The 144,179-nt window shown below is 36.2% G+C and overlaps 1 protein-coding gene across 1 annotated transcript; it reads left to right on the top strand.

Annotated features, from left to right (window-relative positions):
- Window positions 1-44,921: 44,921 nt before the first annotated feature.
- SYT10 (synaptotagmin 10) lies at window positions 44,922-108,853 on the top strand (the record flags this gene model as incomplete). Its single annotated transcript, XM_080812471.1, has 7 exons — window positions 44,922-45,072; window positions 63,968-64,325; window positions 78,175-78,742; window positions 99,596-99,716; window positions 103,195-103,366; window positions 105,885-106,014; window positions 108,782-108,853. The coding sequence occupies 7 exons, from the start codon at window positions 44,922-44,924 to the stop codon at window positions 108,851-108,853; spliced, it is 1,572 nt and encodes a 523-aa protein (XP_080668597.1).
- Window positions 108,854-144,179: the final 35,326 nt, after the last annotated feature.

The raw sequence follows: 144,179 nt of genomic DNA, 5'->3' as shown, positions 1-144,179 counted from the left end.
AATTTTTTTATTTTTTAAATTTCTTTTCAGTGTACCAGAATTCATTGTTTATGTATCACACCCAGTGTTCCATGCAATACATGCCCTCCATAATACCCACCACCTGGATCACCATTCTACCAATATTCAGCTAAAAAACATCATATAGGAACATAGTAGAAAATAACAATGCACAGAATTTCAACCCAATTTTTTACATTTCTTTGCAAGATACCCGGCAAGATATATTAATGAAAGAAATATTTTCTGTCTTATTTCTATATATAGAAAGGTGCTTAGTATAGTATTAGTTATTAGTATACGTTATAAAAAAGATAATGTTGATTTTTTCAGATTGTTCTTATTAATATTATATGTAGTATTTTTTTAGAAAATAGGTTATATTTTTACACACAAAACAATAATTTAATACATATTATGTAAATAGAATAAGTACTTTAAAATGGTGAGAGATAATTCAAACTTATTAGTGATGAGCTAGCTTGTATAGATCAATCTTGTTATAAAAACAACAAAATACTTCATAAAACATTATCAAGACTCCTTCAAACATTAATGAGCTAACAGAATAATAAAGAACCACCAGACCAACATATAAGAAAATTTAGGACCCTAGAGCAGAAATTGAAATTGCAGAGCACCAAAGCCAAGATTGACCAAGATCTTTTTTTTTTCTTTCAGTGCTATAGATTGGAATAACTAACATGATGTGGGAACTCAGAGGTAACTGTGAATCACCGCTATGTGTAGAGGGCAGAAAACTGCAAAATATTAAAACAGGTGACTTTTATGTGGGCCTTCAGGAATGGGAAAATCTTGAAAACTATTGCATCTTATTTATTCATATTCATAGAAAAATTACAAAATTACAAAATGTTGATCAGTGAAGAGCCTTACTTAGTCCCATTAAAAAAATAATCCTACTACTTAGGGAAAAAAAACCCACTTTTTCTAGTTTTATTGAGAAATAATGATGTATAACAGTTTATTAACTTAAAGTATACAACATAATGATTTGATAGATGTATATATGGCAAAATGATTACCAAAATAAGTTTAGTTAACATCCACCACACATAGCTACAAATTTTATTTTTTGTGATAAGAACTTCTAAGATTTATTCTCTTAGCAATTTTCATATATATAATATATTATTGCTAAGTTTAGTCATCATGTTGCATATACCATCCCAAGACTTACCTATCTTCTAACTGAAAGTTCATACCCTTTGACCATCTTCACCAATTTCTTCCACTGACCTTCCTCCATATCTGGCAAAAACCAATCTGTTCTCTGTGTTTATGAATTCAGTTTTTTTTTTTCATTCCACATATAAGTTAGATCATACAGTATTTATCTTTCCCCATCTGACTTTTTTTACTTAGCATAATGCTGTCAGGGCTCATCCTTTTGTGACAAGTCACAGGATTTCCTTGTTTTTCATGGCTATATATAAAATATTTTCTTTGTCCATTCTTCCATCAATGATACTTAGGTTACTTTCATGTCTTGGCTAATGTAAATAATGCTGCAATGAACATGTGGACATCATTTAAAGCTAGTAATATTGTTCCTGCAAATATATACCTAAAAGTGAAATTGTTGGCTCATATGGTAGTTCTACTTTTAATTTTTGAGGACTCTCCACACTACTTTCCACACCAATTTAAATTACAACCAACAGTGTGCAAGGATTCCCTATTGGCTACATCCTCATCAACATTTGTTATCTATTATCTTTTTGATGATAGCTATTGTAACAAGTGTGAGGTAATATCTTGTTGTGATTTTGATTTGCATTTCTCTGATAACTAAGTGAAGTTGAGCACCTGTTCATGTATCTGTTGCTTATTTGTATGTCTTCTTTGGAAAAATGTCTATTCAAATCCTCTACCCATATTTTATTCAGAGTGTTTTTTGCTGTTGTGTTGTATGAGTTCTTTACATATTTTAGATACTAGGCACTTATCACATATATGATATGCAAACATTTTCTCTCACACATAGGTTACCTTTTCACTTTGTAGATGGCTTCCTTTGCTATGCAGAAGCTTTTTAATTTAATGGTAGACCCACCATTCACTTTTGCTTTTGTTGCCTTTGCTTTGGTCATCAAAACCAAAAAGGTCATTACCAAAACAGACGTCAAGGAGGTTACTGTTGATGTTTTCTTCTGGTGTTCCAATGGTTTCAGGTGCTATGTGAAAGTCTTTAATCCATTTCAAGTAGATTTTTGTTTATGGTGTAAGATAAAGATCCAGTTTCATTCTTTTGCATGCAGCTGATCAGCTTTCCCAAGACCATTTATCGAAAACTATCCTTTCCTCATGGTGTATTCTTGGCTTCTTTAACATAAATTAGTTGACCTATATGCATGGGTTTATCTAGACCCTCTATTCTTTTTTGTTGTTGTTGTTTAAATTCAATTAGCTAACAATAATACGTCATTAGTTTCAGATGTTGTGTTCAATAATTCATCAGTTGCATATAACACCCAGTGCTCATCACTTCAAGTGCCCTCCTTTTTTTTTTTTTTTTTAATAAGATTTTATTTGACAAAGAGAAAGGGAGCTTGCACTAGCAGGGGGAGCAGCAGGCAGAGGGAGAGGGGGAAGCAGGCTCCCCACTGAGCAGGGACCCCGATGCAGGACTCAATCCCAGGACCCTAGAATCATGATCTGAGCTGAAGGCAGCTGCTTTACTGACTGAGCCATTCAGGCACCCCTCAAGTGCCCTCTTTTAATGCCCATCACCCAGCTGCCTCATCTCCCCACCTCCCCTTCAGCAACCCTCAATTTGTTTCCTAGATTCAAGAGTCTCTTATGGTTTGTCACCCTCTCTGATTTCTTCCCATTCAGTTTTCCCTCCTTATCCCTATAATCCTCTGCATTATTTCACTCATATTACACATATGAGTGAAACCATATGATAATTGTCTTTCTCTGATTGGCTTACTTAACTTAGCATAATACACTCCAGTTCCAGCCACATCGACCTAAATGGTAGTATTCATCCTTTCTGATAACTGAGTAATACTCCATTGTATATAAGATCCACATCTTCTTTATCCATTCATCTGTTGAATGACATCTTGGCTCCTCCCACAGCTTGGTGATTGTGGACATTGATGCTATAAACATTGGGGTGTAGATGCTCCTTCATTTCACTACCTCTGTATCTTTGGTGTAAATACACAGTAGTGCCATTGCTGGGTTGTAGGGTTGTTCTATTTTTAACCATTTGAGGTATTTCCATACTGTTTTCCAGAGTAGCTATACCAGTTTGCATTCCCACCAACAGTGTAAGAGGGTTCCCCTTTCTCCGCATCCTCACCATTTGTTGTTTACTGTCTTATTAATTTTAGCCATTCTAACTGGTGAAAGGTGCATCTCATTGTGGTATTGATTTGTATTTTCCTGATGACAAATGATGTTGAGCATTTTTTCATGTGTCAGTTGGCCATTTGTATATTTTCTTTGAAGAAATGTCTGTTCATGTCTTTTCTGCCCATTTCTTGACTGGATTATTCGTTTTTTGGGGTGTTGAGTTTGATTAGTTCTTTATAGATCTTGGATACCAGCCCTTTAACTAATATGTCATTTGCAAATATCTTCTCCCATTCCATAGGTTGCCTTTTAGTTTTGTTGACTATTTCCTTTACTGTGCAAAAGTTACTTATCTTAATGAAGTCCCAATAGTTCACTTTTGCTTTTGTTTCCCTTGCCCTTAGAGATGTGACTTGCAAGAAGCTGTTGTGACCAAGGTGAAAGAGGTCACTGCCTCAGTTCTCCTCTAGGATTTTGATGGACTTCTGTCTCACACTTAGGTCTTTCATCCATTTTGAGTTTATCTTTGTGTATGGTTTAAGAGAATGGTCCAGTTTCATTCTTCTGCATGTGGCTGTCCAGTTTTCCCAGCACCATTTATTGAAGAGACTGTCTTTTTTCTACTGAATATTCATTCCTGCGTTGTAAAAGATTAGTTGACAATAGAGTTGAGGGTCTACTTCTGTGTTCTCTATTCTGTTCCATTGATCTATGGGTCTGTTTTTGTGCCAGTACTATGTTACCTTGATGATTAAAGCTTTGTAATATAGCTTGAAGTCAGGCATTGTGATGCCTCCAGTTTTGGTTTTCTTTTTCAACATTCTTCTAGCTATTTGGGGTCTTTTCTGGTTCTATACAAGTTTAAGGATTGTTTGTACCAGATCTGTGAAAAATGTTGATGGTATTTTCATAGGGATTTCATTGGATGTGTAGATTGCTCTGGGTAGCATAGACAGTCTAACAATATTTATTCTTCCAATCCATGAGCATTTAATATTTTTCCATCTCTTTGAGTCTTCCTCAATTTCTTTCATAAGTGCTCTGTAGTTTTTAGAGTATAGATCCTTTACCTCTTTGGTTAGGTTTATCCCTAGGTATCATGGGTTTTGGTGCAATTGTAAATGGGATCGATTCCTTAATTTCTCTTTCTTCAGTCACATTGTCAGGGTATAGAAGTGCAAATGATTTTTGTGCTTTGATTTTGTATCCTTCACATTGCTGAATTCCTGAATGAGTCCTAGCAATTTGGGGGTAGAGTTTGGGTTTTCCACATAAAGTGTCATGTCATCTGTGGAGTGAGAGTTTGATTTCTTCTTTGCCAATTTGAATGCCTTTTATCCTTTTGTGTTGTCTGATTGCTAAGGCCAGGACTTCCAGTACTATGCTGAACAACAGTGGTGAGAGTGGGCACCCCTGTCATGTTCCTGATCTTAGGGGGAAAGCTCTCGGTTTTTCCCCATTGAGACTGATATTCACTGTGGGCTTTTTGTAGATGGCTTTTATGATATTGAGGTATGTTCCCTCTATCCCTACATTCTGGGGAATTTTAATCAAGAAAGGATGCTTTATTTTGTCAAATGCTTGCTTTTTCTGCATCAATTGAAAGGATCATACGGTTCTTGTCCTTTCTTTTATTAATGTGATCTATCACGTTGACTGATTTGCAAACCATCCTTGCACCCAAGGGATAAATTCCACGTGGTCGTGGTGAAAAATTCTTTCAATGTACTGTTGGATCCTATTGGCTAATATCTTGGTGAGAATTTTGACATCCATGTTCATCAGGGATATTGGTCTATAATTTTTCTTTTTGATGGGTCTTTGCCTGGTTTTTGGATCAAGTTAACGCTGGACCTCATAGAACAAACTTCGAAGTTTTCCTTCCATGTCTATTTTTTGAAACAGCTTCAGTAAAATAGGTATATTTTTTCTTTAAATGTTTGATAGAATTTCCCTGGGAAGCCATATGATCCTGGACTCTTATTTTTTGGGAGGTTTTTGATTTCTGCTTCAATTTCCTTGCTGGTTATTAGCCTTTTCACATTTTCTGTTTCTTCCTATTTTAGTTTTAGTAGTTTAAAAGTTCCTAAGAATGCATCCTTTTCTTCCAGATTGCCTAATTTGTTGACATATAGTTGCTCATTATATGTTCTTAAAATTGTTGTATTTCCTTGGTGTTGGTCATGATCTCTCCCCTTTCACTCAAGATTTTCTGAAGTTGGGTCCTTTCTCTTTTCTTTTTGATAAGTTTGGCTAGAGTTATTGATCATATTAATTCTTTCAAAGAACTGGTTTCTAGTTACATTTATCTGTTCCACTATTCTTCTGTCTTCTATTTCATTTACTTCTGCTCTAATCTTTATCATTTCTCTTCTCCTGCTTGGTTTAGGTTTTTCGTTTTTTTTTTTTTTAAGATTTTATTTATTTACTTGACAGACAGAGATCACAAGTAGGCACAGAGGCAGGCAGAGAGAGGAAGGGAAGCAGGCTCCCCGCCAAGCAGAGAGCCCAATGTGGGGCTCGATCCCAGAACCCTGGGATCATGACCCGAGCCAAAGGCAGAGGCTTTAACCCACTGAGCCACCCAGGTGCCCCTTGGTTTGGGTATTATTTACTGTTCTTTCTCCAGCTTCTTTGGGTGTAAGATTAGCTTGTGTACTTGAGATTTCTCTAATTTTTTGAGAAAGGCTTGCATTAAAATGTACTTCCCTCTTAGGATCGCTGTTGCAGTATCCCAAAGGTTTTGAACAGATGTGTCTTCATTCTCATTAGTTTCCATGAATTTTTAAAATTCTTCCCTAATTTCTTGGTTGACCCATTCATTCCTTAGTAGGATGCTCTTTAACCTCCAAGTGTTTGAGTTCCTTCCAAATTTCCTTTTGTGATTGAGTTCAAGTTTCAAAGCATTGTGCTCTGAAAATATACAGGAAATAATCCCTGTCTTTTGGTATCAATTGAGATCTGATTTGTGACACAATATGTGATCTATTCTGGAAAAACTTCCATGTGCACTCAAGAAGAACGAGTATTCTGTTGTTATAGAATGGAATATTCTGTATTTATCTGTGAAGTCCATCTGGTCCTGTGTGTCATTGAAAGTCCACATTTCTTTGTTGATCTGCTTAGATGACCTGCCCACTGCTGTGAGTGGGGTGCTGAAGTCCCATACTATTAATGTATTGTTATCAGTGTGTTTCTTTACTTTGGTTACTAATTAGTTTATATAATTGGTGGCTCCCATGTTGGGGACATAAATATTTACATATTTAAATATTTACATGTTTAAATATTACATTGTTATATCTTCTTGCTGGATATACTTTTTAAGTATGATATAATGTCCCTCCTCATCTCTTAATACAGTCTTTGGTTTAAAATCTAATTTATCTAATATGAGGATTGCTATCCCAGCTTTCTTTTGAGGCCCATTAGAATGGTAAATTGTTCTCCACCCTCTCACTTTCAGTCTGGAGGTAACTTTGGTCTAAAATAAGTCTCTGTAGATAGCATATGGATGGGTCTTGCCTTTTTATCCACTCTGATAACCTGTGTCCTTTGATTGGAGCATTTAGCTCATTTATATTCATAGTAACTATTGAAAGATACAACTTCAGTGCCATTGCATTGCTTGTAAAGTCCCTGTTTTTATGTTTTAATGTATCTGTTTCTTTCTGGTCAATGTTACTCTTGAGGTCTCCATTCGCTTATGGGATTCCCTTAATATTTCTTGCAGGACTGGCTTGGTGGCCACATATTCTTTCAGTTTCTGTCTGTTGTGGAAGATCTCTATCCCTGCTTCCATTCTGAATAACAGCCTTGCTGGACAAAGTATTCTTTGCTGCATGTTCTTCTTATTTAGTACTCTGAATATATCATTCCAGCCTTTTCTGGCCTGCCAGGTTTCTTGGATGGGTCTGATGTTTGTCTGATGTTTCTCCCTCTGTAGGTAAGGAGCCTTTTGTCTTGAGCTGCTTTCAGGACTTTTTCTCTTTCTCTAAAATTTGCAAACTTCACTATTATATGTGTTGATCTATTTTATTGATTTGGGGAGGAGTCCTCTCTACCTCTTGGATATGAATGCTTGTTTCCTTCCCCAGATTAGGAAAGTTCTCAGCTATGATTTCCTCAAATAAACCTTCTGGCCCACTCTGTCCTTGTCCTCTTCAGACAATAACTATGATATTGGTATGTTTCGTGACATCACTGATTTCTCCAAGGCTCTTCTGACAGGCTTTTGGTTGTTTTTCTCTCTTTTCCTCAGCTTCCTTCCTTTCCATCAACCTGTCTTCTAGATTGCTTACTCTTTCTTCTGACTCATTTACCTTAGCTGTTAGAGAATCCAATTTAGACTGCATCTCAGAACATTTTTAATTTCAGCCTGATTAGATCTCATTTCTCCACTAATAGATTTTCTAGTGTCTTTTATGCTTTTTTCAAGCCCAGCTATTAACCTTCTAATTATTATCCTGAATTCCATCTCTGACATCTGACTTAAATCCATATCAGTTAGATCTGTGTCAGAGAATATTACCTCTGGTTCTTTCTTTTGTTGTGAATTCCTCCTTCTAGTCATTTTGCCCAGAGAAGAATGGATGAGTGAGTGAGCAGAATCAAAATTATCAACCATGACCTAAGCAAATACACACCAGAGAAATCCAAAGAGGCTGGAAACCAGAACAGAAAAACAAACAAAACAAAAGAAAACAAAACAAAAGGAGGGGGAAAGAATAGAATCTCACAGGGTGGACAAAACAGGATGATCCACTTGTTCCTGAGTGAATTTTGGTCTGTGTGTTAATCACAAAATTGCAAAACATATATATACAAAAATAAAACTGAATAGAGTGAAAAAAAGGTTAAAAATGAAGCATATATTTATCAAGTGTAGATGTAAAAAATAAAAGTTAAAAAGCTACTTAAAAACAAATCATTGATAAAGTAAGAAACTAGTTCAAAAGGTAAAAAGAAAAAAATGGAAAATTTTAGACTGAAAGATAAAAGAATTATGAAAAAAACCTCAAGTTCTATATACTATTTTCCCCTAGTGCTGGAGTTTTAGTCTTGTGGGATTCTTGTGCACCTGATCTTTGAGTTGGTATTCTGGGAGAGGGGCCTGCTCTGCTGCCTCTTCGGTGTCTTTGCTTGGACAGAGTTGCACCACCCCTTCCCAGGAGGCTGGGCTCTGTGTAAGCTGGTCCTCTGTGTGGGTTTTGTTTCCTGAAAGCTATCCCTATCTCTTTAGAGGATCAAAATAAAAATGGCCATGCCTGATCTCTAGCTCCAGAGCCCAAAGACCTGTCCCTCCTCTTCAATATACCCTCTGGGACAAAGTGTCCTCACTTTTGTGTGCCAAAGTCCACAGACTCCTGTGGTGCGTGCAACAGTGATCCTCCCAGGGGAAGTCCAAAGGTCCCTGGTACTGCCATTTGTAGGACCCTGGTGCAGCAACCAGTCACAGGATCATGCCCTTACTCGCCCCTCCACTCCAAGGGGATGGCAGATGGTCCCTATGGTCCAGTCCATTTCAGGGTGCCCAGGCAGAAAGCTATCACCCAATCCAGCCAGCTCCGGGTTTATGGTGATCCAAGCTGAGTGCCCCCTTCTAGGCTCGCTAACCATAACTAGTTTCCCTAATCCACTGCTTGGGAACTCTACTGGCTCAGGTACCCACCTTAGTTCTGTGACTCCTGGGATTCTAAGAACACAGTAACCCACCTAGATATCTGCCCATTTCATCCCCTGAGCCCCTTTGAGACAGGTATGTCTCTCACTGGAGCAGATTTCTAAGGGTTCTGGTTTTGCCCTCTGGGGCTATATCACTTTCCAGTAGCTGGCTTATGGAGGCTCGTCCCTGCCCCCCGCCCCTGCTTCTCTTCTGATATCTCCCTTCAGATTCACTTCTCTGTATCTCCTACCTTGCAAAAAGCAGTCACTTTTCTACTTGTAAAGTTTCAGGGTTTTTTTTCTTATATCTCAGGCTAAATTCATGGATGTTCAGAATGGTTTGACAGTTATCTAGCTCAATTCAAGGGACCAGATGAAACAAGGTCCCCTACTCTTCCTCCATCTTGCCTCCTCCTGGATTCTCTATTATGTCCCATTAATTTTTGTGTGTATTTTATGCTACTACTATACAGTTTTCATTACTAAAGCTTTGTAATATAGTTTGAAAACAGAAAGTGTGATACCTCCAGCTCTGTTGTACTTTCTTAAGGTTACTTCAGCTATTTGGGATCTTTTCTGGTCCCACACAAATTTTAGGATTTTTTCTTATTTCTGTGAGAAATGCCATTGAAATTTTTTTTAAAGATTTTATTTATTTGACAGACAGAGATCACAAGTAGGCAGAGAGGCAGGCAGAGAGAGAAGGGGAAGCAGGCTCCCCGCCGAGCAGAGAGCCCGATGCGGTGCTCGATCCCAGGACCCTGGGATCATGACCTGAGCCGAAGCAGAAGCTTTAACCAACTGAGCCACCCAGGCACCTCTGCCATTGAAATTTTAATAGGGATTATACTGAACCTTCAGATTACTTTGGGTAATATGGGCATTTTAACAATATTAATTCTTCCAGTCATAAACACAGAATATTTTCCATGTGTCTTCTTCAGTTTCTTTCATCAGTGTCATAGTTTTCAGTATACAGGTTTTTCACCTACTTGGCTAAATTCATTCCTAGGTATTTTATTATGTTCAATGCATTTGTAAATGGGACTGTTTTCTTAATATCTTTTTTTTTTTATACTTCACTGTTACTGTATACACATGCAATTGATTTTTGTACATTAATATTGCATTCTGCAACTTCACTGAATTCATTTTTTAGTTCTAACAATTTTTTTTTCTTTTATGGAATCTTTAGGGTTATGTCATCTGCCAATAGAGGTAGTTTTCTTATTCCCTTCTGATTTTTATGTCTTTTACTATTTTTTCTTGCCAATTACTGTCTAGAACTTCCAGTATTATGTTGAATAAAAGTGATAAGAATGGGCAACCATACATTATTCCTGATCTTAGAGGAAAAGCTTTCATCATATCACTTTTGAGAATGATGTTAGCTGTGGATTTATCATATATGGCTTTTATTATGTTAAGGTATTTTCCCGCTATACCCAGTTTTTTGAAAGTTTTTATTATGGAGGGATATTGAATTTTGTCAAATGCATTTTCTGCACCTTAAAATGAACATGATTTTTATCCTTCATTTTATTGATGTAGTATAGTACATTGATTGATTTGTAAGTGATGAGTTATTCTTGCATACCTGCAATAAATCTCACTTGATCATAGCACATGATCCTTTAAATGCATTGTTGAATTGGGTTTATTAATATTTTGTTGAAGATTTTTGCATCTGTGCTTATCAGGGATATGGTGTGTAGGGGTTTTTTGGTTTGTTTATTTATTTGCTTATAATATCCTTGTCTGGTTTTGGTACCAAAATAACAGTGGTCTAGTAAAATGAATTTGGAAACAATCAAAAGACAAATCTAAAATATCTTGAGACAAAAGGAAATGAAAATACAACACACCAAAACTTACAAAATGCAGCAAAAGCAGTTCTGAGGGGGAAGTTCATAGCAATAAATACTTACATTAAGAAAAAAATCTGAAAATTTTTTCTTAAAAAGCTAACTTTACACCTCAAGGGGTTAGAAAAAAAAAGATCAAATGAAGGTCAAAGTTAGTAGAAAGAGGGAAGGAATAAAGATTATAGGGGAAATAAATGAAATAGAGACTAAAAAGACAATAGGAAAAAAATCAATAAAACTAAGAGCTAGTGTTTTGAAAACATAACAAAATTGACAACCTTTAGTTGGACTTACCAAGAAAAAAAGAGGATTCAAATAAATAAATTAGAAATGAAAGAAAAGACACTAGAGCTGATAATATATAAATAAAAAAACATACTACTATGAACAATTACAGCACTGACAAATTGGACAACCTATAAGAAATAAACCTATAAGAAATAAAAAATTCCTCTGGGATCGAGCCCCGCATCTGGCTCTCTGCTCAGCGGGGAGCCTGCTTCCCTTTCTCTCTCTCTATCTCTCTGCCTACTTGTGATCTCTGTCTGTCAAATAAATAAATAAAATCTTAAAAAAAAAAAAAAAGAAATAAAAAATTCCTAAAAACCTACAAGCTACCAAGATGGAATCATGAAGAAATAGAAAATGTGATCAGATCAATTACCCGTAATTTCAAACACGGAATCAGTAATCAAAAACCTCATAAAAAGAAAGTCGAGGATAAGATGGCTTTACTGGTGAATTATACCACATGTAGGAAATAATACCAACCAATTTGCAACTCCGACGAAGATCATTTGATGATGCAGGATCAAGAAGAGCTTCTTCAACCTTAGGAAAATGTGGGCTTTAGTGTTGGTATCTCAGGGAGCAAAGGAGACATAATTCAAAGCCCTCACCTATGCCAGGGAAGATGCTATTGTTTCTGAATTGGTTAAGCTTTTACACTCCATATTATAAAAGCCAGAGTCCCTCTTTGAATAGCATAGCATACTACTTGACTATATAAGTGTGCTCTGCTCCTGAGTGCAATAGACAGAAAGGATCTCTCTATTTGCTACTGTTCTATTCTCGGTGATCTTCTGCATGTGAACACTATTCTAAGCCTGATATGTGTGTTGCATTGATACTTATCTTGTTTGATAAACATCTTACTCTGCTCAAGATTACCTCCCCAGATCTCCCGGGAGTGAAGAGAAAAATGCAGATTCTGATTTCAACTCTTATTACAAAGCTTTAAATCAAGGTAAAGGGATAGATCAATAAAACACAACTGAAATAAAATAAATAAATCAACAGGTGTATGTCAATTAATTTTAGACAAAGAACAAAACTATTTCAATAGAGAATGTATAATCTTTTTTTAAAGTACTAAAACAATTGGATATACCTATGAAATAAATAAATATATAAATTAGGCCTCAATTCATACCTCTCTATATATACAAAATTAACTCAAAATGGATCACAAACATATGTATAAAACCAAAAGTATAAATAATTTAGAAAAAGACATAGGAAAGATCTTCCAGACCTCAGATTAGGCAAACATTTCTTAGCTTTCTTGGCATCAAGGGCACAATCCATTCAAAAAATAGATAAATTGGATGTCTTCTATTAAAAACCCTCTTCTCTTTGGAAGACACCATTAAGAACATAAAATTATGTTAAGCAAAATAAGTCAGAAAGAGAAATACCATGATTTCACTCATATGTGGAATTTAAGAAACAAAACAGATGAACATAGGGGAAGGGAAGGAAAAATAAAATAAGATAAAAATAGAGAGGGAAGCAAACCATAATAGACTCTTTACTGTAGGAAACAAATTGAGAGTTGCTGGAGCAAAGGTGGGGGAAGCATGGTGTAATTGGGTATTGGGCCTTAAGGAGGGTACTTGATGTAATGAACACTGGGTGTTATATACAACTGATGAATCACTAAATTTTACCTCTGAAACTAATAAGACAGTATATGTTAACTAAATTGAATTTAAATTAAAAAAAATTTTTTTAATAAAGAAAAGAATATGTCAAGCCAGAGACTGAGAGGAAATACTTCCAAAACACATCTGACAAAGGATTTTATCCAAAATATATAAGGAATTCAAAAATTCAATAATAGGAAAACAACCAACAAATTAAAAAATAGGTTTGAATATATATATCACCAAAGATGATATATAGATGGAAAACAAACACATGTAATAATGCTACACATTATTAGTGATCAAGGAAAGGCAATTATAATCAATGAGATACCACTATACATCTATTAGAATGGTTGAAATGATAAGGATGCTAAACATCTGGAATTTTCAAGAATTATGGGTGATAATGCAAAATGATATAGTCAAATGGAAGTATTTGGCAATTTCCTGTAAAGTTAAGCATATCATTACAATATAATCTTACAATACCATTCTAAGGTATTTACTGAAGTAAAATGAAATTTATGTACATGTAAAAAACTGTATGTGAATGTTTATAGCTGTTATATTCATAATTGCCAAAAATTATAAACAACCCAATGTACCAGTGAATGGTTAAACAAACTGTGGTACCTCATTCAATGGAATACTAGTCATCAGTAAAAAGGAATGAATTATATACAACAGCATGGATGGGTCACAAAAGCATTAAGCTAGGTGAAAGAAGGGAAACTCAAAAGACCTGCATAGTATCATTCCAGAAAAGACAAGACTATAGGAACAGAAAAACAGATCACTAGATTCCAGGAGAAGGAGATGAGAGGGGAACTTACTAAAAAATGATAAGAGGAAATTCTTTGGGGTGTTGGCAATGTTTCCTATCTTAATGTTGGTGGTGAAACATGGCAGCATGTGGTTATGAAAAGTTATGGAACTCCACACAAAAAAGGATAAGATTCACAGTATAGTGATTATAGCTCAAGAAAAATCAAGCCGTAAGAATTTTTTATCATAACAATTTGACCAAAACAAATTCTTAAGAGTTTACTACAGGCAGAACAAAGGGCTAGCAGAAGAGTCTGAGCTACAAGAAAAAAATAATGATTTATAAAGTTATATACATGTAAGTAAAATTAAATGAACACTGTATAACACAATAATATTTTGTGGGATTAAAAATATCTAATTAAGATGCATACCAACAATAATTTGACATTTGAGAGGAGTTAATGGAATAATTAACTTGATCCTCTCAGTGGAAGGTAAAGGAGAAACTTTAGACTTTAACAAGTATATATGTTTTAACTTCTATTATAGTTAAGAAAATAATAACAAGAAAATATGTAACTTCAAAACTGGTTAAAGAATAAAAATGACAAGAATAAATTACACCATCAGTTCAAAAGGGGAAAAAAAGTAGGAAAAAAAGCAATCCACAGAAGCAGAAGTTTTACTTCTAGCAAAATATAGGATAAGATAAACCATTGTTCCCACTGTAGCAGATTAAAATAAAGAAATGGCAGTTTTTTTAGAAAAACAAAACAAACAAACAAAAAAACAACATTGCCTAAGCAAAGAAATCTAAAGAAATTTTATTACAAAGAGACAAAAGACCTTCCTAAATGATTAAAATTTAGTAGCTATTCCCTTCACTAGTAATATTGCCTAATAACACGGAGAGCAGAGAACTGACATTCCTGCAAGCAGAGATACTCTACTGAATTAAGGAATTACTAGGAGACTTTTTAATGACAGTGTAAGTTGGTGGGATGAACTGGAATTTGTAGAAACTAAAAACACCCAGCTAGTTCCAACATCCCACTGATTCTCCCCAATAGACTTTTGCTAAGAGCATGGGAAAAGTTGAACAGAAACAAAAAACTGGATGGTAATAACAAGTAAATACTATTTTCCGGAATTTATATGGGTGTATTCTGTCTTTTTAGGAGAAAGTCCTTTTACGGAAAACATATACTAAAATATTGGGGCATGATAGGGCATCATGTCAGCAACCTACTCTACAATGTCTTTTTGAAGTTCATTATTTTGTTCTTACCATTTTTTGTAAGCTTTAGATTATATTAAAATAAAATTTAATATGTTTAATTCATTGAATGAGTTAAGAGCTAAAGAAGGACCAATAATTCTAAGATAACTCAATAGAAATTATCCAAAATGAAACACAAAAAGAAAAAAAGGAATGAAAACCCAGAACACCAGAGAACAGTGGAATGATATCCAATAGTGTGATATAAATATAATTAGAGATCCAGAAGAAAAAACTGAGAGAAAATAAAGCAGAAGAAATATCAGAAGAAATAAGACAGATTATTTTCCAAAACTGATGAAAGATATCAAGCTCCAAATCTTCAAGAAGTTCAGGAAACCTGCTACAGGATTAAGAAAACACACAGCCAGGGTGCCTGGATGGCTCAGTCAATTAAGCCTCCAACTCTTGATTTTGGTTCAGGTCATGATCACAGAGTCATGAGATTGAGCCCCACAGCAGACTCCACACTCTGAGCAGAGTCTGCTTGAGATTCTCTCTCTTCCTCTGCCTCTCTCCGAGCTTGTGCACACTTCCTTTAATTAACAAGTTATTTTTTTAATTTTTAAATAAAAAATTAAAAATTAAAAAACAAATATTGAAAAAACACATGTGGTCATCATCATAAAACTCCTGAAAAGCCAAAGATAAAGTGAAGCAAGAAAAGGACATTACATTCAGAAAAGCAAAGATTAACAGTAAAAACAGTGGAAGACAAAAGACAAGATGACAACATTATGAAAGTGCTGGGGGGAAAAATGTCCATGCCAAAATTCAATAGCCAATAAAAATACAATTTAGAAATGAAGTGAAAAAACATAATGATAGTGATATGTCAAAGGGACATAGAAACCAAATGAAGTAGTACCCAGTGGCCAACGCTGGAATCTTTTCAGCAACAAAATAAAATAGTTTGGGGTTATAACAGTATAAAATAAGTCCCCATGAATCTATACTGATATAAATGATTCAATAGGTAAATGGAAGAGAAAAGACAAATCTCCTATACAGAAGTATTCTCCCATACAGAAGAGCCCAAATAATTTGGAAAACAGCAGATACTCTGCCTTTGGTGAGGTAAGACTAAACTCTCTACTCGTTCATCTTCCCGTGGGGCTTTTGCCCTGATAGAAAACTTCAAAAGGGAGGTTGTAAGAATGAACTCTGATTAGTGTAGTTAATTCTGGAGAATTCTTGAGGCTTCATTTATGTCATATTAATGTCATATTAATTGTTCAATTTGGTAAATATTTCATGAATGCTTAAGAAAGATATGAGTTGTTTATGGTGCACTTGGGTGGCTCAGTCAGGTAAGTGTCTGACTCTTGATTTCAGCTCAGGTCATGATCTCACATAGGGCTCCCCACTCAGTGGGGAAGTCTGCTTGAGATTCTCTCTCTCTTCCTTTCCCTTCACCCTTCCCCTCCTGCCACTTGAGTGAACACATGCGTGTATACTCTCCCTAAAAAAAAAAAAAAAAAAAGTTTCAGGGTGCCTGGGTGGCTCAGTGGGTTAAGCCTCTGCCTTCAGCTCAGGTTATGATCCCAGGGTCCTGGGATCGAGCCCCACATCGGGCTCTCTGCTCAGTGGGGAGCCTGCTTCCCCTTCTCTCTCTCTGCCTGCCTCTCTGCCTACTTGTGATCTCTCTCTGTCAAATAAATAAATAAAATCTTTTTAAAAAATTAAAAAGGATGATTTAAAAAAAACAGTTTGAAGAATGATTGAGTTGTTCAAATTTTGATTACATTGTATCCACTTTTTCAAGCTTATTAATTTTGTTCTATATCCTTATTAATGTGTGCTTGATCCATCAGTTATTGATAGATATGTTGAAATCACATGATGATGGTTAATTTGCCCAACAATGTTTATAGTTATTTGAATTTTTTCTCATATAACCTGAGATTATGTTATTACAAACTTAATGTTCCAAAGTAAATTATGTTCATGGAGACCTGAACATGTTGAAATTATATTCTGACCTTTCCTGAACACGCTTTGCTATAAAATATATTTTGTATTGACATAATGATACAAATATTATTTTAGCAATTAAAAACACATAATATTAAGTAATATTAACTTATTCTCACCTATTCACCAGCTTAAGCCTTATATAACACCTGATCAGGAGAGACTACACCTATGCTTTATTTAAGAGTAGAAAAGAGATTATTTTCTCACTGTAAATATTATATTCTCAAATGTCAGACTCTTTTGTATCTTCCCCTTTTCCACTGAACCAAGAATATATATCAGGAAGTAACAGAAACAGATACAAACCCAGTAAGATATGCATAAAAACACCATTAAAAATTTCTCAAAAAAGCAAAAAAGGATCTATTCATATTTTGGTTAAATATCAGAAAATGTCATGTTTTTGGTCAAATATTAAGTAGATTTGTATGTATTTGGTTACTTTCAATAGCTCCCATGATCTGTTGATTTTTGACATGTGTCAGGCAATAAACTATGCATTGTGCATGCATAATCTCTGGGTGTACACTTAAGCAGGTTATTTGGTTTTACCTTTGCCCCAATTTGTACATCCTTAAAAAAACACAGTAATATCAATTTATTTTTTGAGTTGCTTTTTGGTGTTATAAATATATTAGAAATACCCTCTTCTGTGAGTTTTTCTGAGGGGCAGAAGAGAAGCCTTTGTTAAGTTAAAAAACAAAAACCCCCACAAAACTTAAGTCTTATAATACTGTACTAAAGGCATGTGAATCATAAGGGTAAAACGTAAGACTTCAATAGGTAGCTTTTTTGTTAAAAAAAATAATGCACACACATGTACACATACACATGCACATACACAAAGAACCAACAATTTTTTCTTTAAAAATATTTCCAAGTAATAAACATACTGAAAAAGGGCAATTTAATAATAACAGTAACTGACAGGCTTATTTCCAAAATTTTATTGATCTACGTGTCTACAAGAATAAATCTCTTTTCACACTTCTCATCCGTTTTATGACTACACTTACAAAATTTTTCTCCTTTGCTAAGTGTTTTTGTATATCAAGAATTAAATGTTTTCCTTTAGCTTTTAGATTTAAAATATTCATGCAGCTCATATGATCACTTTATAATATTAGAAAAAGGTAAGAGCATAGTCCCTATTAAATAAAAAATTATTTATTAAGCTATACTGTTTTTCATTTTCTGTGTTTTATGATTGTGCAAAATATAACCTTTGTCTGAGTTTCACTTTTAATTCAGCTTTGTATATTTTTCAGACTCATCAATGAGGAAAGAAAGAGCAATCATAGAACTGGTAAGAGCCAGCATATACAGCACACCAGGTTTGAAATTAGTGGTGGCAAAGATAATTAACAGATAATGTCAATGCAATGAAGTGTTGTCACAAGATAACGGTCTCCTGCTGCTATATAAATGTTGAAATGGAACCAATTTTTCAAAAACAAATGTTAAAGTTGAGATGGGAATTTTTATCTCATAAAATAATAACCTTTAAACAATGTTGTATTGCAATAATTTATTTTAGATACATTATACCTTGCTCTAAAAAGTTTTAGAAAAGCAATTATTTTATAATAGAGATGTTATAATTGTGTCCTGACAGTTATTTGTTACTATATTTAATGTTGTGGTTATATGCATTGGTCAAAATGTGGCTTCTTTATTTTTAACAATTCAGAAATATCTCTTTTAGTGTATTTTCCAGCACAGCTGATTATCATTTTACTTCTTACACAGGTATGCTGGATAAACTCTACTTGAAAATAATGATTAGCATCTGAGAGACTAAATGGAAAAATTATGTGCTAATTTATTATCAGTAAGCATGACTTAACTGATGCTTTTAAATTCATTGTTATATTTTTATCTAATATCTTCGGTTGAATATTATAGTTTAATATGCCTATTTTTTAACTTACATTTTTTCTAAGGAATATATCTTTCCAATTCCCAGATGATGAGAAGTAATATCACAAACCCAAATGACAAGTAAGTAATCACATATGAATTATTAGATGACTCATGAATTAATATTGGAGGCTATTGCCAAGATAGAGACCTTTGTGTATCTTATTTGATCCAAACTTACTTTGTTAAAATAATTTTGTGCCGGTTAAAAATTTATTGTTTCTCAGCTGAAAGCTCTCTTTTCCTTCCTACTATGCAATAGTGGAAATAATAACGTAGCCTTTTAAACATTTTCCTTTGCCAGTTGGCTCATGATAAACTTTGTTGGAGCAGAGTGCTGCAAGGACGCAGCAGCAGGAAGGGTCTTTTCTTGGTTTCAGGATGCTCTTCGGGGTAAACTGCAATGCACGACAGCCAACAGCACTTCTTGGGCAGCTTCCCGCAGCAAGGCAGTTTCCCAATTAACATCGTTGCAGGAGGATTGCCAGTAAGTTCCATAGCCCAGGACCTCAGCGAAGATTTTCACCATTGTATGAGGTATTGCTTATACCTTCTCTCACTAGGTCTAGGTCTCAGCCTTGGTAAGAAGGTTCTCCATATTTGTTCCTTTCTTCACTGCTCTTTCTCAGCCAAAAAGGTAGGGGCTCTTCCTTATATCTGCTCTTCTTGTATTCTTTATTTTAGTAAGTGATCTATTATAATTCTTTATATTAAACCTTCCCTGCTAAAATTACTATGCAGTTTCTCTCTCTTGACTGGACCCTGACTAGTACAAATTTTAGTTTCTTCCCATGATTTAAAAACAAAAAAAAGGGAGTGGCTGGGTGGCTCCGTTGGCTAGGTGTCTGCCTTCAGTTCAGGTCATGATCCCAGGGACCTGGGATCCCACATGGGACTGCATGGGACTCCCTGCTCAGTGGGGAGCCTCCTTCTCCCTCTTCCACTCCCCCTCCCCCTGCTCATGCATTTGCTCTCTAATTCATTCTCACTCTCTCAATCAGATAAATAAAATCTTTAAAATAAAATAAAATAAAATAAAAACAAAACAAAACGTACCAGAATGTAGTGGGTTATATATTTTCTTATTGAGGTGTAATTTATTTAATATGAAATTAACCACTTAAAAGTATGTAACTCAGGGGCACCTGGTTGGCTCAGTGGGTTAAAGCCTCTGCCTTCGGCTCGGGTCATGATCTCAGGGTCTTGGGATCGAGCCCCACATCGGGCTCTCTGCTCAGCAGGGAACCTGCTTCCTCCTCTCTCTCTCTCTGCCTGCCTCTCTGCCTACTTGTGATCTCTGTCTGTCAAGTAAATAAATAAAATCTTAAAGAAAAAAAAAGTATGTAACTCAGTGCATTTAATGCATTCACAATGTTGCTCAACCACCATATACCTCTATCTAGTTCCAAGATATTGTTATCATCTCAAAAGAAAACCCTATTCTCATTAAGTGGTCACTCTCCATTCTCCTTTGCCTCATTCCTAGAAATCACCAATATGCTTTCTGTCTTTATAGGTTTACCTATGCTGGTTATCTCATATAAATGGAATATATGTGACCTTTTCTACCTGGCATCATTCACATAATGTTTTCAAGCTTCATCTACATGAAGGCATGTATCAGTACTGTATTACTTTTTAGGGTAACATTTCATTCTATCATACACCACCTTTGTTTATCCATACAGCTATTGAAAAACATTTGAGTTATTTGTATTTTTTATCTACTGTAAATAGTGCTGCTATGAATATTCATATACAAGAATTGGTCTGCATCTCTGTTTTTTGTTTTGTTTTGTTTTGTTTTTTTAAGATTTTATTTTTATTTATTTGACAGACAGATCACAAGTAGGCAGAGAGGCAGGCAGAGAGAGAAGGGAGGAACCAGGCTTCCCGTTGAGCAGAGAGCCCGATGCGGGGCTCGATCCCAGGATGCTGGGATTATGACCTGAGCCGAAGGCAGAGGCTTTAACCCACTGAGCCACCCAGGCGCCCCTGCATCTCTGTTTTTAATTCTTTGGTGTATATACCCATGAGTTCCAATACTAGTCATATGATAATTGTTTAAACTTTTCAATGAACCACCAAACTGTTTTCCGTGGTGGCTGCACCAATGTACAATGGTTTCAGTTTCTCCACATTCTTGTGATTTATTATTTTTCATTTTTTTACATTATAGCCATCCTACTGGGTGTGAAGCAGTAGATCACTGCAGCTCTAATTTGGATTTCCCAAATGATGTTGAGCATCTTATGTTTGTTGGCCATTATATATTTGCTCTGGAAAAATGTCTATTCCAGCCCTTTGCTCATTTTCGTTAGGATGTCATTTTGCTGAGCTGGAAGAATTTTTTATATATTCTGGATAATGGACTTTTATCAGATATATGATTTACAAATATTTTCTCCTATTGTTTAGGTTGTCTTCTTACTTTCTTGATAATGTCCCTTGGTGCACAAAAGTTTTAAATTTTTATGTAGTCCAATATATCTATTTTTTCTTGTGTTGCTTATGCTTCAGTGTTATACTGAAGAACCCACTGCCAAATCCAACATCATGTAGATGTATCACTATGCTTTCCTGTAAGAGTTTTATAGCTTTAGCTCTTATTTTTACATAACTGATACAGTTTGAGTTAGCTTTTTTGCATCATGTGAAGTAAACATTAACTTCATTCTTTTGCATGTGAATATCTACTCATGACATCACCATTTGTTGAAAAAAGAAAACACTATTTCCTTATTGAATGGACTTGTCACCCTTATCAAAAATGAATTGCACACAGAGGTGACTGGTTGACTCTGTCAGTAGAGCTTGCAAGCCTTGACCATGAGTTCAAATGCCACGTTGGCATAGAGTTTACTCTAAAAACCAATTGCACACAAATGTAGGGGTTTAATTCAGGACTTTCAATTGTCTTCCATCTATCTGCATATCTGTTTTGATAACTGCAGCTTTTATATCATGTATCCCGGACAATGTTCCATGTGTACTTGGAAGAATGTGTATTCTGATGTTTTTGGATACAGTGTTATATATATGTCTGTTAAATCCAGTTATGTTATATTGCTGTTTAAGTCCTCTACTTCCTTATTAGTCTTCCATCTAAATGTTCTATCCATTAATGAAAGTGGGGTATTTCAGTCTCCAATGATTATTATACAACTGTTTATTTCTCCTTTCAATTCTGTCAGTGTTTGCTTAATATATTTCAAGGCTCTGTTTGGTATATATTTATAATTTTTAAAGTTTCTTGATTAATTTTGACTTAAACTCTCCTTTTTTCATACTATAATAGCTACATTAGCTCTCTTGTTGTTTCTATTTGTATCTCTTTTCCATCACTTCACTTTGAACCTATTTGTGTCTGTGGATCTAAAGTGAGTTTCCTGGGACATGCTTTGGGTTTTTAAATCTGTTGTGCCAATCTCTGTCTTGAATTGGTAAGTTTAATCCATTTACATTTAAAGTGATTAGTGAAAAGTAAGGAATTCTCTATTTTGAAATTGTTTTCTGTATGTCTTAACTTTTATTGTTCTTTAATTTCTCTAATACTACTTTATTTTTTGCTTGTTATTTCCAGTATATCATTTTGACTTCCTCCTCATGTTTTCTCTGTATACTATCAGTAATTTTCTTAATAATTTCCCTAGGGATTACAATTAGCAACACAAATTTAGAATAGTTTATTGTGAATTGATACCAACTTAACTTCAATAGCATGCACAAACTCTGTTTCTATATAGTTCCATGCCCCCTTTATGTTATTATTGTCAAAAATTACATCTTTGGGGCACCTGGGTAGCTCAGTGGGTTAAAGTCTCTGCCTTCGGCTCAGGTCATGATCCCAAAGTCCTGGGATCCAGCCTCTCATCAGGCTCTCTGCTCGGCAGGGAGCCTGCTACCTCCTCTCTCTTTCTCTGCCTGTCTTTCTGCCTACTGTGATCTCTGCCTGTCAAATAAATAAATAAAATCTTTTTTAAAAATTACATCTTTGTACATTGTGTGTCTCTGCTAAAGATTTAAAATAATTGTTTTATGCATTTGTTTTTCAAATCACATACGAAAGGAAAGAGGTGTTACAAACCAAGAATACAATAATACCTATTTTATATTTACCTGTGTAGTTACCTTTATTGGAGTACTTTATTTCTGTGTACGCCTTCAAGTCACTTTCTACTCCTTTCATTTCACCATAAAGGGCTCTCTTTAACATTTCTGATAGTGCAAGTCTACAGCTTTTATTTTTCCATTAATATCTTAATTTCTCTTTCATTTTTGAAAGATAGTTGGCTCAGATATAAACTTCTTGGTTAACAGCTTTTTTTTCCTTTCTTTCAAAAACTTAAATATGTTATCCACTCTCTGCTGGCCTGTATGATTTCTAATGGTAATTCAATTATTAATCTTATTCAGGATCAATGGTTGATGATGACTCATTTCTCCCTTGCTACTTTCAAGATTGTTCATCTTTGGTTTTTCAGTTTTACTATGTGCCGCAGTAGAATCTTTGAGTTCATGCTACTGAAGTTTGACAAACTTCTTGTACTTGTAGATTCACTTATTTCATCAAATTTGTGAGGTTTTTTTAGCCATTATTCTTTATATATTGCTTTTCCTCTTTAACTGTTTCTTCTTCTGAGGCTCCTATAATGCTATGCTAGTCTGCTTGATAGTGCCCAAAAGATTTCTTAGACCCTGTTCATTTTACGTCATTTTCTATCTATTCCTCAGAGTGGATAATTTGAATTGTCATCTCTTTGGTTTATTGATTCTTTCTTCTCCCTACTCAGATACACTGTTTTTATCACTCTAGTGAATCTTTTATTTCAGATATTGTATTTCTTTTCAGCTCCAAAACTTCTATCTGATTTCTTTTTTACAATTTGTATGTCCTTACTGATATTCTCTATTTCATGAGATATCAGTCTCCTGGTTTCTTTTAATTCTTTCAATGGTTTCTTTCAGCTCTTTGAGAAAATTAAGACAGTTATTTAAAATGTTGTCTATTAAATCCAATGTCGAGGCTTTTTCAGTTATGGTTTCTGTCCTTTTTTAGGGGGAGAGGGCAGTGGGCCATACTTTCCCATTTCTTTGTATGTTTTGGTTTTTCGGGGTTTTTTTTTTTTTTTTTTGCTTTTGTTTGTTTGTTTTGCTGAGAAGTTGATATTTTGAATATTATACTGTAGAAATAAAAAATCAGATCCTTCTCCTCTCCTTCTCCCCAAGGTTTGCTATTGTTGCTTGTTGAGGGCTGCACTTATCCATTCATTTAATGACTTCTCCAAGCTATTTTAGTAAAATTTGTTTTCCTTATTGTATATAGTCACTCATTGTCTGTTCCATTGCTTAAGATATAGCCAGTGACCTGATAAACATTTCTTTAAATGCTGAAACTTAGCAGCCTTTTCCTTCGTTAAGTACTTCCTTGGTTGTTACAAATGTTTCATAAGATTCTAGAGTTCTAAAAAGGTTACTCTGTTTTTGTCAGCTTAATAATTTCAGTGGAGTGAGTTCCCTACTCTATTTTCCATATCGTCACTCTTAATGTATATTTTTAAATGTTTTATACCAAAAAAGTGACAAATTATTGACAGAATCTTGAATTACAAATGGAAAGAACTATCCTACTTGAATTAATAACTTACTTATGAACATATTCTCTATATAGGACCTAGATGATTGGCACACTGCTAAATCTTTGAATCCTATAAATCAAGTTATTTTTCCATGCTTACCCTATTAAGAATACCCATTATGTTTTTCAGAGATATTTTCAGTAGAATTTAAAAGTAGTAAAAATTTTTAAGCAGTTGTCTTTCAAAGGGATCTTATTCCATGTACTTTAATACATTTTATCAGAATTCAAGATACTGTATTACATAAAATTTATAAAAACTGCACTTATATAAAATCAGAAAAACATTTTAAAGACATTTACTATTTTCTATTCTTTTAATATAATGATGACTGTAAGTTTTTACTTGGTATGACCAAGACAAAATGTCTTAAAAGGGGGGGGTATGATTATAAAAATCTAAATTCTCCCCAAAAGAATCATGCTGCACCCCAGAAATGAGAACCTCCCATATAATAATAATGCCACACTGCAAAAACTAGCATACCAGATAATTTTTCCCTCTACATTTCATTTCAATTCAAATGAGAAATAAGCTCAGAAAGACAACGTATTTTATAATAAAAAGATTTTTTAAATCTTAATTCCATTTTTGTTCACACCGCTATTCAAATATTAACCAGAAAATTGCCCATATATAGCAAAGAAATTTTGTCTATTTACCAACATTCACATTATAAGAAATAAACGGGGGGGGGGGGTAAGAGAGAGGAGACATATTACCCACTTGAATTTTATTATAGACAATAAAATAAAAAGACAATGCAAAAAAAAATCCTATACATATTTAAAATGAGAACATTCAGAATGGGTGTGCTTCTTCAATTTAGTGGCTCTGCACAGCTGATTTCTCAATGCTCTTCCAGAATTCAGCTAATGGAAAGTAAGTCATTTGTATTTGTTCTCAAAATGCTGTTTGTTTCTTTCCTCCAAGGTAGGAAACAAACAAACAAACTCAAGGAAACAATCTAGATACTAACCCATTTGTGTGTGTGTGTGTATATATATATATATATACATATATATATATGAATGAATAAAAACTCGATAAAAACCCAAAACTTGGGGGACACCTGGGTGGCTCAGTTGGTTAAGATTTGCCTTTGGCTCAGGTCATGATCCCAGGTTTCTGGGATCAAGACCCGCATCAGGCTTCCTGCTAAAAGGGAGTCTGCTTCTTCCTCTCCCTCTGCTATTCCCCTTGCTTGTTCTCTCTCTCTCCCTCAAATGAATTAATAAAATAAAATAAAATATTCACCAAACCAGAACTGATATATGCCAGGGCTTTACAAGTCCTTCAAACAAGAAGCCAGAATTTAAAAAAAAAAAAAAATTCCTTTCAGGCCAGGAGGATGGAGTTAAATAGAAAGTCCAAAATTCAAGTAGTGGCAAAGTAAATCTAAAGATGAACAGGGATGTGTGTGTAGGATGGGAAATTGGGCTTATAAAGAGGGAGCAGGGTAGAAAAAACAATTGAGTCAATTAACTTGCAAATTTTAAAGTTTCTCTTTTCTGACTTCTGTATTTTTCAACACTGGCCATGAATCAAAGCCACCTGTGGCCCGTTGTAAAAATGCAGGTTTCTGGAATCTCCCTTTCTGGGAATCTTACTCCTAAGTGTGTGGTGCAATCCAAGCATGACTATTTTAGGAAGCCCTGCAAACAACTCTGATGACTATTAAGAGGTGCAAATTGCTAACTTTTTTGTGTAGATGTTTAATGAATATACATATATACATTTAATATTTTTAATTTTATATATCTGTGCCCATTTTATTGGCAAAATTCTAATTTCTGCTCTTTTTTTAAAGATTTTATTTACTTATTCATTTGAGAGAGAGAGGGTGCACACATTTGCATAGGCATGTGAGAGCCGGGGAATGGCAGGGGAGAGAGAATATGAAGCACACTTCACACTGAGCATGAAGATTAAGACCAAGCTGGACTTGAGGCTCCATCTCACAACTGCAAGATCAGGACTTGAGCCAAAACCAAGAGTCAGATGCTTAAACGACTGAGCCACCCAAGTGTCCCTAATCTCTATTCTTTGAGACTCTATAATGTTACTAGATGCATGAATTTAAATAAATTTATTTTGTGGGTTACTTAAATTTTATTTAATGATCAAGTAAGAAGTAGAAACTGGGAGATATTTTATAGTCCTACAGAAGAGTAAATGCAAGGCCTAAAATTCAGTAACTACTCAATGTAAACTACCAGGTTTGCCTGAACCTCAGAGTTTTTGCCTAGAAAGTCAAATAAAACCTGATGTGTATTTAATTCATTTCCTATAATGTCTAACATGGAAGCAAAAATGTCTGCTATGTCCTTTTTCATGGTCTGCTATGGCCTTTTGATACAATGTCATTACAAGCACCAGGAATTTTGTTTCATCTGTTAATAAGTAAGATTACAAATGTAACAGAAAAATTGAGTTTTGACTCTGTTAACATCTTGAGTGTAGCCACTCTGGGTATAAAAGGGTGACCTTAATTCTAGAAAATCTGAAAGGACATTAGGCTGATAGTGAAGTAAGAGCCATTCTTGCTTAGTAGATTGTGACTGTGAGTCTTAGGCTTTCTCACCCAAAAACAGATTTCCAAGGAAAGGCTACAAGTATCTATCACTCTTAGAAGACTGAACTATTGTTCATGCAGTGGAAACTTCAAAGATTTTACAGTCTGACTAAACTACAGTTATATTCTAGCCCCGGTATGTCCTAGCTGGGTAAGTACTTGGAGTATCCAATGGCAATATTTCGCATTTCTCTATAGCCACATCATACCATGGGTTACCAGTGTTCTCTTCACCATTCAAGATAGAGTCATTAATGCCTTTAAATCTAATGAGATTAGAGAAAATCAATTCCAGAACAACCAGAACCAATTTTAAAAATTCACCATAAAATTCTTTTTCTAGAACCACTCCTAGTACCAAAATCTGTATTACTGAAGATTCTAACAAAGAAATAGTACCAGTAAAAAGATAGATAAATGATAGATAGATAGATGGAGAGATAATAGATAGATAGATAGAAGATAGAGATAAATAAATCTTTTTTAAGAAAAAAGGATTTGTTTCAAAGAATTAGCTTACGCAGTTGTGGGGGTTAGCAAGTCTGAATTTAATTACATTAAAAGCTAACTAAATAAAAAAACAATTTAACTTTAAAAATAGGTACTACAGCCTAGTCATATAGATATGAAAACCAACCACAGCAGACCGCTATGCTTGGAAATGACAATAGCAACTCCTGAGTAAATGATTAATCAACTTGGATGTGTTCACGTGACCCATGTCTTCCTTATAATGTAATATCATGTAATTTGTTGCATATAATTATCATTCCATTAAAGTCATCTTTTATGTTACATCTAATGTATAATTAATATGTACATCTTCATTTCCACAGTTACGTTTTTCTAAAAATCACTATTAGTTGTTTACTTTATTCCAAAATAAAAGCATGTGACAATATCATGATATTGATATTTCAATCTGAGGACAGGCACAGAGTGATAGTAATTTTTGTCACTTCCTAAAATTTCCTATAGGCCATGGCTATCTCCCAAGAAATTCTGATGTAAAATTATAGGAAAATATGTTTCTATAAGCTCCTGAGATGTGTTGATCCAACCTAAACGTAAGGAGTTTGTTCCATCTCTTTAGTGACACCTTCTGTCATGCTACAGTTCCTTACAGAATACTGGAGGAAGAAGAATCCTACCCCTTCTATATAATAGTACTCCGACCATAATATCCAATAATTATTTCCTTTAGTTAAAGTTTGTTCAAATATAGAGCATGGTCTTTCAATTTCAATAGCATATATTAAAAATGATTAACTCTGTGAATGCAGATTTATAATTTTTGACACCTGCAGTATCCCTAGATTCTCAGATATTACCTAGCATAAAGAGGATTCACAATTAATTTTTTAGTTTTTTAAATACAACAGCTTTATGAGACATAATTCATACGCCATAATATTCATCCTTTTAAAGGTGTATAATTCAGTGTTTTTTAGCATTATCACATATTTGTACAAATATCACCACTATATAATTTTAGGACATTTTTATTCCCCCAAAAAGAAACCCCATATTCATTAGAAATCATTTCCCATTCCCTCATTTTTGTCTCTTATAAAGACTCTGAGAGCTGGTAATCTACTTTCTATGGCTATGGATTTGTGTACTCTGAACATTTCCTAAAAATCATACAACATGTGGTTTTTGTGATGGGTTTCTTTCACTTAGCACAATATGACAGGTTCATTCATGTTGTGTTATATATTAATAATTCATTCATTTTTATTACCCACTGTATACCAGTATAAGGATATACCACATTTATTTATCCATTCATGAGTTGATGGATGTTATCACTTTTTAACAATTAAGAATAATGACACCATGAATATAATGTACAATTTTTGTGTGTGTGAACATGTTTTCCATTCTTTGGGGTACATTCCTAGGAGTGGAATTTCTGGTCATATTGGGAACCATATATGAAACATGTTGAGGAACTTCCAAACTGTTTTCCAAAATGGCTGCACCATTTACATCCCTTACTTATTTGGTTTACTGCTAGATCTCCAGCACATAGAAGATTGCCAGTAGGTCTCATACCTATATATATTGAATGCATAAATAAATAGATAGATAGATAGATAGATAGATAAACAAACAAACAAAGTTTTCCTTCTTATTAACAAGTTCTCACTATAACAAATTATTGCTAAGCACTTATTTAAAAGAAGAAGTTGTAAGGAAGCATTCCTAATCTTATCGTCATTAGTTAAAGCAGAAAGGAATTTAAATAGTTTCTTACAACTCAGGAGCACAGCAGATCAGCTCACTTGGTTAGTGTATACGCCAATAAAACCAAGGTGATAAATTTGAACCCCATGAAAGGTGGTTTTCTATTTGTTTATGTATTGGCTACAATAATTCATTATTTTCCATTGGCAACTTCACATTGCCAGAGAGTAAGGTGAATGCAATTACATCAGCAGAAACCATTAGCTTTACCAGATGAAGTGCTCTGAGTTTGTTGACAGTTTCAAGAGATACATCTGTAATCATATAATATTCATGTGTAAATATTTAATATTCAAGGGTAATATTTACCCTGTGTATCTGGATACTTGAGTTAAAAACAAATCAGAAGCATATTCTTATTTTAAATTCCTAGCAAATTCATTGTGCTCCTCAATTACTCTTAACTCTACTAAAAGCTATGCATGTGGATCCCCAAAGCATAGACCCCTTAATTATCAGACATTGATGTGTTGCCGTATTTTGAACAACAGGCTGGCACTTATTTCAATTTGAAACAATCACTGTGCTGAAAGAATACTAAAATCATTTAAAGTAGAATTTGTTTTCTTAAGTAACATCAAGTGTAAAATACAAACTCACATGGGGAAATAATTTTCATTTAATACTTTCATGAGATTAGGACACTTATCTAAATTTATTTTGGGGTAGTGTAATGAATATAATGAAATGTAGTTCAAAGCAAAGTATTTAGGAAAGATATGCATGGATATTCTTATGACCAAGATAGAGAAATGTGAGCTCTATGAAAGTTTAACAGAGACTGCAAGGCCACCATTTATTGAATTCCTATAAAATATTCAGCACTGGGATCTCAGCTTTACATACATTATCTCATTTAATCTTCATACCATAAATAAACTGTTCTAATCCTCAATTTATAGAAAATAATTCTGAGGTTTTAGAAGTGCTATTGCTTAAGAATGCTAAAGGAGGAAGCTGGGATTTAAGCTTATGACATCTCCAGAGCCCAACTCTTAACTACCAAACTATAATACTTCTTCCAAAAGCTATAATTTTAAAAGAAGCCCCTTTGTAAGAGGCAAAGAATCTATACTCAGAAAACGCATGAAAGAAATTGAGGAAGACACAAAGAAATGGAAAAATGTTCCATGCTCATGGATTGGAAGAACAAATATTGTGAAAATGTCCACGCTACCTAAAGCAATCTACACGTTTAATGCAATCCCTATCAAAATCCCATCCAATTTTTTTTCAAAGAAATGGAACAAGTAATCCTAAAATTTATATGGAACCAGAAAAGACCTCAAATAGCCAAAGGAATATTGAAAAAGAAAGCGAAAGTTGGTGGCATCACAATTCCAGACTTCAAGCTCTATTACAAAGCTGTCATCATCAAGACAGTATGGTACTGGCACAAAAACAAATACATAAATCAATGGAACAAAATAGAGAGCCCATAAATATACCCTCAAATCTATGGTCAACTAATCTTTGACAAAGCAGGAAGGAATGTCCAGTGGAAAGAAGACAGTCTCTTCAACAAAGGGTGTTGGGAAAATTGGACAGCCACATGCAGAAAAATGAAACTGGACCATTTCCTTACACCACACATGAAAATAGACTCAAAAGGGATGAAGGACCTCAGTGTGAGAAAGGAATCCATCAAAATCCTTGAGGAGAACACAGGCAGCAACCTCTTTGATCTCAGCCACAGCAACTTCTTCCTGGGAACATCGCCAAAGGCAAGGGAAGCAAGGGCAAAAATGAACTATTGGGATTTCATCAAGATCAAAAGCTTTTGTACAGCAAAGGAAACAGTTAACAAAACCAAAAGACAACTGACAGAATGGGAGAAGATATTTGCAAATGACATATCAGATAAAGGGCTAGTATCCAAAATCTATAAAGAACTTATCAAACTCAACACCCAAAGAACAAATAACCCAATCAAGAAAAAGGCAGAGGACAGGAATAGACATTTCTGCAAAGAAGACATCCAGATGGCCAACAGACACATGAAAAAGTGCTCCACATCACTCGGCAACAGGGAAGTACAAATCAAAATCACAATGAGATACCACCTCACACCAGTCAGAATGGCTAAAATTAACAAGTCAGGGAATGACAGATGCTGGCGAGGATGCGGAGAAAGGCGAGGATGTGGAGAAATGTTGGTGGGAATGCAAGCTGGTGCAACCACTCTGCAAAACAGCATGAATGTTCCTCAAAAAGTTTAAAATACAGCTACCCTATGACCCAGCAATCGCACTACTGGATATTTACCCTAAAGATACAAATGTAGTGATCCGAAGGGTCACGTGCACCCGAATGTTTATAGCAGCAATGTCCACAATAGCCAAACTATGGAAAGAACCTAGATGTCAATCAACAGATGAATGGATAAAGAAGAAGTGCTATATATACACAAAGGAGTACTATGCGCCCACCAAAAGAAATGAAATCTTGCCATTTGCGATGACGTGGATGGAACTAGAGGGTATTATGCTTAGCAAAATAAGTCATTCAGAGAAAGACAATTATCATGATCTCCCTGATATGAGGAAGTGGAGATGCAATGTGGGAGGTTTGGAGGGTAGGAAAAGAATAAATGAAACAAGATGGGATTGGGATGGAGACAAACCATAAGAGACTCTTAATCTCACAAAACAAACTGAGGGTTGCCAGGGGAAGGGGGTAGGGAGAGGGTGGAGGGTTATGGACATTGGGGAAGATATGTGCTATGGTGAATGCTGTGAAGTGTGTAAACCTAGCGATTCACAGACCTGTGCCCCTGGGGTTAATAATACATTATATGTTAATAAAAAAATAAAAAATTATTTAAAAAAAGAAGCCCCTTTGTAAACTTCAGATTTATTCTAAACAACATTATTATTATATAAATTTCTATATTATAATAGTAATATGTAGTTGTTGCAAATGTATATAATACATATAAGATAAGGATTGAAAAAAAAATAACCCAACTGTAGAGAACTGAATCCTTTCTGCCAGTGTAAACCAGTGTAAACCAAAAGAAATTTTACAATTTTTAAGTGGCTTACAGAATTATTGTAAAAAGTAAAGAGAAAAACTCTAGGTTGGGCTTTCAGAAATCAATCCTACTGCCACACCACAGTTAACTACTGATTCTTCAAGATTAGAAGTTAGGATGCAAAATCATAATCTCATAGCCAGAACTAGGCACAAGCTTGACAATGTCTTCTGTACCTGCTGTACTACACAACAGCAAAATGGATGTTGCATGGATGTCCCAAGACATTAGGGTGATAGTGAAGTACCAGCCATTTTTTCTTGGTAGAAAAGATTTCCAAAAAAAGGCACAAGTATCTATCACTCTTAGAAAACTTTACCATTGCTTCTTAGCAATCATATTACAAGTGGGGACCCTGATGATGCTGCAACAAAAAAATCAAAAGCTTCTCCAACTCTGTTTAGAAAATGGCAAGAGTAGTAACTTCCGCTTCACCTGCAATATGACATTTTTAAAAAGATTGTCATATTGATAAACTTTGTAGTTATTTGACTATTAATAAAGTTATTTTTACATGTTAATTTGTCACGTTACAGGTTCTTAAATTCATGTTTCTTACTTCATAAAAATTGAGCTTTTGTTTTAATTGATTTGTAAGTGATGTTTTACTATTAAGACACTATTGTCATTAGCCTTTTTATTACATGTATGCCACACACATTTTTCTCAAAATTTTTTTAATTTATTTGACAGAGAGGGAGAGAGAGCACACAAGCAGGGGAAGCAGGAGAGGGAAAACCAAACTCGCTGTTGAGCAGGGAGCCCAATGTGGGTCTCGATCCCAAGATCCTGGGATCATGACCTGAGCTGAAGGCAGATGCTCAACCAACTGAGCCACCCAGGTGCCTCCTTTTTTTTTTTTTTTAATTTATTATTTTTCTCAATTTTTATGGTGCTTTTTCAGTATATTTTTGTCCTGTATGTTATGGTCTTAATTGTTATGATTCAAAATTCTCTAAAAGTAATTTTCATTTTATAATTAATTGTAAATATTTAAGGCATTCAAAATTAAATAAGCTCCATGGTGACAAATCAGCATTTTACAAAATACAACAGCTTTGGTGAGATCTACTTCCCATATCAGAATATTGACACTTTAAAGTATATAACTCAGTGGGTCATAGTATATTCATAGAGTTGTACAAACACTATCACTATATAATCTGGGAACATTTTCAAATGAAAATGGAGAAACCCCATCTCTATTAACAGCCACTTTCCATTCTCTAGTTCTCTCTACCCACCCAGATCCTAGAAGCCACTAATTTACTTTCTGTCTCTATGTATTTTGTATTCTGGATTTTCATATGAATGGCTTCACATAATATGTCTTCTTTTGTGACTGGCTTCTTAAAACAATCTTTTTAGGATTCATCCATGCTGTGGAATCTATCAATAATGCATTACTTTTAATTGCCAAGTAATATACCATTGTGTAGATATACCACATTTATCAATTAATGGACATTACCATTTTCTAGTTACTAGAAATAATGCTGCTTGAACAGCAGTGTACATATTTTTATATGAACATGTTTCCAATTTTTTTGAGTAGAGACTAAGTAGTGAATACTAAGTAGTAGATACCTGATAGGAAGTTCCACACTGTTTTCCAAAGTGGCTACACCAATTATATTCCTACCAGAAATGTAGGAGAGTTCTAATTAGTCCATTCTCACCAAAGACATGTTTGTCTTTTTAGTAATAATCATCTTTCTTACTTTGAGGTGGTATATTATTGTGGTTTTAATTTCTGTTTCCCTAGTGGCATCTTTTTATAAGCTTATTGATGATTTGAATATTTTCTTTGGAGGAATATCTATCCAAATACTTTGTCTATCTTTTTATTGTTGACCTATAAAAGTTCATTATGTACCCATCACCCAGTTTCCCAGAGTCCCATTTCTCATGGTTTGTCTCCCTCTCTGATTTCTTCCCATTTAGTTTTCCTTCTACATTATTCTTTATATTCCACATGTGAGTAAAACCAGATGATAATTGTCTTTCTCTGCTTGACTTATTTCACTTAGCATAATACCCTCCAGTTCCATCCATGTTGATGCAAATGGTAGGTATTCATTCTTTCTGATGGCTGAGTAATATTCCATTGTATATATGAACCATATCTTCTTTATCCATTCATCTGTTGATGAGTACTGGCTGTTATATGTAACTAATAAATCATTGAACACTACATCAAAAACTAATGATGTACTATATGTTGGCTAATTGAACATAATAAAAAAAGAGTTCATTATATTTTCTAGATAAAAATTCCTTATTATCTATGTTTTGCAATATTTTCTCCAAACACGTAGATTGCCTTTTCACTAGCTTGATAATTTCCTTTGAAGCACAAGTTTTAATTCTCATTAAGTTCAACTTGTTTTTTGTTGTTTTTGATTGAACTTTTGGTGTCATATCTAAGAAATCATTGTCTAACCTAAGGTCATAAAAATATACTATGTTTTCTTCTAAAAGGTTTATAATGGTAGCTCTACATTTAGTCCTGTGATCCACTATGAGTTAATTATTGTGTATGATGTGTAAAAAAGGTCTAACTTCATCCTTTCATTTGTGGATACCAGGTGTCCCAGAGCCCATTTGTTGATGAGATTATTCTTTCCCCATTGGGGTTCTCAATTCTATTCCATTTATCAATACAAGTACCTCATTGTCTGAATTGCTATAGAGCTTTCAGTAGGTTTGAAAATGGGAAGATCGCTTTTGTAATTCTGAGTGTGTTAGATTTCCATATGAATTTTAAGATCATTCCATCAATTTTTGGAAAAAAAAAACAGCTATGGGTCAATTTATTGACTCATATACGCAGGATACTTTTCATTTATTAAAATCTTCTTTAGGTTCTCTAAGCAATGTTTTTCAGTTTTCAAGGTTCGAGTTTTGTGCTTCTTATGTTAACTTCATTCTTACATATTTTATTGTTTTGATACTATTATAAATGAAAATGTCTTTAATTTCATTTTGGAGCATTCATTGCTAGTGTATAGTAACACAGTCTTCTAAAATATTGGTCTTATATCCTGTAACCTTGCAGAACCCACTTATTAGCTGTGATAGTTTTGATACAGATTCCTTAGGATTTCCTATATAGAAGATCATGTCCTCTGTAAATAGAGATAGTTTTACTTCTCTCTTTCCAATCTGGATGGCTTTTATTTCCTTTTCTCGTCTAATTTCCCTGGCTAGAACCAATCTTGGATAGAAATGGCAAGAGTGGACATCCTTATTGTTTCTTGATCTTAGGAGGAAAGCTTTCAGTCTTTCACTGTTAAGTACGGTGTTAGCCGGGGTTATGTTTTGTTTTTGTTTTAAAAATTTATTTATTTGACAGAGAGAGACACAGTGAGAGAGGGAACACAAGCAGGGGAGTGGGAGAGGGAGAGACAGGTTTCCCGCCGAGCAGGGAGCCCGATATAGGGCTCCATCCCAGGACACTGTGATCATGACCTGAGACGAAACATACGCTTAACGACTGACAGAGGCACCCAGGCGCCCCATGTTTTTGTTTTTGTTTTTTAATCAGCTTGAGTAAGTCCTCTTTTAAAAGGTCCTAGTTTGTTCAATGCTTTTACCACGAAAGAATCTTGGATCTAATTTTTTTTAAGTTGACATTAAGCAGCCAGTACTCAACACTGATAAACAAAACGTTCAATCAAATTACACTACTACAATTTAGGTTTTAAAAAATGGTATTATCCTGAAGTTCTCTGGTATTCTTGAGAGCAAGTGAATTGATTCTGAAGTCAGTCCAAAAAGAAGAAATCCCAAAATACTGAGTAAATGTAACATGCTGATAATTAGTGATAATCCTATAAAAACGACTATTCAGAAAAACAGTATGCTCCTTATTTTATAACCACATTCTATAGTCTAGCACTAACTCTTTAATGTTTGGAGCCAAGAATGCTACAAATGCTTCTTCCTTTTTTTTTTTTTTTTAAGATTTTATTTATTTGACAAAGAGAGAGAGAGAGATCACAAGTAGGCAGAGAGGCAAGCAGAGAGAGAGGGGGAAGCAGGCCCCTTGCTGAGCAGAGAGCCCAATGCGGAGCTCAATTCCAGAACCCCAAAATCATGACCTGAGCCGAAGGAAGAGGCTTAACCCACTGAGCCACCCAGGAGCCCCTACAAATGCTTCTGCAGAAAATTTATTCAACAAATTAAAAGTGAAATATTATGAGAGTAATAATCATCATCAGAAAGTTATTTCTAACATTCACTCAAAGTTATCTTCCTAGAATTTTCACTATTTAACCTACCTCTGCTCCCAAGAGTAGACACAACAACTTTTTTTTTTTTTTTAAAGATTTTATTTATTTATTTGACAGAGAGAGAGATCACAAGTAGGCAGAGAGGCAGGCAGAGAGAGGGAGAGAGAGAGAAGCAGGCTCCCTGCTGAGCAGAGAGCCCGATGCGGGACTCGATCCCAGGACCCTGAGATCATGACCTGAGCCGAAGGCAGCGGCTTAACCCACTGAGCCACCCAGGCACCCTAGACACAACAACTTTATCACTTCTTCTGCTGGGAAAAGTATACTTGATATTAGGAGAATTGGTTCTAGCATACCAAACTAGAATTGCATTTTTCCTAGGCAAGCTTTCTTCCAAGAATATGTCTTGAAATTAAAAAGTTGCTAAAAACTTATAAACTGTTAACTTTATCATATAGAAATTACATGGGTATTTGTTCAATGAATGCATAAATTGTAATCATGGTGATTTACAAAACATTTGATCCCTATATCCTTCCTCTGGAACTTTCCAAAATAACTAGTTTCAAGTTTCTGATGCTTAAGAATTGGCATAGCTCATTCTAAGTGACTATTTCAAACTTGTCAGTCCCAGATAAGACCTACTTAGGAACTGTGGTACAGTTTCATTTGGTCTCTAAAAAGCTACATTGTTTCACTGTTACTGTAGCCATCATTCTTCTCAGTTCTGGGGAGGTGGTGAGTGAAAAAACTAAGAGAGCTCTAGCTCTCATGGAGTGTGGACTTTAGTATGGGGAGGATACATTGTGAACACATAAACAAGATACTTTCAGAGAAGGGCTATTGCTACAGAGAGGACAGAATATTCTAATATGATGTGGGATGACTAGGACCTCCTTGATGAGTGGGAAGTGGAGGAGACCACCATCTAAAGATGAATTTTAGGGAAGGGTGTGTTTGTCAGGTAATATATAACTTATCTCTTGAGAAACATGACTGTTACTTTTTAATACCTCTGTGGTACGCCATTGTTTATTTATGAATGAGGTGTCAGTTTGAGAAAAGCCTTGACAAGGAGTGATAAATTGTAACTTGTATGGTTTACATATCAAGTAATCCTAATCCAAAGAATGATGATGATAACGCATTTGCAAAGTATTTGATAGCTTCCCCCCCACCCCCAGCATTTTCACATTTGTTGCCTCTATTGAGCCTTAGGACAATCCTTTGATAGAAAGTAAAACACAGTATTATTCTAAAGTTTATAAAAGAAAAACTAAATTCAAAGAGTTTGAGTAAGCTATGTATAACAGAGTTGGCAAGTGATTCAAACCAAAACTAAGGTTTACTACTTAATTTAATTAACACCTTCAATCTTTTGTGAATTTGAACTGACTGGGTATGATTATTGGGGAACTTACTTCTGGTGTAAATTCTTAGGAATACTTCTTGACTTTATTTTGATTGTTTTTAAAGATTTTTTTTTTTTTTAAATGAGCATAAGAGAGAGATAAAGAGAGATAACAAGCAGGGGAACAGCAGAAGGAGAGGTAGAAGCAGGTTCCCTGCTGAGCAGGGAGCCTCATGCCTCATGCAGGGCTCAATTCCAGGATCCCTGGATCATGTCTTGAGCCCAAGGCAGATGCTTAACCTTAACTGACTGAGTCACCCAGGCGCCCTACTTCTTGATTTTAAAGAGGCACCACAGAACAATTATTTTCAATGTGTTATCCCTGGACAAGCAGCATTGTCACCTAAGAACTTGGAAATGCAAATCCTCAGACCCCCACCTTGGACCAACTAAATCAGAAACTCTGGGAGTGGCGCCCAACAGTTTGTGGTTTAGCAAGCCTTCCAGGTGATTTTGATACATGTTATGGTTTGAAGTTACTAATTTAAAAGATAAGTAACGACTATCCCCAGATTCTTGTTTTTTTCATTGAAAATAAATGTTTAAACTTTAATTTAACTTCATTTATATAGAGAGACAAAATTATTACATAGATAAAAATTTACAAAGATGTATAAATATGACCATTTAATTCATGTCTTTTAGAGAAATCTGAAAAAAATTCACACAAAATAGAGGCAAGAATTTGTAGCATCTATTTTTGTTAAGCAAGAGGTAAAAAAAAATCATACTGTCTATATTCCTGGTAGAAATATGATTCTAAATGTGATTTCATATATCAGAATTCTCTTCCTTGTGGATCTAGATGAAATAAATAAAATTCTTAGTGTGTAAGTAAATATTACAAGGAGGTTTACTGCAACAGGCACTATACACTACAACATATACTACTACTCTATAAAGAGATCCACAGTGGTAAAAAACTAAAAGTAAAGTGAATTCCTATCAGTGAGTAAACAGTTAAACAAATTATATCATCATCAACTGAATAATTTATAGTCATTTAAAATACTTAGTTAAAGCTACTCAGGTAGACTAGAGACATTGTCATTACAGTTGGACAAAAACTGCACCTTTCTGGAAGATAAACAATGACAGAATATCTATGCATACGCATGTCCTTAATTATATGAGAGAAGAGAAGAATATGACAAAAATGCATTCTAAGCTCTTAAATGGCATAACCATTGGGGCAGGGACTGATTGCTAATGTGAAGTAGATAAAGGTCATAATTTTATCATTATACATTTTTACCAATTATAGCTGTCTGGCTGAATAACCCTTTAATTTCATCCTGCCCATCCTATAACCATGTCATAAGGATAGATAAGCAGCAGCATACTACAATAGTTAAGACCTAAATTCTGCACCCTTAATACTTAATCTGAATCTGGGCTCTACTACCAATCGCTATGTAGTTTAAGAAATATTCCTTAACCTTTCTGTGGCTCAGTTTTCCTACCTGTAAAATGAGAACATAGGCCCTATCTCACAAGCTTGTTGTAAGAATTAAGTAAGTATAGGGGCACCTGGGTGGCTCAGTCGGCTAAGCATCTGACTCTTCATTTCAGCTCAGGTCATGCTCTTGGGGCCATGAGATCAAACACCACATTCAGCTCCTCTCTGGGCATGGAGCCTACTTAAGATTCTCTCTCTCCCTCTCCCTCTGCTCCTCCACCCCACTCTAAAAAGAAAAAAGAAAAGAATTAATTAAATCAATATATCTACAAAGGTTAGTACTATGCCTATCACTGTTCTATATGAGTTAATATAAGAGTTACTGTAATAGTTAGCTTACAGAGTATTTAGTTTTATACAGCTTACACATCAAACAGAAACTCTCATGATTATTATTATTATTAAACCACATACAGAATATACATAACAGACTTGGTACAAAGCAGGTATTCAAAAGTTAGTGTCGGTTCCGAAGACATAAATAACCATCTTCTTCCTTCTCAAAGGACATATTCTACTACTATCACTCATTCTTCCTTCTCATCCCTCTTCTCTCAACTTCCCGAGAATAGAAAAGTTTATCAGTTTCTACTATAGCCTGGCATTTCTTAAACAAGTAAATAAAGGCTTTTACTTCTGATAACTAGAGGGAAAGAGGATTAACAAAAGATGTACATTAATTTATTTATTCAGCAAATATTATCAAGTGACTATTACTACCGGCACAGTGAAGGCTCAGGGAAACAAGCAGTGATGAGGGAGGAAAGATTCTCTACCTACTGGTTTATATCATATTAATTATTTAATGTAAATTACATTATGTACTACAAAGGAGAAATAGAGAATGAAAAGAGAGCACAAGTCAAAGAATTCAGAAAAGGACAAAGAAACTAGGCAGAGGCCAGAGCCCCTTGGGTTCTGCAGGCCACATTCAAGGTATTAGATGTAGCAAAAGCACAAAGGGAAAGCACTGGAAGTGACATAAATCAGAACTGCCTTTTTAAACAGTTAAACATGATGGATTGCAAATGTATGTGTGTTCCTGCCTGTCCTGAAAAGACACTGAGATGACAATAGAGCAATATAAAGCTATCAACTCAAAAGGACAGAAAGAAAAGGAAAGGACACAGGAGATGATGTAAGGACAGAAGCTGTCAAATGGTTTACAAGATGGAAGCGGTGAAGGAGTAGTGACTGAGCAGAGAGAGCTGAAACTTCCAAACCAGAAGCAGAGTCTCAGAAAAACTCGGAAATGGAGGTACCTCATACTGACTCCACAAAGGATGGCAGTAGAGGGAAAGGCTAAAAACGCAGGGAGTGTGTCTCTGAATGTGTCTAGAGGCTCAAGTCTCCATCCATACAACTCCTTTGGTCAGGCGGTGACCTTTCCCCAATCTTGCAAGTAAAATAATTTTCCCCTGAAGATATCAAACTAGAAAAGCTCCAGACTTAAGGCACCAGAACTATAAGAGGCCAGAACCATGAGCGGCTACGGATTAGAAAATAAAAGCAGGTCGACTTGAGTTATTGCCCCATATGCCTAACAAAAGATTAGATAGTCCTTCTTCATATTTGGGGGTGCTCCAATTCAAAATACTCTGCGTCACCTTGCAGTGCAGCCCCTGGTTATAAGCCTTATTAATATACTTGGGACTTCAACTCCATATCTTCATGGTGAATATTTATACTTCATTATTTAGAGGAGCAAACACCTGAGAAACTTTTACAAGAAGAAGAGCAACAACAAAACAAAACCAAGTTATTCAGAGAAAAAAGACACAACGTAGAAGCGGGGTGGGGAGTAGTTAAAAATACTATGGTCAGATAATTAATATTAATATGGTCAGATAAATAAGCACAGACTGTATCCAAAAAATAAGTAACCCAAACAATCAGTAAACAAAAAAAGTATGTATTTCTTTGAACTCTAATAGCTGAAATTGTAGTGATTTGATAGAAGGCTCAGAAAAGAAAGCCAAGGAAATCTCCCAAAACCTAGAGCACAAGGATGGGGTAATAGAGATGGAAAGTAGAAGAGAAAGGAAAATTAGCAATTCCATCCTGGCAGTCAAAAATTCAACATAAAGGAGTTCCAGAGAGGAACTACCCAGAAAAACAGAAGGCAGAGAATTATTGAAGAAATAAAGCATTAGCATTTCTCCAAATCAAAGAATTCAAAACTGAGTCCGTTTGAAGTGCTCACTGAGTATCCGTCGGGATGAATGAATAAAATGAACATGCTGGAAAGAGAGAAGACACCAAACCTTCAGAGTGATGAATCAGGCTGACCAAAGGATCTGGAGTCAGAATAGAAATGGACTTCTCAATAGCAACACCCATCCATGCAAACCAGAAGTCTGGTCATCTTACCAGGTGGGAGTGAGTGATGATGCCACTCTCCAAATAAAGGAATACAGGAGCAGGCCCAAATATGTACAGGCAATCAGAATTGGGCTTATATGAATCTGAGCAGCAGAATACAGAAAAGCAAGGTAGGAAGGTTTAAGTAAGTTACAATTTAATCCTTGTCTCTGATCTTCATTCAGACTGAGCTCAGCCACTCTAAAATCTCCTCATTTACCCATCTTCTCAATGCTTGATATGGGACTCAAGTAATATTTGAAATTACAGTTTCAGGAATGATTCCCAAATTCCCCTTACCTTAGAGAGATCTCTACCTAAGAAGTGACTCCCTCCCCTTCAGATTTTGAAAGAGCCATGGAAAGGGGAAAAAAAAAGAACTGAGAGAGGATTGAACAGTCAGGGAAATCATAGTGTTAACCATTTGAAATTACCTCTCAAGAGGCTGGCTTCGCTTATAGGGATGGCAATGAGTACTCCTGGGCTCTTCAACTCCATACCAATTCCTCCTCTACTTAATGCAGAGATCATTCAGAAGAAAGCTGTGTCAGAGACCTACCTGTATATTTTGACTATCAATGCCTCATTTATCACTTAGTACAGCAATTGGTGCTTAGTAAAATCAGTCTAACCTGCTCTCCCCTCCTTTACTATTTCAGCAACTCCTTCAGAGTGTGGGCGGGAAGTAAATGCAAATCTTTATTGCTTGGGTTATTTGATGGGTAGGCTCTTGTTAGTTGAAATTGTTCATAAACATTTCTTAAAGATTGTAAATTGAAATTCTTGTCATATTATCCTTCAGCATTGAAAATAGTGACCTTGAATGCAGTCTTTACATTGCCCACACCTCTTACCAGAGCTGTTAACAAGTGACAAGAAAAAAACTGGTTTGATTCACCTGTTAATGAGCTGTATGAGATGGTCTAGTGAAGAAGGGGTGGGGGGGAACCTTGGGATATTAATTTTAAATGAAAGCAAAAATATTTCAGACAAATTCAGAAAAATGAATATACAAGTGAAATTAACTCTGCTTGTTGTGGAAACACAGGTGAGAGTAGCAACAGGCCAGGAACAGCATAAACAAATACCAGGAAAGTTTTATTCAGAATTCATTTACCTAATAATATTGAACACCAAAATCAAACATAAGAGGGTCATGAGAGAGACCTGCATTACTCCACTTAAGCAATTAGAGTCTGCAAGTAGTATAGAGATAAATTACTCATTTGGACTCCCACACAACTGTTTGCTCATACAGTAAATATGAAAGAACAGCATTGCATTTCAGGTTGTCTTACATGGATCTACCTAGACTGTGGAGGACTAGAAGGCAAGGACAATTAGAAAGGGCCCTATTAAAGTGTGTTACTTTATTTCAAAGATACAGTAGATATTTAATATTTTTTGACAGTGAAATTATTTCAAAATAGTCAATCTTATCTAAAAACCATTCAAATCAATATGCATAAAAACAAAAAACAAACAAAGCCTGCAGAGTTTAGTTTGTCTTGATTCATGATAAAAATAGTCCTGGTTATACCAATTGTCCTATGAATCAGGTCAAAATGATTCAACTAATGAATGCTTAGCTACTTGGATGCTATGCCTAGTATTTATAGTAAATTTACCATAGTGTCCTTACACAGGAAATAATTTATCATAAACTGACTAGCAGTTTAAAATAAGATTACTTACTCTACTAGTGTAAATACACTAACAAAGTCCTGATATTGCACTTCAAAAATAAAGATCCCCACCTAATAAAGTTTAAATAAATCTTTAGGTTATAAGAGGGTATCAAACTGTGTCTCAAAACAATTTAAGAACAATATAAATCCATTTACTGTAACCTTGTGGCACACACTAACTAACATTATTTTGTAGCTGTAGCTCCATGAGTGCTTTTCACCCATTTGCATCAGAGAATTATAAGAACAGGAGAGTCCCAGCCCTTCCTTTTACAGATTGAAAGAAGGACCTGAAAGCAATTTCAAGGTTAAACACAGGGGTGTGTGTGTGTGTGTGTGTGTGTGAGAGAGAGACAGACAGACAGACAGATTTGAACTTCATTCCCCTCCCCTTTAACACTCATGCCTTATTATATTCAGTATTTACATGCAAAAGTGATGAAGACAAGTTGTGCATTCTCAATTGCCCATTACGGATCAGTCGACAGTGAATATTAATACAAGCAACATTTCGTTTTGCGCAATACCTAACAGAGTTTAAAGAAAGAAAAAAATCAAAGGCAACAAATTAAAATCTGACTAAAGAATTTCTGCATAAAGAAAAACTGAATTGGTTAAATAGGAAATTTATCTTACTGTGAATTTCAGTGATAGCAATAAAAAGAACTCTCTGATTAAATTTTGTCTCTAAAACCATCATCATTAGAAATGACTTTAAACATGCTTTCCAGGCACATCTTTCTTTCCTGTATAGACGTCTGGCTTGATTATTCATCTGTTCATTTTTTAAAATTTAACTTATTCAGTTTATATTCACTTGAAATGTCTTTTCAGAAAAGTAAAACCCGAGAAACCAGAGAGAGCAGCACACATGTGTAGCAAAGTTGGAGAGGTAGAGGACTGAGGTTCGGGTGGGGGCGGACCGAGGCTGGGAAAAGTACGGAGAAAACGGAGATTTCTCTAATCCCCGCCCCGCTGCATCCAGCACCCGCAGCCTAACCCAGGACCCCAGCAGGGGCGCGGGGCCGCCTGTCCTCCCAAGCCAACTCCATCCCCAGCTCCGCGGGGAGGGGGCGCTGCGGGTACCACCAAGGGTCGTCCAGGCCCGCGCGGGGCTGCGATTGGACGCGCCGCCGCCAGGCACCGGCCAGAAGCACAAACACGCTTGGAAGAGGAGGGGGGCGTTCTAGCGAGCCCGGGGCTTAGGCTTTTTTACGTCTCCCCCGCCTCGCCCCCCCGCACTCCATGCCGGGTCTCTCTCTCCAGCTCGCCTCGACTGGCTGGCACGGCGGGAGAACTGGCGCAAACCTCGCCGCCGCAAGCCTCGCGCGGGTTCCAGCCCCAGCCTCTCCGCCTTCCCCGGCGCCCTCCACTCCTGCCATGGGGCTAACTTGCGGCTCCTAAGAGTTGCCGCCTCTGAGCAGCGCACTCTCCCGCCCATTTCCCCGCGGGCGGGCGATGGCTTAGGGCGCCCGAGGGACCAGCCTAGAGGTAACGGGAAGGGGAAAGGGACGGCTGAGTGGGGAGTGAGAGGCCAAACAATGAGTTTCCACAAGGAGGACGGAGTGAGCAGCCTGTGCCAGAAGGCGCTGCACATCGTCACCGAGCTGTGCTTCGCGGGCCAGGTGGAGTGGGAGAAGTGCTCGGGCATCTTCCCCCGGGACAGGGGCAGCCAGGGCGGAAGCAGCACAGGTAACCGGGGAGGGCTCCTCTCGCTTCCGCGCGCCCAGCCGGGACCCCGCGCGGCGCCAGGCGTCTGTGGGACGCCGCGCCTTCCTACCTTGCTCCTTCTTTCCGCGACCTTGCTCCTTCTTTCCGCGCAGCTCCTGGAGACTTCGAGCGTGGGCTTCGTCTCCACCTGCCCGGCTTCTTCCAGTTCCCTAGTCTGCTCGTTGCCCGCCGCGCCGTCCCTACTTGCTCCCCGGCTCCCGCACCTCCACTCCGCCGCTCTCCCACGCCTGCGGGCTCCCTTCCGGGGTGGCGAGGCGAGCGCGGGCGGCTGCGCCCAGCCCGCTTACCCAGCGCTGCCCGCGGGAGCCGCTCGCCCGCGGGACTAGCGCTGCGCTCTCTCATCTCGCGGGTCGCGGGTCGCGGGTCGCGAGCTTGGGTAAGGGGCCGGACCCGAGAATCCCAGGTTGGAAGTGAAGAATCGCCTTGCAAATGGGGCTGCGTTGGATTCCGGGAGCGGAAAGGTTCCCAGGAGGGGTAACTAGGGGCTGCAACCTGTCGAGCTTTTGACAGTGTCCAAGTCCCTTTATTAAGTATGATTTTGTAGGGCTCGAACGTTGGCAAAACAGCGGGGCTTATTGATCCCATTTTTTTTTAGTCGGCAATTAAGGCTCTGGTCACATATAAAGCGGAAGGACAAAAAATTTTATAAATCCTTTCCGCACACATGCCCTCATACACACCCAAACACACGGGCATTCACCCTCTCCGTTCAGGAAACTTGTAAAAAAAAAAAAAAAATGGGGTGGGACGGAGAAGGACATGACCGTCAGAAATCTGTAGGTGGAAAGTAGCCTCAGGCGACAGGTTTTTCTCGGGGAGTGGGGGGAACCCTATCAGAACTACTGTTTGGTCACGCTTGGCTAGGGTTTTAACCACCTGCGCAATGTTTGGTTTGTGCAGCCTGTTGTGCTGTTCACACGAACGAGAAGGACTCCAGAGTTGCGGGCCGCGTGGTTTCAAGAGTCCCTTGCGAGGGTCACTTGTTGCTTTGGGAGACAAACACACACTGGTTTCGGGATTTGGGGCATCTGGCTGGAAGATTGCCATTCCTAATGTGGGTCTCGTTTCTCTCTTTGCTCTCCTGTCATTGTTCTCTCCCGGCGGGCCTTCGTGGGTTGAGGGTAGCCAGGGCAACAAGTAAGAGCTGGACCGCTCGACGCGAGTGGAGCACGACTGCAGAAAGCCTGGGAAGGCGGTCAGGGGGACACTGTTAGTGACTCTCTCCTGCCCACCACCACCGCTGAAGAAACGGGAAAGGAAATGGGGTGTGTTGGTGGGGGGAGGGGGTGGATAGATGTGGGTTATTTACATACCATTTTGTAAACGGAGTATCTTTGGGGTTTTCCAATTTTCTGGTCATGGCCCCAGAGACCAAGGGAAGCTTCTTTCTGTCTGCAGAGACTCTGCTACTTGAACCCGGAGCAGAATGATACATATAATTGGTGCTGTCCACATGCTGGAAACTTAGACATTTTGCGAATATACAAACACAAGTCTTTATCTCTTGTTCAGTGGGTGTTGGTTAATTCCTAGGAATGTATGAAAAAACTATTAGTGGAAGGGACTGGTGAATACTGTGTATATGCGTGTCCTGTGTGTGGTTGCTAAGCATGAGATAAACCCTCAAAATAGTGTGACCTTAAAAGTCCTCTGTGGTGCTATTGGATAAAGTCTTCTGAACTGTCTTTAGCAATATACACACTAAAGATAAGACTCAGAGGAGGGGGTAGCGGAAGAAATTAGAGTATTTAAACTTAAAGACCTGTAATTTGGTCATTTAACAGTTGATGCTGTGATCCAACTGTTTGTGATCACACACCAAGTAGTGGTTTCCTGGGTCTCAGATTGTCTGGCAATGAGGACAATTTGTGAAGGTTGGAAACCAATTACTAGCTTATAAATCTTTCTAAGTACACAACCATATAAACTTAAGGTATAACACAGTATAGAATTGCAGAAAGGGTTTGGGCTTGTTCTAAGCAATACAAGAAGTAGTTGTAGTCCTCATTCCTTTTGGACTTTTTGGACACTTGGATAGAAAAAAGTGGGGAAAAACTAGTCTAAAACAATTACATGGATATTTTTCTCCTGTTCAGTGAAATATATATACTATCCAAATGGGGTATTTGATTTAGTATATGAATATATTTTGAGTGGCTACCACTAAAGAAGACATTCTATTAGGTTGTATATTAGATATAAAGATGCCTAAGATTACTTTACATATTCTATTTGTAAATCTATGCAACAATCAGAAATAGAATACTTTAACCCACAAATCAACTCCCAACACCAATCGATAATGGTGAAATGGATTCAGCTATTATTTACTGAATCTTTGTATTAATTAGCCACTCACCTTCACATTGTTCATTTTCTTATAACTTATGCACATGTGCCCTGTATTATAGGTCCCTAAATAAAAACACTTCTCATAGGTGATCCTTCTGCTCACTGTTTGTTTAATGGGAAACACATTATTGGTAGGAGGACATGGACATTGAATGGTACAGTGATTATTTACTTTGCATGTTAATCAGCACTGCCCATATGGTGTCAGTAATTCAAAGGTTGCAGTGACAATTGCAAGCTTCCAGATTGAGTGTATTTTTAGATTCCTTCACATAGGAGTAGAAGGAGAGAAATTCCAGTAATCCCAATTAAAGTCATTCTACATTAAAGAACTAGTGAATCAGGTATATAAATAAGATATTCTCCTACTGGTTTTTCAGATGCCAATAAAAACATCCTTTTTAGTATAACAGCAGTAGCAGAAGCAGCAGCAATGTTACTGGCATTAAGGATCTACCAATCAAGTAGACCAATGCCATGTTTTCATAAAATTTATAAAGATGTAGATTGCATCTGCCAACACTAGTTAGTTTACTTTCTTGGAATAGTTTGTTAGAGACATTATTGATGTCTTCGCTAGAAAGTTCATCATGTGCAGTTTTTAGAAAATCAAATTTTTGCCCTCTTTTTACCACTGATACTCCCTCTCCCCATGCACATGTCACCCACTAAGTTCATCTCCATGCACAACGTGATTTAATACTAGAATGCTTAGGGAAAATACAAAACAATATAGCCACCTAAAATGTTATTTTTCAGATATACTGTAACTAAGATACATAATAGTTTTTGAACTGCATTTGGGTTCATTGCTGGTCAGTCTTTAACTGCTACTCCATATCCAAATGTTTATGAGGTTTTAGGAAACTATGTTTCTTAAAAGGCAGACCTCATAAATCATAAATAATCAAACGCAATGAAGCACACAGTCACATCCTAATTGTATAGACCTAACCTTAATTTAAATATTTTAAATAAACATTTAATTCATCATTGTTTTAATTTTGCATTTTATACTTTTAACTTGGAACTAAAAATTCTAAAATGAAAGTTTAAACAAAATTTTCTAAATTCATACATGTGTTCCTCAATTTCTTAGATGTGGGGATAAGGAGGTCTATCAAAAAATTTCCTTAAAGTTAACTTAACTAATGAAAGAGATGGCTAAGTAAAATTTTAAAAGTATATCATGATTGTCCTCTGAGATTAAAGCATTTTAAGTCTATGATAAGGATGAATTCATAAGGATGAATGAATAAGGGTGTTTCATAGGTTCACTACAGACACAAAGCAAATGACTACTCAATCAATTCATAATTCTTGTATCACTACACCACTAAGTTTTGCACATTCTAATGGTTACTAATGTAACCATTAATGTAAGCTAATGTAACTCTAAAGAGTTACAATTTAGAAATATAGAAGAAATATTTCCTTAAGACTAATGGGTCTGAGAAAGAGTGATTGAACCATAATGAATTCAGATAGGCCAATATGAAGAAGGATGTGTGAGAGGATTTTTTTTCCTTTTCCACAGTCATTCCAGTGAAAAATGACCACCTTCTATTTCTAGTCTTTTTTACATGATCATCAATACATATTGTGCTTGGTCTCATTTGCTACAAAGGGAAATGAACAACTACCTTCAAAGGCCAAGCCAGTCTCAGCAAACATCTATTTTTGTTAATTCTGAGATATCAATATTTTGGCAATACTGACTGGACCTTTTTTTGCTTTAATCTTTTTTTTTTTTCCTTGAAACAAAATAAGATCTATATTTTCTCTGTATGAGCTGTAAATCTCTGAAATATTGTTCTTACAAGAATGATTTTATATACAAGGTCTATAGCTGCCCATTTCATTCAAGTCTCATTTTCTTTAAAAGTTAATCATCATTGTTACTTTGTTTTATGCAAAAAAAAAAAAAAGGAATGCACTTGCATTCACTTATAAGATTTCATTTTAAAAAAATGCTGGGAGAAGATAAACATTATCACAAATGTTTATTGGAATCTCTAATGACAATTAAAATTATCTATATTTTGCAAATGTAATTGTGTGCTTCCTGATATGTACATTAAGTCAGTAGAATATAAGCTCTTTGAGAGCAGTGTTTTCTTTACTGTCTTATCCTTAGTACCTAGAAAAATCTGTGTCTCCTCCTAGAGTCTCAACAAATATTTATTGAAGAAATGAAAGAAAGAATAAATGAATTAATAAATTTATCCTCAAGAGACCAGTTTCTTTATTTGTAAAATGATGGGTGCTATTTAATAATTTCCAAATTCCTCTGAAACTATATTATATATATACTTGCGTCTTCATGTCTCCAGTGTCCAATACAGGATCCAGGTAGATAGGCATGCAAAATATGTAGTTTATGAAAATGGCAGAAATTAAAGCATTTGAGGCATTTAAAACCTAGAACATGAGCAAGATACTAATGAAAAAGCAACTGAACCCCATATGGATGTCCACTGAGTTTCCCTGGAGTGTGTTCAGGAAAGGCTAAGATGCAGTGGTTAAATTTTTGTTAAGTGTTGCATAATAAAACTGTTGACTTTATTGAAGTTCTAGAAAAATGGGAATATCCATTTAAAATATCAATTTATGGGGCACCTGGGTGGCTTAGTGGGTTAAAACCTCTGCCTTCAGCTCGGGTCATGATCCCGGGGTCCTGGGATCGAGCCCCACGTCGGGCTCTCTGCTCAGCAGGGAGCCTGCTTGCCTTCCTCTCTCTCTGCCTGCCTCTCTGCCTACTTGTGATCTCTGTCTGTCAAATAAATAAATAAAATCTTTGAAAAAAATCAATTTATAATAGTAAAGAAAGCCTGTTTGCTGAAGTAGAAGACAGCATGGAAAAAAATAATATCATTATTCCAATGCCTATTAGTCATACCACTTAGAATTAGAAATCATCATTTTGCAGTGGCAAAAACAAAGGCAGGAAAAGTTAGCAATGTCCCCTCAAATCACAGCTATTTAATGATGCAACTAGGATAAGAACCCAGGACTCCTTAGATACTATCCTAGGTTCACCAAAAAGTAGGAATAGGAAGATTTCCTGGGAGACACATTCTTGGTGCTATAAAGCACTGGAACAAATGCTTGTAAGGATAGGCTCTTATCTATTTTAATACCATTGGCTATAATTAGTGCCACATTGGAAGGTAATTTTTTTAAAGATTTATTTATTTATTTTAGAGACCCAGCATGCATGAACAGGGCGAGGGGCAGAGGGAAAAGGAGGGGGGGGGGGCAGACTCCCTGCTGAGCACAGAGCCTGATGCTAGGCTCCATCCCAAAACCCTGAGATCATGGGATGAGCCTAAATCAAGAGTTGAAATCAAGAGTCAGATGCTTAACTGAGCCACCCAGGTGCCAGTATTAATAAGATTTCTCAGTGTGTAATTATGACCCAAATCCCAAAATTTCTTTTTGTTAGATGTATTTTCATACAAGGATGAGACACAACATTCTTCATTTTCCTTACTTGAGTACATGAATGCATTTGCAATTAAGTGTACAAGAGTGTTTATTCATGAATTCTTAGCTAAATATAACTAATTTATTTGAACAGTAAAATCATGTAAAAGATTTTAGTGTGTCCAAAATGCACAACTTTCAGCTCATGTAATTACAAATATAGCTCCTTTTGTACGGCCATAAATAAGTCTGTAATGAAAATAGATATGAAATTATCAGTTAAATTATTTTTATTACTTTGTAATTAGAAAAAAAATACATTAAAATTTTGCTTTATTTTCCTGCCATATTTTGGGTACTTAATGTAAGTTATCAACCATCTATATATATCATTATTAACAGTGTCAAAGAAAACTAGACCCCCTGATAAGAAGTGTTATTAGTAAAGTTCAGTAAATTATTTTGCTTGTTTCTAATTTGTACAATACCAGTTTTTTCTGTTGGTAGAATATCCAACACTGGCCAAATTTAGAAACAGAATCCCTAACTGAAGAGATGGCTTCTTTTCTTTCTTTCTTTCTTTTTTTTTTTAAGATTTTATTTATTTAATTGTCAGAGAGAGAGAGAACACAAGCAGGGGCCACAGCAGGCAGAGGGAGAAGCAGGTTCTCGGCTGAGCAGGGAGCCCGATGTGGGGCTTGATCCTGGGATCTTGACTGAGCTGAAGGCAGATGCTTAACCAACTGAGCCATCCAGGCACCCCAAGAGATGGTTTCTTGTTATTATATAATAAACTCATTTTCTTTTTCCTTATAATGTTAAATATTCTAATTGACTAATGAAGCTGTAAGAGCTGACATTAACGAGGCTTAGGTAAGACTATCGGAAAATAAAACTCTGTGTGTGTATGTATACACACACACACATCACATGACTATATAATCATTAAATTGTGCTGTGATGCCTCAGAGCTGGAAGGGTAGAATGATGGAGGTGGGGGGACTGGTATTAACTTTTTTTTTAATCCAGGTGGATTCTGAGGTGTGTTAGGATCTTCTCTTTAACATTCTGTTATTGAATAGAGACAACATTACAGTCAATTGAAGAAACCTTGTAAATGTCAATTTGTTCATCCTGCAGAATTATTTTAATCAAACAATGAGGACTACTGTTTATAGTCTTTATTATTCCTCTAGTTCTATTTCAGTAGTCATATTTATAGGAATAATTGACAAAACTATCAAGAAGCATATTATCATTTCTAATATGTTACAGTATGAGTTGTTACTCTATCCAAGAGATAGTGTTAGCATTATGCTTTTATTCAACAAATATTTATTGAACACTTTTGTGAAAGCCACGATGCCAGACATTAAAATGTACTCATACCATTAATTAAACACTATGTATAGTTCAAATTATTGTAAATGTAGAAGACAGTCAGTTTATAAATTACTCAATTATGAACATATGTAAAGAATTTTTATACATTTGGATACTTTTATACTATATTTAGTACCATATTTGATACCATATTTGATTGAATCTAAGATGCTATTGATAAGAGACACCAGTATTTAAATGATACCAATAAAGGAAAAAGAATGTTGTTAAATTGTGGCTTAATGCCTTCTTACCACACAGAATTTTTGCTTCATACTTATGTAAAGACTTCTTTTAAAACTGACATAAATTTTTAAAATTATATCACTATTGCACAAACATAAAAAGGAAAACATATAAATGGGTTAAAATAATTTTGAATTAAAATTGAGTGTGGTTCGGGCGCCTGGGTGGCTCAGTGGGTTAAAGCCTCTGCCTTCGGCTCAGGTCATGATCCCAGGATCCTGGGATGGAGCCCCGCATTGGGCTCTCTGCTCGGCAGGGAGCCTGCTTCTCTCTCTCTCTCTCTCTCTCTCTCTCTCTGCCTACTTGTGATCTCTCTCTCTCTCTGTCAAATAAATAAATAAAATCTTTAAAAATAAATAAATAAAATAAAATTGAGTGTGGTTCTTCTGAATGGCTTTTTGATTCAGAATTGGTGATACCTTTGTTTGCACTCATATTGGGATCTATGCCATCAAGAATGCCTTAAAGGAATTCATAAAAGATACAAAGGCCATTGGCTTTGTGCTCTAAGCTACCTGTACAGTTATGTGCAATGTTAGCAATGTTGGCAAACTCACTTGACTCACTGCCTTCCCCCTCCATCCCCAATAAAAGTTTGGCTTGTTAGGTTTAGGGCTCGGCTTCACGTTTTCTCTACTGTTTTCTTTCAAGCCACTTAGACTTCACTTTCTATGACTTCCAGTGTTGATGCTTTTGCTTTAGCACATACTCAGAATAAATTCTGACACACTTACTTCCTGGCTATTAGTGATTGTAACAAGCCATTGATACTAAGATATATTCTAATTTCAGAAAACGAAAATGTTTTAAAATGTGCATTTTACAATCAATTAAGTATAGTATTAACATAAAGTTGTTTATGTTTACTGAAATTCAAGAAAAGCACAAAAGTCAATACAGTTAAGTGGAAATTAAAGAAGCACTGTTGCAAGGATGATATGTTGATTATGTATTGGATTGATAGATGAAAAAGAGACTGCTAGTTGTTTCCTAGTATTCATTTTCCCCTTTCATTTCACAGTATAAGAATCCTTTATTTTGAGTTAGGTATGTGACAGCATTAAAATAAATTTAAATTTTTTTAAATTTAAAAATGACAACTTTTCTGAGCTTTCTTTTTGGGTTGGTGCAACCACGTGACTAAATCCAACCATCAGGGGATGCCTGGGTGCCTCAGTCAGTTAAGTGTCTGCTTTCAGCTCAGGTCATGATCCTGGGGTCCTGGGATGGAGCCCGCCTCAGGCTCCTTGCTCAGCAGGGAGCCTGCTTCTCCTTCTGCCTGCCACTCCCCCTGCTTGCTCTCTCTCTTTCTCTGACAAATAAATAAATAAAATCTTTAAAAATCAATTAGTCAATCAATCTGACCATCAGCATGTCAGCAGCAATGATATGTACTACTTCCAGGTTGTGCCCTTAAAATAAAAGTACATACTCTCACATTCCCTTTCCCTTGTTATTCTGCCACTCAACTGCCTGGAACGTGGACATGGTTAACTTGCCTTCTTGAACTTTAAGGAGAAGGCAAAAACCTTTCAATAGCAAAACAAATTGAAGAAACCAGGATTCTAGACACATTGAAGCTGATGTATATGCCCCGGCCTGCTTATGCTGGGACAATTAATCACACAGTTAATTACACAGAAACTAACTTCTCCCTTGTGGAAGTCGTTGTTAATTTGGCCCCTTGTTACAGAAATCAGAATTATGCCCTGTTATAACAATAGAGCTGATCCTTGAACAACACAGGATTCAACTGTGCAGATCACTTATATGTGGATTTTTAAATAGTACAGTAAGTACTCCAAATGTATTTTCTTTTTATGATTTACTTAATAACACTGTATTTTCTCTAGATTACTTTATTGTAAAAAGTTAGTATTTAATACATATAGAAATATGTGTTAACCAAGTGGTTATGTTATTGGCAAGGCTTCTGGTCAGCAGTAGGCTATTAATAGTTAAGTTTTTGGGACACTTGGGTGGCTCAGTCAGTTAGGCGTCTGAATTTTGATCTCAGCTCAGATCATGGTCTCAGGATCCTAGGATTGAGCCGCATGTAGGGCTCCACACTCAGTGGGGAGTCTGCTAATGTCTCTCCATCTGCCCCTCTCCACACTTGTGTTCTGTTTCTCGCATATAAATAAATCTGTTTAAAAAATTAAAAATGAAATATAAATAAAGTTAGGGTTAGAGTTAGAGTTAGGGTTAGGGTTAGGGAGTCAAAAGTTATATGGAGATTTTCAACTCGGGGGTAGTAGTGCCCCTAATCCCCTCTTTATTTAAGGGTCAACTGTAATACCATTATGAAGAGGATAAATAGGTTAACTTCAAAGATAATTCTAAATTTTTATCCTAGACACAGTTTTCCTCAACTTTTTTTTTAAAGATTTTATTTATTTATTTGACAGAGATTACAAGTAGGCAGAAAAGCAGGCATAGAGAGAGGAGGAAGCAGGCTCCCTGCTGAGCCAAGAGCCTGACTCCAGGCTTGATCCCATCCTGGGATTATGACCTGAGCCAAGGGCAGAAGCTTTAACCCACTGAGACACCCAGGCGCCCCTCCTCAACTTTTTTTGAATAAGAGTTGCAAATTTGAGTTTTATTCCCCCTCTTTATGGAATGATGCCATAAATGTGGTCTGTGTTCTAGCAGTAATGGGAAGCAACCAAAGAAAGAAAAGGCTTAGAACACCAATGAACTAAATTATAACTTTTTAAAAAAGATTTTACTTATTTATTTGACAGAGATCACAAGTAGGCAGAGAGGGGGGGGGGGGGGGGAAGCAGGCTCCCTGCTGAGCAGAGAGCCCAAAGCAGGACTCAATCCTAGGACCCTGAGATCATGACCTGAGCTGAAGGCAGAAGCTTAACCCACTGAGCCACCCAGGGACCCCTAAATTATAATTTTTGATTAATTATAAGAAATCATATATTTGTATGTTTTGAAAACTAAAGAACTAGAATTTTAAAATTTTTAAAAATGATACAGAAACAGATAAGAATATCAATTAAGGCAATGGTGATAGAAATTGAGAGCATGCCAACCGGTCTGTGCTTTTCTGTGTGATTTTTTCTGTCTGCATAGGTAGTAGGCAATTAGATCTAACATATTTGACAGGCCTCAGAGAATTCAAATGCTATGGTCTGGTTATAAAGACTATAGCAAAGTTCTGCTTTACTAAGTTTCTGAAGAATCACATTTTTTGGCTTATTCTGTTTTCTGATGAGAGTTGTCTTAGTTTTTTAGAAGTGGGCCACTTTATTTTGAGATATTAAGACACAATAAGAGAGTAAGATCTCTATAGCAAAAGTGAGTCAGAGGGGCACCTGGGTGGCTCAGTGGGTTAAAGCCTCTGCTTTCAGCTCAGGTCATGCTCTCGGGTCCTGGGATCAAGCCCCGCATCGGGCTCTCTGCTCAGCAGGGAGCCTGCTTCCTCCTCTCTTTCTGCCTGCCTCTGCCTGCTTGTGATCTCTCTGTCAAATAAATAAATAAAATATTAAAAAAAAAAAAAAAGTGAGTCAGAGATATCCAGTCAGACAGATAAGTAAATAGATAGTGGTAAAGCAATGGTTATGCATATATATGTAATCAAACCAGAGTTTGAGCAATTTTAAACCTGATTATTTTGGTACCTAATCTAATATCTGTATAATTCATTAACTCTTAGTCTTACCAAGATATAATATGGTGAACATCATATAATGGATTCTTTTTAACTATCCAGACACATTGTAAATTTGAGATAGATCCTACTCATCAAGTTTGCCATTGCAAGGAATAACTTCAGAGGCTCTGCCCCGAAGGCAGCCCATTTATATTCATCACCCTGGCCTCCCAGTGTTGACCCCTTTTCTCCAGTGATCTTGTCTCTACCTTATCTCCCCAGTCCCCAACCAAAAGTTCCTATGCTTTCACCTTTTCTTATTTGGAAACTCCAGCCCATTCACCTTTCTACTTCTCTGAATTCTCTGCCAATAAATACAGCACCATACTTAATGTTGCATCATTTCGTCATCTCAGTCATTTTTTTCCTTTTAAGTATATTGGATCTTCCTGCACTATGGGGAAGAGGAACCTCATTCATGGATAAATTCATCTTCTTCTTTATCCCTACACCAGAACAACTGAATATTCAGGAGATTTTTAAAACCTGGCAGGCTAGCATCATTCTATTAGCCTCTCATTTCAAAAGAACCCTCAATTCTGAACAGAAATCCTGTTTCCTTATTTGAGTTTCTCCTGTTCTCTACAATTCTTATTTTAAAACTTTCCCAGTGTGTTCAAATATTCCAAACTATTCCCCCAAATGTCACTAAATAACTGGCAGTTGACCCTAACTTCTACTTTAGAGAGAAGATACTACTTATAAGGAATTCATTTGACTTTCTGCCCAAAGACCTATAAACTTACCTGATTCCAGAACCATCTACTTTTTCTTACAAAGGGAAAAATGAGGCAGTCCTTTCACCCTCACTTCTACCCCATCAATCCATTGTCTCCTGTTTTGGGACTTCACCATTAATTATGCATTCTGCTTAACTTTCTATGTACTCTTGTCTGATTCCTTCCCCTAATTCTTAAAACATGCTTGAGTACTACACATCCTGATAAAACACCTTCATCAACTCCATGTACTATTATAGTTCTGATTTCTCTTGCCTCCTTTCCTTCATCCAGTTTCCTGAAGGAATTATCTACTCTTATAGAATCCACTTCATCATTTCTATCATTTATTTAACATATTAAATTGGTTATACAGCCTCTGCTTCACTAACTGCATTGAATTCACCAAAGACCCACTTGTTGATGTTAGTAGTTAGTTGTTCTAATTGAACTTACTTTATCTTACCTTTTTTACATGGTTCATGACTTCTTAAAATATTTTTCTCCAAACTCTGTGAAAACACATTGACCTGATCTTCCCCCCATACTTCTCTATTATTTTTTAATCTCCTATGCACATAGACTCTTTGTTCCTTTAAGTTCTTTTTCTTTAAATATCGATGTACTCAGTTTTCTATAGAATTTCTGTCTTCTTTCGTGGATCCAGATTCCACTATTTTAAAAAGTCCCTTAATTTTATCTTTAGTTGCAGTCATTCATGACCAATAGCTTCCTCAGAATTTCTACTTGCCTGACCACAAGTACTTCAAACTCAATATGACCAAAGCTCAAAGTCATGGTCTTCCTGACTTTGTTATCCTTTTTGTCTCCCACGAACTCACATGCTTGTCCTTCAGTCTTCACACTCCTTAACTAGACTTTTAACCTTCCAATGATTTCCTGAATCTGCTCTTTTCCCTATTCCAGCAAACCTCATTCAGAACCACTGTAATCCCTCTGTGGATGACTAGCGTAATCTGTTAGCTAGTTTTGCCTCTTCTAGTCTCACTTCCACTCTGATCTTCTCCTTAGCCAGAGTGTTACTTCTGAAATGTGTATCTGACCTTTTCAGTATCCTGACTTAAGGTCAAGACTGAAGTTACTGATTTTCTTTGAACTAAGTCTAGACTCATAACGTTTTTCATGCCATGGTTAATTATTGACTTGTAATCATAAAAAAAAATTTAAAATATTTTGATGACTTTATAAATTCTTCCAGATCCTCCACTAATATTTTTATATTCAGATAACTTATAATTTAATTACTTACAATTATAATAGCAGGCAATGTAAAAATATATAAAATACAATAAGCTTACTTTTATAACTTTAGTTTTATTTTTTCAGCATAAAATTGGAATTATCCCAACTTTTCTCACTTTTTGCTATTGAGAACAAATACCTTTTCCCCTTTGCTCTGTTTTTGGATGAAAGGAGCTATAAGATAAGAATAATCCTGGAATCTTGGCCAACTCCCATCTCTGAGAAATGCTATTTCTCCCTATTTCTCCATTCTTTGAGGTGTAAGCGTCAAATCCTCAGGAAACAAATATTCTGTACTCCTCCATGTAGTAAATTTTACAAGGTCCAGTCCTCATGGGGAATACATGTGGTGGTCCAGCCAGGCTTGTGACTATATGGACAAGTGTAATTAAATTCAAGGTAGTATATTAGTGAGTCCACTTTCTGCTACACCTAAGCTGATAGCTGCTAGTATTTATTTGCTACCTCTTTGAACACTGTGTCTGCCTCTCGGTTGTTCTGAGCACATATGGGTAGAAAAATGGGATGTTATTTGTTAGCTTCCTGAAACATTAGCATTTACTTAGAAATGATGGTGTTCATTTTAAACAAATTCACTCCTTTCAGTACCAGATATCATTAGATGAGTCTCTCCTCTTCTTACTAATTTGTGAATCACCATTCAATCCGTACCCCATCTATAACTATGCCTCTTTTTCCCTCAGTACTCTTGTTTAAAGAAAAGTAAATAGTTGATAGCAACCCATCACTGTACTTACTATGCAAATTACAATGCTAAATACTTTATATACACTTACTTAAACCTGACAACACCCTATGAAATAAATATAAATACCCCTTTTTTTCCTAAGACTCTTAAAGCCTAACTAACCAACCTCCCCAAAGTCACAGTGGTGGAGTTGACATTTGAACCCAGATCTATAAACTATATTATAAGCTATATTATAGGCTATATTATACTATCTTCCTAGTACAAGGATTTCTGCATATTCCCTCCAAATCACTCAATTTTTTTCATCCAGCCACCTTGAAATCCACAGATATTTGAGTTCCTTGTCAGATAACTCCCAAAATATGTATGTAGTAACTCCATAAACACTTTTGACCATGTAATAAATACCAGACACTAAAACAGTGAGTACATTCGGTTTCTGCTCTAAAGATCAAGGAATGAGAGTATATGTAGGACAGGAACATCTGGAAAAACATAGTAAGTACAAGATTCATAATGTCTTATCCACAATTATGAAACCTCAAAATGCTGAAAACCAAAAAATTATTCTGTAAATTGTAGCACTTTGGCATCAACACCTTACCTGAATTGGCATTAAGCTACTTATAATCTTCAGTGATCCCAGTCAGTGTGACTAATTCATACATTTCATTATAGATACATTGATGTGTTTGGTTACTGGATGTTATCCCAGGTAATGTGTACCATGTTGCCTTTCTAATATCCAAAAGAAAATAATAATTTTTGAAAAACATCACGTCCCAGAGATGGGGTAAAGGATTAAGAGACAATCAAGTTATTACAATAGCAGTGTTACAGTGGTGGGTGTCCTTTCAAAGCTCTTAGGAATGGAAGAGGCAGAGAGGGTCAAGAAAGAGGAACTACTGGATCTGATTGTTGAATACAAATTTGCCAGGCAGCCAAAGAGGAAAAGAAAATGCATTGGAGCTACATGAAACAGCCTAAACAAAATCATAAGACAATAATATGTGGTCAGGGGAAGGGGATTAGGTGGGAAAGTGGCAAAAGAATAAAGCTGATCAAACCAAGTGACCAAATCCCAGAGATGCTATGGAATGCCTTACAAAGTCTGGATTTGTCCCAGGTGGTTAAAAGGTAACCTGGAAGGATGTTAGGCCAAGACAGGTAAGGCAACCATATGTCGCAGTTGCCAGGACAGGATTGGTTTCTTCCTGCTATCCTGGCATGACTGGTAGCACAGCTTTTCACTTTCACAAGTAACTTAGTGTGGATGAAATAGTTTATGGTCCCCTAAAAGATAGAACCAGATACTGATTTTATTTTTTTATTTTTTATTTTTTAAAGATTTTATTTATTTCTTTGACACAGAGAGAGATCACAAGCAGGCTGAGAGGCAGGCAGAAGAGGCAGGGGAAGCAGGCTCCCCGCTGAGCAGAGAGCCCAGTGTGGGGCTTGATCCCAGGACCCTGAGACCATGACCTGAACTGAAGGCAGAGGCTCAACCCTCTGAGCCACCCAGGCACCCCTAGATACTGATTTTAGAAAGGAAATTGTCATCAGTAGGGAAAATGGTATTAAGGTCAGAGATTTCCACAGTACTTTTTCCTAGGATGAGAACAAACTTGTGAATGCCAAAGCCCATCACTTAGGAACAGTGGCATAAATGAATGCCATCAAATTTTTTGGGTAGAGCATAAGCGCTCTCATATCCATAAGTAAAAAGGGAGGCATTTTCTATTGTGAACTGAAAAATGCTTGCATCCTTGCCCCTACCCCTATTGTCCCGCAGTTTCCTTATTTCTTGGCTTTTGGCTCCAACTGGGTAGAAATGAGCAGATTGAAGAACTTAATTGAGTTAAATTATCCATAAAAATATACTATAAATGGAGCCAAATATACATAAAGATTATGAATCCATAATTATAGTATTTACTCCTCCATTTAAAGCCATAGTTAATCATCAGGAAGCACAATTTATATATTTTTTCTTTTTTTCCTCAAGTCATGGGACTAATGAACAATTAAAAAGTAAAAATAAGGTAAACTACAAAATGTAAAGTATGATCACACATTCCTCATCAATGGAATATAAATGGGAAAGGTATTCAATGGTTGCTTTAATAAGCAACTGGAAAAATGAGGTAAAGTATTAATATCTATGTATAATAGCATGTCAAATTAATTTTTATTATTATAATTAAGTAGCATTAAAAACTTGGAATTATTTCAATTTCTGAATAGGTTTCCATTAGCTACAAATTAAGAGTTTAAGCACAACCATTTTATCTTACTAATCAGGAAAATATAAATTAAAGCAAGGTATCATTTCCCAATTGTATTAGTGAAAATTAAAGTACATCAGCATTTTTTTGAGACTGTAGGAACTGGTAAACTCATAAAATGTTCTTGTTTTAGTTACTCTGGGGTTCTTTTGGAAATATCTAGTAATATTAAATACGTGCATAACCTATGACTTTGCAATTCTATTTTTAGATACTGACCTTAGAAAAATATTCACAAATACACACAAGAAGTAAGGTGCAAGGATGCTCATTGTAACTGTTGTAACAGCAAGACACTGGGCATAATCTAAATAGCTGTCATGAGGAAGTATTATGGAATACATGTGAAATGATGTTAAACCTCAAGAATCATTGAATTTTTAAAAAAATTGAAGAAATATGCAGCAAGCTATTTATGTTTTTTAAAAAGTATATTAAACAATTATATGTTTTTGTGAGTTTTTTTTAAAGAAATACCTTAGTGCTTGGGCTGGACAGATACACACCAAACTGGGATCAAAGGTTGCTTCTAGAGAGGAGTGGGAAATCCTGAATTTGCAGTTGTATTTAAAGGAAATTAGATTTGTTCTTTATTAGTTTGCTAGGTCTTTCATAACAAGGTACCCAGACTGGTGACTTAAACAACAGAAGCTTATTTCTCCACAGTTGTGGAAACCAGAAGTCTGAGATCAAGGTGTCAGGAGAGTTGATTTTTTATCTGAGGGCTGTCCCCTTTGGCCTGTACGCAGCCACCTTCTCCTTGTGTCTTCACGTCGTCTTTCTCCCTGAGTATCTTTGTCCTCATCTCTTCTTCTTATAAGGACACCAGTCACTGGAATAGGGCCTATTCGCAGGACCTCATTTTGCCTCAGTTACTAATCTAAAGGTTCTGTTTCCAAATGCAGTCACATTCTGAGGCCCTAGGATATTAGGACTTCAACATAAGAAAGTGGAAGGGGTAAAGGAACAGATAAGAGTTCAGCCTCTAACATATTCCTAACTTTTTATTTTGAACAAATAAAAGATATTGGATTCATATTTTATAAAAATGAGGCTAAGCAAAGTTGTAAAAGAAAATTACAATGTTATTTACATCTAGAAAAATCTCCCTTACAGGAACTCTATTTGATTCTGAAGAGTGCTATTATACCAAGTTGCTAACATTGGTTATCATAGGAGGTTGAAAATGGAAGTGGGTAGTGGAAAATCATTAACTTTTTTTTAAAAACAGACTTTACGGTTTAGAGCAGTTTAAGATTTACATAAAAATTGGGGGAAATAGTACAAAGGTCCCATGTACCCGACACCCAGTTTCTCCTATTATTAACATTTAACATTAATATGGGACATTTGTTATAATTCATGAACCAGTATTGATACATTGTTAATTAAAGTCCATACTTTATTCACATTTCCTTAGTTTTTACCTAATATCCTTTTTCTATTCAAGGAGTCTGTCTAGGTTACCATCTTATATTTAGTTGTCATGCCTCCTTTTGGCTGTGATAATTTCTCAGGCTGTCTTTTTATCTGGGAACCTTGGCAGTTTTGAAGAGTACTCGTCAGATACTTTATAGAATGCCCTTCTACCAGAATTTGTCTTATATATTTCTAATGTTTAGACTCGGGTTATGGATTTGGGGAAGAAAAGAGAGTTAGAGTGCCATTTTCATCACTTATCAGGGGTGCATACTATTAACATGATTCATTATTGTCGATGTTCACCTCGATCACCCAGGTGAGGTTTCTAGAGTTACCCTTTTTTCCCCTTACTTTTTCCATGCTCTCCTTTTCGGAAGGAAGTCACTATGTGCAGTCCACACTTAAGGAGTCGAGAGCTGTGCTCCACCTCCTTGAGAGCAGAGTATCTACATAAATTGTTTGGAGATTTGTTCCTTCTCTACCATTCATTTATTGACTCAATCTTACTAACTTTTTTTTTTACTATATTTCTTTAAATTATTTTACATAATTATCATGTATTAAGTTTGTGAATATTTTAAAGTAAGTTTATTTTAGAGATACTTAGGTAACACATCATTAATTTGGAACTTTAAAAAGAAGGAACATGCAAGGTTATCAGAAAGGACCTGGGGAATTTAAAAATATGCTGTTACTATACCCATTTTCTGTTAGTAACATGTTATCATTTAGACTATAGAAAGTGGTTTATGCAAATGTTTAACATTATTCCCTGCTTCAAGAGTGAGAAGTTTGCATCTTTAGATAAAAGATGAAGCAAACAGAAGCCTTTCCTGCTCTGTGCATTCTCCAAGTTTCTTTCTTTTTTTTAAAGATTTTATTTATTTATTTGATAGAGAGCGAGAGAGCACAAGTAGGCAGAGAGGCAGACAGAGAGAGAGAAGGGGGAAGCAGTCTCCCTGCTGAGTAGAGAGTCTGTTGCGGGGCTCCATCCCAGGACCCTGAGACATTGACCTAAGCTGAAGGCAGAGGCTTATCCCACTGAGACACCCAGGTGCCCCTCTCCAAGTTTCTTAAGCTTTGTAACTTCAAGACAGATTACAAGCTGCCACCTTCAGTTTGCAAACTCTTGAACCCCTTGTAGTGTTCCTGGAAGTGATAATGCTTCTTCTGTGTACAGTTTGAAGTTTTCATATATCTCCTTTGAGAATTTTCAGGCACAGTTATTAATCTTTCCTCCCTACAAAGATAAATTAAAAGTAAATTTTGAAATTCTCAGTCAGAAAGCTATTACTAATAATCGTAGGTAAATTATCTCACCATTGCTGCTCTTTTATCTACATTATCAATGAATTAACATTCTTGACATTGTAATTTTTTCCAGATATTTCAGTCAGCTTGTTAGCAGTGGTTGTCAGCTTCTGTGGCCTGGCCTTGTTGGTTGTTTCACTTTTTGTCTTCTGGAAGCTGTGCTGGCCTTGCTGGAAGAGCAAACCAGTGACTTCCAACGTCAGTACCCTTCCACAGAGCATTTCAAGTGCTCCTACTGAAGTTTTTGAGACTGAAGAGAAAAAAGAAGTTAAAGAAAACGAAAAGTCAGCTCTAAAAGTTATTGAACCTGCTATAAAAATCAGCCACACTTCCCCTGATATCCCAGCAGAAGTCCAAACTGCTTTAAAAGAACATTTAATTAAACATGCACGTGTGCAAAGACAAACTACTGAGCCTACGTCTTCATCCCGGTAAGGAAAGATCAAATACATAAAACTGGGTGTGTGTGTGTGTGTGTGTGTGTGTGTGTGTGATTTCGTAAGAGAAAAAAAACTGAGGTGGGAAAGGAGAAAAGAAAAGACAAACAGGAGAAATGAGAAGGACATAGGAAACAGATAACTGAATAAGGAGGAAAAGGGCAGAGTAAGGATGAATGAAACTCAGGACTAAGGAGCCAAACAGGGAGCAGTACCAAGAAAGTTTAGTAGATTCTGAAGTCTCAGTAAAATCATATAACTACAGATTATTATTTATGAACTCTTTCCCTTGAAATATCATGGTTCAATTGATGCTACTTGCAGTCTTTCAATTTAGTTTAAGTCGACCAATAAATACCAAGAAAACAGCCATTTGCAAAGTCTCATGAAATCCTTGGGAACTTCACAATCAAAATTGAGTAACAGACACTAATGTTTAGTTTATAGTTGTTTAGCAACTACATTGTCAACATGGAACCACAGGAAATGTTATTTGAATCCACACAGACCAAACTCTTACACTGGGCAGAGTGCGAGACGCTCCGCCAGGCTTTTGGTGAATATCGTGAGCATACTGAAGAGCACACAGAAAACGAGGGAAAAGGGAGGCCTCTTTGTGGAGATACATTTTAACTCTGCTTGGAAAAATCAGCAGCAGATCTCTTGAATGAAAATAATTTGCTATAGTGTATTTCAAATTACACTAACTGTAAAAAAAATTTTTTTTTGAAGATAAAGCTTTAAAGACACTCAAAAAATTTAGGGTAAAAATGTTCAATTACTTTACAAAACATTTTTTTAATTATTAGCAGCAGCTATGAACATCAGTGAGCTTAGCATTTAGAATTATTCAGCTCTTTTAACTGATAAGTGCACCCGACACAAGGACACTTTTTCTCTCGATCCGTAAAAAAACATAAAGATTGAATTATACATATCTCATGTTTTCTAAGAGAAAAAGTAGAAGACAAATTCAAAGTTTTACTAGAACTTTGATATCATTTCATCTGCCTGTTTGAATTTTCTTGTTTATATGAGTGGGTAAGAACGGAAGAAGGAAAGAATTATTTTGAGCACTTGCAATTTAGCCACTATGCCAGGCAGCCTTCCTGCTAATCCTTGGCCAGCCTGCATGAGGTAAGTATTATTAATCATTCCCATTACTTGTGAGTTAACTCAAACCCAGAGAGATTTAAAAATTTGCCTTTAGTCATGCGGCTGGCAAAAGTTAGAATTCAAATTTATCCAGATTGATGGTTTCACATTTTAAGTGTGAAAGCCAAGGGCATATAGTTTTCTGAACTCAAAGATGTTGGTCACAAAGTCTGCTGAGGACAGATAGTTTGGAGATTGAAAAATAAGGGTATCTTCCTGCTCATTATTCTCAGAAATCTAAAATTGTAAGTGGTTATTGTGAATGATCAGAGTCATGATTTTAATCCCTTTGGCATTGAGATGAATTCCTTCCAGAAAACTTGATTATGTGTAGTTCTCAAAACCCCTCAGCTACATTAATTACTTCATCATACCAGAAATGACCTTATATAGAAGGAGGAGGAAATTGCTGAGTGCATTAGGCAGCCCACTTGGACACAGAGATCAAAGGTACATACATTATCATAGATCAGATTATTCTGCTCAAATCCTAGCTTTTCACTAAAATGTAGCAAAATCAAACCACACACATGCACACACACATACACATACACACAATTAATTTAATGCTTGATTTCATCACCTTATTAGGCTATGCCACCTCCAGTCTGCTGTTGGGACTCCCTTTGACTTGGCTCAGACAGTAGATGACAAACTTCTTAGCCTTTCAAGCTTTATTTGTCTCTAATATTTCATAACATTTTGATTGGTCCAGAACTTAACAGCATTGCTGGAAACTGGCACATTTTCCAGGTTCTCATCTTCCTTTTCAAATGCCTGTACATTTGGTCCCGTCAGCCTGCCAGAGACGAAACAGCCAGCCAGGAGGCATCCATGTATTTCTTTATTACTAACATTCTTCTAGCCTGTATCTTGATTGACTGTTCATTCATCCTGTAGTCTTATTCAGTAGATATTTAGTAATGAGTATCACCAAATATTATGCATACTCTGTCCACTCTGTAAATCCAAGGGAGCTGGAAAAAAATTTACAACATAATGCAAAGATAAGACATGAAAGACCAACTTCAATATAAGGAATTACAAGTGCAAACTGTGGTGGAGAATGTGGAATTCTGAGAACAGAAAGATTATTTCCAGCATGAGGCTGAGAGAAGGGCCATTAAGAAATCCAAGAATTCACATGAATGGCTACTTGGAGAAGGTGTGCATCCCACATGGAAACATTTTATGTGAAAAGACACAGAATAGGAAACGTTACCGTGAAAACAGCAGGTAAAATACCTTGATCAGAAAATGGAGTTTTGTGGAGGAATAAAGGAAGAAGAGAAAGTCAGCTAGAATCAAAGTATAAGAGGCCTTGAAATCATGGCCAAGATGTTCAAGTTCTGTCCTGTCAAAAAATATTTGGCACAGAAGAGTCCCAATTTGGCAGTAGCTTAAAGAACAGACTAAAGAAAATGACATCTATTTAGAAACTCATGTAATAGTTAAAGCATGACAAAAATCAGGAAAAAGCAAACAACAGCAGAAAGACAAAAGCCTGAGGGCAGTTGTAAAGGAAGAATATAAGACCCCTTATAAAAAGCACTGTGACTCTTCAAATCATTACGAGCATAGCCTAAACCTCTGCAAAGCCTGCCATTCGAACTATTAAAATTGGATGATACCAAGCTACCATGCAAGCATTTTAATTCCATATTCCCCCACACATACAGCTCTGTGTTGCTTTCTTAGGCAGAAAATCTGCCAATTCACTTTGGTATTGTTCTTGACACCTAGATAAAATACTAGTTTTAGTTTAAAAAAAATGAATTTGATAACCTTATCTATCTATCCAAATGGATATTTTATGACTGCCCACGAGAGGAATTCTTGGTCTTTTAACTGTCCTCCTGTAGACCTCACCTCTCTGCCTCTGTGTTTTTGCTTGTATTGCTTCCCATGTCTGGAATGGTGACCTGTTTTTTATCTACTATAAGAAGTTTAAGGAAAATGTATCTGAGAGTCTACTTTCTCTGGCCAGTTATAAGCTATTATCCTTTATTACTTAAAGGAGAATTGCTACAATCTAGCAATTATTGATTGTCCTAATATTGAGCTGTAGCTACTTGCCAAACTCAGAGAACAAGGCTATGTAGCCTCCTTTCATGCATTCCTAATTTCTATCACTGTGTAGGTACCTAATAAGCATCAAGTGACACTTTTGATTGATTGGTCATCTCTCCACTTCACTTTGCTCCTTTAATAACAGCATCAGGTTGTGAGATAAACTGCTCATTTTAGAAAAAGGTTAATGATGGTATACTCCTAGGACGAGTATGAGGACCAATTTTCCATGCATTCTATTAATGATGCCCAGAAGAGGTGAATAATAAGTGGCAAAATAAATTGTTGAGGATGAGGACTTATGTAGGTTAGCCACTGCTAGAGAGGAGTCTAAGTGTCTACTGAAAAGTAATTAGGAAACCTAATGGCAGAGCCAACTGAACATGAACAAAAGCAAGAAAGCATTCATGGGAAGAAATCATTGACTTATATGTGCTCATGGATTTACAATAAGCTATGGTTGCTTGGAAAATAATTTTTAAAATCATCACATAAGAGAAATGAAAGAATTATGTAAAAAATACATAAAACTGGATTGTATAGTTTAAGAGATTTTTTAAAATTAAATTCCTCTGAAAAGATAGCAAAAATTGCAATTATCCATTCCTGGACACTGTAAGGAATGGAAAGCAAGATGTGACACAAAGGAAGAGTTTCAAAGATAGAACCTAGCTAGGATATCAAGAAGCAACAGTTGCCCAAAACTGTGAGGACCTCAGATCTAACTCTTTGAATTAAAATTTTATGAAACATGCTGTGCAGGTGCTTGAGCTGGTTAAATAAGCCTTTTCATGAAACATGTATTCAATAAATACACCAACTTCTTTTCTGAAATGGGATGACTGTTTGTACCAAGGTCAGAGAAAAATCCTTATAAAATAAAATCAAACATGGGAGTTTTCTGGCACCGATAAATGTCATCTCCTCTTTACAAACACTAATTATAAATTGATTGGGCCCTCCTTTATAATATAAATCATTCTTGGTGATTTCATTAGTCACAGGAGTATTTGGGTAAATGATTTTTTTTTTTTAAGATTTTATTTATTTGAAAGAGAGAGAGCACGCAAGCACAGGAGAGAGGCAGAAGGAGAGGCAGAAACAGACTCCTCGCTAAGGCAGGGGCCTGACATGGGGGCTGGGTCCCAGGGCCCTGAGATCATGGCCTGAGCCAAAGGCAGACGCTTAATAGACTGAGCCACCCAGGTGCCCAGTAAATGGTTTTTTAAAAAGATTTATTCATTTATTTTAGAAAGAGAGAGAGCATGAGTGGGAAGGGCAGAGGGAGAGGGAGAGAGAATCTCAAGCAGGCTTCATGCTCAGTGCTGAGCCCTGATGAGGGGCTTGATCTCAGGACCCTAAGATCACGACCTGAACCAAATCCTGAAGTCTGATGTTTAATAGACAGCACCACCCAGGTGCCCCTAGGGTAAATTATTTTAATACAGACTCCAGCAAACATTTCCTGAATCCCAGTATATGTTAGGATGAAATTCATGAAAAGATGAATAATACATAGTCTCTGCCATTATAAAGAGCACCATCTAGCAAAAGGGTTGAGGAATGGAAGACCAATTTGAAAACAACTAATTTCAATACACTGTTTGCAGACATCAGAAACAGCATAGTAGACTGAGAAGTAGACACTAGTAGAATAGGAGAAAAGCCAGGAAGGTATAACCCAGAAGCCAACTGAAGAGTGTATATCAACAACCAGGAGAGATTAACTGTTAAGTGACTAGTAAATCTGGCTGGGATGAAGACTGTGAATAGCCCTGTGAGTTTAGCAATGTGGGGAAGACATTGTTCAGATTTCCAAGACTGGTTTTGGTGGGGTTGAGCATGTGAAAAGCTAATTAGAATATGTTTAGGATTAGATGTTAGAATAGAATAGAAGGAAACAAATTAAACAGTGAACAGACTGTTCTCAACTCTTTCAAGGAATTTTGCTACAAATGTGTCAGAGAAACACAGTAGTACAGAGAGAGGAAGTGGTATGAGGTTTTCTTTAAGATGGGAGAAACAACAGTGTCTTTTATGCTGATAGAAGCGACCCCACTGAGAGGGAGGATTAATAATGCAAGAATCAGAGGGAATATTCTTGAAGGTGACATGAGAGAAAATGGGAGTTAGTATATAAGTGGAGGAATTGTCTTTAAGGCAAAATACATGGGTTACAGATACTGCTAAGAGGGTTGATAAGATGGTGTCTGCGGAAGGTTTCTGCTCTTTGCTTCAATTTTTCTGAGCAAAATGGAAAACTGGGTTATTAACTGAAACTTAGCATGAGGAAGAAGGGTGATGAAAGTTTATAGAAAGGTGAGAACGTGAAATAGTCTTCTTGCAAATCTAGGAGATTGAGAGGGAGAAGAGATTGCTGTGTTACATTAGGGCTTACATGAGAAATGTAGTCATGAATTTAAAGTGGAGCAGTGAGAGTTGTTTTATGTTTTTCTCCATTTGCATTCACTTGCACATGTGCAGGTGTAGAGATGATGGAAGCTTAAATTCAACCGGAGCTGCAGTTATTTTTTTGTCCTGCAACTAAGAAGGTAGAGAGCAACAGTGAATTGGAGATGTGTCCCTGAGAATGACTCTAATGACTAGCTGTGGAATTAAAACTGGATAATGAGAGGGAAATTATATCAGGGAAGTAGGGATTATGAAATTGAGGTATAGTCAGAGATTGGAGGTTCTGGTAATTTGGAAAGGTTGTCTGAGGGTTATAAGGGGGTCTGAGCTAGAAAGATAAGAGGCATCGATCAGAGAGGGATATGCATGACATTGGGGTTGTGGAGAGTTTGTAGCTAATTATGACAAAATCTATGTACGTGGTAGTAATTTCAGTAAGTAAAGGGCATCCTAGCAGAAGGGGAGTTCAAAGAATCTCAAAGCCATAAGGTAGAAAGAAACAAGTGCATTGCTAGAAATCAGAACAAAAATATTGTCAAAGAGAGTGTTAGTGAACCAGGAAATGAAAATAATGAAGACTTTAAAGGGAGTGATTTATTAATCAAGAGATGGCTAACAATAAGTAATAATGGGGATGTGACTAGCTGACTTGAGCTTCAGGGCTGGTAGAGGTGGATAAAGGGAGAATGGTGTCAAAGTGACAATGGGAAACAAGAGGAATGCACGACTGCCCCACCTCCAGGCCAGCGGAACAAGGACTGTGGGGAACGTATCAGCCACCACATGAGAGAGGCAAAGAGGAAACCATGTCCTTAGAGAAAAGCTATGTTTCTACTGAGCAATCAGGTGAGAAGAATATTCAAAGAGATTAAGGATATGGAGGATTTTGCTGATGTCCAATTTTTATTTTAAAAAATTCATTGTGATATATTATACAGCTTAGTCTGCCTACATATATGCAGTACCTTGCCTTGGTTAGGCTTGGCAATACATACATTTGTTTGTTTGTGTGTGGGGTTTTTTGCTGAGATTTTTGTGTGTTGAATGAGTCACTCCTGTTCTTGTTTCAAATTGAATATAAGAAAACAGGAAACAAAGATGAAAACTTAGTTTACCACAAACTTGATTTAGTCTTACTACTCAAGCCTTCTTAACTGTGAAATATGGCTGTAACGTTTAATATATGCTGATAGTTTTTGATAAAAAGTTCAGTAGTAACAAAAACAAGGAGAGATTAATTCCTTATAAACATATTGAATAAATCTATAAAATGCTGCTAAATACATTTTTGCTTTTCCTCTCTGAATTCTCAAGCAATATCTAAGGTAAACTTAACAGATGGTAAAGACGCTGCAATTAAGGGGTGCCTGGGTGGCTCAGTTGTTAAGCATCTGCCTTTGGCTCCAGTCTTGATCCCAGGGTCCTCATCAGGGCTCTCTGTTCAGCCAGGAGCCTGCTTCTCCCTCTCCCTCTGCTTGCCTCTCTGCCTACTTATGCCCTCTCTCTGTCAAATAAATAAATAAAATCTTTTTTAAAAAAAGACACTGCAGCTAAGAGTAATAGGATAAAGGTTTCCCATTTAAGGAAAAGAGAACTGCCAGGTTCTAAGAAGTGAATGAATTGGAGGGCCTGTGTTATCCAGGGCTATAACCCAGGATGTGCTCACCCAGGAATGACTTTCTGCCACCTGTGCAGCCCCAAACAGCAACCCTAGGCTTGCAATTGTCAGAATCAGAGAATTCATTATGGCATTCATACTTCAGGTCCTTGTGTCCTGAATTCTAATGATAATAACTGCTTTGAACTATGAGAAGTTATAGTTTTCAAAGTCATCTTATCTAATATCTCATTCAGTCTTCACACTGTGAAAGGACTGTTTTATAGGTGAGAGTAAAACTCCAACAAGTTAAGTGACTTGCCCAAAATTGCTCTCACTTAATAGGGAAGCTGGAAGCAAACTGTCTGATTCCAGGCCAGCATTTTTCCCCACTCATCTCAGCGTTGTGATCTTTTAAGCAGCTTCTTCTGGTTAGTAGAGAAAAGCTGGCTTGGAATCCAGTGAGATCCCAGGACTCTACCCACACAACAACCAGACCAGCTCTGTCTTTACATATTCAGCTTCTGGCTTCTGATTCTGTTTGAAGGAAGGGATCTGTTGGTAATAAGCATTTGAAAATCATCATGTTAATGCATGTATTCCTATGGCATCCAGTAATTTTGACTCTAGCTACTGTCAGATATTCCACGTAAGGCAGGGAAAGTTTTTCCTTCCCTACCTGGGGAAGTGCTTGGGTGTTGCCCTTCTAGGTTTGAAGGGTACTAATGAGATCAGTAATAGTCAAGTGGCCTATACTTTGGTTGTATATTTGTGTGAGACTAGCCACTTATCATGTCATTCCAGAAAAGAAAAAGAAAAGGGGCTGGTGGAGTGTGGGGTGGGGGGAGCAAGAAGAAAGAGTCTGTTGTGTCATGGCACTAGTTTAGCATTGTAATAATTAAAGCTTCTCTTAACTGACTAGCTAAACTATGACTTAGAATATACACTATTTACCCTATAATTAGGACACTAGCTTACTGGAACAAAAACATTACTACTCTTTGATTCCTGCTGGAGGGGCTTTACAGCTGTACTATTATATTCAGAGACATAAGAAAGAAATTACTGATTTTTAGGGAGAGGATAGAAGGTTAAAATTTTATGATATTGAAAAGTATAAGTGAGTGTGAGTGGACTCAATCTATAAGAAATAAGGAATTTACCTTTGGGGGGCTTTGTTTACAAAAGTTTTCTTTAAAAATCATTATAGGGGCACCTGGGTGGCTCCGTTGGTTAAGTGTCTGCCTTGGACTCTTGTCATGAACCCAGGGTCCTGGGATGGAGTCCCGCGTCAGGGTCCCTGCTCAGCGGGGAGCCTGCTTCTCCCTCTCCCTCTCCCTCTCCCTGCTGCTCCCTGCTTGTGCTTGCTCACTCTCACTCTTTTACTGTCAAATAAATAAATAAAATCTTTAAAATAAAATCATTATATAAGTGAATGTGATTTGGGCAGAAATATTAAATTATTTAACAAAATATCCTAATTTCTGGCAAGTGAAGGGAGTGAGATTTTTACTGTGGTTGGTGTGGACCTGTATTCCTTTTAAAATTCTTCTTACTTTCCTAAATACTCTGTAATGGTTTCCTGTCCCTAATTTAAGCCCCAGTCCTGTATATCAAAGATAGATATATAGGCTTAAAGAAATAAATGGTATTCCATTATCATATTAGTGCTAAAAAACATCAAGAATTAGAATGGGATTAGCTGTACCATTTCTATGGTATTTAAATAGTTGTTTAGTGTCCCAGCCTCAGCAATCAGACAACAAAAAGAAAAGGCATCCACATCAGCAGGGAAGAAGTCAAACTTCCACTATTTGCAGATGACATGATACTTTATGTAGAAAACCCAAAAGCCACCACCAAAAAATTGCTAGACCTGATTTATGAATTCAGTAAAGTCACAGGATACAAAATCAGTGTACAAAAATCTGTTGCATTTCTACATACCAACAATGAAGCAGCAGAAAGAGAAATCAAGGAATCAATCCCATTTACAATTGTACCAAAAACCATAAGACCCCAGGAATAAACCTAACCAAGAGATAATGGATCTGTACTCTGAAAACTACAGAACACTTATGGAAGAAATTGAGGAAGACACAAAGAAATGGAAAAATATTCCATGCTCATATTTAATAAATATTGTTAAAATGTCTATACTACCCAAAGTGATCTACACATTTAATGCAATCCCTAACAAAATACCACCAGCATTTTCCACAGAGCTAGAACAAACAGTCCTAAAATTCATAAGGAACCACAAAAGATTCCAAACAGCCAAAGCAATCCTGAAAAAGAAAAGCAAAGCTGGAGACATCACAATTTCAATCTTCAAGCTATATTACAAAGCTGTAGTGATCAAGGCAGTACTGGCAGAAAAAAACAGACACATAGATGAGTGGAACAGAAAAGAAACCCAGAAATGGAACCACAACTATATGGTCAACTAATCTTTGACAAAGCAGAAAAAGATAACTGATTGAAAAAAGATGGTCTCTTCAACAAATGTTGCTGGGAAAATGGGACAGCAACATGCGAAAGAATGAAACTAGACCACTTCTTGCACCACACACAAAAATAAATTCAAAATGGTTGAAAGACCTCAATGTGAAACAAGAAACCATCAAAATCCTAGTTTAAAATACAGGCAGCAACCTCTTTGACATGAGCCATAGCAAATTCTTGGCTAGATACATCTCTGGAGGCAAGGGAAGCAAAGGCAAAAATGAACTACTGGGACTTCATCAAGATAAAGATTCTGCACAACAAAGGAAAAAAATCAACAAAATTAAAAGGCAACCTTCAGAGTGGGGGGGAATATTTGCAAATGACATATCTGATAAAGGGTTAGTACCCAAAATCTATAAAGAATTTATCAAATGCAACACCCCCCCCCCAAAATCCAGTTCAGAAATGGGCAAAAGATATGAATAGTCATTTTTCCAAAGAAGACATGCAGATGGCTAACAGACACTTGCAAAGACGCTCAACATCACTGATCATCAGAGACATATGAATCAAAACTATGGTGAGATATCACCTCACACCTATCAGAATGGCTAAAATGAACAACAGATGGTGGTGAGGATGCAGAGAAAGGGGAACCCTCTTACAGTGTTCGTGGAATGCAAGCTGGTGCAGCCACTCTGGAAAACAGTATGGAAGTTCCTCAAAAAGTTAAAAGTAGAACTCTCCTATGACCCAATAATTACACTACTATTTATCCAAAGAATACAAAAATACTGATTCAAAGGGGTATTTATAGCAGCATTATCAATAATAGCCAAATTATGGAAAGAGCCCAAATGATGAATGGGTAAAAAGATGTGGTACACACACACAAAACATACACACACACACACACACACATACACACACACACACACACGAATGTTACTCAGCCATGAAAAAGAATAAAATGTTGCCATTTGCAATGATGTGGACAGAGCTACAGTGTATTATGTTAAGAGAAATAAGTCACTCAGAGAAAGACAAATACCATATGATTTCACTCATAAGTGGAATTTAAGAAACAAAACAAATAAACATAGGGAAGGGAAGGAAAAAAAAGAGATGGAGGCAAAGCATAAAAGACTCAACTATAGAGAACAAACTGAGGGTTGCTAGAGGGGAGGTGTGTGGGCAGATGTGCTAAATGGGTGATGGGCATCAAGGTGGACACCTGTGATGAGCACTAGGGATTATATGTAAGTGCTGAATAACTAAATTCTTCTGAAACCAATATTGCTCTGTATGTTAGCTAACTAAAATATAAATAAATACTTGAAACAACAACATAAAAAGGAAATATGGAAAGTGCCACATACCAAAAAAAAAAGTTGTTTAGTATTTCAGTCCCACTAATAGAAAATAAGCTAATTCAATGTAAGAGGGTGAATTTGGAACACCTCAGGTTATAATTATGATATTACATAATATATAGTTTACAAATAAAATTCTGTTTTATTAACATACATAATGATATCTTGAATAAAATTGTTGAAGAATCACAGAATGATAGGGAATTATAAAAATTAAGTGTTATTAAACACTGAGAAGTCTAGCCTCATCTCACTTGAGGCAGAAACCTTTTCCTTCAACATCTAACCTTTGTTTCTGTACTTGGTGTCTGTGGAGGCTCATTACTTCACCATTTTGGACAGCTCTAGATATTTTTAAATGTTCCATTATATTAAGCTGAAGTCTGTCTTTCCCTGTAATTCTGCTGATTCTTATTAATTCTTCCATGACAGTCCTTCAGATATTAGAAGCCAGATTCCTATCCTTGCTAGGTTCAACATCCTCAGCTCCTTGAACTACTTCTCAAATGGTATCTTGGCTAGGTATCTTAACTCTGGTTATTGCTAGTTTTTTATCCCTCTTAAATCAGTCATGTGTGCATCAATGAGTCAAGTATTAGTTAAACAGTGTCCTCAATATTAGCACTTGCTGTAAAAAATAATGAAGATCTGATATAGTAAACAACAGAAGAGGGTACAGGATTTAGAAGTAATTGATAGATAGATGTTAAGTATAAGAGAGAGCTAAAAGAAGGAAAATCAGCCAAAGACTAGTATAGAAAGCCAAGTATAAGGTGATGAGGATCTGGACTGAGTAGCTATGGAAATGAAACAGAATGGACAAGTATATGGGATGTTTCAAAGCAAACCTCAACAAGATTTAGAAAATTGAGTAAATTGCATGAATAAAGGAAAGGAGATTCAAACCATAATTCAGGCTACTAAGCCTAAGTCACTGATAAAAATGTTAGAGCTATTTTCTAAGACTATGGAAGGGAGCACCAGTTTGGGAGTAAAAGGCAGATAATAATGATTTTGCTTGAGTTTGGAGCAAAATTAGAATAAGCATTTAGAAAGTCTCTTAGAGGTACAGAAATATGGAACTAGAAGCTTATATATCTGAGATAGAGGCAGGAGACCATCAAATTTAAGATGACAGTTATAGTCCGAAAAATGATTAGTCTGATGGAGAGACCAAGGAGAATAAAGAACAAAAGACCTGGGACTAAGCATTGAGTAGTCACATAAGTTGATACAGTTCCTGCCGGAAATCACAGAGTAGTAGAAGAGAAGCAAATCTTAGTGCAAGTCACATTTATTTATTTATTTATTTATTTATTTATTTATTTTAAAGATCTTACTTACTTATTTAAAGATCTTACTTACTTATTTGACACACAGAGATCACAAGTAGGCAGAGAGGCAGGCAGAGAGAGAGAGGGGGAAGCAGGCCCCCTGCTGACCAGAGAGCCCAATGTGGAGCCCAATGTGGGGCTCGATCCCAGGGCCCCAGGATCACAACCCTAGCCGAAGGCAGAGGCTTTAACCCACTGAGCCACCCAGGTGCCCCAGTGCAAGTCACATTTAAAAGACACTGGTTAGGGGTGCCTGGGTGGCTCAGTGGGTTAAAGCCTCTGCTTTTGGCTCAGGTCGTGATCCCAGAGTCCTGGAATCGAACCCCACATCGGGCTCTCTGCTCAGCAGGGAGCCTGCTTCCCCCTCTCTCTCTCTGCCTGCCTCTCTGCCTACTTGTGATCTCTCTGTCAAATAAATAAATAAAATCTTAAAAAAAAAAAAAAAGACACTGGTTAGCTGGTGTCCTGGAAATGTTGACTAGATGAATAGTAACAGTGATAATAGGAAAGTCAGTTTGAATTCTAAAACACCCTATTATGTTGGCCCCGAATTCTAACATTCTACATTTTTTTAATCCTCAGGATTTCTGAAGCACACTCAATGTTGAAAAAAGAAAAATGTACTAATTTTGGCTGTCAGCACTAAATATTCTTTTTACAAGTAAATACTCATTTAGTTATTAGAAGTAATTAACACAGGGGCCCCTGGGTGGCTCAGTGGGTTAAGCCTCTGCCTTTGGCTCAGGTCATGATCTCAGGGTCCTGGGATCGAGCCCCGCATCAGGCTCTCTGCTTGGTGGGGAGCCTGCTTCCCCTTCTCTCTCTCTCTGCCTGCCTCTCTGTCTACTTGTGATCTGTCTCTGTCAAATAAATAAACAAAATCTTAAAAAAATAATAATAATTAACACAGTATAAGAATAGGTGGACTTGGGTTTTTTACTGCAGTGGGGTAGTCTGTAAACACAAGATTCATGACACAAATATGCAGATATAAAGAAACCAGCCATGTGAATGATTTGTCTACATAAGACTTACACCTAGATATAACCAGATGATTATGATTCATGGTATTTTGTGGAATACTAAACTTTGTTGGTAATCCCATTTTTTTACAATTGTATGTAATTATATGCTTGTGATTAAGAGTACAAAATTCCAAAAGCTTATAGAAAATGTACATTTGAGTGTTTCAGGTGTTACCATTTTAGAAGACTTTTCCTTTAAATAATGCATTTCTGATTTTTCAAAAGTAGCCCTTTGATTGTGTGTGTGTGTGTGTGTGTGTGTGTGTGTGTGGCTGGCTGTCTATTGATACAAATGCCTTGCTTTCATTATCCTGGGGATGGGAGAAAGTTTATATGCTACTATATAATGTTGTCATCAAAATGATCTTCCTGAATTATTTTGTGTATGTGTGTGTGTGTGTGTGTGTGTGTGTGTGTGTGTATGTACAGCCACAATTCCTTCAGGAGACACCTACCAAGGCAAATGCAGGTTTCCAGTGTTGATTTTAGCATGGGCACAGAACCCGTTTTACAAAGAGGAGAAACAACCACCAGCATTGGGAGGATAAAACCAGAGCTCTACAAACAGAAATCAGTTGACTCTGAAGGCAACAGGCAAGAAGATATCAAAACTTGTGGGAAACTTAACTTCACCCTCCAGTATGACTATGAAAATGAACTTCTAGTTGTTAAAATTATCAAAGCCTTAGATCTCCCTGCTAAAGACTTCACAGGCACTTCTGACCCTTACGTGAAGATGTATCTTCTTCCAGATAGGAAAAAGAAATTTCAGACCCGTGTGCACAGAAAGACTTTAAATCCTCTATTTGATGAAACATTTCAATTTCCAGTAGCATATGATCAACTAAGTAACCGAAAACTACATTTCAGTGTATATGATTTTGACAGATTTTCTAGACATGACATGATTGGGGAAGTGATTCTTGATAATTTGTTTGAAGTCTCTGATCTCTCCAGGGAAGCCACAGTGTGGAAAGATATTCATTGCGCTACCACGGTAAGTAATAATTCCCCCAATATATTGGTTTTTATTTGACTTGCAGTCGTATATAAAACTAATTATCACCCAGCTTATTGGAGTAAGTTTACAAATTATAGAATTTATATGCTAAGAACCTGCAAAGGTAGGCTTTGATTAAATACATAATAATAATTTAGGCACCTAATACAATATTACTAATTATGAAAATAAAAAATAGCTCTTTAAGTTACCAAAAATAGTAGTGTTTCCTCTTAGAAAATGTTTATTTGTAACCTGTCTCCTCATAGTTAATACTGACTTTCATTATTTAAGAAAATTTTGTTCCTCAGATCAAATCAAAAATGTATTTTGATGCTATTTTGAAAAGCCCTTGTTTGAATTTAAAACAGCCCATTCCTACGGAGGCTTTCATGAACTAGATATGATTAAGGAATTTGAAATGAAGTGACTGTTTATATTAGGATTTTTCATTTACATTATAAAATGCTTTCCCTGAATATAAAATAATAACTTTAGTAATGAAAATTGGGAAAACAGTAAAAAACCATACAAAATTAAAATACTCTATAGTGCTACCAGTTATGTGTAATATTATGGCATATTGTTTTCTAAATTTTTTCTATACATGTATTGAGATCAAACTAAGTTTAAAAATTCCCACACTGGTTTTCTTTCATGCTACATTTGTTTTAGTGCATGATGTTTAAATGTATGATCTATTTACCTAACTATTCTCTTACTGATGGACATTTGAGTTAGGCATAAATTTCGTTATGCTAAAAATTATTGTGTTTTTTGTTCCATAAATCTTTATTTGAGACTATCTGTCTAGGACAGAATTATGGAATTGGAACTAGAGAACTAGTTGCTTAGGTTAGATTGCAGAATTGTTTTGATTTGTTTTTGTTTTGTTTTGTTTTTAAGAGAGAGTCAGATCATGAGCTTGGGGGGGGGGGGGCGGGGGGGAGAAAGAGAAACTTAAAGAGGCTCCATACTCAGCACAGAGACCAACATGGGGCTTGCTCTCATGACCCTGCTCTCACGACCCCGAGATCATAACCTGAGCAGAAATCAAGAGTGGGACACAGCCAATTGAGCCACCCAGGCATCCCTGATTCTTGATTTTTCAATGGAGACATTTAATTTAAATTTTTTTTTATTATTATGTTAGTCATCATACAGTACATCATTAGTTTTTGATGTAGTGTTCCATGATTCATCGTTTGTATATAACACCCAATGTTCATTATAACACGTGCCATCCTTCATACCCATCCCCCCACTCTCCTCCCCTCTAAAACCCTCAGCTTGATTCCCAGAGTCCATAATCTCTCATGGTTCATCTCCCCCTCTGATCCCCCCTGCCCATCATTTAACTTTGTACCACCAGATTGTCTTTATTAATTTGCCATCTTTTGTCCAAGTTTTGCCAAAATTTATAATCTTAAAATGTAGCAGGTTTTTTAAAAGATTTTATTTATATATTTGAGAGAGAGAGAGTGGGAGAGAGCATGAGAGGGGAGAAGATCAGAGGGAGAAGCAGAGTGGGGAGCCCGATGCCAGACTTTATTTGGCTCCAGGATCCTGACCTGAGCCAAAGGACCTGAGCCCAACCAACTGAACCACCCAGGTGCCCAAAATGTAGCAGTTTTTAATAGAGATAAGGGATTATTTTAAAAATAAGAAAATTATATTTTAATTCAAAGTAATTCCTTTTTTATTTTTCCCCCATCAGTGTTTTACTAATTAAAATCAGTATTTGGGGGTCATTATATTTTCACTATAATCATTATACAGATAAGGTAACTTAAAATTTTATACTTCCAATTTGTTGCATTGCATCATCATAACATTTTCAATTGTTAGGTTTTTATTCCATGGTTTCCAACAGTTATAGGGAACAAAGAAGAAATTTTCAAACTGGATCATATTTCAAAAGTACATTGGGGCTTTTTTGATTTCATGGTGTTTTTCACCTTATTACTTATATTCCTACAGGGAAACAATGGTGAGGAGTGATTTTTATGTTTTAAAAAATATGACACTTCTGGAATTCTAAAAATACAGATAATTATTAATTAATTGTTAGGTTATTTCTCTCTTGATTCCCCAATCTTGTATTATTACTTCTTTTATTCATCCAACAAATATTTGCTAAGTGCCTACTATGGGTTTGGCATGTTCTAAGTAATAGGGATGCAAAAAATTGTTTTGAAACATGTTCTTGGGCCCATGTGGGAAATCTAGGATAACTACCCCATCTCAAAGTTCATAGTAATCTTAATCACATCTGCAAAGTCCCTTTTGCTATGTAGGTAACATAGTCACAGATTCTGGAAATTAGGATATGGCTATCTTTGGGGTGTCTTTATTCTGAGTACAACATCTATAGACATTTTCATTTCAATATTCTGGATGCGAAAAACCAGTAGATAGATAATAAAATCTATTATTAAATTATTCTAGCCAAATGATATTTCTCTGTAACTGGGACATTGAGCCATTGTTCTAGATACTGTTTATGGCTTTTCTGTTGGGAAGATAGTAATGAAACCTAAATTTCTTGACTGTGACACCAAAGCTCACAATATACACTAGTCTCATCTTTATGGATAGTGTAATGTTTAAGTAAATCTTCTCTTCAGCTTTTGAAAAATCATTAAACTATATTATACTTCAGATTAATGAAGTGAAAAAATATAGGTTGAAGTTTGCTTAAGAAACTATCTTTTCTTACACATTTTAACTTTAAATAATTTCATATAGAAATACAGTTTCCTACAGAGAGGGAGAAAGAAAGGAAAGAAATAAAAAGAAATGTAGTCATACACCTTCACTTATCCAAGTTTTACAGAAACATGCAATGGTTATCCAGCTATGTGAATACAGATTTAAAAGAATTTATGTAACAGACAAAACATATTTGAATTAAAATATTAGTTCTTTTTATATCAGGAGACTCTAATGACAAATACACATAAATAACTAGTTAAACAGATTTTAAGCCATTCTTATAAAGTTCTTATTTGAAATAATCATGTGCAAGTTTTTTAAAAGAGGACCTTTATATACTGCAAACCTCCAACTCAAAAATTCTAAAATTCAGTCAAAAAATTTTGTCATCAAGTTGAAATAGTCGGTATATCCTTATAACTTCTTTCTTTCTTTTTTTTTTTTTAAGATTTTATTTATTTATTTGACAGAGAGAGATCACAAGTAGGCAGAGAGGCAGGCAGAGAGAGAGGGAAGCAGACTCCCTGTTGAGCAGAGAGCCCGATGTGGGACTCGATCCCAGGACCCTGAGATCATGACCTGAGCCAAAGGCAGAGGCTTAACCCACTGAGCCACCCAGGCGCCCGGTATATCTTTAATGTTTAATGAATCTCATTAGTATCATTAAGTCCTGCTTTACTATCATATCGATATAAATGCCATGGACGACTTCTTACTTCTTCAGGCCAATGATACAATTATTAAAAATAGAACTCTCTGGAAATCAGAGTTGCTGCTTTTTTGTGATTATTGTTTTTAATTATCTTGTGTCTCATTCCAACAAATTTTTAACATAGAGTCTCTGTCACAAATTTTTTTTCCCTATGTATCCAAAGTCCTGTTCAAGGCCTTATTCAAAAAAATCTTCCTAGGCCAGTTCATTAAATGAAATTGATTTTTTTTTCTGCATCACTGGATTCTAACTTCAATTTAACTATGTAAGTACTTACTAAGAACTTTCTACGTACAAAGCTTATATTTCATTCTAAAGTGGAAATAAAGACTAGTAAAATATAAGTTTTGGTCAAGAACTTTAGCCTGATAGAAAAAACAAGTAGAGAAGTATATGCTAATACATAAATAACACTATATAATACCTTCCTGATAATCTCCAAAAATGAGGTCTTGTTCACACACACACATTTGCTCTCACTCTCTCTCATACAGATTATGTCTAATACGAATATAGTATAAAAGATCACCATATGAGGATGACAGAATTCTGAAAAAAGGAGATGTTTCTTGAAGAAAAAACAGCATGAGGGAAAAAAAAGAAAGCAAGTTCTAGAACGTTTTCAGGGGGAAAACCGTAGGCTTGTGAGTTCAGGAATATGAGATGAAGAAGGAACTAAAGGGAACCAAAAGTAGAATGCTCTATTTAAACTACAATCGGTATGCCCTTTATTGCTATAGAGGTTTATATTTATTTTGTTTTTATCAGGAGAGTATAAACTATTGGAGCTGTTATGTTCTATGGCATCATGTGTACACTGGGTAGGAATGGGGGCTTGTGAAATGTAAGGGGCCAGGTAGTAGTCTAACATGGCAGTTTAGGTAAGATCAAATAAAGACTGGCTAAGGCTGGTAGCAGTGGAAATGGAAAGAAGCTAACATTTGCAATGGAAGTGCCATCTGTGACATGTATTTAAACATTTTCCAAGTAGATGTCTTATGTCATCCCCTTGCCTCTAGGAAGGATTTCTGGAAGACAGAAATCATCTTGTATATCTCTTGTATTCTTTACAGTGTATATGAGCACTTCATAACTAATTAGTAAATAGTTGTTGAAAAAATTAATGTAGCAAATTTTTATAGACGGTCAAGTGTAAAAATGTATGTAAGTATAAATCTACCACTACCAGAGGGAAAAAGCAATGCAATCTTGTACCCTGTTGTTTACAAATTTATAAATATATGCTTAGCTCTATTTGTTAACACCACTTTCTGTAACAAAAAATTAAAAATTTATTCAGTGTGTGGCATAAATTAATATGCAAAATAAAGCAGGAATATTTTATTGTCAGAAATCCTATCAGGTTGAAACAAAGTCGCACATTTTGTATTTATAATTTCGTTACTAATTATTTCTATACAAGAAGGATTAATATTTTTTTCAGGAATTAGCAAGGTTTTTTAAAATTTAAGATTGGGAGTAAAAAGGAAGGTTAAGGAATAAGGAAATGAAAAGGTATGTCTTTATTCTTTGCAAAAAATTAATTTTCACTTTAAGGATCATCTCCCTATATATCAGAAATGTGGCAAGGTAGTCACTGCTTGCACTAATATAGAAATAACTCCCAACATAGGGAAAAATCACATTGAAAAACAGTGTGTACCCTATGCCACTATTTTGACAATAAGAAATATCTATTCATATTTGTTTATATATATTAGTAAAGCCTATTTAAGGACACACAAGAAACTAACAGTAGTTACTATTGTCAAAAAATGATAGAAACTAGATGACCATAGAAAAGGAATAATTTGCAACATATTGCTTTATATATATTAATTTTTAAGCTATGTAAGTATATTTTTCAAATTTTTAATTAACTTTTTTCAAGAAGTCACTCATTATAAAGACTAATGTATTTTGAATATTTAAATGCAGTGATCTCATGCACACTCAAGAAGCCACTGAAAGTATAGGTAGTTAAAGAAAAGCTTTTCTGTTTTTGAATAAAACTACCTCTATTTCACATATTTATTTACTTATCTAATCAATGAACATTTTTTTCAGCACCAGTGACGTTCTAAACACTTAGGAATTCTCACAGGAAAAGAGAGTATATGCACGTAACCACACTGACCTGGTTTACAGCTATAAAGTACTTGAATCTATTATCTTTTAACTAAGGATCTGTCAAGTTTGAAAGAGTAGACCTTGACATGCCAAATACAAAGAAACTATTGTGTTCATTGTACCAATCAGAGTACTGAATGTACTAGCTGAGCATGAGTTTGAAGTAATGTATTTTAATACCCAGTACCAAAGTAGCTTTAAATGTTTAAAAAAATTTTTTTTAATTTGTTTCCTTGTTTCTCATGATGTATTTTTAATTTTTCCCATGAGCATCCTGGATCTATTCCAGGATCAAAATAATACTATTTTTTATTTTGTTTTGTTCTTTTGCATTTAGCTATCAGTTCTCTTTTAAAATTTGTTAACTCTGGAATAATTTGTTATCCAATAACATTTTAAGGAGTGGCAAAATTCCAACTTCATTCTAAAGAAAGAAGTGTGGTGGAAGGCAAGGCAGTAGAGAGTAAACTTTTTGGTCAGCGGCCATCTAGCTCAATCTTCGGGTTGCAGCAAGCAATATTACAGTCATAGGCCTGCACATTGGGGGACAATGAACCCATATCTGCTCCTTGTTAGGCATTCCTAATTTTCTCTTTCATCTCTGCACTAAACCTGATTCTGGAGTGTCAAAAATACCACATCTGCTAATAATGGACCACCATTAACTGACTATTAACTCAAATGACGCAAATAAATTCTATGACCTACCTATAAGGTCTTTCAGTCATTTTGCAAGAATTTATGGCATGTAACTATGTAGCAATATAAAATCAAATTAAAATTAAGTTCAAAATAATAGAGACTATCATAAACTATCCAAAGATTATGCAGCTTCTCAAAGTGTGGTTTTTTCCTTGGCTTCAGCTCCTGCTCAACTCAAGCAGACTGTTAAGGGACTTTGTCTCCACAAAACAAACAAACAAACAACTAAACTAGTAGTTGCCAGAGGGGAAGGGAGGGGAGGGGAGGGCAAATGGGGGAAAAGGGGAAAAAAAATAAGAAACTTTGTCTCATGAATATTTGGTATTCAATAAATCACCATCGTTTTTTGTATTATTTTGAAGGTTAAATCTCATCTATGTACACTTAGAGAACAAGCCTTCAGTGTTCCATGTGTTTTGACTGCCTTTGCATCTCACATGAAAGATTGCTGGCAAATTAGCTTTAAAATAGCCCGCAACAATTAAATTAGCCCTTTATTATCAGGTTAAGTAGTAGATTTCTGTAATACTGGTTACAGCATTATGTTTCACAAAACAAAAAAAGTTAATGCATATCTAAAACTTAAATTGATGCCACCAGTTTTAGTCTTAATTCAACACTGAAGCCACACTTTTTAGAGAACTGTTGGGTAAGCACAGTAAGGTCTTCTGAGTCACTGAAAAATAGTCAAAAATTGATACCTGACCATATTTTAGTCATAATATTTGGAGTTGTTCAAAAAGGAAGATTTTTTTTTTTGCCTAAATTCATTGCATCCACATAATTTCCAACTTAAATTCCTACTTTGCTTGACTTGTAAAGATTATAATGCCATCTAACTTCTCTATCACCCTGGGGTCTCTCCCTCTCCCTGCTTCCCCTTTGCCTCCCTCATCCCTGCTCATCCCGCTACCCTCTCCCCATCTGGCTACTGTTGGCAGCCCTGCAGCCTAATCACTGAGAACTTAGGCTCTGGGACAAACTAACAAGCTTTGCCTCCCTGCTGTGTCACTTCTCTCTATGGCTTTGAGCAAATTAGAAAATCTCTCCAACCTTAATTACCTTATCTGTAAAACAGGGATTTTGAGAAGGCAAAGCTGTAGTTTGTTGAATAGAGTAAATAAGATAAATGCTAAGGAGAGCCCGGCATTCATCAATGCTTACTGTATGTTAGCTGCCAAGAAGTATCACAGAATGCTATCATCAGGATATGGTTTCTGTTGTTGTTGATGTGGCTTACATACTGAACAGGAATAAAGACCTCGGTGTTAAAAAATGGTTATGTCCTATTATTATGGTAGGAGATAGTTTTAGGTGGTATGTTTTTCTATGTAGGGTGGAAAGTTTTGTGCAAGAGTTTATTTAAATCTTACTAGTTACTGTATACTGTGATTCAGTGAGTATATAATTTTTTTATGAAGTATATACTCATAATGTCACACTGCATGCCCCTCATCTGCAACCTAACGTGACTCTTCCTTTTACACCAGGCACTCTTCCTCTTTGTTCCTTTACCAACCTCTACATGTGCTTATTAAGTGCATCTTATCAAACTTCGGGAGCTAAAGATGTTAGATATGCTCCATGTGTCCCTTCAGGTTCACTCTCTGCCATCCTCCTTGCTATCTGGTACCTCAGTTATGTCCACAGACACTGTTCTTGGAGTTCTGGCAAGAGATGTTAGGGCAGGAGGAGAATGTCATTTGGATAAGGATTCTATCATATTTCTCTGAGAGATTGTCTCAGGCTCACAATGTCCTTCATGTGAGGGCAGCCTTTTCTTTTCACCACTTTTTCCTTCTGAGTCCAGGTAGCTGTCCCCCTACCCTTGTCCTTTCAGACCTAAGGGTCATCACAGCCTCCCCTGTTACCAGTGTCCAGTGCTGTACCCTCTTTTGTGGCTTCCCTACCTCTGCTCACATCTCTGTAGATAGTCCATTCATTAAACCCTCTGGAAGTAGCCTCTGTGTGTGCCGTCTCTTTCCTCCTGGATCTCTGACTGACAACCTAAAGGAAAGAAAAGAACAACAAAGAATTCCTGATTGCAAACAACTTAATTTCTTATAACCTTCTTGGACTTTGCCACGTGGCTGATATATTCTGTGTGTTCACTACCTTTAGTCCTTTAAAAGCTTGATTGTAAGACAAAGCCTTCAGCCACAGAAAGTGAGAAAATGGCTAAAATCCTCTAATCTTTATACACAGAGAATTTCAAAGGAACTCCTTAAAATGGAATTTCACATTTCATCACAATTGAAAAAGTCAGAATTTCTGCCTCTTAAAAATCAAGATTTCAGATAGGAATATTACACCATTTATTTAGAGTCATCTGGAAAAGTCTATGTTAATATTACAGGTTTCAAAACATGCTTATGTGCCCAATTTCTTACTTAAAAAATTCAAAATAGAAACACTCATAAAACACTATGCATGTCCCTGGTTTTTAAGTAAAATGTACTGAATAATTTAACCTTTTCTTAAGAGTGGTTATCTTTATGACCATTAGTTAGCATAATAAATTTAAAAGGCAGATTTTTATTTCTGTCCATCGCTCTTCTATTACACTATTTCATCTCCATTAAAAGTATAAATGCTTCTTGAATTCCTTACCTCTCCAATTTGTTGCTTTTAGGTTTCTAATAAAATACCTAAGTTGGGAGAATTATATACAAATAAAATCAATACATTTAAATACTGGCCTGTGATCTTTTTCTCAGAGTAAAATGCATGAGACTTGTAATAGGTCAGAAGTCTTTTCATACTAATTTTAAAATTCTAGAGTATGTTTGGAGTAGGGTTTCAAGAACACTCATGTCCAGATCATGTGGTCATACTGTTTTAGAATTGCTAGAGTGTTCAAATGTTGTCCTTTAATTTTATAGTTTAGAAAATGAAGTCTTAGAATGTTTAAAAAAAAATCATTTATGCTCACCCAGCTGATTAATAGAAGATCCAGAACTAGATTTTAAATCTTTAACTCTTAGTTCAGTGTTCCTTGTCTTAAATTATATTGGAGTGTTACCATGTTTGGAATATACTAATAGGAAATAAAAAGAATTGAAATTTTTTTAACATGGAAGTTCAATTTTCAGCTTACAGGGTTGAATTCTCAAAATACTTACATAATTTGAATTAAAGGAATTTTTAATATACTTATGACAAAAATATGAGTTTAAGGCCTTTAAAATATATAATACTATCAAATCTACCTTGTTAACAACTTGTATCAAAATGCATGGAGAATTAAATAATGACTCTCTTGGCCTTATTTAAAAGAACAGTTGGAATCAGTGTTCAGGAAATTTCTAGGCAATTTTTCCTCTCAGACATAATTAGTGAAAAATCTGTATTTGGGGTATAATTGAATTTTATCATTTGTGTCCCACTGTATTTTAATATTTGGAACTTGCAGCAGATAAGCAGAAGCTCTTTAGCCCCAGGACATGCTAGCAACATCTGTTGCAAATTTTAGGAGTTCAGTATAGTTCTAAAAGTACCATGAGTTAAAGTTGTCCCTTTCTTGCACTTAATTAGTTTATTATTAACATGCTCTTATATAGTGAAGGGAATATGCAGTTGACTTTTAAATGTGAACGTTCAAAATATTCTCCTCCTTCTTTCTAATAGACTGCATTAAAATTTCCTGTAAATTAAGTCACTGATTTTCTAGTTTCTAAAGAATTTTTTCAAAGAAACATAGCACTTCATCTACTAACTTTGAAATCTAAGACCATGAAAACAATTTAAAGTTTCTTGTCCTGACTAGTAAAATTTGAAAACACTGTTTCTGCTGGGGAAAGTCACAGAGGGAAGCAGAAATCTACAGGAACTGAATGAACTGAGTCTAGCTTCATTGGAAACCTGGGTCAGCTCCCTTCTAGTTCCAATACTTTGGGTAAGTTGCTTCACATTTCTGAACTTGTTTCCTCATCCACAAAAAAAAAAAAAAAAAAAAAAAAAAAATGCTTATAATAATATCAACCCCACAGGAATATTTTGAAAATAAAAGGAGATAATAAATGTGAACTTCTTGTAAAAGTTGCCAAGTGTTATTTATCACCAACATGCTATACTCTTGCATACAGCCATTTTTATCTGCTCGATTTCTAATATCCCAGTGTCTTCCATGTTTCAAATTTCTTACCCTAATAATTAAATTTCCTAAATGAATCACCTTGGTATTTTTTAAAAAAATGAATGAGACACTTTTTCTTTACTCTTTTCTTCAATCTTGAACTTGAATAAAATATGACAATGTTATAAGAGACTATGCCGTGTCTTATATTTCATTCAGTCTTTCTATAAATTTAATTCACTAAACCAGAGATCTTACTGACTGAATATCAATTTTATTCATATCTTTGGAGTGCTTTTAAATTTTTAAATGCTCTATGTACAATCTGACACCCTGCGGTTAGTAAAGGGATGCTTTACAAGTACAGGTACTTATCAAATACCAGTCTACAAGAGAGCCAATAACCAGAAGCAGAAGATTATGCCTCAAAGAAAATAGGCTGCAAATATTTAACTACAGTCTAAGTATGCATAGAGTCGCAAGTGTGATATATTGGCCATCCAGATCCAGAGAAAATAATGGATAAAAGAACATTTTGTAGGGGCACCTGGGTGACTCAGTCAGTTGAGTGTCCAGCTCTTGGTTTAGGTTCAGGTCGTGATCTCATGGGTTGTGAGATCAAGCCCCCACAGGGCTCCACACTCAGCAGGGAGTCGGCTTGAAGGATTCTCTCCCTCTGCCCCTGCCCCAACTTGCACACGTGCACACACCTTCTCTCTCTCTCTCTCTCTCAAAGTAAATAAATAAATCTTTTTTAAAGAAGATTCTGTAACAGAGGCTAGTTCCCTGCTCTGCCCACCTACAGAATAGAGATCTTAAACCCATCAATTCAACTAACTCCATTTAGTTCTCCTATTTACCAGGCACTCTTCTGGATGTTTTAGAGCATAATCTGTCCCCAGTGCATAAGGCCTTCTTTATAGAAAAGCGAGGCAGGTAATATTGAAGGGAATATGTAGTGTGTCCAATGAACGAAATGCTATGTGCCGTGGAAAAAGCTTTTAGTTTTACTCTGAGTGACTTGTGAGACCATTGGTGGCTTTTTGATCAGAAGTGACCCACGGTGTCACTTAGCATCGATAAGATCTCTGACTACTATATGGAGGATAGACACTGAGGAGCAGAGGTTGTTTGGTTCATGGCAAATCATGCTTAAAGACTAGATTGTCTTTGCCAGTAATTTGTTTAACATGGGTTCACTCTAGGGATTATAATGTATAATCATATTCCACAAACAAACAGCATACAGGATAATGTCTTTTAGTATGCCAATAAAGAGATACCAAGCCAATAATAGATTAATTACACTATTGTTTCAGGCCAAGAGGAAATGAATGAAATAAAGTCCACATTTAGTTGAGGTATTCCTTTTAACAATTTTGTTCTCGGTAGAGTTGGTCTTTCCAACTGAAATGTGGGTATCAGCTGCTGACCTAGTAGGAGCTGGGAGGGTGTAGCTAGCAGGGGACCACACCAGTACTGCAGACTGCAGATGGGCTGCTCGGAGGGTTATTTACTCGAGGGACACAGCTTGCCTCACTGCCTGGGGTGAGTAGATTTGCCAAGGCAGGAGCACGTGTCCCTTCTTGTCCTGAGACTGCTGCACAGTTCCACAGCACTGCCAAGAGTAGCCTGGCCATGGCAGGGGTAGGTGTTTCAAAATCTACAGACAGCTATTTAGATCAACAAAGAGTACACTTGCCCAGACCAAACACTCTCAAGTTACGGGTCAAATTTTGGCTTTTAAAGTTTTAAGGTCCATCACTTGATGGACACCCTGCCATTACTCTGATATCAATAATGTAATGATCTTCTATTCATGTGCAAGAATTTGGTAAGAAAGTTTTAATATCTAACTGCACAACAATTTCATTGAGATAAGTTATTCAAAACAAGTCCAAGCCACAAACAATGTTGTCCAAAGCAAGCTTCCAAAACATGTTTGTTTGTTTGTTGTTTTTAAGATTTTATTTATTGATGAGAGAGAGAGAGAGCATGAAAGGGGTAGGGTCAGAGGGAGAAGATGACTCCCTGCTGAGCAGGGAGTCTGATGCAGGGCTAGATCTTGGGATTCCAGGATCATGACCTGAGCTGAAGGCAGTCACTTAACCAACTGAGCCACCCAGGTGCCTGAGAACATGGGTTGGAAATCGTAACAAGTCAGTACACAGCAGGGATAAAACTGTATAAAATAATTTAAGGTAGACCCTAAAATGGTGAAGCCAGGTTCATCCAGTCCAAGTGTCTATGTACATCCGTACTGAAAGGGATATTTCTAATGAGGAATTTTACGAAGGTATTTAAAAGCTTCAAATACTCCAAGGAGAGCTGCATAGTGTACTATGCACGTTTCTATGCCACTATCTATAAGCAGTGATTAAGATTTGAGAATCAGTCTCCAGTTCCTCTCACCAAGAAGTTTAAGGTGTCTCTTAATCAGCATTACAGAGGGAAGAGTTCTTATTAAATTTATATCATCTTCTTATGCCCTAGACTGCTCTTATCCCAGTGTCTATACTGGGCTATCTCCTCTGGTTCAGGCTGCTCATTACACCAATAGTTAAGAAATTTGATTTGGTAAGTCCATGAAAGACTGTTCCAAGGCCTCATCTCTTCTCTATGGCTTCAGCATTTTGTCCCTCCTAGTGGCTAAGTCTGAGGCAGTGTTGATAGGATAAAAGCTAAATCATCTGGCAGGCAGAGTTACTTCCCACTGGGATTGGGAGCGGAAAATGGTTCTCCCACTGAGCAGAAACACGGCACTATTAAATAGTGTCACTGGCAATGGTAGCTCTGGGTTGTGACTATTGATCACTTACTGCTCAGTGGGGGTTGTAATCATCCCATCTCCAACACTGCTATGTTCTCTGTCCCCTTTCTGCCTGACTTCAGCAAAGTTTCCCCTGGACTTTGTTCCATGGGCAAGCACAATGCTTAATATCATACACTTACCGGAAAGTGTGTTCTTTCTTTCCTGCAGAAATACAAGCAGGTCCTGCTGAAGGACACCTAGTGAGCAATCTTCTCTGTCTTCAAGTGGAGGTGGTGGGAAAGAATCAATAATGAAAATGTATGTGAAAGTCCAGGAGTCTAAATAGGTGTTGTGTGGTTCCCAGTGTGGGGAACCCTCCTTTGCCCGTTCCTTCCCCCACCCTCATTGAACATAGTGAAATCTGGTTTAATTACAATCACTAGGAGAAGGAGGAAGGGCAGGAAGGAAGTATTGTGTGAAAATTGTGGTTCTTTGAAAGAAAAGGAAGAAAGTGGGCTAGAAACTGGAGAAGATTTTAATGTTAATTACATTTCCTAATTGTATTCTATCAGTACTCCTCCTTTGCCTCCCAGAGACACCATACTGCTTGTTTGGTGTAAATGCCCAGATGTGCAAGGAAAAATGCAACTTGTATACCTTAAGGATACATTTGATTCTGAAATTCCAATACACTGTGTAATTACAGCAAAAATTCGAGATCACACTAGAATACAGGGATCTATGAAGAAATAAAGTTTAGTAAAAACCAAAAGATAAGTATCCTCTTACTTAAGATCCCCAAACCTTTAGTGTATCTTTAGGTGGTTCAAAACTATTACAACTATTATACTCCCAGGTCTGCCATACGTAGACATGCCCTTGCACAGTTCCAGGGGCCTCCACTCAGAGCCCACAATACCCATAAACAGTGTCCTTGCTCACTTGTTCTCTGGTGAGTGAGTAGCCTTCAGCCCCTCAAACAGTAGATGTCCTGCTGCCACTGAAGTCATGACCTGGCCTGATGCTTTTATGATTTATTCATTCGGTACATTTTTTTTTATTGAGCGTCAAACTTATACCAGTCACTGACCCTAGAAAAATTGTTGTAGACAAGAAAAGAAATACTATTTTTGTTCAACATCTACTGTGTCTGACTGGATCCATACTTACATTAGCTTTGTATATCATCCCTTTATAATTTAAATGCAACCCTTCCAGGTAATTATTATAACCATGAAAATGGATCTCATCCTGATTGCAATAAAAATCAGGGCTGATCTACGTATTCCTGAGGAGGGGTCATTTATTATTTTTTTTAATTTGAGATCAAGAGAAAGAACTTGAGAGGGATGGAGGGTCAGAGGGAGAGGGAGAAGCAGACTCCCCATTGAGCAGGCAGCTTGATGTGGGGCTCAGTCCCAGGACCCCAAGATCATGACCTGAGTAGAAGGCAGAAACACTGAACCAACTGAGCCATCCAGGCACTCCAAGGAGGGGTCATTTAGAATAAAGCCAGTGTGTTGCCATTTAAATTATCCTATGTCATTGGTCTCTCTTTGCCTTCTGGTCATGGTTGGACCTTCCATGCTGCATCTCAAGCCTCTTTATATGCTGCCTCCTCTGTTTTTAATTCTCCTTACCTTTAGTCATTCTTCAAAAGTTCAGATTAAAAGTCACCCACCTCTGAAGTCCTCCTGGATTTCATAGAAAGAACCAGATATGTTCCTTATCTAGTATGGTCTTTCCCCATGTATCCCCAACCAGATCAACCCTGACCTTGTTCTTAAACTTGAAACTGAGCTATCAGCACCAGTTGATCTTTTATGGTCTTTCTAATGAGGCTCTGCTTGTTCTATACCAAGCAAGGGTTAAAAGGGCCTATCCATATATTCCTGAACATGCTTGAACTATATATACTATTTAGTACTCATTTTACCAGTGCTTAAAATTACAAAATTTTAGAGCTGGAAAATAAATTAGTTCATCTCTTTGGACACCCTCATGTTATACCAAAGAAACTGAGGTCAAGTGAGGTTAAGTGGATTGTCCAAGGTTAAATTCCATGATTTTCTCTGGTGGAGGGATGATGTGAGTCAGAGAGAAATAGATGCTTTATAGTAGTTCGAACGCAGTAGACCCACTCTGGGTCTGCAGTGCACTGTAGCTTCGTTTTGTGAGCAGGCAAATGAAAGACTAGTAATTTAATGAAGATGCTCATTTGATCCAGTAACACATTGTTTAACAGTGTGAGGAAAACTATCCGTTTTACCAACCAGGAAATGTGGAAGGCAGGCAGCATTTAGGGTGCTAAGTGGATGTGATGACTGCTGTCACCATGGTAACAAATTGCTTGTTTAAAGGTTTTTTTAAGTCTTAATGATTCTTACTTTCTAATATATCTCTGAATTCAAACCCTTCTTCAGCCAACACCTTCACATAACCTGTTTAATGGCCCCTCCTTTTTTTTTTTTTTTTTTAGAGATTTATTTATTTATTCGAGAGAGAGAGAAAGAGTTGGGGAAGGGTAGAGGGAGAGAGAGTCGTAAGTAGACTCCATGCTGAGTGCAGAGCCTGACTCTGAGATCTAAGGACGCTGAGATCACAAACTGAGCTGAAACCAAGTGTCCAACGCTCAACCAAATGTGTCACCTAGGTGCCCCAGCCTCCCCTTTTTTCATCCTAATCTAGCCTACTCAGAACAAAGAAGTATTTTCCAAGTATCATTTTCATTACCAACTAATACATGGGAGATATAAGATTTTAACTCTGGCTTTTCTGATCTGGGAACCTACATGCCCTTTCATTCTGCCAAGCTCCCACTCTTTTCTATTACCAATACTTTTAGATCCCTATTACCTATAGGAGTCACAGAATGAACTACACAGAGCCTTAACTCCTCCCACATGTCACCAAACTCCTTATTTCTCAACATAAACTGCCACTTGTATTTGTAAATATTGATCATAGTACTCACATACAATATTATTCCTTCTCTTCTCTGCCAGTCCCATGTCTTTCGGCTCTCAAACCCTAATGTGATGTTTACTGCCCTCCAGGAGTTCTTCCCTTGGTTAGAACATGCTGTAGTTATCAAGCCTTCAGTCTGCTTCCTCTCCAGCTCTGTACTCAGTTGCTATAATTTGATCTTACTATTAGCTCAGTCCTGAAATAGAATGTGCAATGCAACTACCTATATATCAACTTATCTTTCCAATGACTTTTATTTTTATCTTGGAGAGATGGTACATGGAAAAATCTTTATAGCTTTGACTAGATTTATGAGGTTAACTACTGCCAAGTATTAGAAAATGATCTTTATATACCCAGCTCTATGTCTGTGGAACCTGCGTGAAGAAATCAAATATACAGTCCCTGACCCAGTCTCAGTGTTAACCTTTATCAGAAGCCTGTCTCTGCAAATATTCCACCAAATAGATCAGTGTGTATGAGAATAATCTTTGTACCTGAAAGAAATTTTATAGAACACTATATGCTAGACTTAAAGCAGGGTTTCAAGTGATTATTTGCCCAAAGATACAATGTTTTTTCCAAGGTTAATATGGGAAGTTCATGTTTATGTAGAATTGAAATAAATGAAGTCATCCATAATTAAACTTCAGAAACACAAAGCCTTTCTCATTTTAAGAAACTAAAACCCAAAATTACCAATTCAAACATTTTAAGGATTTTGGATAAAAATAATTCCCCCAAAATAGTGTACACTTATCTACTTTCTTAAACAGAACATACAGAATATTTTTTCTAAGCTTAATAACTCAAAAGCTATCATTTTGAACATTAATTACTGTTGAAGCCTATAGTAAAATGCTGTTTTTAAGTCAGTGAGATATTATTAGTATCAGTTCCCCTTGATACAAAAGGATTCCAGATTGTTATCCTTTTTCAAACATTTGCTTTTTTCTTGTATGAGTAGTGTCTTTCCAGCTATCATTTATTGCTGCCAGACAGACTACTGGTTAGTTTCCCCATTTCCACATTCTACTTGTGAGTTTTGACCTGCTGGAGACTGATATATCAAGTAAACATTCTTGTTAGGGTTTTGTCTAAAAAAATAGGAAATGGGTACGTGAATAAGTAAATAGTAAATGAGTAAGAAATGAGGTAGTTTCCTTGTTTAATAGAATTTCATCATATAACTTTGTGCAGAGACATTTTAACTTATTTTCTGCTTCTTTGCTCTGCAGGAGGGGGTTCAGACTGTTGGGACTGAGTATCGCCTTATAAAAGGCGGTGATCTCGGGCAGATAAGAGGTGGCAATTAAAACTCAACCCACTCCTTGGTGCTGCGCCATCAACACAGGGACAGACTCAGTGGGGTTACCAAGAATTAGTACACACTAGCTCACAGAACCGTAGCCAAAATCTGGAGTTCCGCTGTTAAATTTGTTATAGGACCTTTTTAAAGGTTATACAGCCATTTATCTTCATTAAGTTCATGTCTCATAATCATCTCTTAGATTGCTTCCAGATTAAAAAGTTATAGAATATTGGTATTTACCTTAGAGAGTATTCTGCCCTTTTCAGAGTGTATGCAATTTCAGTTCTTTCACATTCACACTCCTGAAGGAAAAAATCGAGTCTAATGAAGGATATAACTTTTATGCAGTTATTATGCACGCAGAATACACATTAATCTTTACCACCCAGTTCATTCCAGTTTCATTAAAGCTCCTGACCTCATGGAGTTCACATATATAAGGAGAATTCTTACTACTAAAATAGGCAAAAAGCCAGCTATCCTGTCATACATACAGAGGGGCCTGGGAATGTTCTTTAATCATGCTCTTTGCTTTCAATTTATTTAGGCTAGTGCTTTGGTCAGATCCCCAGTTTAACTTCTTTATGTTTACCAGTACTTGTTAATAACAGATAGTCAAAATTATGCTGCAGCTGGAAAGGACCTTTGAGAGATGGGACCAAATATGGTAAACTTTCTTTGTTTCAACCAGTAAACATGTGATATATCTAGAGAAGTAGAAAAATTAATTCCACAGATTGTTTCATGTGTAAAAGTAAAACCATATCAATCACACACATAAAAATGTGTTTTACTTACTAGTCCCTTTACATGTCTCTATGTACTTTTGTCCATATGTGGTACATTCCCTCTTGGACTCTAAGCGTTTCATCTCTGAGATCATGTCCCTTATTTCCTCCCTAGCTTCTCCATTGCCATCCCCACCATTTCTTGGTAGAACTTGATACTTGCTCTCTACATTCATAAAGGGATCCCTTTATTTTTTCACCAGCTGGTGACAAAATATGCCTACTTTTATTGATAGTTCCTGGAAGGAGAAATATACAGTGAGAGAAAGGGAGGAGTGGTGGGTGCCAGATAGAAAACTTCAGAGAAAACTCCATTGACGAAGCCTAAAGAAACACTGGGAAAGAGATAAAAAGAGAAACTGGAAGAGAATCATCAGATAAAATAGGATCCAGACTTATTTAATTAGCCTTTTTTAGCCTACTCTTTTCCTTCTCAACTGAGATTTTCAAGGACAGAATCATGCCACATCTATCTTGGTATGTGTGGCTCCTACCAGCACACCTAGCAAATAATACTTAGTAATTGCTTGGTGGTAAAAAATAATAATAATAATAATAATAATAATTAATTAATTAATCCTCAGTAGGAGGTTGTACTCTTTCTGTTTTTTCTCAAGCCTCTCCCGTTGGATCTTGCTCACTATTTTGGGTTTGCAGCAATCCAACAGCCCAGAAGAAACCCAGTTGGATATATCTTTGTTTTAAAACATTTTTTGCTAAAGTTCTTAAAAAGTAATAACTGCTTTCCTTAATTAATTTTTTTTCATTTATCTAGTACTTACTGAGCACTCGATCTGTATAAGGTACTGCTCGTGTGATGGCAATACAGCTGTGAATAAAACAGCATCCTTCATCGTATGCCAGACATTGTGTTAAATGCCTTGGACTCTATTTACATTATCTCATTTAATGATTAAAACCATGGTTCAGTGGGTATTTTCCTCCATTTGAAAATGAATTTCAGAGAGTCAAAGCTTAATTAAATTTCCTAGGATCTCACAGCTAGGAAGGAGAAAGAAAGTAGGAGTCAGACACAGTTTAATTGGGTCTAAAGTTTATGTTCTTAATTAGCAGATTCTACTACTTCTAGCCCATGAATAAAGAAATAGGAATTACATAAATCAGAATCTAAGCTGTGAGGATAAGTCCAATAAATGTTAATAGTTTGTCATGAAGAATTTTGAGGAACTTAATTCTATGGGCCTGAGTACATAGCAACTTATTTCCTGCCAAATTAAATCTCCCACATATTGTCTTACCAGGAATTATTTGATTAAATCCTGTAAACAGCTCTTTGAGAAGCATCCTAAATATGCATTGTTCATACTCATTTTCATTTGTTCACCATCTGTGCAGCTATGAGGAGGAAATAAGCTATGGAAGAGTACTATGGACAGTTCAAATTCATGTTTGATACAAAGTGGGTCAGTTTTTGTCCATCTGAACTAATAATCTTTTCATTCCTTCAAAAAGATTCGCTGAGAGCCTGCCATGTACCAGGCACTTCAGTAGGATGTAGTAATAAAAAGATAAGAACTCTGCTGTCCTAGACCTTATATATGGAAATCAGGGGAACAAAAAAATAAAAGATTATTACTGATGATTATAAGTGCTATGAAAAAAAAAATGTGAAGGATTTCTTCAGTACGTGAGCACAGGATAGGAAGGGGGAATGTCTCACTGAGGGGATATTTTTTGAACTGAGTCTTGCATAGCGAGAAAGACGTATGAGAAAAAAAAATGCACCAGGCAAAAGCAGGAACAAAATGCATTTGTTTGAGTAACAGAAAAAGAGAGAAAAAAAAAAGGCTTTTGAGTCTATATCAGAGTAAGACAAGAAGAGAGGCAAGAAATAAAGTTAGAATGACAGGTACGATCCCGATCACACGGGGCCTTATATGTGTGACCTTGTGATGCACTGTCCAAATCAAAGACATATTTAAGAACTGCCGGAGATGTTCTTACTAATTACACCAGGAAAATGGGTATACACCCAGAATTTCTCAGATATACCAAGATTTATAGTTACCCCACTAATATGCAGGAGTTTGAATTTTATTCCAGTATAAATGTGAGCCCTTACATGGGTTTAAGCAGGAGAGTGAAATAACTTGATTTGCATTTCATAAGGGATCACATTGACTGCTTCTGAGATAGATCAGTTTTAGAGACTCATAATGTAATCCTGAGAGGAAGTGATACTGGCTTGAATGGTATTGATAGAGCTGAAAAGGAAGTCACTAACTTGGGATCTATTTTGCAGACAGAGTGGACAAGGCAAGGGTTAGAAGTGTAGGGGTGAGGGAAGAGAAGAATAAAAGCGACTGCTGGGCTCTGGCTCCAGCCTCTGGGTGAATGATGGCATCCTTTGCTGGGTTTTGGAAAGACTGACAGAGGAATTGGTTCCAGAAGATGAATGGGAATGAGTGGAATCAGCAGTCTGGCTTTGACTATATTAAGTTTGAGATTCCTATTAAAAACACAAGTGGAGATGTCAAATGAGCAGGTGGAATATACTCTATTTTCTTACTCTGTTTAGAACAGCTTTCTTGCAATATTATCTGCATCCTTAATAAAACAATTTACAATGACATTCACATATCCTGTTGAAGTGATTTTTCACTTAACCTCTTTGATTGTATCTTGTTTTCAGTATCTGGTGTTTGAAATTGATAACATTACCAATTGCCATTCTAGGAAAGTATAGATCTGGGTGAAATCATGTTCTCCCTTTGTTACTTGCCAACTGCTGGACGTATGACATTGACCGTCATCAAGTGCAGAAATCTGAAGGCTATGGATATCACTGGCTCATCAGGTATGTACACAATTGGCTAGTGGGTCAAGTACAGTCCAAATAAAAATATTTCATGTATCCAAAATGATCCATGGCTATTGAATTATTTTTTTTAAATATTTTATTTATTTATTTGACAGACAGAGATCACAAGTAGAGAGGTAGGCAGAGAGAGAGGAGGAAGCAGGCTCCCTGCTGAGCAGAGAGCCCGATGCAGGGCTTGATCCCAGGACCCTGGGATCGTGACCTGAGCCGAAGGCAGAGGCTTTAACCCACTGAGCCACCCAGGCGCCCCATGGCTATTGAATTATTAAGTTCAGTTGTCGATAGAGGATTATTATACAAGTGGAAAAAGAGATTGTCAAACAAAGTACTCCAAATCACCTCTTGTATTTACATTATCATTACAAAGATTTTTAGAAGATGTTATCAAATAGATTGACTATGAAATTTGGTTTTTTATTTTTCTTTCTTTCTCTACTGACTTAGTTCTCAAAAATTAATAATTTACCAATTACTGCCCTACTTCTAACTAGTCAGTTGCTTATAAAAGAAGATTCTTGATCTCAAGCCTGCATTACCCTACAAGTATGAAAACACATGTAGACTGACTTTATCTCCCTTACCTGATCTGCAGAGAAATAACAAGTTTCCAAGACCATCATTTGCATTTGCATTCTTACCACCTTTCAAAATAAAAATTTGGGCAAGTGTAGGGACTGAAAGAAATTATAAAGTAAAGGAATGTTGAAGTTTCTTAAAGATGTTCTTGGAGGAAATTTCTCTTTCTGTGCTAATTTTGATAAAAAGGTAAAGAGCCTCATCATGCTCCTTTACCTTTTCCTTTATATCACTACAGTCTGGAGGGTTATGTATTAGCTTCATTATGTGAACTCTGGCACAGCTCTGTAGAAGAAAAAATGATGAGGATAGAGGAGGGAAGTCAGTAAGCTTTTGTCGAATTAAACAAATAAGAAATGGTAATGGAGACACAGGAAAGGATGACATGGGGAAGGAATCTATAACTGTGGTTCTTCAGAACAAAGAAATAAACTAAATTTGCATTACAAAGAGCACAAGGGAACTCTAAGTTCTAGTGTAGAAAGAGCTCCGGATATGCTAAGTAAATTTTTAAAAAGTGAGGTACAAAAATAAATATGGGTATCATGTGCCTTTCTGTGTAAGAATGGGGAGTGTTACAGTATATATTTATGTTGTTAATATTTGCAAAAAGAAATACCAGAGTTACACAGGAAAACTAAGGGGTGGAGAGAGAGGTATGGGAACAGATGGGAGGGAGCCTTCTCATTATAGGTTGTTCTCAATTATCTTCACTTTTGAACTATTCTGTGAATAATTTTTTCACTTTTTAAAAATTTGCAATACATCATTGATAGTTAAAGGTAGGAAGAAAGTAAATTCCACATTTATTTTGGTGAAAAAGTCTTGGGTCAGTAAATGTTGAAGAATTTAAACAGTGTACCCTGCAAATTATTGTTTATCCTACTCTTTCCACCATATATCAAAAGAGATCAAATTTTGAGACATGCAGACAGCATCAAGCAGTAATTAAGTACAAGAGTACTTTTTGTTTATATGAAGTTTTCATCGGAGGAGTGCATGCTCTGAGAACACCACCTCATTAATTCTTACAAGAGGTTTTCAAGAGGTTTGTGAATCAACTAAGGAACCAGTAAATTATCCTTGTCACTAGTGGAGAAATGTCATGATGGGGGTGCCAGAGGATAAAGCATGCCCTATTCCCATTGTTAATGAGAGATCTAGGCCTGGGGCCTCATACAGAAAAGAGTATCACAGAAGTGAATTTCTTCCTTGGAACATATTTCCTATTATTAAAAAATTGAGAAGTAAATGGCAAACGGCCATTGAACATTGCCATTTAACTTTGTCTTCCTTTACATATCCTATTTCTACACAGAAAATATATTTTTGCTTCTTGATGAAAATGCTTATGAAATACACAGATACATTATTCTAGTGCCTAAAAGACATAAATTCAAGTAAATTTATACTGTCATGATTTGGGCTTATTCCAAGGGAATGAGATTTACTACGTCATTGGTGAAAAGATGGAGAAAGATGTAGTGGTGCTACTGTTGGAGGGCCACCAGAATAAAGGGGGAAAAATAAATAAACATAGAGCAGATACTGATTAACCAACTAGCATCCTCATTCCAATGCCGACACCCATTCTCAAAGCCATGCCTCCTTCTTGTAAACAGGTACAAAAGTAAGGCTTTTATAGAAACGTTCATATCATACTGCATAATTTTCTGTAATACTGTAACAGTTTTCCTACTCAAGGTGGGAGAAGTAAAAACAGAGATCAGTCAACTGGGGGCAGAACTTGTTAACATTTATTTGACCCCTTTGGCCCATAAAAATATACCCCCACTATTTTTTTCCCTTTTAAGTCAGCATCATTTAGACAATGTCATCTCAAGAACCTTCCTTGAGAACATCTTTAAACCAAATGATATCTTTTTTATTGTATACTATTGTATACAATTAAACACAATATATTTAATATATTTGTAGTGATCATTTATTTCTTCTGCCTGAGCCCCTTATCAAGTACCAACACTATGACACTAAAATGAAACTTCTTATTTTAGCACCTTTCCAACAATTGAGGAAAATTCTAACTTCTACTCATTGTGCTTATACACACACACACACACACACACACACACACACACACATATGACTAGATACAATGTTACTGTTTCACAAATTTTAGTAGTCTTATCTAAATCATTTTGAAGGAAATGAACTTATATATATATTATATATATATATTATATATATATAACTTATATATAATTATAAATTATAATTTATAATTATATATTATAATTTATAATTATACATTTATAATTTATAATTATAAATGTATAATTTATAATTAAGGCAATTATACTTACTTGTTAGGATTATATTCCCTAGAAATCACTTTTTCTTTTTTTAAGATTTTATTTATTTATTTGACAGACAGAGACATAAAGAGAGGGACCACAAGCAGGGAGAGTGGGGGAGGGAGAAGCAGGCTTCCCACTGAATGGTAGCTCCTGCAGGGCTAGATCCCAGAACCCTGGAATCATGACCTGAGCCGAATGCAGATGGTTAGCGACTGAGCCACCCAGGTGCCCTAGAAATCACTTTTAACAAAATGTGTCCTCAAATAGCTGTGACTAGAAGACATATTATAGTTCTGGACTGGCTCTTGATAGATGAGTAGGTTTTCTCTGTTGTATTAAAAACAGATAAAGTTAATGATTTTTTGGCTCATTCAAGATAAATTCTTACATTGAAAAGAAAGTGTTGGTCTATTGACTCTAAATGAGTCATTTGAATTTAAAACTGATAATACTAAAAGGCTTAATATGCCATTTTTCTTATTTAGTAACAGTTAACTACAGTTTTATTTATACTTTGTACTACTACCTTCGTTTTAATGAAATTACCTTACCATCCTTAGATCCTTATGTCAAAGTGTCTCTGATGTGTGAGGGTCGAAGACTAAAAAAGAGGAAAACAACTACAAAGAAAAATACTCTAAACCCTGTGTACAATGAGGCCATTATTTTTGATATCCCTCCGGAGAATGTGGACCAGGTCAGCCTCTCCATCGCGGTCATGGATTATGATAGGTACGTACACGTATTTCTCACTCACTGAAGAGGCATATGCAGAGCAAATTCAACTTTCCAGGTTACTTACTGCTCCAACAGTTTCAATTTGAAATGGAAGAGGAAAAAATTATTCATTCAAAATTCATTTTTCCCATGTTATAATATTTCTTTTTTTCTTTTCCATAAGAAGTCATTCTTAAGTTGAAGGACAGGACACCAGGGGCTGGTGAAAGAGTCATCCAGAAGTCATATGGAATCCATTACAGAAAGCACTACTGTGACATCTCTTTACAGTAACAACAGAAATTACATCAATGGAGTCTGTTTTCCCAACTAGGCTGGAATATGCATATCCTTACCCTAGCTCTATCATTAACTGGCTGTGTGAAAGGGCAAGTTTTTGTGATCTCTTTGGGATTCACTTTTCCCATTTGTAAAACATTAGCCTAATACAGAGCCATTAACAGTGAGTATTAAGAGTGGAAGGTGAATAATGGCCATAGGGACACAGCCTTGACGCTTTCACATCAATCTTAAAATGTGCTTTGTGGGTTATTCTTTCAGCTCAATTTTTAAGTCAATTCTTTCATAAAATAAATTACAAACTCCCAAGTGCAGCTCTGCTCTTTCTTCCTGCTTCAGCTCCAGCTTTGCTCTCACACACTTGCTTTGTCTGAAATGTCATCCTGCTCTGTGTATCTCATTCCACCCAGGCTTCTGCTCAAGTCACCCCTTCTGTGTCTTTCTCAGCATCCCAACCTCTTCTTCCTCTGAACTCATGTCCCACTAAAGGTTCATATCTCTTATTTGGCCCTTGCTATATACTTCTTCGTATTGTTTTGCTTTTCATATTTATAAACCTTTTGGAAAGGAATACTACATGTTTAACCTACAAAATTAGCATATAGACAGTGTCCTGTTATGTTTATTTTGTTCTAATGTACTCAAAAGGAGTGCTCCATTTTATAGTATCATGAAAATAGTAGTAACAGGACCCTATAAGCTAGAGAAATTAATATGATATCCTCTGGCTCAGAGTTAGCAAATGAAGCACTAAAAAGTAAAATGATTTTTACCATCTATTTGCAATTAGTTTATATCACACTTTAGGGGAAAAAAGAGCTGTCACTATTTAGAGAGAGAAAAGTCTTGAATTAGTCAAAAAACTCAAAAATTGTCACAGTGTTTTCATCAGAAACCCCTGTTCTACTTTCCAAAAAATTATTCCTGTTGCTTTTCACAGTGATTGCAGGTAGATAAAACAAAGTATTAGTCATGCAGACAATTTTAGGGAAATAGATCTTGACAATATATAGAAGAGAAAGATTTAAAAAATTATTCCTAAAAATATGCTTGTTTGGGAAACTTCATATGGAAGAAACATGATAGTTAACATTCAAATCTACATCAATGACAGGAAGAAAATAAAGAAATGTCCTAAGATCATCTCAAAAGTCTCCTTAGTGATGTCTATCAAAAGAACCCTATATTATGGACATTGCGGGGGGGGTGGGTGCTGTGGTGAATGCTACGAACTGTGTAAACCTGGCGATTCACAGACCTGTACCCCTGGGGCTAAAAATACATTATATGTTTATAAAAAAATAAAAAATAAAAATAAAAATAAAATTTTTTAAAGAACCCTATAGAAATATCTTTAAATTACATTCCACTCTTGAGAAGCAACTTATCACATGCACACTTGAGTCAACTGTCTGGATTCAGATCCTGCCTCTGTCTCTTACTGTGTACTACCGGGTCCCTTAACTTCTGGGTATTTAGTTTCTTTTTCCATAAAATGAGATGATGATAATGATACTCACGATCATAGTGTGAGAATTAAGTGACTCAGAACATTTACATTACTTATAAGTATATGGCTCATAATAAGCTCTCAAAAATATTTAGTATCATTGTTATTTTGATTTGTTGCTGTGAAAACAGGAGTAGAAAATAGGAATGTTGTGTACTACACTCCGGTACTCTGCAGTAGTAAATCAAATTCATAGTGCTGAAGATAGCCTGCCCTGTTTAATTGTAGTACAAGCAATGACACATGCTGACCTACCATGGATAGTCAATTAAATATGGTCATTTATGCAAGAAAGTGGGTACTGAGCTCTTGGTAAGAAATCAAAGCATTGTTATAAGACATGAAGCCTTGTGGAAAAAAAAAATCTGATGTATAGCACTTAAAGTTAATAGTACTGCTTTTAAAAAGGAAATTCAACAATATAGGTAAGAAGCAGCCGGCATTTGTCATTCTATTTTATTGTAAAATGTGCTCAAGTTACAGAGAACCAAAATGGTTTGTGTGTGCTCCTTTTACAAATCCATATTTGAATGCCAATCCTGTGTAGGAAATTTTGTTTACTTAAGATTTTTAATTTGACCTAAAGTAGTTTAATCTGCAGAATCATTTAGAACCTATCATAAAATCTAGTGTTTAAATCATGTTTAAAATTCTGCTAAGATATGCAAGACTCCATTTATTTTTGAATGTTGGAATGAAAGTGTGATATTCTCCAAACCATAGGGTAGGACACAATGAAGTCATAGGCGTGTGTAGAACAGGACTGGATGCTGAAGGTCTTGGGCGAGACCACTGGAATGAAATGCTGGCCTATCATCGAAAACCAATAACACACTGGCACCCCTTGCTGGAGGTATGCTGTGGTTCCCTGGCATCTACTCTCTTTTTTATTTCTTCAGCTTAAACATTATTTATCTGCTACCATGCGTCTGTCATTTTATATATTCACCTATTTTTTTATACATTGCTCATACTTCCATCCCATATAATCTTTCATTCAATATTCAAAGTTCTGTGTGCCTTGTAGGATTTTAGAAACTACTAAATTTTCTGGGTTTGATATTCCTTTGGATAGTAAGCTCATAAAAACTGCAAGTCTGTCATTTTCTTTACATAGCCTGAAAACTTCTATCAGTGAGTGATAGAGCAATCAAGTAAATCTTTTACAACCTGGAAACTGAATTTTGCTGCTTCTCATTTGTGAAAACAGCCACCTCACCTAAACTTCCCTAGAATCCCTAAATAGAAGTATTATTTTCTAATATGACTCCTATATGGAAAGGGACAGGAATATCTCCCAATACTCAGGGCAGTAAGTAAAAGTGTTCACAGATTTTTAAAATATTGAGACATCAGATTACCTGAACTCAAAGCATGGCTCTGCTGTGTGACTACATATTGGAGAACTTTGGGCAAGTTCCTTAACCTCTCTACACTTCTGCTGTTAGTGTGTAACAGTAGCAAACTCGAAGAGTAAAACTACATAAAATGCCAAATTTTAAGTGCTTAGCACAGAGTTTGACATAATGTTACCTCTGATTACAACTATTATTAATAGTTGTATTAATCAGAAGTATCAACACCAGTTTGTCAGGATTTTTAGCTTTTAAGTTAGTTGTCAAGTCTACTGATACACCAAGTGTTGCTAGATGGAATGACTTCCTTTCCCAAAGATGACTGCTGGAGACTCTTGAGGCATCACAAAGTAAGTCTTTTATGTGACCTGACTGAGAGGTAATGCAGGTTGACGAAAGGATGTGGGGTAGATGATGAGATTCCTGCAATTCGATTAAAAGCATAGCTACAATAGCCACGTAGGAAGTGAAAAATACACTGCTATCTGTTCATGTTCTGCTTCTTGTTCTGGCATTAAGCAATGGCTTAAATGGGAGAGGCAGCACAGTGTAATTAACTAAATGTCAGTGGGCCCAGGTTCTCTTCAGCTTAGTCACAAAAAGTGACCTTGGCTTTGTTACCCAGGACATTATAGGGAAATTTTGATGAACACTGTATGAACACTGCATGCTCAGGCAACAGAGGTAAGCTGTTCTATGGATAAGAGATCTGCTCATATATATTAATGTCCTGAATCTTTATCACACTTCATTTAATGTAAATCAAAGAAGACCCACAAACACAAACATAAATTCACATTCACACAGCACTTTCCCCTAGAGTGTATCAGAAGTACAAACAAGGGTATTCAGCAAATCTTGGGAAGCTGGGTTTCATGTCAACAGTGTGTATTGTCTAAAGTATAAAGTGTATGCTACTTCTCATTATACAATCACTATCCTTTTCCTGCTTCTTAACTTACTTTCATTTAAAGTCGGAAAAGCGAATATTAATTCTAAGATTCTAGACATGAGAGTAAAGTTTGTTGGGCAGAGAACCACATTGAAAAGTGATGTGGGATCTAATCCTTACTCCCCTGGCTGTCTAATCCTGAGCAGATCACTTGTTCTGTCTACAGCTGCATTGCTCCATATTAAATGAAAATAGAAAAGCATGCCCCTACAGACTTCACAGGAATTATGTAAGGAGAAAAGAAACAATGTGAGCAAGAACTTTCCATTAATGAAAAGACAGGGCTGGTACAAGGTATATTATAATTACTTATGACTGTTTCATAAGCAGCTATACATTTATTTGGTGAAGGGAAGCTCTGGAATAGGCATGTGTTTGTGTCTCAGGACATGTGAACACTTTTCAGTCATTGTAGGATACACAGGAAGAACACGCTACAATATGGGCATCAGAAGAAGATCCCAGATATTTTTCTAGCAGCTGAGTATCAGAGGACAAATGGGACTAAAAGACTATGTAAATGTACTTTCTCCAGCAAGTAGCTCCTTTTTTCCAACTCCTGCACCTACTTTCATTGGTCAAACAGAACATATGGACTAGAGACCTAAGAACTGGCTGGATTTTGCATTTTGGGAAAGTGGTGAGTGTATAATTATATGTTTTATTGCCAGAGAAGGGATTAAAATGAGAAAGGAACAATTATTTGAAAACTGGGTAAGTTGGTGGGGCAGAGACTAAAACATTATTTAGAAAATTGGGTTACTTCTACCTAGTCAAAAGTTTATCCTATTGTAATTGAACTTTTTAAATACATGTAATATTTAAGGACCAGGAGAAACTATTCTTCAACACTCATGGCTCTCATTAGCCAGAGTCAGTCCCTCTGGTCTCATTAGTTGCCCCTATAAAAATCATCTCCCGCCTTAGAACAAGTGCAATGCAGTCTCTTGTGCCTTGAGCCTTCTTGCTCTTACCTAGCAGTCACCCCCACTACCGCAAACCATTTTATTTGACAGTAAGAACTAAAAGCCTATCATAAATGTGAAATGAGTCTGCAGTCATGAATAGTTGTGTGTACAGTGTTGCTCTGCATGCCATTGTGTATCATACTCTGCCTACATCTCCATGAGATATCTGTGCCCCATCATGTTGCCCAAGTAGGTGAGTTCTAGGGGGCAAGGGGAATTATGTATATCTTCTCTTCGGAGACTAGCATCTCATGGGTCAATATGCACTATTGAAAGGTAGCAGCAACTACCCACTGTATTATTTTTTTGCACTAGATTCCGCATTATGAAATTATTGTTTTTCAGTTACCTGGCCGAGCAACAAGTTTTGATAGTCAAGGATCCTGTCCATCTCCCAAACCACCTTCCACACCATAATGCCTCCAGAATAAAGACCATTATAATAAGGAACAAGGACCCTGTGCTCATCAGATCAGAAAAAGAGTGGAAGGTTTGATTTCCTCACTTAAAATATATCTTGATAATGGACAAACTTGACATATGATTTTTCATTTACTTTTTTTGGCTGTTCATTAACTTTGGACATCTTGATAGATTTTACTTGAATACAGATACTCCTTATTTGCATAAGGCATTTCATGTCATATACCTATTAGCACAAAGATTGTTTTCATAAGTCGCAATTCTTTGCATAAGTAAAGAAATACGTTCTTTTAAAAGAATCTGTACTTACCTAAATTAAATACAGCTTATGCTGCTATTGTATCAAGTAGCACATGTCACATATGTATGGTTTTGGATTTTGTTACAACAATGTTAATCTCTAGTTGTGCAGAGGTTCCATATAAACTTTAATGGAAGTTCTGAACTTCACTTACACAGCATTAAATCCTTGCGCAACCAAATTCATGTTACTTATCTGATAACAGACTCTTTCATTCTCAGCAAATTACGTCCTTAGTGAGGTTTGGCTCTGCTAAACTCAAAACTGTCTCTCAAGCTCATTCTTTAAAACATATAAACAAGGCTATAATTTAAAGAACAATTTTGAATTAAATTTAAGAAGTAATATTTAGTAGCTGGAAAATGGAGGTTGAACCATTGGGGCTACCATTTTATACTGTCTTAATGTTACGTTAGTTCAAACATCTGTTGAACTATTTAACTGATACTTAATGTAGCATTAGTATTCCTAATGAATAGAATCAGAAATTGTTCATTTTTTAAGTGTTTGTAAGGTTCTCAAGTACTGTGACATATATATTTTGTGACATGAAACTATCACATAGATCCTATATTTCTGATAGAACATACTAACAGACACCAAAGGTACAATAAATGCTTGTGCTCATTGTCAACTAGCTTGTAAATAGTAATGGTGACTTTAAAACCCAATCAGAAACTAGTCACTAGAATTGGGCATTTCCTAAAGACGGGATGACTTATTTTTCAGAAAATTATATAAGTATACCATAAATAACATAACTTCCACATTTAATAAAAATAAAAATAATTCTAAAGGTCCAGACCCATAGTCCTTTTATGAAAGGATCAAGGATCAGGCCAGGAGTTGTAAAAACTATGCAAATGTTTTTACATGACAGGACTTTCATTTAAATCAGGTCAGCTTTTTATTGTCTCACTTCTGGGCCCTATCAGAAGATATCAATATTGAATGACCCCATTTTATTTTTGAGATATATACTGTGGATAGTGCATATTTCAAGATTATCCCTAGATAAGAGGTTAAAAGAACCAAAAAAAAAAAAAACAACAAGATAATCTGTACTTAGACTACAAAAACATAGTCATCAGAATGAGAAAATTTTATCAGCAGTTATAAAATTTTGACTTTAGTAAAATATCTTATTTCTAAATATTAAAAAAAATTTTAAGAGCTGTGAAATTTTGTTTGTGGCATCTGTCATATGATTGCATTACTGTTAATTAACATGTAAATATTTTACACATTAATATTTTAAAAGCAAACACTATTCTGTAAAATTTTTCAAGAATGCCTGTATCATCCTAGTAAAAACAAGTATTTCTAGCTAGCATTAGCTGATAGAAAATAATAGAAAGAACCTATCTGAAACATCTGTTTACCTTATGAAGCCTAAAAGAACCATTTGCTATAGACAGAATGACTGAAGATGATACTTCCATTTTGGAATTCATTGTTTTACTGGGAAATAAAAATTGTCAAATGGGAAGACAAGTTATACTCTTAATAAAATGACATTTTTGCAGACAGATGTTTTATTAGTATATATAGCTGCAGTTTACTATTAATTAGCAACTATATTTCCCAAGCATAATAATTATTTTCATCTGAAAACGTATTTTAAGGACTTTGAATGCATTCTTAGAAGCTCTTGCTTTTCTTTGCCTCCTATGGAGAAAAAGCCAATGTTTGTGATGAAAAAACACAACCAACCAGCCAAACAGGAGACTTTACTGTGGGGATTATGGATTAAAATACAAATATGTTTTTAAGGTAATTTTTAAAAACTGTTTCCTAGGGTTTAGAATAAACTTATCACACCCAATATTTGTTAACCCTATGAGAGAGATTAAGGAGAACAACCACAACTATCTCATTCAATACATGAGGGAGGTGTATGTATCCTCCTCCATAAAGTGTGATCATTTCAGAGGACAGTTCATGGAAATATACATGTATTTCATGGATACTACCATTTTCAATACAATACACCCTCACACTACACAGACACATCCATGCAATTCTATATCCTCCTGTGTGTGCCTGAAGATGGAATGTTTTTAATTTCACATAATAAATACCTAATTTCAGGGACTATTCAGGGACTGGTCAAACCGAAGTCTTGGAAAGGGAGCAAGTGTTGATTCATTATGTAACAATACTAATGTTCTTTTTGGGCTTTTTATTTATTTGTGTATTTTACCTGATTCACTAAGTAATCAGGGGAATGAGGTAATTGAATAATGAAGAGTACGCTAATGTCTGAGGAGTGTACAATCTTCTCAGAAAAATCTGAACGGATGCTTTTTTTTTTTTTAACAGTGGTTTCTTAATAATAAGTTTCTTGACGGTTTTAATTTTCTTTGTTAGGCTAGCCCTGTTTCTGGTACTTTGTTTCACATGCAAAATCTCACGATATTAATATAGGCACAGTTCAATAAAAAATATCTTTAGGACTATGCCGGGGAACTAGAGATGGGAATGCAAAGCCAAGCATCCACTTTATTATGCAGTTTTGAGGAGTGTGTGTGTGTGTTCTAGTTACTGCAGGGAGATCACTAATGATCAATACTGACTCAGGTTTTAGATAAAAGCAAATATATTTGAATCTCTTTGATTGTGATATTTAATTGGCATTTCCACCTGTGTTTATTCTCCTATAATGTTTATTTTTTAAAATTTTGCAGACTCAATAAAGAACTGCCAATCTCATAAGACTTTAACTTAAAAATTAATTGCTTTAAAAAATGAAAAAGCCAAACTTTCATTCCCTTCTCAACTTTTGCTATTCATAAAACAGAATATAACTTAGTTCAGAATGAGTTCTCAAAAGAGCCAAAAGCTATTAATAATAAAGGTACACAAAATCTCAACTTTGAACACATAGTCATTTCTATACCTCTTTAAAATAGTACTTGATGTTATCTAAGTAGATATATTTTCATGGAAGGCAGTTCCATCTGATTATTTCTTGCCACCTTAGTTTTGATTATTACCAGGCAATTTAATTACTTGATAACTGAAACAAAACAACAACAACAACAAAATATTGTTGATAAGGAGTCAAAGTCTTTCAACCTCTACTAAATCTAAAGAAAATGTGGAGATCTGTTTTCTTCACAACTTGTTCTTGAAATAGCTCTGGCTGTTCTGATATACTTTAATTGATCTAAACTTCTATAGCTTTTATGCTAAAAATGTATTGCTGCCAGTAAGAGATGATGCAAAAGCATGAAAAGTAAAATAATTTAAAGTGAAAATCTATATAAACACAGACTTTAAAGCACATGGAAAGAAAGATTATGAAGGCAAAATTGAAATCTCCTTTGTACCTTCAACTTTTAGTGGAAAGTAAATCCTCTAATACTGCTTTAAAAAACTCATGACACAGAATTTTAATAGTTCCTCAGTGACATGGCTCAGGATATGATTCATCTGAACCTACTAAGACTCATTCTTTAAAAGAAAATAGTGAGTTTATATCTTACATGGGAAACAGCTGATTAATCAAAATTCTGTTTCCAATGTATTACTTAGTGATGCTCTTTAAGGTAAGAATTTTCTATTTCATTAAAAGACTTTTACTGTATTTACTCAATTTTATGTTAATTAGAGTGAATGGTAATTTAATAAAAGATGCATTGGTAATACCTGTCATTCACCATTAACAGTTAACCAAAAAGATGTGTATTTGAACAGTGGCAGTAAATTAATATTCAGTTCAAGTGTTTTCTCATCAAAGTAAAAAGGTGTTTTTGTTTCACCCTGTTCATCAGGGAAGTGGGTAACCAATGTCAAATTTGATGGCATGAAAATATCATGCTCTAGAAACTTAAAAAGACAGAGCTAAATTAAGGGCTAAGGTAAGGTTTAGGGATTTATTGAATGCAAACATTTTGAACACTAGAAATGGTGACTGAAACAACAGTAGGTGTTTATGAGAAAAGATAGACTTCCTTATACTTGAAATGACTTAAATACAGTCCTACAAGGAGGTATTCATCAGAATAATTCTATTTTTATCTACACTTAAACACTGGAAATGACTTGCTGTTGACAGATCTAGAGATACAGATAGTATTCATATGGAAATGTTTTCATCTCCAGTAATATCTTCTGAGTTCACCTGGGTCATGAGAACCCTTTCCAAAGAGCAAACTATGCCTGATCTTATGAAAGGGTTAAAAATAGGTCATTTTCTTCAGAAATTTTGTTGTGATTTACATCTGCTGTGCACAGAATCTTTATTTACTGTACAGGGTGGTGGATTTCAATTATTCAGTTTCATATTTTTCGTCCCTTAAAAACAATTTAATGTGTAACAAGGTATAATATAGAAATGAATGAAAAATTGTTAAGAGAAATAAGTCTCAATGTTGGACGGTTAATGCATTGGATTTTTGTTTTTGTTATCTATTTCAAAGCTGTTTTTGTTTTGTTTTGTTTTGTTTTGTTTCCCAGTCTGAACATCCATACAGAGAGTGTTTGGCAATGATTTTGCTGTAGAATAAAGTTTGTGAACCAAAAGCAACAACAACAAAAACACTATAATCTCTAAGGCTATGGTCGAGCTAGCCACAGAATCCGTCTCTACAAAATTGCATGACTTACTCTATTTGTAATATTTATATCTACTCTATATAGATCATTTTGTGGGTTTTACTTTTTTTTACTTAAAAAGACCCTTTAAGCTTTCCATTTAAAAGACAATAATCTCCAGTATGAATAGCTTCATAAATTCTATCACTGTATAAGAAAGAAGCAGGTAAACCAACTTTAATATACAAAACATTGACATTTATAGTTTTTTTATAAAAAAAAATCCAACCCAAGTTCATGTCATTTGCGTTGACTTTCTATTGACCCTTCCAAATGAGAGAAGTGATTGGGTTCATCAGAAATATACGCATAAGTCATAGAACACATTGAAGAGAGACCTTTTAAAATGAAGAATCAAGAAGTCAAAATAGAAAAGAGCTGCCTCACATTGTAAATGTGATGATTCAACTAACGAATACTTCAAGATATTTGCCAATTATGCTAAACAGCCAGAAAACACAAAAATTTTTCATTCATACATGATATTGAATAATTTAGATCCATCATATTTGATCTTTTTTGGTATCCTTCAGTTATTGTTCATAAGGTGACTTTTTAACTGGTTTGTGATGTACTACGTAGCCATTGTTCAAATCAGTATATTTAACTTCCATATTATAGAGGAGAAATTTTAAAATCTTTTGAAATTCGTGTTTCGGGTTTTTGTACATTGTAACCAGCCATTTGTGAAACTTGACCGCATATAATTGTATTACTTAGAACAAATGTTTTGCAACCACATTTAAAAGATGTTATACATTTCAGTATTTTTACAATGTCTTCTTTAGAATGTGTGGGAACATATTTGTCAGGGTCAGATGAATTACGTAACAATGAAACCTCAAAGCTGTTATGAAGTGTACAGTTTATGATAACTTTTGTAAAAGAAAATGGAAAAGCACTTGAAATATAATTTTACTGTTTCATATGTATTTTGAAAAATAAATAAAGCGGTTATAAATTATTTTTGTCTTTGAAGAAAATACCTTTTAAGATTTAATTTTGAGGGGCGCCTGGGTGGCTCAGTGGGTTAAGCCTCTGCCTTCGGCTCAGGTCATGGTCTCAGGGTCCTGGGATCGAGTCCCACATGGGGCTCTCTGCTCGGCGGGGAGCCTGCTTCCTCCTCTCTCTCTGCCTGCCTCTCTGCCTACTTGTGATCTCTCTCTCTGTCAAATAAACAAATAAATTCTTTAAAAAAAAAAAGATTTAATTTTGAGACCTATGCATTGCTAAGTTTTACTCTAATAGTCATTGTTTTTGCCACTCATTAGAGAGCGATGTGATACATTTATCAATAATTCACTATCAGGAGCAACTGAATGTATCTTAAAAATCTCACTTAATATACGCTATTTTTTCACAAAACTATTAATTTAAAGTCCTGGATTATCTCCATTGAGGAGTAATGAAACATTTATTAATCAAGTGTTAAAGAGGTAAGTACTACCTACACATATTAGCTACATTTGTTTCATCTTATAAAGTCCCTATAAATAGCTAATGATCCTGTAGCTGGAGTATACCAGTTATTTTATTCAATTGCTTCTGTTTTTCCTCAGATTTTCAAAAAGATTTGCATAAGGAACATTGGTGTTGCCACTAGTCTTAGATGGTCAACATGGCACGTGACTCAAAGGAAATCATGATCATTGATAAAGCACATACTCTATACTAGAGTCATCACTTTAAACAAACAAACAAACAGCTCATAAGAAGAAGAAAGTAAATAAATGTATGCCTCTGGATACAATGCAGGATAAAGAGGTAGTGGTCTGACCTGTCTGGACTTACTTTGAAGTTTCTACACCCGAAAAGTGTGCAGTGCCTAAATGAAATCCAAGTTGCTTCTAAAAAAAGCAATTAAATGGCTACTTTTAAAAGATTTTTTTTTGTTAATAATTCCAAGTATCTCCTCAACAATTGTTTATATTTCTATCCACACTGATTTAAAATTTACACTTACACTAACAATATTCTAAGTACCCTAATCACTACTTGGTAGTGTTATTATTATTCCAATCTTTGCCAATTTGAACATGACGAAGATGATATCTCTTCAATGTTTTGATTTTTATTTCTTTTTTTCTAGTGCTATTAATCACTTTTCATATGTACTGATTAATTTTGGATTTCATTGTTTAAGACTTTTCCCATTCTTCTACAAACATTTATTCCTTACTTATTTTTAGAGGTTGTTATCCCATTTTTTTTAATGTATACAGATTCTTCATAGGATCACATCTTAGCCATAGCTCCATTCTGCTAACCAGAGGTATAATAATTAGGTTATGATCTTATAGGCAATTTACACAATATATATGATGAAACATATACATTGAAAAATATATGTGAGAAATATAAAGCAAAGTGCAATCAGAAGTTATCATCTCTTAAAAAGCATGAGTTGTAAAAAAAAAAAAAAAAAAAAAAAAAAAAAAAAAAGCATGAGTTGTTATCTTGACAATTTGGGCTGTCACCACCAAAGTGTCTGACAGAATCTGAAAGCATCCAATTCATGGACAAGCTATTTAAAATTCCTTTGTGTGGAAGATTTGAACAGTTTTGATTCTATCCACTCTTATAAACAATATAATAGAAATATATATCCATTAATGTCTACAGAGAATAAAACCAAAAATCTGAATAGTAACCTCAAATAAGATACTTGACGGTTTCTGTTTTTTTAACCCACTTTTCCTCCAAATGGTAAAAATCATCTAAAGTTCCAAATAGGAGTATAAATTACATGAACAGAATCAATTCCCACTATGAATACACTTGGTGAATTTAATTGTTAGCTGGTATGCATTTTCATGAGCAATTTTTTTTTAATTTCAGAACAAATAAGACTGAATATTTTCTCTTAAATGGAAAGCTACACCTGAGTCAGAGGTGGGAAATCAAACCAGAACATAAAGGAACTAACATGTGAGAATCATACTGAGAACACAAAACACAAACAGACCACAACACTGCACAGTTCTTTAGGGTACTGATCACACTGTAGCCTATGTAAATGGTGCCTACAAGATAACACAAATCCAACCAACTTAAATGAGAGAACAACAACGGAGCAGCAGTACTAAAAGCTACAGAGTTACCTCAACCAGAAGCTGTAACTGAAGACTAGGGTCAAGATTAAAGGACAGTTTTTTTTGTTTTGTTTTGTTTTGTTTTGTTTTAAACTGGCATCTTACCTAAAACATACAGCTCATGTATTATGCACCAAGCATTGTGCTCATTACATACCGTATCCCTAATCTATACAAAATCCCTGCAAAGTATTATTATGACCATTTTTAAATAGGGAAATTGAGGTTCAGATCAATTAAGCAGATATGCATAATACTTAATGGTAGAGCACAGTTTTGAATAAATGGTTAAACAATTCCAAAGTCTGGGTTTTTATTCTCTACATGTCATGAAATACAAAAACTAATATTTATGCAATTTAAGAATTTTTTTCAGGTATGCTCTTTCTTTTTTTCTTTTTTTTGCATGTGCTGTTTCTTGGTGCTTACCACAAAGCATGGGAGTTTTATCACTTCCATTTCAAGAGATGGTGTTTGTGATTGATAGAGGTTAGATGAAAGCTCAAGATCATGTAGTAGATGATGGGACTGGGCCTCGGATCTAGGTCTTTGGCCCTCAAACTGCATACACAATTTATTAGCTGATGCTTTTTCAGTAGAAAACAATACTAAACATCCTATGAAACAAAGGAGAACTTATGGCTTTTTTTGCATCTGTAGGTAAATCACCAAGATGAAAGATATATAAATGTCATTGACTTCTACTTTACTCATCTAGAAAATGAGATCAATTTTGTCTGCCTGATCTATCAATTAAGGTATATTTCATTTTTATAATGTGCAAACCATTATGCAAATGGTAGGTTCCAGTTTTTGCCACTGACATTATTCTTATCATTAATGCCTAATGTCTATGGATGGGATAAATATTTTTAAGAGCCATAAGCTGGGTGTACAAGCAGACAAAGTTGCTAAAAAGAAGGGAGTAGACACCAAATTGACCCTGACATTACAGAAAAGGGCAAAGAAGGGAAGAGAAGGAGCATGGTACATAAGCTCAGGTCCTATAAAATCCTGCTAATCATATATCATTTTTAAATCATTTTTCCATTGCCACTATTCTAGTTCAAGCCATGAAATCTCTTTTCTGAGTTTTATTAATATCACTAATTGTTTTAAAAATCTCCAGATTCTCATAGAATCTCTACTACTGCCCAGTGTACTGCCAGTACTACTGCCAGTAGTAGTACTGCCCAGAGTACTACTACTCTACTCTACTGCCCAGTGCCACCTCTAGAAAACGCATCTCTGTACATCCCATATCCTTACACAAAAACCCTAAATGAATCTTAAAGGCGAGAAGAATGGTATTGGAACAACTGGAAATTCAGTTTAAAAATAATAATTTGGAAACCTACTTTATATTCTACATAAGAGTTAATTTCAGACATATCAAACCTAATTGTAAATCTTAAGCCTATAAACACCTTCTGAAACACCAAGCAGGATATCTTTGTGACCTTGGGGTAAGCACACTTGGTTAAGACTTTCTAGTTTCTTAGAAATAGCCCAAGGCAATTACAGAATGTCTTAAAATGGAAAGATTTAAATTCCTGCCAAATTGAAAAGCAACTCAAAGTTTTAAAGCCACTCTAATCAGAACGCAAATGCTAATAGAACTTGATGTAAATGTGTTTAGAAAAGTAAAGGTCTATGAAGAGCCATATTATTGAAATAGAAGGAGGAAGAGGTGAGACTTACTCTAAAAATATCATGGCTTATTCTGAAGCTATAGTGATTAAAACAAGTGTCACAATAGTGCAAAGTGAGACAAATCGGTGAAACAAATGGAGCAAAAACATGTCAAGTAGATATGGAAAGGAGGTATGTGACAGAGAGGACATACTAGATTGTGGGGACAATGGAACTATTCATTTAATAACTACACTTGTAAGAATGGTTATTCATAGGGAATAATGGAGTCCACATACTAAATTCAACTTCAAATGACATTAAATTTCAATAACTTTCAAAATATAAATTTTAAATTTATATATTAAATTTAAATTTATTTAAATTTAAAATTTAAATAAACATATTTGTTTATTTTTAAAAGACCAATAAATCATATTACATTTACTAATTTGATACCAAAAGCAAAGACAACAAAAGCAAAAATAAATAAATGGGACTACACTAACTAAAAACTTCCGCACAGCCAAGAAAACCATCAACAAAATGAAAAGGTAACCTATGATTGAGAGAAAATATTTGCAAGTCATAAATCTGATAAGGGGTTAATATCCAAAGTATATAAAGAACTCATCTGACTCAATAGCAATAAAGCAAACAATCTCATTAAAAATTGGGCAGAGGAACTGAACAGACATTTTTCCCAATAAGACATTAAAATAACCAACAGACAGATGAAAAGATGCTCAACATCACCATCATCATGCAAATGCAAATCAAAACCACAATGACATAACACCTCACACTGTTAGAATGGCTATCATCAAAAAGATAAGAAATAACAAGTGTTGGCAAGGATGTGGAGAAAAGGGAACTCTCCAGCACCACTTGTGGGAATGTAAATTGGGACAGCTACTATGGAAAACAGTCTGGAGTTTCCTCAAATATTAAAAATAGAACTACCAGGGGCTCCTGGGTGGCTCAGTGGATTGAGTGTCTGACTCTTGGTTTCAGCTTAGGTTGTGATCATGGGTCATGGGATAGAGCCCTGCAACAGTCTCCCTGCTCAGGGGGGAGTCTGCTTGAGATTCTCTGCCCCACCTCACTCCCACACTCAGGTGCACACGCTCTCTCTCTCAAATAAATAAATCTTTTAAAAAAAGAAAGAAAGAAATAGAACTACCATATGATGCAGCATTTCCACTTCTAGGAATATATGCAAAGAAAAAAAAACACTCACTTGCAAAGGTATCAGAACTCACCCTCCTCCATGGTCATTTCAGCATTATTTACAATAGCTAAGACATGTAAAAAACCTAAGTATCCATCAACAGATGAATGAATAAAGAAAATGGAAGTATATATGCAATGGAATATTAGTCATTAAAAAGAATGAAATCTTGCCATTTACAACAACATGGATGGACCTCAAGGGCATCATGTGAACTGAAATACATCAGAGAAAGACAAACACCATATGATCTCATTATGTGTGGAATCTTAAAAAATAAACAACAACAACAACAACAACAACAAAACCTACTAAGGTCATAGATACAAAGAACAGATTGGTGGCTGCCAAAGGTGGCAGGTGGGGATGGGGCAGGGAGGAGGAGCTGTGAAATTGGTGAAGAGAAGCAAAAGGAACAAACTTCCAGTTATAAAATAAGTAAGTCACGGGGATGTAATGTACATCACGGTAACTACAGTTAATACCATATTGAATATTTGAAAGTTCTTAAGAAGACAGATTTTAAAAGTACTCATAACAAGAACAAAAAATGTTGTAACGATATATGGTGAAAGATGTTAACTAGACTTACTGTGATGATCATTTCACAAATACCAAGTCATTATGTGTACATCTGAAACTAATAAAATGTATGTCAATTGTACCTCAATTTTAAAAACTTAGATAATTTGTCATTATCAAAAAAAGGACACCTTTAAAAAAAAAGAACACCTTTAAAAAGTGAAAAGGCAAACTCAAATTGGGGATAAGATATTTACAACACATATGATTAACAAAGGACTAGTAGCAAGTTATATGAAAAAAATCTTACAAATCAGTAAGAGCTTAAATAACCTAATTTAAAATTCTAAACATGAAATCCATGAAAGATATTTTAAGGAGGAAGAGAAAATGCATGTGGGTAATAAACATATAAAGAGATGCTCCACCTTATTAGTCAAGGAAATAAAAATCAACCTTTTAATGAGATAATGATATATAGCATTAACTGACAAACTCATAAAATGTAAACAATACCAACTCTAAAAAAGGTGGTAATTAATAAGATTCCTAATACACTTCTTATAGGAGAGTAATATTAAGAAAACTATTTGGAAATATCTATTAAACACCCACATACCCAGGACAGAGAAATTCCACCCTTGAGTATACACCCAGAGAAATCTTTACTCATGTGGATTTAGTAAATAGTACAAGAATTTTCCTAGAAATACTGTACAAATAGGAGGCATAAAAGCAAGGAAGTGACCCACGTGCCTATACATAGGGTGCTGGATAAAGTATGGTATATTCAACAACAAGAGCAGTGAAATCACTAAATTATTTCTATGACATGGATAAATTTTAGTAACAAAACGTTGACTGAATCACTATACTCTGAAGAATTTATGTATGTATGTTTATATAATTTTTTAATCTCTAAAGAATATTGTATCATTGCAAACAAAACCTACTCACAAACTAACTTAAAAGAGCAATAAGATATGGGGCACCTGGGTGGCTCAGTGGGTTAAAGCCTCTACCTTTGGCTCAGGTCATGATCCCAGAGTCCTGGGATCGAGCCCCACATTGGGCTGTCTGCTCCGCAGAGAGCCTGCTTCCTCTTCTCTCTCTCTCTGCCTGCCTCTCTGCCTACTTGTGATCTCTGTCTGTCAAATAAATAAATAAAATCTTAAAAAAAATTTTTTTTTAAAAGAGCAATGTGATAAGAACTGTGATAATTGAATAAGTATAGATCAGTGACATGAAATTTAGATTCCAGAAATAAACCCTCATATTTATGATCAATCAATTTTTGACAATTATGCAAAAATAATTCAACGAGGAAACAATAGTCTTTTCAACAAATTAGTGCTGGGACAATTGGATATCCACATCCAAATGAATGAATATCACCCAATATATAAAAACTAACTCAAAGTGTATCAAATACCTACATGTAAGAGCAAAAATGATAAAATTCTGAGAAGAAAATATAGGCATAAATTCCCATGACTTTGGATTTAGCAATGATTTTTTAAGTGTGAAAAGAAAAGCACTAGCAATCAGAAAAATAAATAAATTGAATTTCATCAAATTTAAAACTTTTGTGTTTCAAATGATACCATCAAGAAAGTAAAAAGACAAACTACTGAATGGGAGAAAATATATGCAACTTATATATCTTATAAAAGACTCATGTCTAGATATGTAAAAAACTCTTGTAACTCGGTAATAAAAAGACAAAAATCAATTTAAAAATGGGCAAGGGATCTCAAAAGACATTTCTCCAAAAAGACATACATATGGCCAATGAGCACTAAAAAAGATGTTGAGCATCATCAGTTATCAGGGAAATGGAAATCAAAACTACAATGAGATATCACTTAACACCCACTAAAGTGTCTATAATTTAAAAGATAATAAGAAGAATTTACAAAACTGTAAAAAATTAAATGAAACCCTCATTGATGTTTATTAGAAATGTAAAATGGCATAACCAGTATAGAAAATTGTCTGCCAGTTCTTCAAAATTCTAGACATAAAGTTGTCATATGACCCAGCAATTCTACTTCTGAAATATATCCCCAAGAGAAATAAAAACACATCTGCAAAAACACTTCTACATGGATGCTAACAGCACCATTATTCATAATAGCAAAAAAAAAAAAAAAAAGAAATGACCCAAATGCCCATCAGCTGGTGAAGAGAAAAACAAAATGCAATATTTCCACACAGTGGAACATTATTTGCCAACAAGTAAGAATGAAACTCTAGTACATGCTACAACATGGTGAACCTTGGAACATTATGCTAAGTGATAGAAGCCAGTCACAAAAGACAGTATCAACATGATGATGCCATTTAAGTGAAATGGCTAGCATAGACAAATACATAGAAATGGAAGGTAGATTAGTAGATATCCGGGGCTGCGGTGGATGAGGAGCATAGGAAGGACCGCAAAGGGCACGGGATTAGTTTGGGGATGATGAAAATATTCTAAAATTGATTGTAGTGATGATTGTACCAGTATGTGAATACACTAAAAAACATTAATTATATGCTTTAAGTGGATGCATTTTTTTGGTATATGAATTGTATCCCAATAAAGCTGTAGCTACAAAGAGAGAGAATGACCAAAAATCCAGGGTAGAGTTTATTCGGAAGTGGGAGCTTGACGAATAGAAAAAGGATGAACAACTGTATAGGTATAAATGACTGGAATTAGTCTAGTTCTTGATTAAGTTGTGAGTTCATGGATATTCTTTATATTAATAACACACATATGCACCATAACTACAAACATAAAAGAGGACCTTGCACGGACCAATGAAGATAATCTGTCTACAAACCAAGCACTATGATTAACAAAATTCTGTGCAACTAAGGTCCATTTAAAAATTAATCAATTAATATCCATCCTGTTAAATCCTATAAATCACATCCCTAGTTCAAAAAACTGGGATCACTTAGTGGATCAATATGCTTAGTTGAATTTGTTAAACAGAGATAAAAATTTAATTTTATAACCTAAAATAATAAATGCAAGAATGAATAGGCACTGATCTCTTTCAATCTCTCTTCTACAAAAATCAATAATTACATCCATGTTCATTTCCCCATTGTCCCCACTTCTTCCATACCCATATTCCCTTTTGAATAAATTTGTTTCATTTTACTTGCCACCACAGTCTCAGTGGTGATATAGACTATGGAGAAATGAAAGAAAGAGTAAGGATAGTAGCAGTATTGGCCAAAGGACTACCATATAAAACTGGCAATGGAACAGAGATTGGGGAGAGTGCTCTTATATTATAAAACATGGTTTATAACTAGTCTCACAAAATGTGTAATTGAAAAATGTTTGTTTCGTTATTTATAACTTTGAAATACCAGTTTTGATGTTTGCTTTTTTGTTAGGTTTTGGGATTTTTGCTTTTAGTTAATTCCTCTTTACCCTCCTCCATAGTTTAGTTTCTCTTCAATGCTCTACTTTTGAACAGGAAGTGGAAAAAGGCTATACTCCTACTTTGGCACCCTTAGAGCAAAAGCCCCAGTTCTTAACATATGATGCAGAAGTTTCAAGGAAAAGATAACATGTGAATCCGAAAGCGAGTTTCAGCGAATCACTACAATTATTAGTCAAGTTACATTCTTAAAACATTGTTTCACATAACTCATGATGATATACAATTCAATGTGTTTTCAACAAACAATATCATTTCTTACATGCTACACCTTTGTCTTCTTCACACCAATTTTGGGAAACAAAATGCCTGAATTTCAGATGCGTAGTGTCATATAATTTTTTCTTTAATTCAGAGCATTTTGGAATTCTTATTCCTTACAAAGCCTTATCATTGTTCAATCCAAAAGGTGGATTTTCTACATCACCACTAAAATTCAAATATATGTAGGTACTATAAATATTAGCACTGATCTTATTTAAATTAATTTTGATTTAATTCATTATAATAACTTCTTTCAGTTTTTCCATCTGTCTCTTCAATAACAATAAAATTTAAGAATCTCTTTTTAAACAAATTTTGGCATTTAATCCAGCTATCTTGCATGAACTGACAGCTGTCATTTATTTGTACATCAATATTTCTGTCAGAAACAACTAAATAAGCCCAAAAGAATCTAGCTACCAATGTCATATAGCATTCCAGTCCCTATGATTCTATTTAAAATTTGCACAATTTTCTAAGAATATTATCTTAAGAACTAAAAATAATTCTGCTTTTATGGACCATATCCACAATGAACTAAATTAGCCTTCTTAAGTATAGGCATAGCTGTCTAAGTAAATATAATAGCTAGTTGTGCATTCTAGTTGTTCAACCTGTTATGAGGGTTAGGTAATCTAATTATGACTATTGTAAATCTCAGCAATAGTTTTATCATGAAATTGCCATTCAGTCCTTTGCATTGATTTCCTGATTTTTTATATTTTTTAAATATTTTCTGAAATTTTTTATATTTTAATTTTTTTATATTTTCTGAAATTTTTCATTGTTCAATGTTGTTGTCTTCATCATTGTGTTGCTAAATTAGAATATTTTGTATCATAAATAGAGATTTTTCATGGGCAAATTTTTTTTTAAAGATTTTATTTATTTATTTGAGAGAGATCACAAGTAGGCAGAGAGGCAGGCAGAGAGAGAGGAGAAAGCAGGCTCCCTGCTGAGCAGAAAGCCCTATGCGGGGCTCGATCCCAGGACCCTGGGATCATGATCCGAGCCAAAGGCAGAGGCCTTAACCCACTGAGCCACCCAGGCTCCCCTCATGGGTAAATTTTTTTAAAGATTTATTTATTTAACAAAGAAAGAGAGCACAAGCAGGAGGGGCAGAGGGAGAGGGAGAGAACATCTCAAGCCAGACTCCATGCAAAGCAAGGAACCTGACATGGGACTCAATCTCATGACCCTGAGATCATGACCCAAGCCAAATCTAAGAGTAGGATACTCAACCATATGCATCACCTGGGTGCTATGGGTAAATTTTTATTGTTAAAACAAATGACGTAATCAAGGGAATTCTATCTCCTACATATAAAAAGATGGGAAAAATCCAAACCAAGAAATTTTAAAATTTGAAGTCTTGATTTAAAGTTTCCTGCTTTAAAGATAATTTGGTTGATACTCTTTCTCCATCCAACTTTATGTTAAACCTTAATATATACTTCCATTATATTGGCACCATATGGTGAAACTTCTTTTTTAAGATTTTTAATGTATTCATTTGAGAGAGAGAGAGAGAGCAAATGAAAGCACAAGCAGGGAGAAGGGTAAGAGGAGAAGCAAACTCCCAGCTGAGCAGGGTACGCAACCCAGGGCTCCATTCCAGGATCCCAGGATCATGACTTGAGCCTAAGGCAAATGCTTAACTGACTGAGCCACCCAGGAACCCTATGGAAATTTCTTCATAATATTTCCTTTACATGCTTGTCTTAGTAGTTGAGTGCATAGAAATTGTTGTGAAAATGTTAGTACAGGCTTTCGCATTGTTTTAAAGTCCTCACAGGTATCAAGAAATAAATTTCACCTGACCACAGCTGAGATTGAGGATAGTTTATGTGTCTTACATGATAACATTGTACAGTGTTATCATAAACAAGCAAGTATGCTTGAACAGGCATAATGGCAGGACATATGCAGGACAGAGAAGGTGAGATAGAAGTGCCAGAATCATTTGTGTTATTTTCCATTTCTTTCTGGCTGAAAATATTCCAGGGTTCACTTTGCCACATAGGACATAGGACACATAGGACACATAGGACAGAAACATGATTTCTCTCTTACATCACCTTTTTACTTGTACTTTTGAAAATATTACCACATTTTAACAGTGGCACATTCTTCCTCCTTCAAATTGTGGGTATTACATGGTACATATGCATTCCTAAACTTCACTGAACTTATTCTTAAGATCAGAAAGTAGAACAATATTCCCTGAGTTTTACAGAGAAAATAATGTCATAAAACAATCTGTACAAGACTAAATTTGCATTCAATTATAAGAACAAAAAAAGATAGTTTAGATGTATAAGCAACCAGAAAATATAATATACACATACACTTAACACAAAATATTTGAAGAAGTAGTTCAACAAGATGAGAAAAGAACAAAAAACAACAAGAACAGAGAAGTCACAGTACAAACAAAAACTGGAAAAGAAATTAAGAAATTATGGAAGAAGAAATGCCAGTTGAATTTATTATAATATATGGAGGTTGTCAGTACATGCTTAGACACAAATATTCAAGGAAAATAACAGTTATATTACAGTTACGTAAAAACAGATATTACTAAAATAAAAACAAAGTATACGCCTTTTAAACTGAGAGAAAAAAACAGTCAATACAGCAAAAGACCAAAAAAAAGAAGAAAAATGATAAACCATTAAAAACAATAAATTACATAAGAAGATAACATAAGATTAGATACTAGATAAGGCAAATAGGAACCTTCAGCTATTTATATCAAACACTGTCAGATTAAGTAAATAGATACATGTCCAACAGTAGCACTTCAGCAAAATAAATTATACCACATACTGTATTTTAAAAAATCACACTCCAGAAGAATACTTGGTATCAGAAAATTCATTTTATAAATTTTAAAGAGAAATTGCAAGCAAAAGATTTCATATTTAAAACCAGCTGCCGGGGCACCTGGGTGACTCAGTTTCTTAAGCATCTGCCTTCAGTTCAAGTTAAGACCACTGGGCCCTGGGATGGAGCCCTGTGTCCATCTAGGATCCCTGCCCAGCGGGGAGTCCGCTTCTCCTTCTCACTCTGTCCCAACCCCCTATTTGTGCTCTCTCTCACTATCTTTTTCTCCATCTCAAATAAATAAAATCTTTAAAAAACAACCAACCAGCTGCCTTCTGAAGAGCATGAACACACAGCAGTGCAGGAGAGGAGAGGTGCGGCGGTCTCAGCCACCGTCTCAGTTGCATGTAGATGCATAGATTTAAAAGTACATCATCTGGAAAAAATAAATAAATAAATAAATAAATAAATAAATAAAAATAAAAATAAAATAAAAGTACATCAACTGGGACTGCTTCAGGACAATGCTTTTTGCTGAGGCTGGTTTTTTTCTTTAATGAAAGTGTCTCTTGCTAATCTTTCCCTTGGATTTTGATATTTCAGTTTCAACATAAAGAAAGAGACAGAGCTAAATTGTTTTGCAAAATTAAGGAAAGAAGAATTTGAACTTAACTAGAGGAAAGCAAGAGATTGGAGCCAATGAGACTGGTAACTATGGGGGAAAGTGTCAAAAAGAAAGTTCTGGTAACACCAAAGCCTAGAAGGAGCATCAAAGAACAGACATATCTAATGAGATTTTAAGATTCTGCTATGACCCCCTAACATTCTTCTTTCTGTAAAGCCCTCATTGTTCACAGCGACATCTGTGTGAGCAGATGTGTAAGGTGACTTGTACAGGTGCTGAGATCCATGCCAGGGTGAGGCTGGGGGCAGGAGGAAAGAAAGCACACAGCAGCCCAGGAGAAGAGGGGTGGGGTGCTCTCAGGTACCATCTCAGTTACATACTGATGCATAGAAAAAAAATTAAAAGTAGATAAAACTGTCACTGTTTCAGGACGATGCATTTTGCTGTGATTTTTTTTTCTTTATATATATTGTAATATTTCAAATATAGGGGATGCATTTTACTATAAATGCCAATGATTTTATAACAAGGAAAAAAACTCTTTAGTCATTAGTTCATTCAATCAATATCTACTGAGCAGCTTTCTATGTCAGCCATGAAGACTTAAAATTCATCAGTGATCAGGGCGCCTGGGTGGCTCAGTGGGTTAAAGCCTCTGCTTTCGGCTCAGGTCATGATCCCAGGGTCCTGGGATGGAGCCCCGCATCAGGCTGTCTGCTCAGCAGGAGGCCTGCTTCTCTTCCTCTCTCTCTCTGCCTGCCTCTCTGCCTACTTGTGATCTCTGTCAAATAAATAAATAAAATCTTAAAAAAAAAATCATCAGTGATCAAAATTACAAAAATAATCAAAATTCATTATCTTATGGTGATTAAATTCTACTGAGAGTCAGGCCATGAACTATACATAGTAAATAGATGAAGTATGTATGGCAGAATCAAATAATGGTATTAAATAAAGAGAATAAATTAAGAAGAACCACTGGTGCTAGGAACGGTAGGTTGTCATTTTAAATAGGGTGGTGGAATTCAATAGGGTAAGCCTTTGGGAGGTCACGTTTAAGCAAAGACTATAAACAAGGAAAGAGTTAAACACAAAGCTATCTAAGAAGAAGAATGTCCCGGGCAAAGAGAATAACCAGTGAAAGACCTAAAATAGAGAAAACTTACATGTTCAAAGAAGAGCAAGCTGGCCCATGGGCTGCAGTGGAGTGAATGAGGAAGAGAGTAACCAGACGTGAACAATCAAAGCACAAGCACATGCGGGTCATGTAGGACTTTTAGGGTTATTGTAAGGAGTTTGAGTTCCTTCCCACTTAGGAAACCATTATGAGGGTTTCAGAACATGAGTGACAAAATCCAACTCTTTGACCAAAAATCAGCCCATCTACTATGTCAGATATAGACTCTATTATAATGGAGGCAGAGAGAGAATAGTGAAAACTAAGTGAAGGATGAATGGCCACTCACCAGTGTAATAGCAATTAGAGATGGAGAGAATTGGTTGGTTTTTAAGATATTTTGAAGTTTGAACCAAGATTTCCTGACAGATTGAAAAACGGCTAGAAGTCTGTTGGCCTAAACTGCTGGAGGGACGAAGTTGCCCTCATCTGAATTGGGAACAGAAAGAAAGAGTGGATTTGGAAGCAGAAGGACGAAGTTTAGTTCGGGATAAGTTTAAGCTTGAAATACAAGTAGGCCTGGAGTGGGCCTATATGAGAGAAGTCCAGACTGATAACATGAATTTGAAAATAAACTGCCTATAATTAGGGGTGCCCAGGTGGTGTAGTCCATCAAGTGGCCAACTCTCGGTTTCGGCTCAGGTCATGATCTCAGGGTGATGAGGTCGACCCCCTGTTGGGCTCCTCACTCAGTGTGGAGTCTGCTTAAAGACTCTCTTCCTTTCCCTCTCTCCCTTCCCCCTGCTCGCTCTCTCTCTCTCAAAATAAATAAATAAACCTTTTAAAAAAGTAAAATGTATGTAATTGGAATTTAAAGCCATGGTATCATGAAGGGAATGAAGACAGGCACAGAGGGATGAGCCCCAGGGCACCGATTGCCACACTAAGGCATGGATTCTGTAGAGGAAGCTATAAAGCAGACTAAGAAAGCGCAGCTGAGGTGGTGGAGGAAAATCAGGAGGGTGGAGATTTCTACAAGTCAGGTGAGGAATGTGTATTAAGAAGGATGTAATCCACACTCATAGCATCTATCATTGGGATCAAAGGGACGTCGGGCGGGTGGTCTATCAAAACGAGATCTCCGAGGCATGCCTGTTGATAATTCAACTCTCACTCGGGAACCACAAATCACCTTCCCATCCGGGCCTCACACTGCATCTTCTGCATCTCTGGGATCTTCAAATTGGAGCAGGGGAAGGAGGTCAAGATCAGCATCTCCATGACAATGAAGATCTGTGTCTCTTCGTAGATCAAGATCAGCTTCACTCAGACGATCTAGGTCTGGTTCTATAAAAGGATCAAGATCACGGTCGAGGTCAAGATCAAGATCCAGGTCTCTTTCATGACCAAGAAGCAGCCGTTCAAAGTCCAGATCTCCATCTCCAAAAAGAAGTCGTTCCCCATTAGCAAGTCCGCAAAGAAGTGCAAGTCCTGAGAGAGTGGACTGAAGTTCTCCAGTTCACCTTTTAGGGAAAAGTTATTTTGTTTACATTATTATAAGGGATTTGTGGTGTCAAAAGTGTAACCTAGGAAGGGTATTTCAACAATCTAATCAAAATGGATTTGGATTATTACTCTGTAAATTTCACAGCAGTAAGATAATATAAATTTTTGTTGAATGTATTAACATCCTATGGTCTGAAAATGTGGGTTTTTATTTGGCACATTTAAATAAACTGTTTCTAACTAGAAAAAAAAAAGAAGGATATAATCCTTTGAGTCAAATGTTTCAAAAAGATGAAGCAAGACGAGGACTGAGAATTGGCCAACAGATTTTGTGACTTGTGACCTTAATATACACAGTTCCAGTGGAAGGATGAAGCCAAAGTCTGGCTAGGAGGGGGAGAGTAAGGGGTTAAGAGGAAATTAGAAGTGAGGAATTTGAGACAGTGAACAGGACAACTGCAAAGAGGAGCAGAAGAATAGGACTGTATTTGGTGGGGACAGTAGGGTCAAGAAAAGTTTTAATTTTTTTTTTTTTTAAGATGGGGCAATAACATGCTTGTGTACTGTTGGGAATAATGGTATAAACAAGGAAAACATAATATGAGAGAGAGGCAGAATCTGTGGAGCAATGTCTTTATATGAGAGGAGCCGAGGTCTGAAGCACCCATGGTAGGACTGGCTTGAGTCAGGGGCACAGGCAGTTCATGTGTCAATTGCTGCCAGAGCTTTTAGTTACTGGTGTTGGTAGGTTGGTCAATATGGTGCTGGAATCTAAGGAAGTTCTCCTTTGAACACTTCAGGACTCTCAGTAGAGAAGGAAGAAAGGGTGTCAGCTGAAAGGGAAGGCCACAGGGGAAGCATTCCAAGACTGGGAGAAGAAGAGGTGAGACAATCTTACAGATGAATGGAGGGAAAGCAGCCCAGGGAAATGTTCCATGATCGCAGAGCAGAATTCAGGATCTACTTTCAGGTTCTTGGCCCTGAATTTGAAGTAGGAGCAGTCAACGAGGTTGCACATTTTTCTCCAGCCATGCTCAGCTTCAGGTGTATAAGCATAAAATTTTGATAGAATAGGAATAACTGGGGGGATGAGCTGAAAAGATAGGAAATTGTGATCCAAGAAAAGGGGTCATGGAAGTGAGATAATAGAAAGATTACAGTTATTTGTCTTCTCTGAGGAAAGAAAATCATACCACTGTAACTCATAATAAATACAGTTTATAAAATAGAGTAAACAGATTGCTATAAAGTCTTTCATTCATTTTGTTCTCTAGATGTTATTGAGATTCGCTATGAGTGAAGAAAAGGAACCTATCCCCTATCATTATGGAGCTTAATTTGAGGGCAGGAATGACCTATTAATCAACAATTCTAATCGAGACATGCAACTTTTTTATGCTGTGGAGCAGGAAGACCTAAACTACTCTGTTGGAGAGCTTAGTTGATGGGAACTTCACTGGAGGAAGAGATACTTTACCTGTGACATGAAAAATGGGAAGTTGTAAGGTGAGTGTGGTGGGAAACAGAGAAAACTGCCCATGCCAAGACACCGAGCACTTTAGAAGAAAAGAAAGATGCTGATCATGGGCAGAACAGAAAGGTTGGCAGAGTGAGGAACAGTACAGAGTGAAGCTAGGTAGGAGCCAGCCCATGACTTAGCATGACTACTAATCATTTGTTCTCTCTTTTTTTTTTTAAGATTTCTTTATTCAACAGGAAGAGAGAGAGCACAAGCAGGGGAAGCAGCAGGCAGAGGGAGGGGGAGAAACAGGCTTTCCGTGGAGCAGGGAGCCTGATGTGGGGTTTGATCCCAGAAACCTGGGATCATGACCTGAGCCAAAGGCAGATGCTTAACCCACTGAGCCACCCCAGATGCCCTTAGACTTTCTAATAATAGAATGGTTGTCCATAGACAATAAAGTCTCAGGTTTACATTTTTTTAATATTGAGGGAATAACTTGGAGGTGTGCAAGAGTGAAACAAAGATAAAGAACACTGAAGGCAGGGCATTTCTAATGGAGGAGGACGATTCAAAAATATTGTTCCACATACTGAATTTGAGGTGACTGCAATGTCTAACTGTCTGTTTCCAGTAATCCCAAACATTTGCTGATAGTAAGAAGGAAGCAAGGTCTTGAAGGATAGAGAGGATATTCTGAAAAAGTTATTGAAAAGCAAGAGAAAGCTACAGATGTTAATGTTGATGCTGAAGGGCTGAAGCATAAAAATAAAACAATTACACCACAACATACCTTGAGGGCATTATGCTAAATGAAATAAGTCAGACAGAGAAAGACAAATGCCATATGATCTCACTTACACGTGGAATCTAAAAACAGTGAACTCACAGAACAGATAGTAGATTGGTGGCTGCCAGGGGCAGAGGGCTGGGAAGATGGGGAGACATTGGTCAAAATGTACAAACTGAGATGAATGAGTTCCTGGCATCTAATGTGCAGCATGGTGACTATAGTTAATAATACTGCACTGTATACTGGAAATTCATCGTAGGAGCAGAACTTTAACGGTCTCACCGTAACAACAACAAAATGATAATTAAATGAGGTAGAAGATGTGTTAACTAATCTTACTGTGGTAAACATTTTACAATATATATATACATAAATCATCATATTGTACATCTTAAATTTACACAGTGTTACATGTCAATTATATCTCAATTAAGCAGGGAAAAAACTAACTAAGCCAAAAGATTATAAAAACTGACAAGAAGTATAACAGGTTGTGGCCTTACAGTAGGATGTCTGAATTGGTGAATTTAAGTTGGAGCAGTTTGGGGTAGCCAAAGGTACAGGATGCACAAATGGAAATAAGGATCTCAGATGGCTCGGAGGACATCATTTCAGGCAGGTGACCAAGGTATTAGCCTAAGTATTTCATATGATTGAACCCAGAGATGAGTGGGGTATGACCCCGCTGCTTGAGAAATGCTACAGGAGGAAGTTCGGTTAAAGCAAACATGTAGAAGACTGAGGCTTTCTAAGAGTTTGCTGATCACAGATAAGGAAAAGCAAATGGCACAGTAAGAGGGTTTAGGTGAGTCTAAAGGGATGAGAGATCAGATCAGTGGAGAAGAGCCCCAGAAGCATTAGAAGAATGTGAACTGGGGCGTAGTGGGATGACCAGAGTGTCTGAGGACAGCAGGAATACCAAACAACAGATTTCACTTCAGCAGTCCCTGGAGAGTGCTGGGCTCTTTGCTTCCCAGGGTTGCTAAGTCTGGAAAAGATGCCACTTGTCTTGTGAGGAGGTGGAGTGTGAGCTCTCTTGACCTTTTTGGGTGATAGCTCCTAGAATGTTTCTTCTATTAAATTGCATTATGCAAGACCCCACTTTTACTTCAATTCTCTGAAAAAGTTAAGTTTTCCTAAAAAGAAGAAAGATGAATAGCTTTAAGTGAGGGTTAAGAGCATGAGTCACTTCATCCCCAAGGGCCACCCTCATGCCCCATAGGATGATCTAGAAAACAGGCTCTCTCATTTTCTGCAGCTTGATGGCACCTCACTTTCAATGAAGTGGTTTGTACTTCTACCATAAATGGAGACTCTTCAGCTGAGGTATCACACAGTCTTCAATTAACTGATTCTCTTATTCCTAGTTGTTTTTGACAAAAGCCAACTTATGCAATCCATTTTGGCTAAATGAATCATTCACATATTTTTATAAATTGTATCTATATCATGAAAGCAATGACTAAAGCACTTCAAAATCTCTTTACATAATGTCATTTGTTCACTCAGGGTAAGAAAAGTTTTATGAATTCTGGCTGTTCACTAAGTGCCATGTGTGTGGAGGGTGCCATACACTGGCTCCATCCTGACTCTCTCAATGGAAATAGCACCAAAAGAAAATTTCAACCAAATGTTTATCACATAAACTGCTCCCCTGAATCTGTCTCATTAGTGCCTTAGTGAATAGTTTGGAACAATGTGGGAATAAAAAAGAGGTTTGCTTTAAGCTCTTCTTTTGAGCCAAAATTGATGAGCAGGCCCTCAGAAGAAAAATGACATTTCTCTATCATTGTTCCTCATTCCCTAGAATTCAAAACTCATCTCAAATAGCAGGTAGTCCCTTCATTAATTGGGAAAAAGACTGAGAGCAAGACCCCACCAAAACCCCAACCTGAAAAGGCACATCTAAAATTTCAAATGACCATGAACCTTTCTTTGTTTTGGAAGGGATTTGGTAATCCCATTTCTGCTCTTAGGAAAGCTTTACCATTTGTAATTCTAACAGATGTTGAGTGCTTATTCAGAACCATTTATCAGTAACTGTCTATGTTCTTGGTAGGTACGTTTACAACACTAGTTTACTGACAGATGAGAAACTGAGTCATGGAACCTTTCAATAGCCTCTTCTGAACCACACAATCTGTAAATGGTAGAGCCAGTTTTTTATTCAGGAAACCTGACTCAAAGACTTGTACCTTGAAAATTGCACTCTACAACCTTAAGAAGGCTGAAAGGGAGGCGGATGGAAATGGCAGTCAGCTACCTTTCCATCTAGAGTGTAAGATTTTATTCTATTGTCTCTCAATCTCTATGTTCAATACAGTGATTCTAAACCCTAGCAGATCCAATGCTTTTTTAAACAAAAATTTTGTAATACTTCCTTGCATGTTCTGAAATAAAATTCATAACATGCCGTGGAGGATTAATTCAACAGGCCTGTGCTGTCCAAACCCTGCTCATTTCAAAGTTTGTCCCTTGACCAGGTCCTAAAAGGTAATCTCTAAACTCTAGAAATATCCTTCACGAAAAGAGTGCCTTTGTTTACCAAGTAGTTTTGGCCCCAAGATCAATGTGATCTTGGAGGAACCGGAGACTGAGTAAGTAAGGACAGCCATGTGGGCACTCCATAATTACATGACTGCCACCCTAATTAAACCCCTGGGCAACGTGGTTGAAGTGAACTTCCCTGGATGGCAATACTTTATACAAGTCACATATTGTTGCTGGAAGAGTGAAGCACTGTCCATATGACTCCCCTGGAAGAAGACAACTGACAGCTTGTGCCTAATCTCTCCCAATCTGCCCTATGCATACACTTACTATAATATAAAAGAATACATGGAAGGAAAATTACTTGTAATAAAACAATATGAATATAATATAATAATAAAACAATTAAATATAAAATTGTTTGAGCATGACTGTAATATGTAATGTAGTTAGATGCTTGGACTTAGGTCTAAAGCCAGCTGGCAGCATGTATCATTGGAGGCACAGTTTTTCCAAATAGTTAATAACTCTTGGTAAATGTCCAGAGTAAAGTATAATCTTCCCTCAATAGCACTATTCCTGAAAAATTAAGTATATTTCAACACTATGCAAAAATACTTTGCTTTTACATTTGTAAAACAGAGGTAAGTTAGGTTCAGATAATTATGAGTATGTTCTGTGTAGATCAATTAAAAGTCTTGCATGATGTTAGACAATTCTTTCTTTTAGAAGGTTGCCCCGAACATTGCAGCACATCTAGCATCTCTGGTCCTTTCTCATTAAGTGAAACAGAATTGTGACACCCAGAAATATCTCCCTGGGAGTAGTGTCTTTCCTATTGATAATTACTGATCTAATGATATTACTTCTTTCTCCATGCCTTAAGTCTTAAGTGTGACATTTCTCAACTCATTCCTATTGGTCACTGGTTCCCTGAATTCCTTCTTAAGGCATGAGAAAGTAGGGGGCTTATAGCAGTTTATATGCATACACGCATACAGCTAGTGGCATAACAAGCACAGCAGGATAATAATTTTAGATATTTACCAATGTTGTTTTTCTTTTTTCCTCCTCAGAGCTTTTTTCCATGTCTTTCTTCTGCTTTTCACTGTGAAAGCAGCTAGATTTTCCATGATCAGTTTCTCAGGGGAGAAATGTGATGGGGGGCTGGGAGGGAAAGAGTTCTTTCCTGGCTTTTTTGTTGTTGTTTCAAAAGCCTCTGCTCATTGCAATGGGCATAGAGAAGGCTTAGTCGAACTGAGGCAGAACTTTCTTCCACTTCAACCCATACGAGAATAGAACAGGCTTCTATGGACTGGGTAGTGAGGAGCTGAGCCAAGATGAGAAGGCCCAACAAGAGTGAATCAGAGGAACAGAACAAAGAATTTTAAAGCAAAGGATCAGTCTGAGGGAGCATTCTATTCAAGGACCTGGGAGCTGGGGGAAAGCTGACCTTACCCAGTTCCACCAGAGGGAGTACTGTCCATCACCCATTCCCCATGGTTAAGCTCACTAACAGTGAGAGGGCATCGCTTGGAGCACTGTCACCTCTAAACTAAGTGCCACTCAGCAGGAAGTGATGTCTGCCTATGCTATAATGCTACTTGGACACCTTCTGATTATTCCAACTACCACTGACTCACTTGGATCTCTTGGCAAGGTCTCAGGACAGAAGAAGGGGTGGAGATTAGATTTGTTATTGAATTGAATTTAGGGGAAATTACTGTAATTGTTTTGGGTGGGGTTGCATCTCAAGATCTTCCTGAGTTGATGTATGGCCTAATACACATCCATTATGCCAGCAGAATTGGAGCCAACTTAAGTGTGGTGTCAATTCAAACTCAGATAAAAACAAATATGCTCACCTCGTTTCGCCTTATAGCAGAGAAAATGGTTTGGCTATTCAAGGACAAGAGTTTGTTTGCTGGATATGAGAAGGTAAGGGGTACAGGAAGAAGATTGGATTTTTGTTTTAATTTTCTGTCTGTTGTCTAGTTTGGCTTAGGGTGTACACCAATATTGACTCAGCACATTTCTATAGTTATGAGTGCTATGTGGAGACCTCCCTGAATGTGGAAGGCTCTACAAAATTGAGCTCCTGTTGACCACTGGCCCATTGTCTTTTGAAGGAAAATAGATGTGGGTATGCGTAGATAGGGCTGTTTGTCCCACTTAGTCCCGCTTGTCTTCACCTTACCTATTCCACTTTTCTCCTGTTTCCTAGTCTTCATCTTTAAGAATTTTTTTTGATATTGTAAAAAGATTAGAAGTGGCTGCTGTGGCTCTTGCTCCAGATGGAACTTGTTTTGGCGTAACTTTGCCAGTAGAGACCCACCCTGGACACATCAGTATGAGTACCTTGCAGGTCCTCAAAGTCCCCATGTTAGAACACATGGGGTGTATGCTGCATGAGCCACTGCCCAGTAACCACATAAAGAAGTCCTGAAAGCAACTTGTAAGCATTACATTGGGCAACTGGATTACATGGGTGTAACAGAAAAAGACTGGGGCATAGAGATTACTTAGTCAAACTGTCGCAGAGCTTTCCTCTACTTCAACTTATATTAATGACTTAATATATCTTGGGGTAACTTTTTATGAACAATATGTTTGTAATTTTAAAATTCTTCTAAACTTAGTCATATTGACCTGTCTAATGTAATGATGGTATCACATTAAGGAAAACAAATAAGACTTTTTAAGTATATCAACACTTGGAAGTTAGCAAGTCTGGCTACTGGTCCCCAGTGCTGCTAGTGCCCCGCCCCAGCTAGATGCTGCTGTCCAGATCTCAGATTAGTACTTTGTTCTCTGTGTCTTCTAGCTCCTTGACTCAGACCAGGAAAACTCAGGTAACCTGAGATTCCAAATTATGTGGGCATGTGTGCTCGCTTCGGCAGCACATATACCAAATTATGTGGGCATGTTCATGCAGAGTTTTTGGTTTGGGTTTTGTTTTGGGAAGAGAGGCAAATGGTAATGTTTTGTATTCAAATTTTATGCTCATCCAGCAGGCATAAGCAAAAGTATACAAATGTAATAGAGGAGGCACCTGCAGCTGATTCTGTGCTTTGCGTCCCAGATTGAAACTCCGAGGTGCACCTGTTGAGTATCATACAGAGAACAAAAAAGGAGGTGCAATTACTGATCTCCAGGCTATGTCCCCATCCTCTCTTCCTAACTATTTGTCCCCTTTGTGCCTCTCATGGGTATTGTTTCCCATTATGGACACTGCTCCCAGTTCTGCCAAGCACACTGCTTCTCTACTGGCACACTGAGTATATTAGTCTGCTGTGGTTGCCATAATAAAATATAGTGGACTGGGTGGCTTCAACAACAAACATTTATTTTCTCATAGTTCTGGAGGCTAGGAGTCTAAGTTTAAGGTGTGAGCAGCATTAATTTCTGGTTGGTTCTCTCTTCCTGGCTCAAAAATGGATGGCCACTTTCTCAGGGTATCCCTATGTGGCCTTTGTGCATGCACTGAGAGAGATTTTGGTGTCTCTTCCTTGTAAGGACAACAGTCCTCTTGGATTAGAGTCCCGTGCTTTTACCTCACTTTAACCTTAATTACCTCCTTAAAGGCTCAATCTCCAGGCATATTGAAAGTTAAGGCTTCAACATAAGGTTAAAGGAGGGAGCTGATAACCCATACTCTACTCATTATCTAGTCTCTGTGCCTTGGCCTTATTCTCACTTAGTTTCTCTCTGTTTCTACTTCTCTTTCTCTCTATAGCAGCATTCTCTCTGTACTTCCCCATTTCTGTTTTTCCATTTATTTTGCATTTGCATGCTAACACTTAAAAGGATCTATAGCCCCTGAATTTTGGTAAAAAGAGAACAAATTCCAAGTTGAATAAAGTCTGAAACCATTTTTCCTAACTGTCCTGAAGTTACAGAATTTTTAATATTTCCATTCAGTACTAAAATTCCCCTCCTTTTTGTAGCTACTTAAAATCTGATGCCTACTATATGCAGATAACACCAGTATCACATGTTAATTCTTGTCTATGACATATTCCACCAAATTATTTTGTTGCTTTTTCTCCAACATAAAAGTACATTTCAGATTCCAATAACTAAGAACAATGTCAGTCTCATATCCAACTGCATTTTATTATCTGGCTCAGAACATTTTGTCTTTCTATTCTGAATCACAAAGTGACCTTATCAGTTAACCTCTTGTTACTAAAATAAAATCTAAATAACTTCCAGAGTGATAGCTGTCTCTAAAAACATGTGGCAAAAATGAACAACACTGAATTTGTTCTAATTCACTTGGTATAAACCACCTCAACAAGCCCATGCATCTCTGTGAACAGCTAGAAACCTGGAAATCCTACAGTTCTAAAAAAAATACTATACATACTGTGGAGAGTTGGTCCAATGAAATTGCGGGTTAGACAAAAATTTACCGCCCTACAGGAAAATTACACATCCTTTTGTAGAAACTGACATCTTTCCTCCTCACCCATCCATGAATTTAATTCCTACAGTCTGTTTAAGGGCAATCAAAATTCCATACCCCTCAATTAGTGTCCTCTTAAAATTCCAACATGCAGATATTTTTACTCTCTCATCTTTTATGCTATAAAACCAGAGTTTGATAATCCATATATTCCATTTGTTTCTACTTGTTTCCTCATCAAAATTATAAAATTTGCAGCAACAAAGGCCATGTATTCCTTTACAGTACTTAACATAGAACTAGGCACGTAATAGGATTTTAGGAAATGTTTTTTGCTTTGATTTGATGTGGTCAGTTTATGATTCAATTAAAAATGCCACCCCCCCCCAAATTCTTAATTACACAAAAAAATCTCTGGCTTATTAAAAAAAAAATTAAAAAAAAATACACATTGAGAAACATGACTGTATTAACACAATCAATACACCATATAGTATATTCTTGTTTTAATTGTCTGAATTGTTGCATTTCCCCCCCCACCTTTGGTCTTGAAAATGAACTTCCAGATGAAAAAAATTATTCTGTATATATCAGAGATATTATTTTATTATTATAAATATAAATTGTCAAACTGGATTCTTGCTCTGTAGCTTATTACCATTACTCTATTTCTCCTGGAGAGAGCTAATGAAAGGGCATTCTCTTGAATTTGTAATGGTAAATTTCTGCAACAACAGAAAATGTTATGCTGTATTTTTGTTTCCTCCAGAGAATATTCAATGTTCTCTCTAGCAAAGAATTCAAATATAAGAAACCATGAAATTTTAATCACAGAAATAATCCTCTCAGCTTGAGAGTCAGCACTATCATAGGGAATAGAGATTTACTAAAACTAGAAATCAAAAGTTAACTGGTAATGTAGTGAAAGTAGATAGTTTGAAATAAGATACTACTGGTGTTTGGTCTGATTTTAGATGAGATCTCCTATGGAACTTGTATTAGACAATGCTGTGAGTATAAATAAGGACAGTACTGACATTTCTGCAGACCTAAGAAAATTCGAACCAGGAGGGCTAAGTCAGTAAGAGGTGGGATGTCTATGGTATAAATCACCAAGAGAACCATAATCAAAATAAGGACATTGAAGACTTCAATGCTCTATTTCTAAATGACGTTCAAAGTGAATTATACAAATGTAATGACATCTAGTATTTTTCATTTTGGGTTATTTGTAAGAGAAGTTCAATGCATGATACCATGACTAAACACATGTGAAGCACAATAAAAGTGGACCAATGTAGACACCCAATCTTTCTTATAACCTGGCTGCATGTGCAAATGGGGATAGAATAAGTTGAAGATTAATATAAACTGGAGTGAAAACGAAGATCCAGAACAGTGATGGAGAAGGCAACTGATGAAGGGTCTAAAAAGAGAAGACAGCCAAGAAGGGGCCTGCCAGATTGTGTATGTCAGGTTCCCTGACCTTAGGGCAGCAAATCTCACCACTGCATTTGGGGATCTCAAGTTATATTAGAAGTAGCAACAGCTGACTCAGTACTGAGTGGGTATGTGCTGACATAGATTTCTAAGTTTCTCTTTCCTCTGGCTCTGACTACACTTAAATACGGAGTATGTGTACACTCACAGAGAAGGTTGAATAATCTCAGATTCAGTGCTTAGAGAAATGTAAAGATGAGAGTTCCAAAAGCTACTAAAGTCTCTGCAAACCAAACTGGCTAGGTTTTTTAAAAAACAAATTTGATATTTAAGAATTAAAGAATAAAAAATGCCAGTGAATACACTTCTCTGGTTATTATAATCTCAAAGTGTCCTTTGAGAAATAATTTGTTATCCATTAAACCTGTTTGATAATCATATTGTTCAGTAAATCAGTAATCACACTTCTCAAATAAATAGGTTTCAATTAAATTGCCTTAACGCAACATTTTCCACAAAGTTTGCCTTCATGTTATCAAACTCACCACTTTCAAAAGGAATCATGGAAGAAGAACATTAGAAATAAGAGTATATTTCACTGACAATTCATATTTAAAGAAAATTAAATAAATAACTTAGAGTAAATTGTACTCTTCAACACTTTGGTACATTTAGAATACATATATAATGAAAATAATATAGTGTGCTATATTATAGTGTGAAGGAGGCTGGGGTAGAAGGAAATGGAAGTGAAGTTAAGTTTCTTCTATACCTAAATCTCACTAACAAAGACGCTTGATAGCAGGATTGTGACATTCCACCAGGAATCTCCCAACTATCTTGATGTTAATGGCTTGCCAAAAGACAACATTGATCAAGCCTCGGGTATCCCTGCACCTTGGAGGCCTCCTTTAACATATGAAAACTCCGTTCAAACCTCCGTTTCCCTGCCTTCCCCAACCTTGTAGACCTCTTTAGCATATGAAAGCTCCATTGAAACCTCCCTTTCCCTCACCTTCCCCCAACAGCAGGGTACATAACCTGCCATCCCTCACAACCCAGGGCAGCAGCCCTTCCTGCCCACGGGTCCTGTCCCCGTGCTTTAATAAACCACCATTTTGCACCAAAGATGTCTCAAGAATTCTTTCTTGGTCATCGGCTCCGGACCTCAGCCCACCGAACCTCACCCAGGTTCTAGAACTTCATCAGTAAGAACACCTAATAAGGAGTTTAGATATTACTCAAGTGCAGTAGAAATTCCAAGAATGGTATTAATCAAGATCATGACATGAAGCCATCTATATTTTTGATAAGTCACAATGGCCTCTACGTTTCTTCCTTACTCTAGTGTCCCCACTCTTTGGAAATGGCCAATCCATTAGCAGTGAGAATATGGAAGCACTACCAGTTGAGTAAATACTCAGTCCAGAGTGTACCTTTGGCCCTGGCCTCTTGTGTGAACCATGTCTAAGTGAGAGAACTGCCTCCTCTGCCACAACCATTAGTCTCTACGGTTGAAAAGATTGCAAATTTCACACTAGCACTGCTGAGTTTTCAGAGGTTTATAAAATTAAGGTATCACAATGATTCCTGAGAAATTCCGTCAGTCAGTCAGTCAGTCATTTTTTAGCAGAAGTTCACCACACAGCAGGGAACAAAGTGAAAGGGCCACACTGGGTTCTATGTATCCTTTGAGGGCGATTATCCCCTTGACATGGCTCCATTTCCCCATTGCCTGGAACAGGCTGCTTCCATGCCTTTCAGATGGATGCCAGAAACTCAAATGCTACAGGAATCAGGCAGGAAATATTATTGATTGAAATGTACGTGGTGGGGACTTTGTAAACTCCAAATCATATACCCCATCTGACGAGATCAGGAGCTACCTAGCTAAAGCAGAGTGTTGCCTTATAATCCCATCTTTTAAAGAGAATCACCTTTATTTTAAAGAGAAGCCAAAATTTCTAGGCAAAATGCTGATAACTAATTAAAAAGTATTTTAATCACTATGTGGGTCAAATTTTTTAAAAAAGAAAAAAGAAATTGCAGTCTTGCCACTTACATATGACTTGTCAGTAATGAGTCTGCAGTTTCTCCCTTTTGTTATCTTTGGAAGCTCACACCAATTTTAATCTGTCCAGACTTCCTACTGTTTCCCGCACCACCAACAGAGTCTACTAAAATTTAGACAAACTTCTCAGAATATCCAGCAAACCACATATTGGTGGACCCAGGAATATTAATAGTAAGCATTTTTCTTGAAGACTGCAGTAAGCATAAAAAAGGAAAATTAGGGGCGCCTGGGTGGCTCAGTGGGTTAAAGCCTCTGCCTTCTGCTCAGGTCATTGATCCCAGGGTCCTGGGATTGAGCCCCGCATCTAGGGCTCTCTACTCCGCAGGGGGCCTGCTTCCTCCTCTCTCTCTGCCTGCCTCTCTGCCTACTTGTGATCTCTGTCTGTCAAATAAATAAATAAAATCTTTTAAAAAAAAAAGGAAAATTAAAAAGAATGAGAGAGAGTCAAAATTAGAACTGAAATGAAAAAGTGAGGGGAGTAAGCAAAAAGATCTGGAAAGTAGAAATAAATAAAAACATAATGTAACATAATATAATTGATGAGGGAACAGAAGGCTGGCTGAGAACAAAGAAAAAGCTGACCCCTTGCAACCCCCCCCCCAACTTCTAGGTGGAACATATGTGACATTCTTTAGGAATCTCCCACCCATCTTAATGTTAATACCTTGCTGGAGGGCAAAATGACCTTGGCAATGGCAAGGCCTCTGGTATCCAGTATCTAGTACGTCCTCTTTAGCATATGAAAGTTCTATTGAAACCTCCCTTTTCCTTACTTCCCCCACCCCCATGGTACATAACAGGCTACCCTCACAACCCGGGGCAGCAGCTCTTTCTGCCCACGGGTCCTGTCTCCGTGCTTTAATAAACCACCATTCTGCACCAAAGATGTCTCAAGAATTCTTGCTTTAATAAACCACCATTCTGCACCAAAGATGTCTCAAGAATTCTTTCTTGGTCATCGGCTCTCCGGACCTCACCCCGCCAAACATCACGTATATTCTAGAACATCATCATAATCATAACATAAAGAATATGATTGAAATTAATTCATGAGAAATGTAGGGGGGACAGAACTCATACAAGATCCTAATGACCCATGTAGGAGGAGAAGGAAGTAAAAAGAGAATTCCCATTGACTCGATGATTTAACCTGTGAAACTGAAAAGCAGAATACGATAGGGGTGCCAATGGGAGGAAATGGCACGTGTGAGGAAGTGAACACAATGGTAATCACTTGATGTGAACAGCTAAATGAGACTGTATGTCTGCTAGAAGAACTTGAGACTGGAAGGGAAGCATTGTTACTGTTGATGCAGTTCTAGAAAAATGTTTTGCAAACTATCTTCACGGTCCTCTCTTACAAGTAGCACATCTGAAAGAAAGAATATGATGAACTTTAAGGATGTGACTGGGAGCAGTAAGCAGGGAGCTCACAGGCCTGTGCTCAGTGTACAGTTTTGCGTAATTGATGAAGTTCTAGAACCTGGGTGAGGTT

This window comes from Martes martes, assembly GCF_963455335.1.
Source record: "Martes martes genome assembly, chromosome: 8".
NCBI classification, from domain to species: domain Eukaryota; kingdom Metazoa; phylum Chordata; class Mammalia; order Carnivora; family Mustelidae; genus Martes; species Martes martes.
This window is presented reverse-complemented; position numbering and strand designations above follow the sequence as displayed.